At 41.8% G+C, this 144179-nt stretch overlaps 1 protein-coding gene and 1 long non-coding RNA gene across 3 annotated transcripts; one reads left to right on the top strand and one right to left on the bottom strand.

The window, feature by feature from the left end:
* The first annotated feature begins 319 nt into the window (after nt 1–319).
* LOC140465061 (E3 ubiquitin-protein ligase RNF144B-like) lies at nt 320–81016 on the top strand. 2 transcript variants are annotated; one of them, XM_072560906.1, is made up of 9 exons: nt 320–708; nt 34598–34663; nt 46203–46415; nt 49303–49407; nt 58720–58780; nt 64192–64396; nt 68745–68889; nt 69833–69922; nt 74155–81016. In XM_072560906.1, exons 3-9 carry the CDS (start codon nt 46248–46250, stop codon nt 74293–74295), a joined length of 915 nt encoding a protein of 304 aa, XP_072417007.1. In that variant the 5' UTR covers nt 320–708; nt 34598–34663; nt 46203–46247; the 3' UTR covers nt 74296–81016. The 2 variants fall into 2 exon arrangements, with proteins under 2 accessions (XP_072417007.1, XP_072417005.1); XM_072560904.1 differs by lacking the exon at nt 34598–34663.
* LOC140465062 (uncharacterized) lies at nt 30194–31682 on the bottom strand. The gene is made up of 3 exons (XR_011955059.1): nt 31614–31682; nt 30800–30901; nt 30194–30264 (listed from the first exon to the last, which is right to left on the bottom strand). It is a non-coding gene; the product is annotated as an uncharacterized lncRNA (long non-coding RNA).
* Nucleotides 81017–144179: the final 63163 nt, after the last annotated feature.

The following is a 144179-nucleotide window of genomic DNA, read 5'->3' on the forward strand; positions in this document are numbered from 1 at the left end:
CGCAGACATGGGTATAATGGGCAAGCTCCACACAGTCACCCGATACTGGGATCGAACCCAGGTACCTGGCGCTGTGAGGCAGCAGCAACGTTAACCACTGAGCCACTGTGTCTTTGATATACATTTTTCTTTAAATACCATTAACCTTTTTTCAGGATGTTGATCATCCCAGAGAAGAATTGTTGACTGGAATCTATGGATTAGCTCCTGCATCGAGCAGCTCTTCGCAAAACTGAAGTCTTCTTTGTCAATTTTTAAACTGCTGACAGAGAAAGGAGGAAGTTCTGTGCTCAGTTTCCTGTTTAATCATGGGTGGAGACAGCTTATGACGTGGGTGTCTGCTGAGGTTAACTTGCTGTTTAAAAAAAAAAGAAAGCTGTTGTGTTTTCAAATCAGTCATTCACGAAACCAGTCATGCCAGCTCACCGTGAAAGCAAAGCCACCAAAAACTGAAGTGTCTGTTTCTGGTGTGAGGCTGTCTCTGGCTAGGACGTGCGTCTTGGTTGTGTGTGAAGCCTATCGAATCAGCAGAGCAACTTAGAAAGCTACAGCAGCTGAAAAGTTGCATCGTGTGCCTGCCTCTGTGTGTGTGTGTTTTCCCAGGCGTGAGGCGGATTTCGTACCAGGCTGTCCAATAACTTCAGCAGATAAACAACTTCTACTGATCTCAGCTTCTTTCCTTCAGGGCTGGAATTTTCTCCTCCCAAGGTATGAAATGTGAAAACAAATGTTTGACCCGTTTTAGTTTTACTTTCCCGCAGTAAAAAAAAGGGTGTAAGGTTCCTATAGAACTCTATTTGGTTGGTATGGAGCTGGGTATTTTTATTTGCTGTTTATCCTTTGTTTGTGGCATAACTTAGGCATAGAATTTATAGAAAGTAACAACATAATTATTTAGAAATGCCTTTCTCAATAAGTAACTCCTATTTACAGCAGTCATACGTGCATAAAACCAGGAGTTATTTTGATAACATTTAAAACAACCTTGTCACGTAACCACTCTTGGAACACGAAGTGTTTTGGCAAAACTAAAGTGATTTTTGAAATACCACTCTTTTTGTTTTATCATCTGTTTAGTCTGGAAATGAAAATGACGCTTTTATCTTATCAAACCTAACCATGTACCTTACTGGTTTCAAAGCCAAAGTATTTTGTGGATGGGGGTAACCTATTGGTGCTTCTACTTCCAATCAAAATAGTAGATCAAACACTCCAAATATTGTCACTTTCTTGCCCCTGGATTTGTGCTTCTACTCTTTCCTGTGATGAATTATATGTTCCTTGTAGCAGTGGGTTTAAATGCTTTCCACTAATATTTCAGTAAGGTCAATAAAGTAATTTAGTGGCAATATCTGTTGCTGCTAGTACTTTTTTGGGGTTAGTGTTATATGCAAACATGATTTTAAACAACTGGATTGGTTTCAAGACTAATTGGGACCTGAGTTCCAGCACATAATGTTTATTGCTGTGTAGCCTTTGGTGGCTGTTTGGTTCTGCTTTGACTGCTGTCAATTTGATGTGGAGTTATCATGCACCCTATGAGGAAAGAATAGTCTTCTGCTCCATCCCTTGACAGCTTACCTTGTGCTGCTATAATTTGGCTCCAACTTGAAAATGTGACCCTTATGATGGTAAACCAGAGATATACACCGTGTCTCTTTGCTGACAGAATAGGGAGACTTGCTGGTGACAGGCTATGACCAGGTCTTGACAGAAGGCCGCAAAAAGAGGCAACATGGTGGATAGTGGGACTTAGGAAAACAGTATTCTATCATTGTGAGCATGGCCTGATTTCGGTTTTAAAATGGGTAACCTTTTGGGTAGTGGCCACGCTATCTGAAATTAGAAGGCACAGGTAGAGATTCTTGGTGCTTATGAGATTCAAACTATGTCAAAGAAGAGTGCTAACTGTTCCTTTATAATACAGTGGCTGACAAATAACTGTCCTGCATCTGGTTTTGTTGCCACAATGAGAAGAGGTCAGTCTAATGAGAAAATGACTTGACTCTTCTGCCCCTTTTACCAGACTATTCTATTACTATAAACTCCAGTAGTTCCATGATCTTGCCCGTCAGACAGTTTCTTCCTTTTTCAAGTCTGAGAAATATCCTGCCATCAGAAAGAGAAAAGGCAAAAGTGTGAGTTATTGCTATTTTTGATCACCTTGCATAAGATAATTAACAAATGAACCAGAAAGAGACTTGCTTTTATTTAACACTTCTCATAATTTCATGATGTCCAAAAGCACTTTCTAGTCAATGAAAAACTTGTGAAGTGTAGTTACTTCTAACTTTTGATTTTCACTCATTTGGGGAATGTGGGTGTCACTAGCTGGCTGGCCAACATTTATTGTCCATCCCGAACTCCCCTTGAAGGTTGTGATGAGCTGTCTTTTTGAACTGCTGCAGTATAGAAGGGAAGGTGAGAAGCTTTTAGTGCGGCGATTTAATGAGTTCAAATGCACTCTCTGAAAAACAGATTGTGGCGCTAGAGACAGTAGTTACTTTCAAAAGGAGTGGATAAATACTTGAATGAAAGATTTGCTTAAGTTTGTGAAAGAGCAGAGATGTATGACTAACTTGTGTAGCGTCTTTTGGAGCACCGTTGTGATGAACCAAATGGTTATCTTCTGTGCTTTATGATATTATACTGCTGGATTACTACAAAAAAGTGCTGGTTATTGACTCTCAAAGTTTAACCAATAGGCTATTGAATCCAAATGAAAACAAAAAATAGTTGCACAAAAAGTACAGTGCTGTCACCCCCAAGGGGATGTCTTCCTTATTCGGTTCAGGGAAAAGTATAAACATAATTCCTTAAACTAATGTCTTCTCTATATTGATGCAAGAGAACTGATAAATTTGGATAGATTTTGCATGGAACAAAATTCAGCATATTGTCAAACTGGTGTAGAAATGTTTAAGTGTATTGAATCCACTATGTGCAATGTTATTTAAGACTGTGAAGACTGGATTTCCATTGGTTTGATAGATGGTAAGGATGTTTAGATTATGAACACGGCATGCCACTAGAATGGATTGAATGATTGAGTTTGATTGACGTGAAGATGAGGAAACTTATTTTGATCTTGATTTCTAACCCAATCAGGAACAGGAATTAAGATTCTATTGGAAGAAACATTTTGTGATAGGTACTAAATGGCCGTGGGCAGCACGGTGGCACAGTGGTTAGCACTGCTGCCTCACAGCGCCAGAGACCTGGGTTCAATTCCCGCCTCAGGCGATTCTCTGTGTGGAGTTTGCACATTCTCCCCGTGTCTGCGTGGGTTTCCTCCAGGTGCTCCGGTTTCCTCCCACACTCCAAAGATGTGCAGGTCAGGTGAATTGGCCATGCTAAATTGCCCGTAGTGTTAGGTAAGGGGTAGATGTAGGGGTATGGGTGGGTTGCGCTTTGGCGGGGCGGTGTGGACTTGTTGGGCCAAAGGGCCTGTTTCCACACTGTAAGTAATCTAATCTAATCTAATCTAAATTAGTAACTGGGCTGAATCTAGCTTTTAACTAACCACATTAGTGATCAGTCATACTCCTGTTAAATGATGATTTATGGGTGATCACACTAGTGATTCTACAGGATTACCTCCTTTTGGCTTTTCTCCCCAAAGCCTACCTTTAACACATAAGAGTAGTGAAGTTTTCAGAATCTTGCTGTTCCTGATGAGGAATTGTGAATATTGCTGCCATTGACATCACACCCATGTTCTATTAGTCAGGAAGTGTAGCAAATTCAGAATCCAAAATTTTCAATCCTTTTTGTTATTTCTCATTGTGTTCGAATTTTTTAATCCTTATCTTGTCTCAGTTGGGGTTGGGTCATTTGCTATCTTCCCCTGTACAGTCATTCTTCATATGCAAGTCTGGGTAGTAATTGTGAATGACATATTTGGTTTTGGGATACTGTAGAGCCATACTGGTTCAGCTGATGCCAAATCTAAGGTCTTCCAGTCAGAATGACTGGATAGTGATGAAGTTATGAGATCCTAGCTATTAATGATGTCACTTGCTGCACCTTTTTTTTATAATTATCTGACTCATCATTGAAATGGGAATTGATTGTGACAACTTGTCTTGGTATCTTCATGTTTATGGTCAGTGTGTTCAACGTTAAGCGGTAGTTGAGTTGGTTCAGTCGCTAGTGCTCTTGCTGAAGAGTCAGAAGCCAAGTCTGATTGCACTCTTGATCATATACGGTTTGACACATCAATGCAGTACTGAGAGGTGCCTGTCTTTTTTCTTCCGTTTTGGAGGGGCTACCTGTTTTTCTTCTTGGATGGCTATCTTTAATTCATTGAAGTGGAACCTCCTTTGACACTTGAGGTGGATTTATTTTCTTCATTCATGGGATGTGGACACTTCTGGCTAAGCCAGCACTCTTATTGTCCATCCCTTTAAAGATGGTTGTGAGCTGCCTCTTTGAACTGCCGTTGTCTGTAGACCCCAATATCATTATTGCCTTGGATTCTTACCCAGTGACACTGAACTAGCAGTGATATATTTCCAAGTCAGGATGCTGAGTAGCTTGGAGGGGAACTTTCACGTTATGGTGTTCCCATGTATTTGCTTATTCTTCTAAATCTACAACCATTACCATCTAGAAGGTGCTGTCTAAGTAGCCTTAATGAATTTCTGCAGTGCATCTTGTAGATGACAAATAGCTGATACTGAGGTTGGTGGTGATGAGAATAAATATTTGTGGATGTTGTGTCAATAAAGTGGGCTGTTTGTCCTGAGTGGTGTCAGAATATTGTTGGAGTTGCAAGTAGGGTGTATTCCATCATACGCCTGACTCGTGCCTTCTAGATAGTGGAGTTAGGAGGTGAAATACTTTCTGCAGATGCCTACATTCTGACCGACTCTTATAGCCACGGTTTTAGCTGGTCCAGTTCAATTTCTGGTCAACAGCAAACCCCATGATATTGATAATGGGGGATTTCTGTGCTGGTAAGGTCATCAGCGAACATCCCCATTTGTGACCTAATGATGGAAGGAAGGTCATTGATGAAGTAACTGAAGATGGTTGGATCTAGGACACTGCCTTAGGAACTCTTGCAGAGATATCCCGGAGCTGAGATGGCTGACTTCCAACAAGCACAGCCATCTTACTATTTGCTAGGTATGACTCCAACAAATGTTTCTCTGATTCCCATTGACTCCAGTTTTAAGTAGTTTACTTAGGTTGCAACAATTGACATCAAGTAAAATTAACAAAATCTTTACTCATTTCAAAAGGTGTCAGGTAAGCTGTTAAATATAGACTTTGATTCAGTTTTGACAGGAAGAGGTGAAGATGGGGCTGTTGAATACCTCAAAGATGAACAAAACACTCTGGGTGATGCATGTTCAACAGGACATCATATTTGGGGAAAAAATGCAACTATCATTGGCAAAGATCTGGATGGTATACATTTCAGAAGTCTGAAGCAGGTGGGAAGAAGAAAGTAGAAGATGCAAGCCATACCTTATCAAACCTTTATCAAATCTTTGGTAATGGCAATAATTCCCACCTAGCAGAAAAAGGCAAATTTTACATCTGTGATAGAGGGGAAAATGACCAGCCAGCAGTTATGGATAACCTTAGGCTACTTTTATGAATTGATGGAATTGAGAGTTCTTTCTTGGCAAAATGAAAGAATCCAATAAAGGTTTGCAAAATGTTGAAGACTTTTGAGATGGCCAACAGAAAATGATTGTTTCCACTGGTCGGTAAGCTAGTAACAAAAAGGAAATATAATTTCAAGATAACCAATAAGACAAGTGAGGAAGCCAGAAGTTTATGATGTTCTGAAAGGATATGGAATCAGGAAAATATTAACACGAATGGCTTAGAAATTGATGTCATGATATCTATTTAGAATAATATTATTAAAATTAACATTATATATTAAAAATAAATTAATGTGAAATAGAAAAATGATTTAAAAGTTATGCAAAAATAGCTATTAGTTGTTTAAGTAAAACAGTTCTTTTTGAAGAATTGGCACAGTGATGGGCAAATCACCATCTTTTATGCTGAAATTTCTAGCACTCATATTCTTGTCACATGCATTCTCATGCCATACAAACCACCATGAGGGTGTGGAGAAATATTATATCTGGGTAATTTACATACTGAACAAGTAACAACAGGATCATGTACATTGTCTCAATAATAAAGATTCGGCACTGTAATAATTACTTCAATAAAAGGTTTGGCACAGTGCAAGTCACATCACAAACAGCAATTGCCTCCAGACAGCAAAACAATCAACAAAATAATTTATCCACTTGTATCAAAATCCTACAGTGTGGAAGCAGGCCATTCGGTCCATCAAGGCCACACTGCCCCTCTGAAGAGCATCAGACCCACCCCTTTATCCTAAACCTCTAACCCTTTCCCATGGCTAATCTTCCTAGCCTGCACATCCCTAGACTCTAAAAGGAAGTTTAACATGGCCAATCCACCTAACCTGCACTCTTTGGATGTGGGAGGAACCCAGAGCACCCAAAGGAAATGTGTGCAGACTTCCACACACACAGTCACCTGAGGCTGAATCCAAACCAAAGTCCCTGACGCTGTGAGGCAGCAGTGCTAACCGCTGAGCACTATGCTGCCCATCTCATTGTATCCAGGTATTCACACTCCTGTAAAATGATACAAAATGGAAGGTCAACTTCTGAAGCACCATCCAGACCATATACAGTGAGTCCTGACAGTGACTCAAATTGCTTCCTGCTTGTGTTTTGTTAGTTGACTGTTCTAAAATATATACCAGCATTAATAAATGTGCACAGTATTAATAGGATGTGAAAATTTGGCTAGCTTGTGTTATACTATTCATGCCAAAATTTAATCATCCATTCATAGATGTAATTATAGCAAAAATTCAGTTAGATTTGACATTTATCAAAACGTTAAGATGAGATGAAGGAAAGAGAAACAGACATTATTAGTACCTTTCCCAGTGTCTCAAAGTATGTTAAACTAATGAAGTAACTTTGAAGCATTCATCATTGGAGTAATGTGGAAACAAGCAGCCAATTTAAGCACAGTCAGCTCCTACATGAAGTAAATTGATAATATGATGTTGAGTGAAAAATATTGATGGGGTTAAGTCCCCTGCTCTTCAAACTCATGATGTGGAATCTTCTGCATTCACCAGAGAAGCCTCTGCATAGTTTAATGTGTCAGCTGAACTAAGACAAATATTTTCCTAGTTCTCAGTGCGAGCATCATCGTATTAAGAAAAAAAATCTAGGATTTTTCTAGTAATTTACATTAAAAGTCAATGAAATATTTCTATAGTACAGACAGTGTTGTTAAACAGGCAAATGCAGCAGCTATTTTGCAAAAATAAACATTGTTACAAGAAGGAAATGAAGCAATTGTTCTCACGCAGTGTTGGTTGAGGAGTAAATGTCGACAAGGATTTCAATAAAAGTTGCAGAATCTTGAATCTTTCACACGGAAGTGATGATGGCATAGTGACATTGAACTAGTAATCCAGAGACCCAGGTAATGTTTTAGGGACTCCTGTTCAATTCCTACTTCTACAATTAATGGACTTTGAAGTAAATAAAAATCTGGAGTTACAACTCTAATGATGACCATGTTGTAAAGGGCCAGCTAACCTTCAGGGAAGGAAAATTGTTGCCATTACCTGGTCTAGTCTACATGTAACTCTTAGAACCATAGCAAAAGTGTTTAACTCTTAACTGTCCTCTCAAATGTATCAATTGTTTTAAAAAGTTTCAAAATGGGAATGAAACCTGACATACTACTGGAAATGACAATGGCAGACTTGACCTGCAAGGACCATCTTGCAACACCTGAGGGCTCAAGAAAAAAAAATTGTGAGAACTGTCTCCGATTACTCAAGGAACAGCCTGACAGTTAAACTCATTGGATTATCATTGAATCCCTACAGTGTGGAAACAGGCCATTTGGTCTAACAAGTCCACAGCGACTCTCCAAAGAGTACCCCACTCAGACCCGTTCCCTACCCTATTACTTTACATTTCTCTTGAATGATGCACCTAATCTACACATCCTGAACACCTATGGGCAATTTAGTATGGCCAATTCATCTAATATATACATCTTTGGACTGTGGGAGGAAACCAGAGCACCCGGAGGAAACCCACGCAGACACAGGGATAATGTGCAAACTGCACACAGACAGTCGCCCGAGGCTTGAATCAAACCCAGGTCGTAGGCACTGTGAGGCAGACATGCTAACCACTGGGCCACAGTGCCACCTTCTACACTCTGTCCCAGGCAATGCCATCACCATCTGTATCTTTCCCAATAACAGGACAAATTTAGCAGAGGTGGCGGCATTAAATCCTATGCATTCAGGATGCGTCTGTCCATCACATTATCGGAAAGCATGGCTAATGAACATTCCTCAAAAACAGACTCCTAACTTCACATCAACAATAGCCTCCATGTGTGGTGTGGTGCCATTACTGTTATTATTGAGATAGACTTTTGAGCAGATCTAGTAACTCCAAACCTCATTACTAGCAAAGCTAGGGGATCAATCCTGGCATACCACAAGCAGGACTAAACATACCTAAAAATGGGGTGTCAACCTTGTGAATCTACAAAACAGGACTACTTCCATGCTATACAGCAACTGAGACAGACTGAGTTAAATTAGATTACTTACAGTGTGGAAACAGGCCCTTCGGCCCAACAAGTCCACACCGACCCGCCGAAGCGTATACCACCCAAACCCATACCTCTACATTTACCCCTTCACCTAACACTACGGGCAATTTAGCATGGCCAATTCACCTAACCTGCACATTTTTGGATTGTGGGAGGAAACCGGAGCACCCGGAGGAAACCCACGCAGACACGGGGAGAATGTGCAAACTCCACACAGAGAGTCGCCTGAGGTGGGAATTGAACCCGGGTCTCTGGCGCTGTGAGGCAGCAGTGCTAACCACTGTGCCACCGTGCCACCCACCACCTGATGAAGGAGCAATGCCCTGAAAGTTCTACAAATCATAGACTCATAAGGATGTACAACACAGAAACAGACCCTTTGGTCCAACTCGTCCATACCGGCCAGATATCCTAACCTAATCTAATCCCGATTTGGAGATGCCGGTGTTGGACTGGGGTGTACAAAGTTAAAAATCACACAACACCAGGTTATAGTCCAACAGGTTTAATTGGAAGCACACTAGCTTTCAGAGTGTCGCTCCTTCATCAGGTGGTTGTGGAGCCCTCCACTACCACCTGATGAAGGAGCAATGCCCCGAAAGCTAGTGTGCTTCCAATTAAACCTGTTGGACTATAACCTGGTGTTGGGATTAGATTAAGTTAAAAATCACATTTGCCACCACCTTGCCCATATCCCCCTAAACCCTTCCTATTTGTATATCGATCCAGATGCCTTTTAAATATTGTAAATGTACCAGCCTCTACCACTTCCTCTGACAGCTCATTCTATGCATGCACCAGTTGCCCTTTAGGTCCCTTTTAAATGTTTCCCCTCTCAACCTAAACTTATGCCCTCTAGTTCTGGACTCCCCCGCTTTTCCTTCCCCCCCCCCCCCCCCAACAACCCCAGGGAAAAGGCTTTGTCTATTTATCCTATTCATGCCCCTCTTGATTTTACAAACCTGTATAAGATCAGCCTCTGATGCTCCAGGGAAAACAGTTCCGGCCTATTCAGACTCTCCCTATAGCTGAAATCCTCCAACCCTGGCAATATCCTTGTAAATCATTTCTGAACCCTTTCAAGTTCTGAACCCTTTCTTTCATCCTTTCGATAGAAGGGAGACCAGAATTGCATATAATATTCCAAAAGTGGCCTAAGCAACATCCTGTACAGCTGCAACATGACCTCCCAACACCTGTACTCAGTGCTCTGACCAATAAAGGAACCACCTTCTTCACTATCCTATCCACCTGTGACTCCACATTCAAGGAACTATGAACCTGCACTCCCAGGTCTCTTTCGACAAACAAGGGATCAGACATAAGCAATGCAGTCTTGCCACATCCAAACATGAATGGTGGTGGCTGATTAAACAACAACTCATTTATTGAAGGTAACATCACAAATATCTCCATCCTCTGGTGGGGAGCCCAGAAGATCATGCTAAGGATAAGGCTAGAGCATTTACAACAATCTTGGGTGTGGGATGCTGAGTACATGATCCATCTTAGCCTCCCACCGTGATCTTCAGCATCACAAATTCCAGTCTCCAGCCAATTCCGGTCACTTGGCATGACATCAGAAATTGGTGGCAGGCACAAGACACTGCAAATTGCATCAATAATACTGAAATCCTGTGCTCCAGAGCTTGGTGCACCCCTAGCTAAGATGTTCCAACAACAAAGCACTAACACTGGCATCTACTCAACAATGTGGAAAAATGTTCAAGTATGTCCTGTACACAAAAGGCAGAACAAATCCAACTTGGCCAATTATCGCGCTATCAAGTAACACTTACCCTGCGCCAATGAGCAGGTTATAGCTCAGTTTGGGCTCCCCCATGGCCACTCAGCTTCTACCCACATTATGGCCTTGGATAAAAGAGCTGACTTCCAAAGGTGAGGTGAAAGTGACTGCCCTTAACCACAAGGCCATATTTGATGGAGTGTGGCATCAAGGAATCCTAGAACAATCAGCCAGTGACTTCCATATTCCACAGTGAATTTAATAAAAAATGTATTTGGGACTTCCCATTTTTCCTGAATTTTCTTCTGTATTATTCCTAATATCTCTTTAGTTTATGCTCAATGCTTTTATGCTTGACCATAATTTCTTTTGAATTTCCTTTCCCTGTCCCTTTTGAGTTTTCTTTTTAAAAATTACATATACTATGGAAGTCCATCTCTTGAAGGAATTCCTCAGAATCCTATTTGGAATACCTTTTAACCTATACCCCTTATTTTCTACTTGAAAATCTCCCATTTGTGCTGTATGTGATCTGACATTTTCTTTCTCAACCCCATTTAATTTGAATTAGTTATCCTTCCATTCCAAGAAAATAGGCAATTTGATTTATAGCAACGCCCTGATAAAATAATACTTTTTAAAAAAAAGCTTTGTCCTACCTTTGTTTAAGAGAAACCCAACTTGGTTTGTTGTAATTGCTTTCAAAACGTTCTTTAGTGTTATCACCCAGATCCCTTTTTGTTGGAGAGACATTCAGCCTATAAACAATCTAAAAACTCCCTCTTTTTGACTTTTATCTGATTTAAGTCTACAGAAAATAGAAAGCCCTTGATAGAGATCAAATTCATTAAGACTTGTCCAGACTTCCATTACAAGAATCAATTTTGTTGACGCAGGTGCAGAAGGGAAAATTTTGCTTGATGAATATCTTTTTGATGTTATGACTTTTTTATGAGCTATTAACAATTTTGAGTTGCACAAAATTCAAGAGGAGTTAAGTTCTTAAAACTTCAGTATTGAAGCTTTAAAGGTTTGGTTGTTTCAACAGCTTTTTAAAAAAATAAAATCATGAATGGATGTTTCTAAGCCCTTCCACAAGTACCATTCTAACTATGAGGCTCATTAAAAGCAAATTACTGCAGATGCTGGAATCTGAAACCAAAAGAGAAAATGCTGGAAAATCTCAGCAGGTCTGGCAGCATCTGTAAGGAGAGAAAAGAGTTGACATTTAGAGTCTAACTGACCCTTTGTCAAAGCAGCTTTGACAAAGGGGAGTTAAACTCGAAATGTCAGCTCTTTTCTCTCCCAACAGATGCTGCCAGACTTGCTGAGATTTTCTAGCATTTTCTCTTTTGGTTTATGAGGTTCATTAGTTCTGTGCTGTGTGTGTACTTGGAGAACAGGCATGGAAGAATCTTGAGTTGACATACAGGGGTGGAAAGCATGAGTTGGTAAGAGAGATCTGAGGGCTGAAAATACAAGCAAACTATTGAAGTGAATTCTCAGATTAGCAAGACTGGCCTTAGAATCCCTACAGTGTGGAAACAGCCCCTTCAGCCCAACAAGGAGATAGCGAGGACTGCAGATGCTGGAGATCAGAGCTGAAAAATGTGTTGCTGGAAAAGCGCAGCAGGTCAGGCAGCATCAAAGGAGCAGGAGAATCGACGTTTCGGGCATAAGCCCTTCTTCAGGAATGAGGAGGGTGTGCTAAGCAGGCTAAGATAAAAGGTAGGGAGGTGGGACTTGGGGGAGGGGCGTAGGGAATGCGATAGGTGGAAGGAGGTTAAGGTGAGGGTGATAGGCTGGAGAGGGGGTGGGGCCGGAGAGGTCAGGAAGAAGATTGCAGGTCAAGAAAGTGGTGCTGAGTCCGAGGGTTGGGACTGAGAAAAGGTGGGGGGAGGGGAAATGAGGAAGCTGGAGAAATCTGCATTCATCCCTTGTGGTTGGAGGGTTCCTAGGCGGAAGATGAGACGCTCTTCGTCCAGGTGTCGTGTTGCCATGGTCTGGCGATGGAGAAGGCCAAGGACCTGCATGTCCTTGGCGGAGTGGGAGGGGGAGTTAAAGTGTTCAGCCACGGGGCGGTTGGGTTGGTTGGTGCGGGTGTCCCAGAGGCGTTCTCTGAAACAAGTCCACTTCGATTCTCCAAAAGCAACCCACCCAGACCTATTCCCCTACCATCCTATATTTACCCCTGACTAATGCACCTAACCTACACATCCCCGAACACTCCTGGCAATGTAGCATGGTCAGTTCACCATACCTGCACATCATTAGACTGTGGGAGGAAACTGGAACACCCAGAGGAAACCCACGCAGACACTGGGAGAATGCTGTGTGCAGTTTGCACAATCACCCGAGGCTGGAATCGAACCCGGGTCCCTGGCGCTGTGAGGCAGCAGTGCTAGCTAACTACTGGGCCATCATGCCGCCTTTCAATTGGCTCACCTTAATACTGCTCTTCTGGGGATAGCAGGCCCAGATGGATCCTATGCCCACCATAGTGAAGTGAAACTTGGGTCAGATGAGACAGATTTGCAAGGTTGAGGAGTTTGCTCATGTGAGCTATCTGCCTTGGTAGCAAGAAGCAGCTCATTGGTTCCATTTTCAAACTCAACAACTCTGGCCTCAAGCCAGCCCATCTGGACAACTTCTGCATATGTGTGATAGTCCTAGAATTGTTCAACATTATTAATCTCCCACATTTTGCATTGCGAATTACGACAGATAAAATAATCGGAGAGTGATAGAATAGTTGACATTTGAGGCAAGACCATATTATTAGTTACTTTACATGTTAGAGGTCAGAGGCAAGTTGTGTTTCCCACTGATTTTTATCAGGGGTCAGAAACTCTCACTGATTTTCCAGAAATTGGCAAATTAGTGACCAGAGGTTGGGCAAACTTTCCAGTGACCTCTTCAAACTACTTTCAGCATTGAAAAAGCAGCAGATGTCCTTTTCAGGAAAGAGAGAAGGCCACTCCATTTTTTTTTAAAAGTGCCTACTGCCTGATTTTTAAAAAAAATGCCTTAGCAGCTGCATTATCATATATTGACAATCTGACTTTAATAGGCCTTTTAAAGTTTTTTTTAATTGGCTACCATTGTTTGCAGGAAGGCATCCATGCCACCCACCCACCCTCCCTTGAGGAAAATGACCGAGGAGCAGAATGCTGCAGGCAAAATGGCACAACGAATGACCTATGACATGAGATTCCACATGTACCCACTCACCCCAATTGAGACCAGAATGTTGAGCCACAGTTTGTCTTAGTCACATGGTATAAGTACAGGGCTTAGGTAATCAAGTACACTTTTTTGATTTGAAAGTAGATCTAAGGCATTGTGTATTTTAGAAATGAACTTTAAAAGGTTAAACTTTGATTTTATTTTTTAGCATGTACCAAATGTAGTCACTGTTAAATGCAAATTAACAAGTACTTCATAAACCTATTCAAATGTTCTTTTTTTTTCAAATGACTGTTTAACAAGAACTATTTTTGGGAGACTTGTGGAGTAAGTTAAAATGATGATGTGACCTCATAAAAGTTGAATCTTTTACTGAAGCATGTATTCAGTCCTGATACTTAATTATTCATTTTCACAAACAATAAAGATTTATCCATTGAGTTGGAGCTCAGGTAGCACTGAGTGGCACGAGCACAGTTTATTTGTAAGACTATTTTGAGGGAGGAGGGCAATGCTTCAGGTTCTGGGTCTGGAATTCTGTACTTGATGAGATTCAAATGTGTTGAATTGGCTTTTATTAATGAGTTTTTATAGTGGTCTGTATTTGATTTCAGCCTGGTTGCTAAGGTCTTTACATGGTGGACATAGGTGAATTGGCATGGAGAGAGGAAGGGTAAAGGCTCGATGGAGACATGATTTGGTGCTAAATTGACGTGGGACTATAAGGAAATGGACCATGGGATGGCATGAAAGTTATTAGGAGTCATGAGAGAGAGAGGATTATGAAGGGTATATGAGCTGGATGGCCTATAAGCAGCGTGTGAGGGAATTCAGGGCTTGAGATCTTTGTGTTTTTTTTTAAATTGTAACTGCGATAAAGTCTCAGAATTTCGAAGGATTCCTTTTAAGCAGTCAACCTCAAAACTGGGGCTCTTTTCCCTGGAGCTTCAGAGGCTGAGGGGTGACCTTTATAGAGGTTTATAAAATCATGTAGGGCATAGATAAGATAATTAGACAAGATCTTATCCCTGAATTGGGGGAGTCCAGAACTAGAGGACATAGGTTTAGGGTGAGAGGGGAAAGATATAAAAGGGACCTCGGGGCAACTTTTTCATGCAGAGGGTGGTGTGTTGTGCTATGCCAGTGGACAAAGGTTTCCAGTCACAAATCCCCATAGGCTGATAGCTTTTTAAGCAGGCTGCCTTGCAAGAACTTATCAAAAACCTTACTGAAGTCCATGTCATCAATATTTCTGCACCACTCCCATCTATACACCAAGTTATCTTTTTTGAAAATTCAATCAAATTTGTTGATTGATGGCTGCCCTTGTAAATGGAAAGCTGATTCAAATGATTTTCCACAGGGCTCGGTGTTGGAATCCCCATTGTTTATATATTAACAATTTGGACTGAACATGTTGGACACAGTTAGGAAATTTGTAGATGACAAGAATTAGCCATGTAGAGGGTAATGTAGAGAAGAGGTGTAAGCTCCAAGATGATGGGTTGGTGGAGTGGGCAGCCTTTCTGTTCCAAGGAAAACAACACCAATCTTTGGGAGTATGGTGGCTCAGTGGTTAGCATTGCTGCCTCACAGCGCCAGGGACCCGGGTTCGATTCCCAGCTCGGGCAACTGTCTGTGTGGAGTTTGCACATTCTCCCCGTGTCTGCGTGGGTTTCCTCCTGGATGCTCTGGTTTCCTCCCACAGTCCAAAGATGTGCAGGTCAGGTGAATTGGCCATGATAAATTGCCCATACTGTTTGGTGGATTAGTCATGGGTAAATGTAGGGGAATGAGTGGGTTGCTCTTCGGAGAGTTGGTGTGCACTTGTTGGGCTGAAAGGCCTGTTTCCACACTGTAAGGAATCTAATCATATCTCCAATCTCTCCTTGCAGCTACAGTTCTCCAGCCCAGGCAACATTCTAATAAATCCCTGCACTCTCTCCAAGGCAATTGCGTCCTTCCTGTAGTGTGCTGACCGAAACTGCATACAATATTACAGCTGTGGCCTCATCACCGTCTTGTACAGTTTCATCATTGTATCCCTATTTTTGTATTCTGTACCTCTGCCAATGAAGAAAAGCATTCCAGTTGCCGCCTTTATTACCTTACCTATACCTACTGCTGTCTTTGGGAGCTGTGAACGAGCATGCTGAGATCTCTCACTTCATCTATCCCTCTCAGTATATTCCTGTTTATTGTGAATTCCCTTTAACTGTTTGACTTCCCTCGATGCATTACCTTACACATATCAGAACTGAATTCCACTTATCACTCACCTGCCCACTCCACCAACCCATCATCTTGGAGCTTACACCTCTTCTCTACATTACCTTCTACATGGCTAATTCTTGTCATCTACAAATTTCCTAACTGTGTCCAACATGTTCAGTCCAAATTGTTAATATATAAACAACAATGGGGATTCCAACACCGAGCCCTGTGGAAAATCATTTGAATCAGCTTTCCATTTACAAGGGCAGCCATCGACCATGACTCGTTGTTTTCTGTTACTAAGCCAATTTTGGTCCAAATTTGATCGTTATCTTGTATTCCATGGGCTTTTACTTTTTTTGACTGGTCTGCCATGTGTGACCTTGTCAAATGCCTTACTAAAATCCATGTCGACAACATGCCCTGCACTTGTCAATCCTCCTTGTCATTTCCTCAAATTTATAAAGTCATAGAGATACATAGCATTAGAAACAGACCCTTTGGTCCAACTCATCCAGGCCGACCAGATATCCTAACCTAATCTAGTCCCATTTGCAGCACTTGGCACATATCCCTCTACACCCTTCCTATTCATATACTCATTCAGATGCCTTTTAAATGCCGTAATTGTACCAACCTCCAGCAGTTCCTCTGGCAGCTCATTCCATTCATGCACCATCCTCTGCGTGAAAAAGTTGCCCTTTAGGTCTCTTTTATATCTTTCCCCTCTCACCCTGAGCCTATGCCCTCCAGTTCAAGACTCCCCCACACTTGTCTGTTTATCCTATCCATGCCCATCATGATTTTATAAACCTCTATAAGGTCACCCCTCAGCCTCTGGCGCTCCAGGGAAAACAGCCCCAGCCTGTTCAGCCTCTCCTTATAGCTCAAATCCTCCAACCCTGGCAACATCCTTGTAAATCTTTTCTGAACCCTTTCAAGTTTCACAACGTATTCCCTTTAGGAAGGAGATCAGAATTGTATGCAATATTCCAAAAATGGCCTAACCAATGTCCTGTACAGCTGCAACATTACTTCCCAACCTGTATACTCAATGGACTGACCAATAAAGGAATGCATACCAAACGCCGCCTTCACTATCTTATCTACCTGTGACTACTTTCAAGAAGCTATGAACCTGCACTCCAAGGTCTCTTTGTTCAGCAACACTCCCTGGGACCTTACCATTAAGTGTATAAGTCCTGCTAAGATTTGCTTTCCCAAAATGCATCACCTCATATTTATCTAAATTAAATTCCATCTAAATTAAACTCCATCTATCACTCCTCAGCCCATTAGCCCATCTGATTTAAGATCCCATTGTAACCTGCAATAATAAGGCATGACCTTCCCCTAATAAAGCTATGCTGACTATCCCTGACTAGTCCCTGACTAAGTGACAGTTTATCTGATTTCCCGCTATTGATTCTAACAATTTACCCACATTTTCTTTGTATCCTTTTTAAACAACTGAACCATATTTGCGTTCCTCCAATCCTCTGGCACCTTGCCTAAATCTAGTGAAGATTGGATAATAATCCTCAGAACATCTGCTATTTCCTCCCTGACCTCCTTCAGCATCTGAGGAAACAATCCACTTCCAAGAATTCCAACTTCTCTAACACTTCCTTTCCTGATTATTTTTGTCCAATATTTCACACTGCACCTCTCGGTTTACTGTATCATATCATCCCGTTCCTTTGTGAATATGGAGATGAAAAATTCATTTGAAATCTTCCCATAACCGCTGCATTTCCATACAAGTTCCCTTCTTCATCTCTGATAGGTCCCACTTTCCTTGAAAACACTTTTGCTCTTTACATACTAGTGAAACATCTTTTGGATTTTCCTTTATCTTGCTAATATTTTTTTTCATGCCGTGTCTTTGATTTCCTTTATTTCTTTTTAAGCTGATTTTTTTTGTGACTATCACAAGCTTTCTTTTTTATTTAATCTTCCCTGTATATTTTTCTAGAAGCCATCAAAGTCTAGATTTGGAAGTACCTTATTTTTGGAGAGAACATGACAGTTTTGTGTCCTAAGGTTCTCATGTTTTAGTGCCTCCCAGTGGTTTACCATTAATTTATCCTTTGGTTGGGGTGAACTTGACAAGATTGCTAAATCACTTCAGTTTTGTAAAATTTGTCTTTACCCAGTCTAAAACATTTTATTCCTGATTTATCTATTATTTTCCATAATTATACTAAATCTAACCAAAGTGTATCACAATTCTCAATTTGGTCATCCACTATCACTTCACCCACTTGCCCATCTTCATTTCCCAAAACTAAATCCAGAATTGCAACTCCTCTCTTTGGGCTTGTCACATATTGTTTAAAAAAAAATTCCAAGGCACGGGAGATGAATTTTTCACCCTTTGTTTGAAACCCAGTTGATATTGGGATAGTTAAAGTCTCCTTCTCTTATTTCTGTAGGCAGAGATTTACTTACATATGTGAGCTTCTATCTTCCTTTTCCTATTTGGGGGTCTGTAGTATACTCCTAGTAGTGTGACTGCATCTTTTTTATTCCTACGTTCAACCCATAAAACCTCATTTGTTAACTCATTTAGTATATCATCTGTTTTCACAACTGTAATTGATTTTTTTAACCAATAATGCTAATCCCTTCCTGTTTTGTCACTCACTCTATCCTGTCTGTGAATTCTGCATGTTATAAGCTGCCAGTTTTTTCCTCCTTTAACCAATTTTTGTTATAGTAAAGACGTCGTGCTGTCTGTGTATATTTGTGCCCTCAGTTCATCTGCCTTGTTTGTAACACCAGTTGCATTGTACTCTAAACAGCGCAACCCTGGATGTTTTTTAATCCTTTTTATTTTAATTTTACACAGAGTTAGGGAGAAATGTTTTACCATTGGGGCATCGTTAATCAGGAGAGACAGTTTCAACACAATGGGCATGAGGCCTAGTGGGGATTTGAATTACTGCCTGAAAGGTTGGTGGAGGTGGGAACTCTTGAGACATTTTAAGAACTACTTAGATGCCGTAACACACAAAGCTACTGCCCAAGTGCTGGAAAATGAGATTGGACTAGATCGATGTGCTCACAATGGCTAAAGGGTTTCTTTCCATGCTGTAAAAATTCTAGGACCCTATCAATGCCAGAACAATGCTAATCCTGAACGATTTACTCTGCAGTTATTTATAACCTTCTAATTAGGTTTAAAATACAGAGGGAGGCCATCTGACCTTTCTGCCCGTGTTGACACTTTGTTGAGTAACACCAGAATAAATCCAAAACGAAAGTGAGGACTGCAGATGCTGGAGATCAGAGTCAAGATTAAAGTGGTGTTGGAAAAACACAGCAGGTCAGGTAGCATCCCAGGAGCAGGAAAATCGATGTTTTGGGCAGGAGCCCTTCTTCAGCACCACTGTAACCAGAATAAATCCAACCCCAGCCCACATACTTGTGGCTGTATTCCCATCACTGTGTAGTATTCTTGTCTTCAAATGTTCATCCACGTTCCTCTTTTATTCTATTATTGACAACATGGGAACATAAACAGCCATTTTCTGGTGACAAGTCTCAATGCCAACAACATTGTGATCTCAAAAATTTAATATTTTAAAGCAACCCTTTGCCAAATAACTACAAGTGTAGTTACGTTACTAAGAGAAATAGTTGCCAATGAAGTTGTTTAAATGAGGTCCCTGTGAGTTATTTTTATTTAATGACTGCGGCTTAAAACCAAATGCCTTGAGATGTGATTTGCATTAACCTATAAAATGGATACAGCATGTCATGATGAAAGGATTATTGCAAGCTGGCAAACAACATTTTTGGAAGGTTGTGGTAAAGGCAACATCAGTTTGGATCACTAATGGTCGAGCCTTAACAGGATTTTCAAAGGTAAAAGAAAAGAAGATTCATGTTTACAGACTTTTTAAATCAAGCTATTAAAGCACACTTTTAGGGATGTTGAGTCTTGGACACGTGTGTTCTGACCCAGAAGTAAGGTCACTACCACTCCACCACTCACAAGGGATGAGTCCTTATTGATTTAGATTTGTATACATATTATCTTTTCATAATGCCTCAAAACTATTTGCAGCCAATTAAGTATTTCAAAATTTTGTCAGTTTTGTAATGTAGGTTGCACAGTAAAGCCTCTCAGATAGCAAAGTGGTCCTTGCATGTTAATATTGGCCTGGACACTGAAGAGACTATGACGGGACTTTTCACACCTGCCTTGGAAAGCACATCTGGGGGGCTTTGATTAATTCCTCATTCTAAAAGCAGCATCTCTTGCAAAATAAGTAAATGTGAGATGTGAGAGAGCCTTTTTCCACAATAAGTAGTTGATGTCTGTAATGCACTGTCTGAAAGTGTGATGGAGACAGGTTCAAATGGGCATTAGATATGTATTTAATGTATCTAAATAAGTTGATACATTAAGGGTATGGCGTGGGGGGGGGGTGGGGGCGGAGAGAGGAGAATAATTTTAAACTAATTAAACCGATTGAAGGCGATACAAACACTGTGGCCTCGATAGCCATCTTCTGCAGGTCTTTGATTTTACAGCACTCTTTATTATGCACTGGAGAGTTAACTCAAATTTTGTGTCCAAGTGTCTATAGCTTTCTGATTCAGCTCAGTAATGAAATGAGTTTCCTCTGAAAAAATTTGCATTAGTTTTAAACTTGGCTACTTCTACAAGAGATTATCAGCACTGAGCAGTCTTTGAAAATTTGACAATTGCAAACAATGACTACCTAAAGTGAGAATTACTTGACTTTTTCATTAAACAACAAAAGTATTAAATCACAGGTATTGCTGCAATGTATCACTTGAGCAACAACCAGCTTAGCAAAATATCTCCAGGCATTTCATGTTAAGAGTTGGGTGGAGCAGGTGTAGGGACGGAGGTGGCGCAGTACAGTGCTGAGAATTATGTGTTTTGTTTCAAAGAAACCACAAGGATCGGTGCTGGGTCTACTACGTTTGGTCATTTATATAAATGATTTGGATGTGAGCGTAAGAGGTACAGTTAGTAAGTTTGCAGGTGATATCAAAATTGGAGCTGTATTTGATAGCGAAGAAGGTTACCTCAGATTACAACAGGATCTTGATCAGGTGGGCCAATGGGCTGAAGAGTGGCAGATGGAGTTTCATTTAGATAAATGCGAGGTGATGGATTTTGGAAAAGCAAATCAGACCAGGACTTAATGTAGTGTCTTAGTGAGTGTTGCTGAACAAAGAGATCTTGGAGTGCAGGTTCATAGCTCCTTGAAAGTGGAGTCACAGGTAGATAGAATAGTGAAGGAGATGTTTGGTATGCTTTCCTTTATTGGTCAGAGTATTGAGTACAGGAGTTGGGGGGTCATGTTGCGGCTGTACAGGACATTGGTTAGGCCATTGTTGGAATATTGCATGCAATTCTGGTCTCCTTTCTATTGGAAGGATGTTGGGAAACTTGAAAGGGTTCAGAAAAGATTTACAAGGATGTTGCCAGGATTGGAGGATTTGAGCTACAGGGAGAGGCTGAAAAGGCTAGGGCTGTTTTCCCTGGAGAGTCGAAGGCTGAGGGGTGACCTTATAGAGGTTTATAAAATCATGAGGGACATGGATAGGATGAATAGACAAGGTTTTTTTCCCTATGGTGGGGGAGTCTGGAAGTAGAGGGCATAGGTTTAGGGTGAGAGGGGAAGATACAAAAGGGACCTAAGGGGCAACTTTTTCATGCAGAGGGTGGTACATCTATGGAATAAGCTGCCAGAGGATGTGGTGGAGGTTAGTACAATTGCAAAATTTAAAAGGCATCTGGATGGGTATATGAATAGGAAGGGTTTGGAGGGATATAGGCCGGGTGCTGACAGGTGGGACTAGATTGGGTTGGGATATCTGGTCGGCATAGACAGGTTGGACCGAAGGGTCTGTTTCCATGCTGTACATCTCTATGACTCTGAAGGGGAGAAATGTAACAAGATGAAGGGATTTGGACACGAATTTGTAAAGTATGTGACAACATGATTGAATGCTTGACCACTTCTGGGCTTGAGGAATTGAAAATCATCAAACAGATTAGATTGCAGTAAGAGATATTGCAAGAGATGACTGTAATGAGTGGGGCATGAATCTGTAAGTTGCAATATTAGTGAGGGGTGAGGTGACTCAAACATACTTGAAATGTAAGAAATTTGGAGCTAATGTGCTGAACCTGCCCATTTCTGGTATATTATAACTTGCCTATCCTCCTTTACTTCGCCGGTAAACTCCAGCAAAGTTCTCTTCTACCCTCTCTACCCAGTCCTGATCAGACAGGCTCCAATATCACAGAGTGCTCTTGGATGGATTTGATGATGCAGACAAAGATATTGGAATGCAGTGAAGAATGGAATTTCACTGCAGGAATTCCTCAGGATAATGTCGGCCCAACTATCTTGATTGACAACCTTCCCTCTATCATAAAGATAGAAGTTTGAATGTTTGCTAATGTCTGCAGTGTTTCATGCTAGTCTTGCTGCCTCAAATACTGAAGTCCCGGACTGTGTGCATTACATCCCCCTGCCTGGACAACACCAAGTCTTGGGCTGAAAAATGGCAAGTAACTTTTGCCCCCACACATGCCAGAGAAGGGTACCTGCAGTAAGAGGGAATCTCTGCATGATAGTTAATATAATAATCATTGCTGAATCTCCCACCATCAATACCTTCATTGTGACCATTGATTGGAAAGTTGACTGGACCAACATTATCTCCAGCAGTCTGAGAGCTGCTCAGACCAGATGGGTCTTCAGAAGTAAGTCTCCTCCTAACTTCCCAAAGCAGGTCTGCTTCCTAAAATCACAAGTCACGAGTGTGATGGAATTCCCTGCACTAGTCTGGAAGAGTGCAGAAGTAATAATATTCAAAGCTTCATTCACCTTCCAGGACAAAACTCTCTCTTTATTAACACAATATCCACCACTGATACACAGGCAGCAATCTGTGGTATCTACAAGATTCACTGTAGGAACTCACGAATCCTCCATTGACTGAACCATCTAAATGTGTGACCTTTGACCACTAGAAGCACAGGAGACTTTTGGGAACGCCACCACATGCTGTCCTGACTGGGTACAATTTTGCCATTTCTTCACAGTCTCTAAGTTAAAACCCTGTAATTCTCTTCCTCTGTGGGTATATCTACCGTCCATGAATTGTAGCAGTTCAAGAAGTTGACTCACTATCATCTTTCAAAGGCATTGGGGATGAACAGCCAGTGCTGGCTTTGTAAGTGGTTGTTTGCATCCCATGAATTAATTAAACAAGTTGGAATCAGTAATGGTCATTGGAGCAGGATTAGATTAGATTCCTTACAGTGTGGAAACAGGCCCTTCAGCCCAACAAGTCCACACCGACTCTCGAAAGAGTAACCCACCCAGACCCATTTCCCTCTGACTAATGCACCTAACACTATGGGCAATTTAGCACAGCTAATTCACCTGACTTGCACATCTTTGGACTGTGGGAGGAAACCAGAACAGCCATAGGAAATCCACACAGACACGGGGAGAATGTGCAAACTCCATACAGACAGTTGCCAGAGGTTGAAATTGAACCTGAGACCCTGGTGCTATGAGGCAGCAGTGCTAACCACTGACCACCGTGCCGCCCTAGATGTAGGTGATACTTTGCTGAAGATGTGTAAAATGACAAAATGGTGACAGACATAACCCATGTTTAATTATCTGTCTCCATGATTATTGGTTCTCACTGAAGAAAGCAACTTTTCTAATGCTGCAAACCTTTATTTTAAGTCCTTACTGGAAATATCGATTTTCGGGGGGTTTTTTTTGTATCGTAAAACCCAACTGAACTTTGGCTAATTCTCCAATTTTACAGTCTTATGAAAGCTTGTGTACTATGGTCAGAGGCAATTATCCAAGACTGGCATTATCATTCTGTGGCATGTTTGTCGTCATGTGATAAACCCAACATCCTGTCCAAATTTTTGTCTTAATTAGTTTGATTTTGTACAATTTAATGTATAAAATTCCCTTTCCATGTTTGTACTGTTAGTTTTGAATGTTGTTTAGTAGTGTAATTCACTGCTAACATACACCAATACTGCTGACTTTCTCCAAAATGTACCTTTCGACATCTTAATCTCAGCACTTTATATAAACATGTACCAAATGCTTTACGCTAATTATGTTCATAGAATTTTAGAGATGTAGGCTGGAAGCCAATACTTGAGTTGTACTTCTATCTAATTCAATTTATTTTTATTTTTCAAACATTTATTCATGTGGCTGTTGAAAACTGGTGTGAATTTGATTCCGACACTGTCAGACTCCCATAAATTAATAACCCTCCGTGCAGATGGAAAAATGTTATTTTTATCTTTCAATTAACAGCCGTTATTTAGATTAGATTCCCCTACAGTGTGGAAACAGACCCTTCGGCCCAACGAGTCCACACCGACCCTCCGAAGAGTAACCCACCCAGACCAATTTCCCTCTGACTAATGCACCTAACACTATGGACAATTTAGCATGGCCAATCCACCTGACCTGCACATCTTTTGGACTGTGGGAGGAAACCGGAGCAAACAAACGTAGACAGAGGGAGAATGTTCAAACTCCACACAGATAGTTGCTCGAGGCTGGAATCAAACTGGGGTCCCTGGCGCTGCAAGGCAGCAGTGCTAACCAATGAGCCACTGTGCTGGCCCGAGAACCAAAGAAATGTGAAACACAAAATTAAATTTGGAAAAAGGTTCTTGGTGACAGCTGTTTTGTTGCATCTGTAACCATTCATCGCACAATCCTTGCTAACATTCTCTTCCTTCTGCTTGAAAGCACATGGTTAAATCCATTCAAGTAAATCCATGATGAGAGTTATTAAAAGGTTTTTTTTATTGCTGCTCAGTAGGTCAAGTGAACCATTACACCTTTCATCAGAGTTGACAGCTGCTACCTTTTTAAATCCGCTCAGTGGGAATAGAAGTTACATTTCAAACCAAAATGGAATCAATCCCGATGTTCCAGTCAACATCGGGCCATTTCGTTTATGATGTGAAGCAAAAGAAATCCGTCTTTCAGATGAAATGTTTATCCCCGAACTCTGTTCTCTCCAGGTGACATTTAAATCCTCTGGCTTTATTTTGAAGAAGAACAGGGGAGATTGTACTGGAGTCCATGCCATTATTTATCCCTCAAACATTACTAAATCGGATTATCTGGCTATTTGTTGTGTATGGTACCTTACCAAGTTAGCTGAGTTACAAATCACACCACACCTGGTTATAATCCAACAGGTTTATTTGGAAGCACTAGCTTTCGGAGCGCTGCTCCTTCATCAGGTGGTTATGGAGAATAAGGATGTTTTCTTTCATTAACTGCACTGATCAAATTGTATGGAGGCAGATTTGAAGCAGAGGGTCACAGACACCTTTTGAGTTGTGCTGCAGGTTTTTGATCCAAGGGCACTGCTGAGTAAAATTACTGCAGAAGGGCTGAGATCGGCAATAGCTACCTGTCCAGTACTGGTGGATGGTTAATTATCTGCAATTAATTGCCTACTTGGGGGCAAATTTGGTGTTACTGCTGGATCCTGGGCCCATCCATCAGTGGTGAGGGCAAAGCTGTCAGCTGACTGGGGCTGGTCTTCTGATGACAAAACAGGCAAGCGATCAGGCTGTCTTCCATTTCCTCCCCCAACCCATTCCCAGAGCTATGGTTACCAGAATTACACAACTGTAGCAATAGGCCATTGTGTGTTTCCTTCTGTGTTCAGAAGTATTTGGGCAATCAATCCATCTTGAAGCAACCTCTAGGTCCTCTCGTGGGGCTGCCAAATGGTCAGCCTATTGGCCCTCCTCCCTTCCTTTAATTAAATAGGGCTCCTGGAGGCAGCCAGTTAATAGGCCTGGGAATTGGCCTCCTCTAGAATGATTGGACAGATGGGTTGAACTTGGAAACTGGACCCAGAAATGGTTACTACCCAGATGTAAGTAAATTTCCATCCCAAATGGACTGTCTGACTTTCATTGTAGTGTCACATACAAACACTGGCGTAAAGCACTTTTCACATGGCATAACTAAATCTTCAAGCACTACTAACTATAGGGAGAGGCTGAATAGGTTGAGGCTATTTTCCCTCGAGCGTTGGAGGCTGAGGGGTGATCTTATAGAGGTTTATAACTCATGAGGGGCATGGATAGGGTGAATAGCCAAGGTCTTTTCCCAAGATAGGAGAGCCTAAAACTAAAGGGCATAGGTATAAGGTGAGGGGGGAAAGATTTAAAAGGAACCTAAGGGGCAACCTTTTCACGTGTGTATGGAATGAGCTGGCAGAGGAAGGGGTGGAGGCTGGTGTAATTACAGCCATTAAAAGGCATCTGGATGAGTATATGAATGAGAAGGATTTAGAGGGATCTGGGCCAAATGCTGGCAAATGGGACTAGATTTATTTAGGATCTCTGGTTGGCATGGACGATTTGGACCAAAGAGTCTGTTTCTGTGCTGTATATCTCTATGACTGTAATATGACTGCAGGAGTGCTATGTGTGTTATTTTGATTTAAGTCCGATATCTAAGTTTTGTCCTTTACTTCACTAAAAAAAAGTGTTCGAAATAGACATGGAATTGGGATCTAAGGTAGATTCCAGTAACCAAAATTTGATGATTGAATTGCAGGGTTACCAAACATAAGCAGCAAAAGCCTGGAATTAAGGATATTTTTATACCTTTTTGGCTGGATAGGTATTTAAATAAGGATAATGGATTTTTCAATATAATTGGCACCCACAGAGCTGTTGTGGTGTAGTGGTAGTGTCTGTGTCTTTGAGCCAGGACTCTGTGTTCAAATTCTACCAACTCTAAAGGTGTGTCATAACCTGTCTGAACAGGTTGATTTTTAAAAAGTATCTATAATTGGCAAATAAACATTTGCACTGCTGGATATGTCAACAAGAAAGGTGGCATGACTGATTTTTAACTGTCAGTCAGATTCCAACTATCATCACTTTAATATAGTAATCAAATAGTTTACCTCAATGTGACTTGAAAAATGGGATTTATTATTGGATTTCAAAATTCTGAATCAATAAATACTACTTGCAATGCTAAACCTCTTAGTTCAAGAGGGTAAAACCTGATTCGTTCAGTGAATGTGTTCAAGGCTTTGATCATCTGGTGCACGCCAATCTCTTTAAAAAAAACTAATTTATTAGCTTTCAAACACGAGCAGTTACTCATGGTCTGGTCTCCATCTTGACAATATAAATACCCCCTCTCTCTTTATTTTTTGTCTTTTTATTTGTCTCAAACTCCCCCCCCCCCCCCCCCCCTTCCTCTCTATTCTTTCCTTTTTTCGTCCCCTTTTTTTTTCTCACTCTTCTCTCCACCCCACCCCACCCCTTTCACACAACCTGCATGCAAGCAGAAAACTCTCTATGTAAATATTAGAGCAACTCCCTCCAACTTATTATTCTGGCTGCTGATCCAGTTCATAGTCACCAGACCTAAAACAAGACCAATGTGCTTTTCTGCTGTACTCTTAGTAATGTTCCAGCTTTCTCTGCTGTTCACCATTTCATGATTGCAATGCCTTTTGTGCTAAGATAATATCTTTTAAGATCTTCTCATTTGTGTGTTAATTATACCAAAATTTGATGAACAGATTGGTTCCAGAAATTCAGACGTGCCTTTAACATGCACAAATTTGTTTCCTCACAACTGGGAAACAAAACTGACCTTGCTTCCTAAGCGTTTGCTTTGGTATAGCTGTAATCTTTACTTTGCATTGCTACATACACACCCACATTTCTTGTCACATTTTCAGAATATTTCCAGTCACTATTTATTTGAAGTTGGGCAGAACTTAATCGACACAGCGGGGAGCCAAGGAACATAGTGCCGACTCCACATTTTAGGGCATTTGCTGGAAGCGCATTGAGATCAAATTCTCAGATACTTGCTTGTCTGCCATTGGGCTTTTCAACTGCTGTGAATAGAATTTCGTCCTGAAAAGCCTGATGTGATGGCATGTACTGCTTTAGAGAGGTTCTGATCAACCAGAGGCTGGCACCTCCCCAGTACCCACCATGATGACCACCGAGGTGTGGCCAATGTCACAGATTGATAGAGTCCCAGGTTTCAGGTTAGTGGGACAGACAGGGAGGCCCCAGCAAAGGGAACAGAGAGGTTGGTTGTTTTACTCTCTGTTGTCCAGGGGTTTTGAGAGAAAATGTGAAAGTATTTTCTTAGGGGTCTTATAGCAGGGAAGAGAGATTGAGACCTGGGCATGGACAGCCTTTGCTTGTGAAGTTCAGGGGAGCACCTCTGCTCCTGACCTCAAACAAAAATAGATTTAGAGTGTGGTGCTGGAAAAGCACAACAGGTCAGGTAGCATCCGAGGAGCAGGAAAATCGAAGTTTCGGGCAAAAGCCCTTCATCAGGAACAAATATAGGTCATTTATTTATTTAAGGTCCTCTTTGCCCTTCACCTGGCTGCTGACCTGCATTACTTGGTATGGTCCCAGCTGATGGTAATACTGGACAAGCCAGGTTGCAGAATGATACCCAGCTTGATCGATCATATGGTTAATTGTTGCACTTGGTTACCATGATGCTTAGTCACTGAAAGATATTCAGACGAGGCTGCAGATATTCTTAACAACTGACATATGTTTATTACACACGTGGCCGGGGGAGGTGGGGGAAATTGTGCAACTGTTGAATTCGAAATTGCTTAATACAAATAGCAAAACAAAGTTTTACCCGGTTTCTGAACTCTATCCTTTTATGGATACTCAATTCCAGAGAAATATCATTCCTTTCTCAACTCTTTAAGTATTACTAAACTGATTCTTCACAATTTTTTTTTGGACTGTGGAAGCAGTTTTCTGATACCTTTCTGAGTATGCTGGTATGAACCTGTCACAATTTTGATGATCTAAACTTTCTCCATTTGAATAATTTGAAGACTTCTGAGCAGGCTCTGTTCAATTTAGCAACTCTACGAACTAACAATACTTTTTGGCTTTGATGACCTTTCGGTCTTTTTTTTTTCCCCTACATTTAGCAACATAAATGTGCCAGCATTAAGTTTACAGGTGTCCTGCCAGGCGCTTCCTGATATCACATGCCTTCTTGGATTTGATGTATTTGACTTTTTTTCTAGTTTTCTAAAAAAAACACTACCGTCACAAAAAGCGAGTGGGGAAAAAGTGACGACTGCAGATACTGGAGATGAGACATGGAACGTTTGGCACTGTAAAAGTACAGCAGGTCAGGCAGCATCTGAGGAGCAGGAGAGTCAAAGTTTCAGCCATGAGCCCTTCAGCAGGAATATGTTGGGAGGAGGGGGCAGAGAGATACGTAGGGGAGTTGGGGTGGGGGGCAAGGTGGCTGGGAAGGCGATAGGTGGATGCAGATGGGGATAGTAGTGATAGGTTGGTCGGTGGGTAGGGCGAAGTGGATAAGGTGGGAAGGAAGATGGACAAGTCAATAGGGTGGTGCCAAATTGGAGAGTTGGATCTGGGATGAGGTGGGGGTGATGGGAGATTTGGAAACTGGTGAAGTCAATGTTGATGCCATGTGGTTGAAAAGTCCCGAGCTGGATGATGAGGCGTTCTTCCTCCAGTTGTCAGGTGGCTTTGATTTGATGGTGGAGGAGGCCCAGGGCTCCACCACCAAAAATATATTTGCCTCCCCACCCCTATACGCATTCCAGAGAGACCATTACCTCTGTGACTTCCTCGTTAGGTCCACGACCCCACCCTCCACACCCAACACCTTCCCTTACTGCTGCAGGAGGTATAAAACCTGCATCCTCACCTCCGTCCAAGACCCCAAAGGATTTTTTTCACATCCAGCAGATATTTTCACGCACACCCAAACCAGGGAGATAGGATGCCAACTTGTGGAGCTTTTCAGGGAACATGTCTGGGACACACGCACCAAACCATCCCACCACTTTGTGGCTGACAACATCAATTCCCCTTCCCACTTCCCCAAGGAGATGCAAATCCTGGGCCTCCTCCACTGTCAAATCAAAGTCACCCGACGCCTGGAGGAAGGACATCTCATCTTCAGTCTTGGAACCCTTCAACCACACGGGATCAATGTTGATTTCACCAGTTTCCAAATATCCCCACCCGCAACCCCATCTCAGATCCAACCCTCCAACTTGGCACCACTCTCTTAACCTGTCCCACTTGTCCATCTTCCTTCCTACCTATCCGCTCCACCCTCCCAGTGACCTATCAGTAGTATCCTCCAGCTGCATCCACGTTTGCCTTCCTAACTACTCCCCCCACCCTCCTATTTATCTCTCAGCCCACTTGCCTCTCCACATTCCTGATGAAAAGCTTATGTCCAAAACGTTGAGTCTCCTGCTCCTCGGATGCTGTCTGACCTGCTGTGCTTTTCCAGTGCCAAACCTTTCGTCCCTTTTTCCAGCATCTGTAGTCCTCACTTTCTCCCGCTCGATTATGGAGTCTGTAAAGGGATTTGGTTAGGCTGTGTTATTTGCATATTATTTTCCTATGTTTCTGTCATTTGCAAATTTAGGAATGATGTAACAGCTCACTTGCCATGATGGAAATGGAATTGCTCCACTTGAATTGTTTGCTTACCCTGTTCCTTCTGTGCAGAGCTAGAGCTAAAATTCTCTCCCAGCTAATTTCCAGATGCTGCAATAAAATTATGGGACTTTTCTCTTCTAGCATGCAACTTTTCAATGAGTTTAAATCCTCAGCAAACTTCTCCACCATGTAAATGTAGCTTTAATTCTTGCCCTTCCTACTAGTTGTTTACACCCTCACTCAAATGTGGTGAGTTTGAAAAATGTCGTTTTCCAATTGTACAATAGCGTAAGTCTTAACTATTTGAGTGTATGTTGAGAAATCGTACTTGCACAGTCCACAATTCTCTGTTCATTATTTTGAGAATCCTAAGCTGCACGCTTGTGACTTCCTGACTTGAATTTTGATGGGTGAGGCTGTGGCATGGATTCAGCTTCACAAATATTTACCTGTACAGGAGTGCCCTCCAGTGACTGAATGCATCCTCAGAACCCCAGAGCTTTTGGAGAGGGCCAACTGTTCGTTTTCTTGCATTTTTCAGTGGTTATAATCTGTAAATCAAACCATATTTATAGGCACTTAGGACATTGAACCAATTATGAAAGAAATTAAAATTGAGCTAAAAATGTTCTTCTCATTTTAAGACTGAATTCACTTCAGAGAATTTTCAAGAAATGTTGTAATATTTTATATTTGGATAAGTTATGGCACATCTGTGGCAGGTGGGACTTGAATCCAGGCTGGCCTCAAGGCAGGGACACTAAACTGTCCACAAGGGCCCACCTTTTATTGTTTGAAAGAGCAGCATGAGCCATTTGAAAGAGAAATATTACTGCTGGGGAGTAGGGAGGCTAACTGGAGAATAGATTTTGTCTTGTGAAGCTCATGGTGACAAATTACCAAGGTGGATTTGAAGCATCATTTTAAAATAATGGAATTTGGCTTAGGCATGCAATTTTCTCCTGATTTTCCTCTTTGGTCAGATAGAGCAGCTTTGATGCTTAAAAGAGCACTATTACAGGTAGTTCTCCTATAACGTGGTAGTTGTGTTCCCATGTGACATAGTGTTTTAGAAAATTGCCCAATATAAATAATGGGGTCTATGGGAAAAGCCGGGTTAGGGGTGAACCACTAAAAATCAAAACGAAAATACTAGTTAGCCTAACACAAACAATAGCACAGCCTAAGTAAATCTTTAAAGCATATATTTTAATGAAATAATATGTAAATTTAACACTAAAATCGCTGACTAGAGCACTGTACCTTTTCATGAAGGTCTTCATCAGAAAGTGCATGAGCTGACTGACCACATGATGCCACGCGGAAGTCCAGTACTCCTCAAGATTCTCACCCAGTTTGGAATGCAGTTCCTTCTAAATATAGACTACAATTCCCAGTTTGGAATACAGTTCCTTCTAAATTTAGACTACGATTCCCAGTTTCAAGCTAAGTTTCAAAGCTTGCAGAGCTGATTGCTTTACTGTTTTAGCTGAACACACTGAATTTGCATTTTGCACGCAGAGGATCCTGAGACTGGGATTTGCTCTTCAGCTAGTGCCCAGGATGGAATTGCACAACAGGTGATCGCTGTATCCACAATTCACCGATCGCATTACAATCTAATCGCGTTTAATAAATGTGCGTTATAGGAAAACTACTTGTACTGGGTTTGGAATTCCATATCTGCAGGGGTGGAAAATTGGTACAGTGGATCAGCCATAGATAAGAAAAGCAAATCAAATGGGTACATAAATCCATTGTCGCCTACCTGGAATTTCTCTGCTTTAATTTTTTTAAATCTACACAGTAGCATTAGGATTATTTTCATGGCAGGCCTCCAAACACTACCTTAGTCGCCCTCCTTATTGTATAAAGCCAAGCAATAAGAGTTAGTGAGCACATCACTCTGGCAGAATCATAACCAAACCTAACCTTTTTCTCATCTGCCCTTCATGTACATGAGTCTTCTAACAGGATGTACCAAAGAGTAAATTTAACTCGACAGAAAGGTAGGTCGGTATTAATAATTGCATGGTCTATTTTGCCCAAGTAGGGTTAGTATACATATGTGGCTCTAGAAAATAAATTGAAGGAATTCATGTTTAATGTCACATGCATACTATTTGTATATTGAGATACTGATCTTGAGAATCTAAGGTTGTGGATGTCTGCACATGCACTGTCTCTAAGGTTGCTTGCTCCATGTCTCTACAGAAGGCTGTTCAATCTTAATATACTGCAACACTCTTATCTACACCTTTGGATGGTAGGTTATCAAATTCAGCATGCTCGTGTTGCATTTAAGAAACCTCACTTCACATGCTCATTCTAGACTGGTGTCTTTCTGTCTGAGTCATGTCATCAGTTAATTTAATCATGATTGATATAAATCTCGTTATCTAAGTTCCCCCACAGTTTTTTTTTCTACTTGATCTTCATTATTCCAGTAGTTTATACTGCTATTTAATTCAATTTTGCAATCATTAGCATCATTAATACCATTATTGCTGCTATCAACGTGATCACCATCTCCCTTTACCCACTCAGAGTCTGAATCTCACAGTTCAGGGAAATTAGACTAGATGACCTGAGCAAAGTTTCTTCAGTTCAACAGTAAGGTGCTGGTGTTGTACCTCTCTGTCCACTATGTGATGCATTAAAGGCAAGACTGTCCCACTTCTTGTCATAATCATACTCAATATCACGTCTTAGGTCGAGCTAAATCAATATCTTTTTGATCCTCCTGAGCATCCCTTCGGATGTTCTGATAATATAAGATCTCTTTGGTTGGTTTTTCTGATGAGCGTAGCTTTTGACTTCCTGCTTCTTCAGCAGACTTTCAGTTTCCGACTTAAATGTCAGTAGTTTTTGATCTGTGCCTGAAATTATAGCACCTTCTGCTTTTTGCAGAGGCATCTCTCTTGTTGTTGTTTTATCTTCTTGTGGTCATTAGAGTCTATGTTTGGCTCGATATAGCTTTGGTTTTGTGTTCTGAAACTGGTACACCAGTTTTTTAACCTCAGCCCTATTAACACTAGCAAGTATCCATAATTCTTGTAGTGCTCTGTAAATGGAGTGAATTCCCAGTCTAGATTCTCAAGTGTCAGTGAATTCACCAAGCTTGACTGTTCGCTCTATTTTTCCATATGACTGAGGATGGGATGAGAACTTGTCATCCGATTGGATACTAGTCTCCCTAGTGAAATCCTGAAATCCTCTTTCACAAAGGGAGGTCCATTATTTGATACAAAATCTATCAGGAAACCACATCTCATAAAAATCCATTTCCATTCTTATATCCATGAATCAGCCATGTTTGAATGAAACGTTGCCACTTCAATCCATCTTAATCGTCAGCTACAGGTCATTCTGCGATAACATGATAGTTGCATTCCTCTACCACCCTGCATTATAGAAAACTGCTATAGAAAATTGCGCTGTACAAGATGGTGATAGAAAATTGCTATACCCGTTCGGTAGAAAGTTTGCATTATCCAAACAGCTAATGCAATTCGTCAACTACATTATAGCCAATTGGCTATAACAAAGTGCATGTTCTACCAGAACAACATGCTAAAGGTACTTGCATGTGAATAGGATGTACTTTTCTGCCTTCATTCACAGCCATCCTATGTTGTGGTGATCAGAACTGTACACAGTACACTAGCCGAGTTCTAACCAATGTAATATTGACCATCCTTGAGGCATTACGAGACAACCACTCTGCGTGAAGGACTGAAATAACGTACAAGCCAAATTTGGTAGGGTGGAAATTTCCATTTCTTGACGTTAGAAAGATCAATTTAGTATTTTATGCCTACCTATATACTTTGTCATTTTTCCAGATGACTAATGGATTTATTGACCAATTGTACAGTTGGGGAGAATACAACTCCAGACCTTTGTACCATATTTCATTCAGTAACATAACTGCAGAACAACATATAAAAATAATTGCTGGCCATCTCCTCTAAAAAAAAACTTTTGTTTAGAATCAATTACAAAGGTTATTGTAAGCTCAAGTTACTGAGATATGTCCAATTACTGGAGGGCACACCTGTATAAGTAAATATTTGCTAAGCCATGTTCCTGCCAGAGCCTCACCCATTGAAGATTGTTAGGAGGCCATGGGGATTTAATTCCATGTTGTGTTTTTTTTCTTTTGCGCCTTTCCTTTTACGAATATGTTTTGTTATCTTTAGCTACTGAGGTGAAATATGTTAATATACTTGAGTTTTTTTTTCTAGTTTTCTATTGCTGTTGTTGCTCCCCTTGCACTGATTGGAGAATTGAAAGTTTCAAAAGGATAGAACGTAAGTAACAAAGGAAAAATACATTGAAGTAACTGAAGAAATAAATATCAAAGGAACATAGGCAAATTAATTGTATTTGCAGATGAGATCATACAGCATGTTTTCCTATTATTCTCAGGTGTAAGACATTTGAAATTGTGAAAAAGTGCAACAGAAAAGGGACAAAACTGGCATTGTGGCCAACTCCTACCTCACTGACCTAACTTCCCTCTCCCAATAACCCTGTCCCTGGACACTCCACCACCACCTCCTGTAAATGATGTTGGGCCTGCAGGGCTGGGATCCAGATGCCTCTGTTTGTGCTGTTTACAGAGACAACCTGCTGAAGATTGGTGATTGACCCTAAGGACAAATTTGGCCCTGATTGTGGCCAGTAGAAGCTCCATCTCCCATGAATTTGCTTATTGGCTGAAGCTTTTAGTAAATTACATCTTCCTGTCTTATTTTCCAGTTGCTAAGTTTTGTAGTGCCACAATGGCAGTCCTGCAGCATTATTATCCATAATGTCTTAGATGGTGAAGGGTGTTCACCTTGCTTATGGAAGTCCTTCTGGGAGGCCTGCTATAAATACATAATGACTCTGACCTAGGACATTTAAGCTAGGAATGGCTGGTGGACTGATGGTTCCATCCTGACCCTGAAGTGATGTGGTTAGTATACCCAACCTCAAGCAGTAGCTTGATTGAAAATGGACTGATAGCGAATGAATAGTAAATAACTTTTTGTGAACCATAGGTAGAAAACTCAAACATGAAAATTCTGAACAAAATGTTGAGAAAAGCTAGTGGCAAGTGAATCCTTCAACTGATGATCAGAGAAGAGATTGCATTGCAACACACCCTTTCATTGTGAAACTTGATTGGTTTGGTGGTTAACTCCTTGAATTTCAATCAATTTGCTGCTCTGCATTCCAACTTCATTAACACTATACAAGTGTCTGTAGGCAAATTCCTTAAGCAGAACAGAAACCACTAAAGATTAATTGACGTTAAATACTGAGTGCATCCAAGGAGCAGGAGAATCGATTTTTCGGGCATAAGCCCTTCAGGAATTATGCCCGAAACGTCAATTCTCCTGCTCCTTGGATGCTACCTGACCTGCTGCGCTTTTCCAGCAACACGTTTTTCAGCTCTGATCTCCAGCACCTGCAGTCCTCACTTTCTCCTAGTTAAATACGCAGTGTAAAATTAATTGTCGTGATCCTCATTTCAAAGCAACATACTGCAGATGCTTGAAAGTTGTGCAACAAACACAACGATGGAGAAACTCAGCAGATCTGGCATAAGTTGGGAAGAGGAAAACAGAGTTAACTTTAAAGTCCAGTGACCCTACTTCAGAAACTACTCTGAAGAAGAGTCATACCAGACTTGACATTATTTCTGTTGCTCTCTCCAAAGATGTTGCCATAGTTGCTGAGTTTCTCCAGCATTCTCAGTGTATGTTTTAAATCTTCACCGACCAAGAGATGGTAAGGGAGCATGTAGAGCTTTTAAAAAGTCATAATATTTTTCAGTTTTTTTCCTCTCCTGAATGTATGCATCATTAGTTCTCTGGGAACAATTTTCCGCCATGATTCTTTAGTTGTGTTGGTTAGTGAGTAAGCTTTATAATTATGATAGAGAGGGAAGTGAAATGACTGGTGATTCTGATTCTTATCTTCTGTGACATAATCAAGAACTCTTGCTGTTTCTTCTCTATTGAAGATAATTATAGTGTCAAGACTATTTACTTCCAGCATTGCAACATTGGTAATCTCTCCTACCTCAGTATAGGTGCTGCTGCTGAATTGTCTGTAAACTTGAACTGATCGAATGCTCTCTTGCCTGTATACAAATTCTCATCAAATCCCTTTCAATTATCAGCCTTGTGCTCCTTGACCTATATTGACTGGGCTTGCCTTGCATTGATTTTAAATTCTTATCTTTAAAAGTTCCTTCATGACTTGGCCCTCCCTCCCTGTAACCAACTACAGTCATAGAGTCATAGAGATGTACTGCTTGGAAACAGACCCTTCGGTCCAACCTGTCCATGCCGATCAGATATCCCAACCCAATCTAGTCCCACCTGTCAGCACCTGGCCCATTTCCCTCCAAACCCTTCCTATTCATATACCCATCCAAATGCCTCTTAAATGTTGCAGTTGTACCAGCCTCCACCACTTCCTCTGGCAGCTCATTCCATACACGTATCACCCTCTATGTGAAAACGTTGTCCCTTAGGTTGCTTTTATATCTTTTCCCTCTCACCCTAAACCTATGTCCCCTAGTTCTGGACTCCTGCACCCCAGGGAAAAGACTTTGTCTATTTATCCTATCCATGTCCCTCATGATTTTCTAAACCTCTATAACCCCTCAGCCTCCGATGCTCCAGGGGAAACAGCCCCAACCTATTCAGACTCTCCCTATAGCTCAAATCCTCCAACCCTGGCAGCATCCTTGTAAATGTTTTCTGAACCCTTTCAAGTTTCACAACATCTTTCCGATAGGAAGGAGACCAGAATTGCGCGCAATGTTCCAACAGTGGCCTAACCAATATCCTGTACAGCCGCAACATGACCTCCCAACTCCTATACTCAATACTCTGACTAATAAAAGAAATCATATCAAACACCATCTTCACTATCCTATCTGACTGTGACTCCACTTTCAAGGAGCTATGAACCTGCACTCCAAAGTCTCTTTGTTCAGCAACACTCCCTAGGACCTTACCATTAAGTGTATAACTCCTTCTAAGATTTGCTTTCCCAAAATGCAGCACCTCACATTTATCTAAATTAAACTCCACCTGCCACTTCTCAGCCCATTGGCCCATCTGATCAAGATCCCGTTATAATCTGAGATAAACTTCTTTGCTGTCCAGTACACCTCCAATTTTGGTGTCATCTGCAAACTTACTAACTGTACCTCTTCTGCTCACATCCAAATCATTTATATAAATGATGAAAAGTAGAGGACCCAGCACCGATCCTTGTGACACTCCACTGGTCTCAAGCCTCCAGTCTGAAAAACAACCCTACACCACCACCCTGTGTCTTCTACCTTTGAGCCAGTTCTGTATTCAAACTTCCAAGATTTCTGTGCTCCTCCAAATCTGTGTTCTTGCATAAAGCAAGATTTTTATCAATTGCAACATCGGCAATTTTGCCTATCGCTACTTAGACTCTAAACTTTAGAATTCTCTTTTTTAAGCACACTCCATCCCTACACTGCTTTCTCCATTTTTAAGACATCATTTCAAACTGAGGTCTTATGACAAATGTTTGGTTGCCTGTTATACAATTTTCCTATGTGTCTCAATGTTCACTTTTGTTGAACATTCCACATGTTTGAGAGGGATGTTATATTGTTGCAGCTGTATGAATGAAACTTGTTATTCATTACTGCCTACTTGAGATCTGCCAGTTCTAGTCAGAGTTTAATTTGAAACTCATGAGGTCTGTGTGGTTCATTTGTACATCCTGTATAGTATATTTGATCATGGAAGTCCACTTCACTAAACAAGAAATCATATCATTCAATGTTTTTATTTAACCAGAAGTTTTGGGTTTCAGTACTTCAAGCAAAATATGGGTCTTTTATTACATGGTTTCTGTTGTCAATAACCTTGGAGAAGAACATAGACTGAAGAACAAAGGAACTATCTTCATTGTTTAAACTGAATCTTTAAAGCACATACACTTGGTGGTGATGGTGGTGATGGAGGCAGGGTAATGGAATGTGAGCAAGTGAGATCTGGAATAGCACATTAGAATGAATGAGCAATTGGTCAAAATGTTGTACTGTTACATTGCCCTTTTCCCTCTAAATAGCAATACATGTTAGAGCATCATCCTTTCACTTCTGGGACTCTAGTTTGATTAGTGATTGTAAGGCTTATGTAAATAAGTTTGGAGACCATCTGAGCTAGCTGTCAACTGAATATATGCTCAATAGAAAATTTATGCAATGTACACATTAACACTAAGCTAAGGGAACAGATGTTATAGTACGTAGGAGCTCCTGTATACTGTTGTGATTGATGGCAAGCACCTCTGCAGTGACTGTTTCAAGCAGTTTTTCAAGCTGAGCAACTTTGGCTCAGGGTTTGAACTGGAGGCTGAACAATAAACACTGCCACGCATCAGATACAGGGAAGGTTACTTGGATTCTTTTGTATGAGGAGGTAGTCATTTTATTTGGGATAAATATTTCTGAACTGGAGGCAGGTTGGGGGGGGGGGGGGGGAGGTGCCCAGAGTACAGCATTGTCAGTTTTTAAGGTTCTTCAGCCTGTTTGGGGGACTACAAATGACTGAGCAGCCCAGAGGGTGGTACGTGTATGGAATGAGCTGCCAGAGGAAGTGGTGGAGGCTGGTACTATTACAACATTTAAGAGGCATTTGGATGGGTATATGAATAGGAAGAGTTTGGAGGGATATGGGCCGGGTGCTGACAGGTGGGACTAGATTGAGTTGGGATATCTGGTCAGCATGGACAGGTTGGAACAAAGAGTCTATTTCCGTGCTGTACATCTCTATAACTCTATGACTGTGGCACCATGATACAAGAATCTGGATTAGTGGTGCTGGAAGAGCACAGCAGTTCAGGCAGCATCCGAGGAGCTTCGAAATCGACGTTTCGGGCAAAAGCCCTTCATCAGGAATAAAGGCAGTGAGCCTGAAGGGTGGAGACCCCAGGCTCACTGCCTTTTATTCCTGATGAAGGGCTTTTGCCCGAAACGTCGATTTCAAAGCTCCTTGGATGCTGCCTGAACTGCTGTGCTCTTCCAGCACCACTAATCCAGAATCTGGTTTTCAGCATCTGCAGTCAGTGTTTTTACCTCCATGATATAAGAAGCCATTCAAGTGAGGAGAGTAACAAGGAGTATAGTATTCATAGTAGATAATATAGTGAAGGAGACTTAATTCTGTTTTCTGTAGCAAAGAGTGAGAGATCAGGTAGCTGTGTTTCCTGCCCAGTGTCAGACTTTGGAATATTTTGATCAGGGCTGGAAAGGAATGTGTAGTGAGAGGTGAAGGGTGGTCAACGTTGGAGCTAACGACCTAGGGAGAACCAGGAAGTAGATTCTGTACAGAGAGGATATGAAGAACCAGGGATGAAATTTAAAAACCGGAAACTCAAAGGTTATATAATAACTTGAGTTGCATGCAAGCTGACATTTTAGTTCATAAAGGCTCAAACATTGTGGGAGAAGTGGATTCCTGATCGTGGGCCATTGAAGGCAGTATGGAGAAAGGTGGGTGCTATACTGTTGGGATGATCTATACCTGAAACGTGCTAGGATCAATTTTTTTTTGTGAATCGCATAACTCTGGATGTGGAAAGGATTTTAATCTAAGTAGTGGTCGCAAGGGATCAATTGTGGAAAGATCTAATAAATCAAGGAGTCGAGTCAAGGTAAGAAAGAAAAATGGCTATATGGGAAAGAAGGGTCAGCAGAATGGGGCAGTGAGGATGGGGGAAAAAACTGAAAAATACATCAATAGTTAGGGCAATGTTACAAAGATAGCTAAAGGACAATGCTTAAGGCTCCTGTCTGTGCATTGCATATGTAATAGAGTAAAGTGAATGAATTGATAGTTCACGTTGATGTAAATAAATACAATCTGATAGCCATTATGGAAACATAGCTACAGGGTGTTAAGGGTCGGGTCCTGAATATTGAAGGGTAGATGACATTCAAGATAAATAGAAAGCTAGATAAACTTTGAGCACTGTTAACTCGAGGATGGCATTTGTGCAAAAGTTGGAGATTAGCTTGATTCAGGAGATCAGAATATAGAATTTGATATTGGGCGGAAATCAGCAATACTGGGTTAAAGAATCATTGTGGGACTGGTCTAAAGGCTTTAACAGTAGCCATAATGGAGGACAAAGCATATAAGAAGAAATATTGGATACTTGTGATAAAGGGCAGTAAGTAACATCGGTGACTTTAAGCTACATATAAACTCGACAGTTGTAGCTGAGATGAAGATTTCATAGAATGTTTTAGAGAGTTTCTTAGAGGAGCATGTTTTGGAACTCACCAGGGAGCAAGTTATATTAGATTTGATATTGTGCAATGTGACAGGGTTAAGTAATGGCATCCAAGTCAAGGCATCTGTAGGTAGCAATGGCTACAATCAGTTTGGAAGGGAGAAGGAAGATCCAGGATTACTACTTTAAACATAAGTAAGAGAAACCAAAGGGCCATGAAAGCTGAGCTGGCTTAAATGGACTGGTATATAGGGTATTGCTAGATCAATAGAGATATAGTGGTAGACCTAATAAGGAAGCAGATTCTGGATTAGTGGAGCTGGAAGAGCACAGTTCAGGCAACATCCAAGGAGCTTCGAAATTGACGTTTCGGGCAAAAGCCCTTCAGGAAGGGCTGATGAAGGGCTTTTGCCCGAAACGTCGATTTCGAAGCTCCTTGGATGCTGCCTGAACTGTGCTCTTCCAGCACCACTAATCCAGAATCTGGTTTCCAGCATCTGCAGTCATTGTTTTTACCTAATAAGGAAGCGATTTAGTATAAGTTCTTTTCGACATGTAGAAAGAAAATCAAAAGGGAACTCTAAATTCTAATTATCATCGTGGTCAATTAAAGATGTTAGGTAAATAATTTAATTTGAGGAAAAAAACGGACAACTGCACAAAGGTGAGTGCATATCAAATGATTTGTCAGAACATAAAGAACAGCAGTAAATGATTAATTCCTTCCTCCTGATTAATCTTTTAGAGTGGAAGCAAGCTAGAAATGTAAAATTGGGAAAGCAAGAATTTCTACAGGTATTTTAAAAAGAAAAGGAGTAAGCAATTAGAGCATTAGGTATCTCAAGAGTGAGAATGGGGTGTTAGTATTGGATAGTAAGAAAATTAATGAAATAATAAACAAATATTTTGCTTCCGTTTTCACTATGGAGATTAAAAAATGTTCCTGACAGAGCTGTAATTTCGGGTGTGGAATTGGGAGGGGGGGGGGGATCTTGGTGAAATTACAATCATGAGGAATGTGGTGGAAAATTGTCAGGTTCAAATGAACTTCTTAGGTTCTTACAACAGGTTGGTAAGGAAGGAGTAGATGTGTTGGTGTTAATTTTCCAACATTTCTCTTGATTCCGTTCTGTCAGACTGGCATATATAAGCACTCTATTCAAGAGGGAAGAGAGGCAGAAATGGAAACTCGAGGCCAGTAAGCTTGACATTTGTCACAGGAAGATGTTTAAATCAATTGTTTAAGGGGTTTATGGCCGGGCAGTTAGAAACATTCAAGGTAATCGGGGAAGTCAGCTGGGCTTACTGAGATAGTGAAAAGTATTGTTTTGCGTGCTACCCAGTCAAATCATGGGGATGGTGAGTCCTGCAGATACTGCAAAGTCAGGACTGATGAAAGGCTCTGTCCTGAAATGTCGACTCCCCTGTTTGTCTGATGCTGCTTGACCTGCTGTGCTTTTTCCAGCTCCCCACTTCTTCACTCCAGGCAAATCATAAGTGCATTAGAGTATTAGAACAGAATGCAGAATATAGTGTTACAGTTGCAGAGAGGGAGCGGGGAAAGATCAACTCCACTATATGACGGGATGATTCATAAGTCTGATAAAGATGGAGAACAGGTTGTTTTTTGAATCTGGTAAGTGTTTTCAAATGTTTGTACCTTCTGTCTGATGGAAAAATCTGGAAGGGAGTATAATTGGGGCGGGAGGGGTTTTTGATTATATTAGCCATTTTCCCAAGGCAGCAGCGTTCATAGACAAAGTCAATGGAAGGAAGGCTGGTTTCGTGATGGGCTCTGCTGCGTTCACAATTCTCTGTGATTCCTTGCAGTCTTGGGCAGAGCAGTTGCCGTACTAAGTTGTGACGCGTCCAGATCGGATGCTTTCTATGGTGCATCTATTAAAAATAAAATTGGTGTTCTTTTGAAGGAGTGATGTACTAATAGGTAAAGAGGTGCTTGTGGATGTACTTGGACTTCAGAAAGTATTTGATAAGATGCAGAAAATAAAAGCTGATGCTCTAAAGGATAGCATATCACCACGGATGCAATATCATCTGGCTAGCAGAAAGCAGTGTATGCATAAATGATTGGCAGGATATGATGAATGGAATCCCATAGGGGGCTATGCTGGGGCATCAGTATTTTACAATTTAGTCAATGACTTAGAGGGGTGCAAAGGCACAATGGCTAAATTTACAGATAGCACCACGGTAATTCTAAGTTGTGAAAAGGCCAAGAAGTTGCAAATGGGTATAGGTAGACTGAGTGACTGAGCAAAAATTCTTTCAGTTGGACTGTGTGTGAAAATGTGCAATTCACTTTGGCAGGAAGAATGAGAAAGCAGACAATTACTTAAATGGGAAATGACTGCAGAATTCTGAGGTGCAGAGGGATTTGTGTGTTCTCATGCATGTACCACAAAAGGTTAGTCTCTGGTATAGCACGCCATCAAGAAGGCTAATGGATGCTGTCCTTATTATAAGGGAAATTGAACTTAAGTGAGGGTGTTATGCTTTGCTTTTACAAAGCAGCGGTGAGACCACATCTCTTAATGTTTTTGATGTTTTTATTTAAGGAAGGCTGTACATCAATTGGAAGTGATTCAAAAGAGGTTTATTAGATTGATACTGAATGAGTGGGTTGGCTTTTGATGACAGACTGGGCCTGCTTGCCCTGGAAGTTAGAGAGAGATGACTTGACAGAAGTGTATAATAATTTGAACATAAAAGTAGTCGAGGAAATGATTATTCCTCATCTGGATTAGTTCAGAACCAAGGGACACCATTTTAAAATAAGAGATTCACCCTTCCAGGACAGAGATGAGGAGATATATTTTTTCACTGAGTGGGGTGTGACTTTTGAACTCTGTGCCTTAGAAGGTAGTGGAGATGGTGTCATTTAAGTATTTAGAAGACTAGATGAAAACATTTTTGTTATGATTCGGAGATGCCGGTGTTGGACTGGGGTGTACAAAGTTAAAAATCACACAACACCAGGTTATAGTCCAACAGGTTTAATTGGAAGCACACTAGCTTTCGGAGCGACGCTCCTTCATCAGGTGATTGTGGAGGGCTCGATCGTAAAACAGAATTTATAGCAAAAATTTGCAGTGTGATGTAACTGAAATTATACATTGAAGAATTGATTGTATGTTAAGCCTTTTGTACTTGCAGAGTTACATTGCACTTTGCTCAAAAACTATACATTCATGTAGAACTCTGAGCTCAAAAACTGCATTAATTTATGTAAAACTCTGTTATCTCACTTTTTAGATCGGAATCAATCTGAACATCAGGTCATAGACAGAGAACACAGGAGGCTAACACAGTCAACATATTGTCTAGCTATCACCATTGTTAACAGCTAACCCGAGAATGCAACTTTAAAAAAAAGGTTTTGTGATTTACACATGAAAGAAGTGAAACTATCACTATATTCTAACAGATGAAAGGCTTAACAATCAAATTTTCAATGTATAATTTCAGTTACATCACACTGCAAATTTTTGCTATAAATTCTGTTACGATCGAGCCCTCCACAATCACCTGATGAAGGAGCGATGCTCCGAAAGCTAGTGTGCTTCCAATTAAACCTGTTGGACTATAACCTGGTGTTGTGTGATTTTTAACATTTTTGTTGGGCAGAGGAATAGTTTTATCAGGAGTAGCTCGGAATGTGGAATTTGAAACACTATCCATGATCTTATTGAATGGTTCAGCAGGTTCAAAGGGCTGAATAGTCAATTTCTGTTTCTATTTCGTATAGAAACATTCAGCATGGAAACAGCTCATCCAATCTGACCAGATATCCCAATCTGACCTAGTCCCATTTGCCAGCATTTGGTCCGTATCCCTCTGAGCCCTTCCTATTCATATCCCCATTCAGATGTCTTTTAAATGAATGTTCGTGTATTGTGATTTTCGTGTTGGGCTGTCGTAAAGGGTATCACACATCTACTGAAGTACTTTTTGAAGTATAATTGTTATTGTAAAGTAGCCAAATACAATAGCCAACTTGTGCTCAGCAAGTTCCCACTGACAGAAATAGGATAAAGGATTAGTGCATTTGCTTTACTACTGGCATTTGGTGACAGAATATTACCAATAAGGTTTTCTGGAAAGAAAAGAATTATCTTTTTGGATGGTTCATGTTTTCTGAATCCCGATCAAAATTTTGAAAATGTTTGTGGGTCACGTTTTACTGGGCTTTGTTTAGATACGAGCTTAATCACTATAGTTACAGTCTATACTTAATGAGGCCTGTTGCGGAGATTAACACTGCTTGAATATCTTGCAACACTGAGCTGGTATATCAACATGTTACATCACAGGGCAGCTGGATTCAGATCTATGGTTTCTATGTAGTGAATTTCTGAACTTAATTGGAACATATGTGAAAATGATAAACTGTTTCCCACAAAGAAGGAAGCAAGCAAGTGTTGATATCTCTGGGTTCATGTGCATCTAATTTTGACTGGGAACTCTGTTGCTTTACCATCTGCTGAACCTGTCAGTGATGCAAACTTTGGTGATCCCTTGAAGGATGGAGAAAAAAGCTGACAAGTGAAGATAATTCAAAGTTTTACTTGAATTCAGTGTTTTTCTTCTGAGTAAGCTATTTGCTTCAATAGGAAGCTTTGCATCTGTATCACATTTTATCTTGTATTAGATATTTTTTTTGTTGTTGGGAAAACCCTGAAAGAAATGTGCCTCTAACAAGGCTGTTCAAGTACTAAAAGCGATAAAAGGTTTGAGAGGTACTGATTATGTGATGAGTGATGGTACAGGTTCTGGGAGAACGCCCTGCTTTTCCTGAACAAAATGCAACAGACTTTTTTTTAACTCTAACAAGTAGATGGAGACACTTGGCTAAGATTGGAGTCCCAATTTGATAAGCTGTATACAATTTGACTCCATAACCTTCTGAATCGGAAGACAAATTTCTCACTTAACCGCACTGACGACTTTGCGCAGAATATAGTTGTTTCAAGGAGACTAATATATTGTAATTGTATGTTTTGATATTAGTAATAACAATTTAGATTTAACTTTTTTATTTTATCTATTTTGTCATCAAAATGCTAACCTTAATTAAGAGTTTCCTAACTGTATACTATCTCTTATTACTACAGATGGTCAGACAGCCCATAAAAGAAGAATCTTAACTTTATAATAATTGTTAGCAATTATGAAGTGAACTGTTGTAATTGTTGTGGAGAAATCTTTTTCTGATTCAAAAAAAGAATTTAAAAGGTGTTACAATAACTTTAGTTCAGTGCGACTATATTGTAGTTTTGAGTTGCAAAATAGGTTGTCAGTTGGCATAACTGGCTTACTTAAAATCCAGGAACCACAAATTTGACATTCAAGATGTTTGACTTGATGTAAAGCCAGATGAAACTAAGCTGGGTGGGTCGCACACATGATCATTCAGTTAGGTTCAGCCTTTGGTGTTCTGCCAAAACAGGTGTTCTGGGTTCAAGTTCATACCTCTGTTTTCTGCAGTTATGTGAGAGAGAAAATTGTTGAAGAACCTTCAAAATTCTTTGTGTTTTCTGACAGGTACTGTACCTCAGGCCAAATCCAGTGACCTAATTCAGTAGAAAAATGGAGTCTTCCAGTAAGGTCCACCAACACCCAGTGATTACAACAGGTTTGTCTGTGGATGTGGAATTGGCTGTGGACCCACTGGTGACATGCAAGCTCTGCCTTTGTGAATACCCTCCTGATGGAATGACCACTCTGGAGCAATGCAACTGTTTCTTCTGCACCATGGTGAGTATGCTCAGCAAGGCTTTGTAACTAGTGGGTTTATTAGAATTGAAGCTAAGTGGAAACTTTAAGTGATATCCCTATAATTTTGATTCGGTTGGAATGATTCAACTTTGTTTTTTAAACAGTAGGTCATCAATAATACCACACATGTCCACACTTGTATTCCCGAGACTTAATATTTTTGTGCTGTCTTGGCTGACCTTCCATATTCCAAACTCATTAGGTGCATCTCAAACTCCAAGTAGATACTGGTGCAAGTTAGAATACAGGCATTCATCATAACTATGCTCATTAATCTATGACGGCTCCCGATCAACTGAAGCCGCATTTAATTTTAAAGAGATTCTCATTTAGGTTCACCCATTTAAATGGAGAATCAATGGCCTAGTGGTGTTATCACTAGATTATAAATCCAGAAACTCAGCTAATGTTCTGGGGACTTGGGTTTGAATCCTGCCATGGTACATGGTGGAATTTGAATTCAATAAAGAATGTCTAGAATTAGGAATCTTCTGATGAGCACGAAACCGCTATCAATTGTCAGAAAAATTAATCTGGCTCACTAATGTCCTTCAGGGAAGGAAATCTGCCATCCTCGCCTACATGTGACTCCAGACCCACAGCAATGTGGTTGGTTCTCATCTGCCCTCTGAAATGGCCTAGCAAGCCTCTCAGTTGTATCAATCGCTACAAAGTCTCAGCAAAGAAATGAAACTGGACAAACCACTTGGCATCGGCTTAGGCACAAGAAAAGACAATGGCAGAAACAGCCCTGTTGGGGCCTGTGGATGCAGAAGTCCCCCTTCTTGGGGCAAGTGCCAACATTGGAAGAACAAGAGCCAGACACAGACATACTCACTGAATCATTCCTGACAGACAATGTCTCAGACTCAGAAATGTCCTGTCCCACCGGCAGGACAGTCCCAGTGGAGGTGGCGGCACAGTAATATATAGTCAGAAGGGAGTTGCCCTTGGAGTCCTCAACATTGATTTGGGACCTCATGAAGTCTCAAGGCTTCCAGTTAAATGTGGGCAAGGAAACCTTCTGCGGATTACCATGGACCATCCTCCCTTGGCTGATAAATCAGTACTCCTCCATGTTGAACAATGTTTGGAGGTGACATTGAGGGTGGTAAGAACACAAGATATACTCTGGGGAATTTTAATGCCCGTCACCAAGAGTGACTTGGTGGCAGCATCACTGAGCTGGTCAGGTCCTAACGGACATTCTGTTAGACTGAGTCTGTGGTGGGTGGTGATGAAGTAATTGAAAGGGAAAACCATACGCGACCTCATTCTTATCAATCTGCCAGCTGAAGGTGTATCTGTGCATAACAAGATAAAAGTGGCAACCACGCAGTCCTTGTGGAGACAAAGTCTCACCTTCACATTGAGAATAATCTCTATTATGTTGTCTGGCAGTATCATCGTGCTAAATGGGACAGACCTTGAGCACATCTAGCGTCTCAAGACGGGGCATCCATGAAGTGATGTGGGTGATCAACAGCAGCAGAATTGCACTCCAGCACAATTTGTAACCTCATGACATGGTGTATTCCCACCCCCCACCCCCCTCCCTCCCCATTCAACTATTACCATCAAGCCAGAGGATCAACCCTGGCTCAGTAGAGTGTGCAGGAGCAGCACCAGGCATACCTATAAGTGAGGTGTCAACCTGGTGAAGCTACCAAATAGGACTACTTGCATATCAAACTTCACAGGTAGATAGAAGTAAATGATCTCACAATCAACAGATCAAATTTGAGCTTTGCAGTCCTGCCACATCACTCATGAATGGTGGTGGGCACTGGGAAAGGAGGATGCACAAATACCCCATCCTCAATTGTGGAAATGCCCAAAGCATTCACTTCAATCTTCAGCCAGAACTGCCAGGTGGATGATCCATCTCCAATGGTCCCCAACATATCAGTCACCAGTATTCAGCCAATTCAATTCATTTCATTTCATGTAATATCAAGAAACATTTGGAGGCACTGAATGTTGCAAAGGCTATGGGCCCTAACAACATGCCTGTGAGTGGATTTTTTAAAAAATTGCTCCATGGCCAGACATCAATTCCTATTTCTCTACAAGTACCCTAACAAGTACACCTACATGTACCCAAGAGTGCTATCATCCTCCAACATATGTAATCCCCAATTCCTTCAATCAACTTTTAGTCAACACGCATTCAATTATCTAGTCTTAATTCCAGAAACTCCCTCTCCAAAGCATTGTGTTCCTATCTCTTTAAAATTTGAATAAAAACCGTTCTGTTTTGATCATATGCTTGCTAACCTGTCCTATAATGTCTCTTCCTTTGGTTTGGTGTCAGTTATTATTTCATTTTGTTCCTGTGCGGTGTTTTGGATAAGGTTTTGCTTCATTGTTGAGAAGCTAAAATAGCGCAAGATTTCCTCACTTTCACTCCTAGATTTAGATTTGGTTTCCCTTTGAGCACTGGGGATAAATCGTAAATAATCTGCAGAAAATGCTGTAAATGTGCAGTAATTGACTCAGCATCTGTGAATGTTTGAACCCTTCTTTTGAACCCTTATCAGATGAAATAAAATGACTATCATGTTTGAAGAAAGTTGATTTTTCTCATAGAATCCAGTCACTTGAGTTGTTTAATAATATTCTGCTGAATAAGTTGCAAATTGACATTCTGATTGAGTATTTTAATGCTGTATTCAGTACTACCCAATCCAGAGATTGTGATCAGTATCTTTAAGTATTGCCTTCAGCTAACTTTGGATTTCATTAGAATATCACATTGAACGATAAAGCCCAGGGTTCACGAATTGAATAAACATGCTGGTGCTCTGTGACACCAAGTAACAGGTATACTTGTGTTTTTTTTTCAAATTATGTTTTGATTCATCAGTGCTTAATGCGCTACGTGGAACTGATGATCAGAGAAGGTTGTGGATCTCCTATCACATGCCCAGAGTTTGGATGTCCTAAAAATGGGGTCTTGCAGGATACAGAGGTAAAAATGCTTTCAACATTATAGTTTAATAGAATCCATTCTTCCTAATAACCTGCTTCTGACATAAATTTTTTAAACTGATTTTAAATTTGCAATATATATAGTTTTCAGAGCTATCACAAAAAGCTTACAACCAACTTTTAACAGACTTAGAATGCGCAAAATTTCTGATGTTCCAAGCAATATTTTTCTCTCCCATCTTCTGTCTAGGTCTTTAATTGCCCTCAGCACCTTGCCCATTTCTCCGGTTTTGAGCAATGTTTTCTGTAAGGAAAATATGCTGACCTGATTCCAATGGAAAATAGAAGTGGCACTCGTATGAAATCTTACCCACTCCTTTGAGACCTGGAGTCAAATTTGCACATTGGAATCGGAAAGTGGGAGGATTTTGGGTTCAGGAGTTCACTGCTGATGTGAGTGTCACAGGACAGGATTTTAGTGACTCAAGAAACTCCCGAGTTGGTGGACATGGAGAGGTGGGAAGTGGGCCACGTTCTAGCCTGAATTAACAGCCTTCACTGTGGCTGCGTTCTGCATGTGGTGCTTTTTCTTTTGGTTAGAGGAAGAGGATCTTCATGTTGAGTAACTAGTGCAAATAGTGAGCTCAGACCAGAGATAGGGTAGGTAAGAGGTGAAGTTGCCATAGTCTTACCGGACCAAAGAGCTGCTCCCTCAATATTTAGGTAGGTAAGTAGGTATGTAGGGAGACAGAGGCAACTAGTGTAGGAAAAGGATGATTACTCAAATGTTACTACATTTCACGACTTTTTTAATCCAAATGTTCACGTTTTCTGTATTGAATGATGCATTACTGCCATCTATATTCCCATCAGATTGGTGTGGGTCATTTTTAAGAGAGCTGTAATGACCACCTGGCCCCATGAACATTTTGGATCAGCAGATGAGCTCAGACCAAGCCTCCCAGTTAGAGGTGGGAAATTTCACTTCACTTCCCCCACCAGCACCTGCTGTCCACCCAGCTTTGGGGAAATTTAGCTGTTGGGAATAAACTAATTTTATTTTTATCATCTTGTCTCCTTTTTGTCTTGATTCAACAAAACTCCAGCCTTGGCCACAGCTTCCTTCGCTTTTCAAGTAGAATATTTTGCATTGCATTTCAAGGGGGTGAATAGCAATCTTTCAATAAAAAAGGTGAGATTAGTAGTGACATGTCACCATGTCTGATCCACATTATTGTGAGTTGATTCTTGAGGTACCCAACTGATTGCAGTAGAATAATTTCATTTTTTGTTTTGGACAAGGAAAAGGAAATCTGGGGGTGGAATCATATGGACACAACCATGTGCTTCCTAGTGTCATGCTTGAGTTAAATCTTGCTTACTTTCTGAGAAGCTGTTTGCCTGTTGATAGCGTGGTAAGAGATTGAGAATAAAAGGTTGGTTTGAAATCAAATTTTTTGGGGCAAATTTCGGTACTCCACTACAAACGTGATGTTTGCTACCAGACTCTGAAAAGAAGGTCCTGTTATTACTATACATGAACCTTCATTCATGGGATCAAACATGAGTCTTTAGAAAAGAGTAGAATGTGTTCCATATCTGAGTGCTTGCAGTGCATTTGGTTGACTGCTGGATACTCCATTTCTTTTAGCCTGATGAAGAATCTGATAAATTCACTGAGTGCATTCTGAACCAAGGCTGCTGGGATAGACTATTTGACTTGCCCTGTTATTTTCATTTTTGGCTACTTTGATAGCCAACTATTTTGCATTATGTCAGAATTTTCATATCAGATTGGTGCCATTGGTTGTGCTTGCAATTAACTAATGCCAAAATCTTGCTTCATGTTAGTGTGCAGGGAAGGGGCCTCACAATACTGGTCTGTCCATTTATTTGCTTCTGAAGGTTTCATCTCATGTCTTTACAACCTATCAAAGAACAAAAACGTTTTGAATTCAATCAAGTAAAAATGTTAGAATCAAAAAAGAAAATGCATGGTTGATGATTAGCATTTGAAGCTTTAAGGGAGCAACATTCATTTGTTAGTCTGCTGGAATTCTGAGCCCTATTGGTGCTTGGAAGGCAGATTTTCTTCCATTTTGTTCCTGAGACTGAAAGGCAATGTCTGGAAAAATCCCAATCCTGACACTGACCTCCATTCAGGAGAAACTGCCCTGAAACCACCAGATTTATGCTCAACTGGGGGAGTGGAAGAGTGGTGTGAGGCCTGCAGAACTCTGGAGTCAGTCACAGGAGCTTCCAAGTGCTGAGGTGAGTTGGTTAGATGGTCCAACTTTGTGCTTTGGAATTTGTTTCCCAGTTATAATAAAATTAGTAAGGTCTTCCGGTCCTCACTTCCAGACTCCCCATGGCCCATTCAAACCACCTCATTGCCCCCTGAGCTGGTGGTTCCATGTATTAGATCAGATGCCATGTCCTACAGTTTTCCTTATTAATTGCCTGTGTGGGACTATTTTTTATTGAAATTCTCTTGAAGATACAGATACTTACATCCAATGGTAACATCTTAGCTATTATATCCTCAAAAGCTTACAACATGTTAACATGATTTTGTCTTCATAATCCATATTGGAAGAGCCTGATCCTCGTGTCCAGTCATCACATTCTTTGTAACAGACTTTCCCGAATGTTAGGCTAACTGGTCTGTTAAAGCTCTAAATTGGGGGGAGGCTAAACTTTGACGGTATTAGGCAAGAACTTTCAAAAGTTGATTGGTGTGGATATTTGCAGGTAAAGAGATGGCTGGAAAATGGGAAGCCTTCAAAAATAAGATAATGAGAATCCAGAGATAGTATATTCCTATTAGGATGAAGGGCAAGGCTGGTAAGTATGGGGTATACTGGATGACTAGAAAAATTGAGGTTTTTGGTCTAGAAAAGGTAGGAAGCATATGTCAGCAATAGACAGCAGGGATAGAGTGAATCCCTAGAACAGTATAAAGGCATCAAAAGTACACTTAGAGGGAAATCAGGAGGACAAAAAAGGGACATGAGAGAGCTTTGGCAAATAGGGTTAAGGAGAATCCAAAAGAGTAACTAGGGAGAGAATAGGGCCCCTTAAAGATCAGCAAGGGAGTCTAAAACCAGAGGGCGTGTGCTTAAGGTGAAAGGGGAAAGATTTAAAAGGGATCTGAGGGGCAACGTTTGCACGCAGAGGATGGTGCTTGTATGAGCTGCCAGTGGAGGCTGGTACAATTCCATCATTTAAAAGACATCTGGTATATGAATAGGACAGGTTTAGAGGGATATGGGCCAAGTGCTGGCAAATGAGACTAGATTTATTTAGGAATGGATGAGTTGGACTGAAGGGTCTGTTTCTATGCTGTACTTGTCTTTGTCTTTGCTCAAATTCCAGCCATATAGAGTCAATGCTGACATCCCAGAACCTGACCTCTTCCTCCTCCTCTTTCTTCTAGGCATACTGGCATACTAACAAAGACAGCTAGAGGCTTGCCAGAAGCTCTAGTTAAGATTCTACAGTAGGCACCGACAGATAACCTTTCAGAGTGTTTCATGGCTAGCTAAGACACCTAACGCAACACGCAAACACCAACATTAACACACTAGTGAGGTACCTGAAATTAGTTGCATTCTGAAAATCAACTGGAAGTTATATTCTCCGATTAATAATTTATAATCTATTGTAGAGCTGATCAGTAGCATGCTAGAGATTTTGAAAATGGCAGTTGAGTCCACAGTGCAAAATGGAGGTCTTGCACTTGTTTACTAAATAGATCACTCCATAATTTCTGTCAGCTGTGCTGGTTCCTGACTCAAAATGGTACTGGGGGCAACTCTGATGCAGAACAATATGGTGTAACAGTGATCTAATTTTCTTGGTTGTAGTACATGTTGTCAATTATAACAAACATGTCCTTTTGAAATTTTCATGGTCTTTTCAGCTATTGAGGGTTGAAATTTACTTTTACTTACATTTTCTTATAATTTAAGATAAATATTAATACGAGCTGTCTTGATTCTTAGCAGTCGAATAAAGGCTCACTTCTATCATACTTAACCAGACATTACTGGGGTTGGAAATGGAAGTGTTGTCAATATCTTGCAGGTCAGGTAGAATCTGTGAGCGAAATGCATGCCCCTGACCTCTGTATTTCCCACATTTCATGTCTTTAGTTTGGATTTCCAGTATTTTGCTTGTGTGTATTACTGGAGATGGTATGACTCAGTGCTCCCATAGGTTTCTGCCAACTTCTGTACTGTCCCAGACCCACCCTGTTCCCAAGCTCTTCAATCTGTCAACTAGGAAACTGGCTTAAACAAATATGGGATGAATTCCTTAAGCAGTAGGAAACTTGATGAATGTTCATATGACTTCAGATGTTTTTCTGATTTTTTAAAATTGTTAGTGAGTCGTTGTGCTGCTTCTAGTTGAACTTCCAATATGAGTATTGCTTCTGAATATGAGATTTGCTTGGAAGTTAGACTGCTGAGGAGCACGTATAAAATGAAAGGCCAATTTATGTTGGCAATAGTTAAATGCCAGCTGCTAGAGAGCCTATGTTGATAAGAGATATTTTACTTCTATGAAATCAGCAATCTTTTTACTTTTCTATTAAAAAATCATACCCAGACTTTCAACCAGCCAGAAGTGTAAGACAAAAGGGCACTTGCTATAGAAACATAGTCTCCACTGGCTCTCTAAGAACAATCCAGTTAGTTTCACTCTTTTGCCTGGTAAAGCCAGGATGCAACATTGCTCTTTTCAAAGCTTGTCGTAAATAGTTTAACTCCCATATTCTTGTCCTTTGACGGCATGCATTTCCCAGTTGCAGCTAGTTATTGGGAGTCATTCCTCAATAATTCAACGTCAGAATTTCATCTATTACATGGATGTTAGATTCTACTTCTGAATGGAAGCCGAATTTTTTGTTTTCCTCTGTTTTAGAATGGCATACTAAAAAAACAATTGTTCAAAAGGATTGGCATATATATAAAATGATAGAATGATGCAGCATAGTTGATTATTCATCCTGTTGTGTCGAGAAGAGAGCTATTCAATTAGTCCCTCTGCTGTCACAATGCTGACTCATTTTTGCTTTGTTATACACTTCTTCAATAGTGAGAAAGCTTTTAGAAATCATAATTTTGGGACAAAATAAACAACAATTTTAGCAATGTCTTTGGAGAGAAAGCAGAGTTATTGTTTCAAGTCTGGTGACCTCCCGGTGTCAAGCATTCACAGTTCTTTGGTTTATTTTAATTATTGTGGCGAGAGTAGATTAATTAAGGAAAGCCTCTCAGATTTTTTCAGAGGGAAACTGTTTAATCAACTTGTTTGAGTTTTTGGTGAGGTAATGGTGAGATAGATGAGGTGTGATGGTTGTCTATAAGGACGAAAGGCATTTGATCAAGTGTTATATAGCTGGGATCTGCTCAGTGTGGTGCTGGAAAAGCACAACAGGTCAGGCAGCATCCAAGAAGCAGGAGAGTCAATGTTTTGTACATTAGCCTTTCATCAGGAGTGTGGGTCGGGGGGTGGTGGTGGAAGGGAGCTGCGAGATATATAGGAGGGGTTTGGGGCTGGGAGGAAGGTAGTTTGGAAGGCAATAGGTGGATCCAGGTGGAGGGTGATGGTGATAGGTTGGAGCAGAGAGGTGGGAAGGAAGATTGACAGGTGGGACAGTTCAAGAGGGCAGAGCTGAGTTGGAGGGCTGGATCTGGGATGAGGTCGAGGGAGGGGAGATAAGGAAACTGGTGAAATTGACGTTGATGCCATGTAGTTGGACGGTCCCAAGGTGGAAGATAAGGCGTTCTTCCTCCAGACGTCAAGTGGCTAGGATTTGGCGATGGAGGAGACCCAGGACTTGCACGTCCTTGGTGGAGTGGGAGGGGCAGTTGAAGTGGTCAGCCACAGGTCGGTGGGGTTGTTTGGTGCATGTTTCCCAGGGATGTTCTCTGAAATGTTCCATGAGTTGGCGTCCTGTCTCCCCAAAGTAGAGGAGACTACATCAAGTGCAAAGGACACAGTAGGTGAGGTACTTGGATAAGCAGGAACATCTTTGCCAGATGTGGAAGGATCCTTTTGGAGCCTTGGATGAAGGTGAGGTGGGAGGTGTGGGTGCAAGTTTTACACTGTTTGCAGTGGCAAGGGAAGGTGCTGGGAGTGAAGGGTGGAACAGACCCGCTACTGTAGCCATGTATCCTTCCTCAGCGTCTGCCTACGCAAGCGACTTGTCCGTATGGACTCAAGACTACACTCAGACCATCACAGTTTGGACCTGATCAGGACAACCACTACCTATGGCAAATCCAAAGCCTCCAGAAACTGTTCTTCCTCCACCCTCCACTCCTGGCACCTTCCCTTGCCACAGGAAGAGATGGGAAACCTACCCTCACAGCTCTCCCCTCACTTCTATTCAAGGTTCCAAAGGATCCTTCCACATCTGGCAAAGATTTTCTTACATATCCAAACACCTCATCTACTGAGTCCTTTGCTCTTGATGTCTACTTTTGGGTCTACTCCAAGCCTGTTCAGCTGTTGAACTCAATATGGCCTGTTCCAAAGATGCTCAAAAGTGCTGAACTCCAGAGGGGAAGTGAGGGTGATTGCCATTGACATCAACGTGACATTTGACTAGGTACAGTATCAAAATTCTGGATTAGTGGTGCTGGAAGAGCACAGCAGTTCAGGCAGCATCCTAGGAGCAGCAGCAGAATCGACGTTTCGGGCAAAAGCCCTTCATCAGGAATAAAGGCAGTGAGCCTGAAGTGTGGAGAGATAAGCTAGAGGAGGGTGGGGGTGGGGAGAGAGTAGCATAGAGTACAATGGGTGAGTGGGGTAGGAGATGAAGGTGATAGGTCAGGGAGGGGAGGGTGGAGTGGATAGGTGGAAAAGGAACTAGGCAGGTAGGACAAGTCCGGACAAGTCAAGGGGACAGTGCTGAGCTGGAAGTTTGAAACTAGGATGAGGTGGGGGAAGGGGAAATGAGGAATGAGGAAGCTGTTGAAGTCCACATTGATGCCTTGGGGTTGAAGTGTTCCGAGGTGGAAGATGAGGCGTTCTTCCTCCAGGCATCTGGTGGTGGGGGAGCGGCGGTGAAGGAGGCCCAGGACCTCCATGTCCTCAGCAGAGTGGGAGGGGGAGTTGAAATATTGGGCCACGGGGCGGTTTGGTTGATTGGTGCGGGTGTCTCGGAGATGTTCCCTAAAGCGCTCTGCTAGGAGGCGCCCAGTCTCCCCAGTGTAGAGGAGACCACGCTTCAGGCTCACTGCCTTTATTCCTGATGAAGGGCTTTTGCCCGAAACGTCGATTTTGCTGCTCCTTGGATGCTGCCTGAACTGCTGTGCTCTTCCAGCACCACTAATCCAGAATCTGGTTTCCAGCATCTGCAGTTATTGTTTTGACCACAGTATCAAAATGGTCTAACAAAACTGGAATAGATGGGAATTGAGGAGGAAACACTGCCTTTTGAAATCACTCTGAGCACAAAGGAAGATGGTTGTACATATTGATCGATCATTTCAGCTTCAGGGCGTCATTGCAGTTCTTCCTGTAGCTGCTTCATCAGTGACCTTATCTGCACCATGTGATCAAAGGTGTGGGCATTTGCTGCTTGTAGCATGATTCCTCCAGTTATTGAAGCAGTCCATATTCACATGCAGCATAATCTAGACCACATTCAGGTTCAGCTAACAATTGATAAATAACGCAGACACACCATACAAATACCAAGCAATGAATACCTCCAACAAGATAGAAACAAAGGCTTACACCTCGATATTCAATAGCATTTCTTGTGCTGAATCCCTCACTGTCAACATCCTAGGGGTTACCATTGACCAGAAACTGATGTGGACCAGCCACATAAATAATATGACTACAAGAGAAGGTTAGAGGCACGAGGTTCTGTGGTGAGTAGCTCATCCTCTGTCTCCTCAAAGCTTAAACACCATTTACCTCCACATTATTGTGACAAGACAGGTCGAGAGCAATTGATAAAACATACAGCATCTTGGGCTTTATCAACTGGGTTATAGAATACAAAAGCAATGAAGTCCTACTTAACTCGTATGTTTGACCTCAACTGGAGTATTGCACCTAGTTCCAGACATCACATTTAGGAAGGATGTGAAGATAGAGTGCAGAAAGTATTCGTGGAGAATGGTTCCAGTGAAGAGGAATTTTATTAAGTAGACAGATCGGAGAAGTGGGACTGTTTTTCCTTGGAGAAGGGAAGGTTAAGAGGAGATTGATAGAGGTAATTCAAATCATGAAGGTTCTCAGTGGGCAGAGATGGGATTACTAAAAGGACAATAGATATTAGCAAAAAGTCAGATTTTCCCATCAAATGGGAGTGTGCTTACCCTCAGGTGTTCCTGACAGCGTCAGGGACCCGGGTTCGATTCCAGCCTTCGGCGACTGTCTGTGTGGATATTCTCCCAGTGTCTGTGTGGGTTTCCTCCGGGTCCTCTCGTTTCCTCCCACAGTCCAAAGCTGTGCAGGTTAGGTTAATTGGCCATGCTAAATTGCCCATAGTTTTCAGGGATGTGTAGGTTAGGTGCATTAGTCAGGGGAAATGTCAGAGTCATAGGTTAGGGGAATGGGTCTGGGTGGGTTGTTCTTCGGAGGGACGGTGTGGACTTATTGGACCAAATGGCCCGTTTCCCCACTGTCGGGATTCTGTGATTCTTAAAAAAAAAGAAATCTATGATGTTTTCAGCTGGTTTTAACTTTGTCAATGCTAAATGCAAATAAAGTGCTACAAAACAGCTGCATCAGTGGCTTTGCTGAGTAATTCAGCGAGTAGCCAAATGACAGTAAAGCCACAGAGGTCCAGCTGTGATTTAGGGTCAGACACCAAGCTGACTGGTCTCAGCCAGAGTGATGATGCTGTTGGGGATTTTAATTACTCCAATGGCAAATAACTGCTGCTTTCTTTCACAGTTTCTGTCTGCACATATTAAACAGTCTGTTGAGGATCACTGTTATACTTCAGACATGAAGATTTGGCACTTAGTTAAGGTGTAGCGGGGCAACTAATATGCATGCATCTGAGATCAGTGAGGGTCTGGATTAGAAATGCAGGTGCTCCGGGAAATACTTCTCGAGATCATTCTATGATGTGCTTGTCTGTTCCCCTTCCCTGCTGCCCAGTTTTATCTCCTAACGGCTGGTGTCTGGACACAGCAGCAGCAGAAATGGTTTCATTGCTCAACAGTGTTCTCAGTCACTAACAACAATTGGCAGAAGTAAAGTGCAAAGGCGTATTTTGGGTGTTTATCTGTATAAGTAAATATTTATGACTTTTTGTTATTTTCAGAAAGAAAAGTTCCGGTTTTGTTTAACTTGTTTTGTTTTATATTTGTTTCAGATTGCATGTTTGGTTCCAGCTGATGTGCTTCAGCTGTACCAGCAACTGAAATTTGAACAAGGTGTGCAACGTTTCTATGTGCAACAGCATGATGTATTGGTATTCTCCACTGGGGCTGCTTTTGCTTCTGACTCTCAACTATTGCAAAGCAATATTCGCATAATCAGTGCATCAGCTGGAGATGTCAATGTGCTTTTGTGTTTTACATGGTTACAGATGCAAATCTTTCATATCTTTAATATCTTCAACAACTAGCTGATCTAGCTTAATTGTGCTTTGCCTTGTCGCACCTAAATTTTGCTTGACTTCTGATTCTTCAGACATTTTTCTGCACTTGCTTTGTTACCTTCTCAAATACATTGCATACTGCTCAATAGGATAATGCAGGCTCATTTCCTCTTCAGTCCCAGATGCAAGGTAAAATGTGTGCAAATTGTTTGGTTGTTTGTATTAAGACATGATTTACATGTATCAAGACAGGCCAAAAGAATTCTTATCAAGTTTCTACTTCAATCAGAAGAATGAATGGAACCAGAAAATGAGAAAAGACATGTATCAACCTAAATTTTTTTTTTCCCACAGTCTTGTGCACAACTGGTATTATCACAAACTCTACCCCAACTACTTAATGGCCTTCTCAAATCTACGTATAAATGATCTTATAATGGAAATCTTCCTGACTGCTTAATCCTCCCCAGTCTATTTACATCCAGCTGTACAATAAATGCTGTACCAAATACTTAATCCGCTGAGGGAACATTCTGTGCAATTGCTCCCTGGTGCCAATAATGAAACTGCGGCACACTCATTCATCCCCAATGGTTTCCACCATTTTAACCATAGCTATTTGCATTTACTAACAATGCTGTCTGAACACAGGAAACAATCACAATGATAATTGCAGTCAAGAGGCCTGTGATTGCAAATAGAATACAATGGTTACAGTTGACCTTGGAGATACTAGCAAGAAGGGGGATGGATTTACTTGCTGGTTGGAGAATTTGAGTTAGAGAGGCTGAACAGGCTGGGGCTGTTTTCCCTGGAGTGTCGTGAGGCTGAGGGGTGAACTTATAGAGGTTTATAAAATCATGAGGGGAATGGATAGGGTAAATAGACAAAGTCTTTTCCCTGGAGTGGGGGAGTCCAGAATTAGAGGGCATAGATTAGATTAGATTAGATTAGATTAGATTACTTACAGTGTGGAAACAGGCCCTTCGGCCCAACAAGTCCACACCGCCCAGCCGAAGCGTAACCCACCCATACCCCTACATCTACATTTACCCCTTACCTAACACTATGGGCAATTTAGCATGGCCAATTCACCTGGCCTGCACATCTTTGGACTGTGGGAGGAAACCGGAGCACCCGGAGGAAACCCACGCAGACACGGGGAGAATGTGCAAACTCCACACAGTCAGTCGCCTGAGGCGGGAATTGAACCCGGGTCTCAGGCGCTGTGAGGCAGCAGTGCTAACCACTGTGCCACCGTGCCGCCCACAAGGTTTAGGTTTAGTGTGAGGGGGGAAAGATATAAAAGAGACCTGAGGGGCCACTTTTTCATGCAGAGGGTGGTATGTGTATGGAATGAGCTGCCAGAGGAAGTGGTGGAGGCTGGTACAATTGCAACATTTAAAAGGCATGAGGATGGGTACATGCATAGGAAGGGTTTGGAGTGATATGGGCCGGGTGCTGGCAGTGGGACTAGATTGGGTTGGGATATTTGGTTGGTATGGATGGGTTGGACCAAAGGGTCTGTTTCTATGCTATACATCTCTATGACTCTATCTCAAATTATGATTAATGGTTGGAAAATGTCATCATTTGCAGTCTTGTGATTTGCCTTTTCAGCAACTCTGGATCGTGGAATTTACCCCTCCATATTGCCTTATGATTATCTCTGTTTATACTGCTTCCTAGATTCTTGAGGAACTAGATTCCAAAAAAAGCTGAGCATCTTACTGAGCAATCTAATTTCCCTGCCAACTAGGATATTTAATCTAGCTTTTAAATAAGCTGGCAGCATGTGGTATGATACTCTTGGGTGAGGACAGATTGGCCTCACTTTTTGATTGACAACCGAAAACTGCTGATGTGGAATATCTATCCTTCCATGTAGATATCAGTTCAGCAAGGCACTCCAGGTCAAGGAGCTGTGCCCAGTAAGAGGGAGTGATCATTGCTTCTAGAAGTCTAGGGTGAAGAGTTCACTGCTTTCAAAGACTATTAAAGTGTGTAGTCACTGCTTTTCTGTTGATGGAGATAACAATAAATGCTGGAGAAGCTATAAAGTATTGTTGGGAATAGAGGAAGAATAAGCCAGTGCTACTCTACATCTGAATAAAATTTTTCCTTTTTTTTGTTTAAAGTTTGCATTCAATAATATATCGTGTCCACTCCTGTCCAATTAGTGTGCAATTCAGAACTAATTCCACTTCTCCCACCATAACATGATGTGGAACGCACCACAAAAGGGAAACCACTTGTATTTTCTTTTTCTGTGTTGAAAAGATGAGAAGAGTTGGGAAGAGAGTGTTTTTGATGGGCACTCTGTGCACATTGAGGTTTACCCACCTCCTCCCTCAGTACCTTGGATCCACAATTCCTTGCTGTCCTAAAATACACTGCTTGAATCTCAGCGACACCCAGTACTAAATTCTTGCACATCTAGTTGCTCTGCACTCTTAAAGAGTCAGATTTTCTCTCCCTGAGAGTTGACAACCTTACTTTTTATTTTCTTGCTAGGGTCGTTGTATTTCTCTGCCCTGACCCCGCTCCAACATAACATACAACCCCATGAGATTTTTTGATGCTGCAAGTAAATATTAACTATTTTTAACTGCTCTGGAAATTTTTTTTAAATCTACATGTCCTCCTCCATCAAATATCCCTGAGAGATTATTATCAAATATTTTAAAAACTCTCAATGTTCATTATCACAATGTTCCTGAAATGGTTTCACTGGAGCAGAAATGAATGATCTGTTTCATTGGATTCAAAATTTCTAATATTATTCCCCTTGAAATGTTTGTTGATGGTGAAAGTCAATGTTCCTGTCCCAATTGTTACGCTGTCAGTGTGGACTACAGAGTATACAGGTTGTTGTTGTTGTTGTTGTTGTTATATCTGCTATTACCAAAACAAGTGAAGGCCTAAAACAGTTGAAGGAAAGAAATCCTTTAAAATACTCAAAAAGTCTTATGAGTACCATTCGCTTCCTGTAAGTATCACATTTTTTGTCACACTCTCCTTTTAGAACTTCCTGGATAGAGTAGACCTCATATACTTGGTAACAGTTTTAACAATATGACAGAAATGTTACCCCACTTCACATAACCTTTTATATTGACAATAGCTAATGCTTGGAAGGAATAGAAGATTCTCTTTCTGAGACAATGATTCAGGTAATTGCATAAACCACACCAACTTCATTGTTTGATCAAATTGCCCGCCCCAGTTGAATTATAGTACAAGTGTGAAATGTCCTTCTCCGTATTGGGGTTATTTTGCATTGAAACGTTCCCCACTGACATCTATTTGCATTCACTATTTTCAAAATATCATTCCTCTCCAGGAAAGTCCTGTTGGAATTTTGGAAATGCAAGTTAAAAAAAATCTAAATAGTTGCAACACGCAACCTAAGTTTTCAGATATTGTGTAGAATTTGGCCTGGTGACACTCTTAGTTTGTACTTCAATCTGAGTCCCTTGTAGTTAGGAGTAACTCAACAAAGCTCCTGGATGTGACTATTTTTAAAGTCTTTAGCAGAAAGTTAATGACCTGCTACAGTATCCTCATCACTATTTTATCATTCATACAAACATAACCAAAACAAAATCATGTAGTAAATTGGGGAACAAAACTGCCCTAAAACAATAACATTTTGGAACTTAAAACATGAACCTGATGTCTTTCAATGTTGATGCATCTGCTCCACATGAACACAATGAGTTGTAATCACTCTCGATTTCTTTATTCTTGTTTCCTGTAACCACTTAACTAACCTAACCTAATAATATCGCGTGCTGATGTCTGCTCTACGTTCATCCAGAAAAATGGAAAAATATTCAATCATATATATTCTACTTCCAGTTTATCACTTGTTGGTCATTAAGTTGTGGTCATTTTGTTTCATAATCCAAATGCAAATGTGGTTCGTTTTATTTCGAGCACTGGAGTGTAAGTCAGGATTTCAGTTATGGAGGTAATTCCTATGGGGAACCCAGGAAAAAGCAAAACATTAACTGAATAGCATTTTCTGAGTTGGCTTGAAAGGGTTCTTTAAAATGTTAAATACGATGGATCGTGATGGAGGTAAATGTAGAAACAATTCTTCTAATTCTGGGTTGTCCAAAATTAGGGATAGTCAACGCAAGATGGCCATGAATAAATAGATGAATCCAGGAGAAACTGCTTTAACCAGAAAGTTGTTCAAAAATAGATCGTTATGACATATAGCCTAGTTGAGGATTATAGCATTTAAGGGTAGGAATTGTCCCTTTTAAGGGAAAAGAATAAGTGAGGGACAAAGGCATTGAAAGATAACCTGACAACTTTAATTCGATGAAGTTGATCAAGAGGAGGCTGGTACCAATTTCTCTGCTGTAATTTCCATGTGATTGGTCTCTCTGGCAGTATTCATTTATTTTTAAAGTATTTAACAAATGGTGTCACCGTCAACAACCATTTCAAGGGGAATAATATTAGAAATTTTGAATCTGTTGAAGAGGATCATTTGCTTGTGCCCCAGTGAAACAATTTAGTGAGGACTGAGATAACATCTAGGGGTTGTGTAAATATTTCATAACTACTCGAGGGTATTTGATGGAGGACGACATGTAGGTTAAGTAAAATAGTTCAGAGCTGTTAAAGTTAGTCTCTATTTAATGGCAGCATCAACAAATGTCATGATACTAAGCGTCTCGACTATATATAAAAATGAAATCACTTCTGTTTCAATTTTCTCTGCCCCTTACATCATTGGCATTGTGAGACGATTGCCAACCACACCATCCCATGTGAATGTGAGAGCTGAAACACTTTGCAGATGATGAAATAGGTGATGTACAAGAAAATTAAATTGAATGTTTAATAAAAGATTAGTACCAGAGGTCTTCTGAACTCATTCACAGAAATTTGTCCCTCCAAACCTGACTTTCTCCTTACCTGACATCCAGGAAAATCTCCATCGATTAAAATGCACAGCAGTTGATTCAAAATCAAACCTTTTAGTAATTGTTTCACTAAGGTTGACACCTAATATTCATTTTTAAACCTTTGGGAAGAAGGCTACCCGTGTCACACAGTGGAACTTTAAAACATAAAACCCACAGTGATACATTAAATGGTGAGAAAACTCAACTGGCTATAAAATCTAATTTGTGTAGTGTTGAGGCTAGAATTGAAAATAATTTTAGGATTTAATGAACCAGTGGGATTGCAAATTTGTTTGACGTTTCTTTGTTTTGTTTTTAGAAGTCCATCTGGATCCTTTCAGGACATGGTGCCCCATGGTCCAATGTCAGGCTGTATGCCAGGTAGCTGATTCTCACCAGGCTGTGTCAGTCCAATGTCCCACCTGCCAGGTGGAGTTTTGCTCCGTTTGCAAGGCCAGTTGGCATCCAGGGCGGGCATGTCAAGAGAGCCAGCCCTTGATGCCCTCAAAAGCAAATGATGCAGGGTAAGAATTATGAGGCATGAATCAATAACCTTTGCTCTTGGAATGAACAGAACTTTGGGTGAATTTTATCACTTTCGTCCCTTTTGTCATCAGAATCAGAAGTGCCTAACAAGAGAGAGACACCAATGGAAACCATTATGAAATGAGAATAAGTGTTTTATTCCAGTATTAGTCCTTTATCATTTTAGATATCCAACTTTGGGTTTTTTGATATGTTTGTTGGGATATAAAAGACAACTGCGCAAGCGCTAAATTAGTGGCAAAATATTTATATTTCGGCCTTGTTCAGTTTTAACATTGTCCAAAGAAATGTCGAAAAAGCATCCCGAAGGGATGATTTGGAGATACCGGCGTTGGACTGAGGTGTACAAAGTTAAAAATCACACAACACCAAGTTATAGTCCATCAGATTTAATTGGAAGCATACTAGCTTTCGGAGACAACCACCTGATGAAGGAGCGGTGCTCCAAAAGCTAGTCTGCTTCCAATTAAACCTGTTGGACTATAACCTGGTGTTGTGTGATTTTTAACCTTATTCTAAAGGGAGCAATTAAATAGATGTTGTCTAACCTGTTCATACTGGTGAATTTCCACACAAATGTTAATCCTAATCAGATGTATCACAATCCTTGCTGAAATGTGGTCATTGTGACTATGTAGGGATGAGCAGTAGTTATTTTGATTGTGGCAAGCTTCCATTAACTTCATTGAGCTGATGTCAAGTTAAGCTAATCTGATTGCTTGAGAAAGGAATGTTGTCAGGCTGAGGTAAAAGATTTGTTCTTCTAATAGTAAGACGTTTCTTGTCTACTGGGATATTCGGAGTATTGTTTAATGTTTCTTCTTAAATGAGCCAATGGACTGAGGAGTGGCAAATGGAGTTTAATTTAGATAAATGTGAGGTGTTGCATTTTGGTAAGGCAAATCAGAATAGTTAGAATAGAATATCCTTTATTGTCATGTGTACTCCAGTACAGGAGTACAGTGAGAAGTAGTCACAATGGCTGCCTCTGAAGGCAGCATCGTAAGTAACAGTATGTAGGTACAAATCTCGGATACAAAGAGGAATAAAATAAATAAAAGAAGTAGTAGCATAATCTAGTTTCTGAAAAATAAGTTAGAAATAAGAGAGTTATAACATAGTTAAAGGATTGACACTACATTCTGGTAAAGAGTTTCAAATAGCAGCAGCACAGCATGCGGTCTGACTGCCGGTGCAATACCCCAGTCCAATACCTGTCCCACTCCGCTCCAGTCTCCATACTGATCCATACGGCTACTCAGCTGCAACAAGGTAAGTTGCACTGATCTGGGACTTGCTCGCCCTCATGCTGCACCAGGTCTCATTCCTCTTGTGCTGCTCAGGGAGTGCTTCCATGCACAATGTTCCAGGACCCATTTCCCCTAATGCTGCTTAGGGACTGCTAGAAACAGTGAAAAAGAAGAACAGGCAGAGCAAAGGAGCTCTGGGTGGATCATCCTACTCTGCCTCCATCTTGCTATCAGATCAGGATAAGACTTATAAAGTTAATGGTAGGACCCTGGGGAGTATTGCCGAAGAAGAGGAGTGTAGGTGTGTAGTTCCTTGAAAGTGGAGTTGCAGGTAGACAGGATGAAAAAGAAAGCATTTGGCACGCTTGCCTTCATTGGTCAATGCATTGAGTAAAGGAGTTGGGATGTCATGTTGCAGTTGTACAGAACATTGGTTAGACCACCTTTCGAATACTGCATTCAATTCTGGTCTCCCTGCTATAGGAAGGATCTTGTGAAACTCAAAAGGGTTCGGAAAAGATTTACAAGGATGTTGCCAAGACTGGAGAGTTTGAGCGATGGAGAGAGGCTGACTGAGTAGACAGACTATTTTCTCTGGAACATTGGAGTATGGTGTTTTTATAGATGTTTATGAAATCATGAGGGGCATGGTTAGGATAAATAGCCAAGGTCTTTTCCCCATAGTAGGGGAGCCCAAAGCTAGAGCACATAGATTAAGGTGAGAGGGAAAAGAGTGAAAAGGGGCAACATATTCACACAGAGGATGGTGCATGTATGGCTGCCAGAAGCAGTAGTGGAGGCGGATAAAATGACAACATTTAAAATGCATCTGGATGGGTATATGAATAGGAAGGGTTTAGAGGGATATGAGCCAAATGATGGCAAATGGGACTAGATCAGTTTAGGATACCTGCTCTTTTACCGTGCTGTATAACATTATGACTCTGCTCTGTTACTGTGCTGTATAATTCAGGCACTGCTCTGTTACTGTGCTATATTACTCTGTTACTCTGAAGTCAATTGAAATTTGGTATTGAGATCTTCCTAGACTAAGTGCTGAACTACTTGAGTGGAGCTTAAATTTAGGCTGTTGAACTTGACCTTTCTTTTAAAAAGGAGAGGAATTCTATGTAATGGAATGATTTAGTAGATTTTATTCTCTAACTTTGAAATTCATCTCCTTATTAATGGACACCACATTGAAGGAGAATTCTACTAAACATCTTTGATTACACCCCCCCCGCACCTTTTGTTTACATGAGTGTGATCTGAAATTATATGTCAGGAAGCAATTTTGTTTTAATTTGAGGTGAAGGTTTGAGGAACAGCAATGTGTCCCCAAATGTTGGACTTCCTCAAGGCAGTGTGGAGCCTGGAGCAGATCACTCATGACATCTGTTCTACAGTGTTTCAGACATTCAAGTGCATGAACTCTTTGATTCAAAGAGTGGCCAACCTCTTGGAAAGCCATCACACTGAGTTGTACAGAATGCATGTTGCATTATGTGGCCTTGAATGGTCAGATGGGTTGATGGGGCTGAGATGGTACTAAAGTCCCCACTTGGCTGCTTGTTCTATTGGGCATTGCATACATTCATTGAAAGGCTGAGACCAAGATAATGTTGATGGGAACCACCTCTCAAGTGATCTTTCATTGGTCCTTCCTCTTTTGTTTTTCCCCTCTGTAGCAATCCTACAGGAAGTCCCTGCGATTAGTGTTGCTCCTGCATCATGCCGTCAGTGCAACCACTGGAAATTTCCCCACTGGTGCTGCGATGCTGAAGACTGACGTTATGATCATTCCATTCAGCAATGCAAGCGACCAGCCTCTCTGCACTCCTGTCTAAACTACAGGGACTCAACCTGTTCCCCTTCCACCTTGGCTGTTATACCCTCCATGCCAACTTGCCCAGTGTCCACTCTGGGCAAACTTCCAGAGCTATGTTGGGTTGATATGAAATAAAGTTCTCAAAAATAAGTAGTCTTCACTATATTTCTAATAAAAAAAAAGTTCACTCTTGAAAGTCTGTTTAAGGTTTTAGATTTCACGTTTATTCCCTTATAAAAATAATCACTTCTATGTTCTCACCATATTAAAGGAAGCAGAACCCTTAATAGGCCATTTAAGTTGTCAATAAAACTAAGAGCTTGGAACTCCTGCTGAGACCATTGTAGCTGTTGGAAGTCAGTCAAACATTCATAAATACCCCTTCGGGAAATGTCATCAAATAATTTTTAAAACTGCTGGGAAGATGCTGCAGCATATAGTAGCTGACATGTTTTTTAAGATTTTGAGTTAAAAGTCACACAACACCAGGTTATAGTCCAACGGGTTTATTTGGAAGTACTAGATTTCAGAGCGCTGCTCCTTTATCAGTTACCAGATGAAGTAGCAGCGCTCCAAAAGCTTGTACTTACTAATAAACCTGTGTTGGACTATAACCTGGTGTTGTGTGATTTTTACCTTTGTCCACCTCAGTCCAATACTGGCACCTCCACATCATGTTTAAGATTTGAAGTTGGAGGCGATTTAATAACCTTCAGATCATGGCCGTTAAATAGACTTTATTGTTCAAAAACCTTTGTTTATTTGTGACTGCCACGTTATGCATCAAGTTGCTCAACGCAGCCAAATTAGAGTCTGTTTGAATGCAGCACTGAGTTAAAATGGTACGGCTGATTTTGGGTTTCCCTTATGTGTGAGTCATACCTTTCCATCAAACAGAAATTGGAAATAGCAACAAACTTCCACACTCTCATTACACCTATCTTTTTTGGAAACTCCAATCTGGATCATGGAGTCTACAAACGAGAACTAGTTCAGATTTTGTCTAAAATGGATTGTAATCAATAGTTCTCATTTATGTGTATGCGAAAATTTCAAATGAAGGAATATTGCTATTGATAATGAAATCATTGCTTAAATTGTAAATTGATTGATTGTGACACCTTCTAGTATACATTGTGGGTTGTTTTGAGATCAGCCTTAGACTGTTTATTTTGGCCAAGTTTGTGAGGCTAAATATGCATGTTAATAAATGTTAACTAACCTCTTTGCTTTTGCCTCTTTCTGTAGTGATTCCACCAACTTTGACGCCGATGCTCCCATTAAACAGTGTCCAGTGTGTCATATCTTCATAGAACGAAATGAAGGTTGTGCTCAAATGATGTGTAAAAACTGCAAACACACCTTTTGCTGGTATTGTCTTCACAATCTGGATGTAAGTGGATCATCAAAATGCTGTTTGACATTCAGAATACATGAATTTGCATTCTTTTAATTTGTTTGAAAGTTGTGATCTGGACAGATATTCTGATCAGGACAGATGTACTCACCTATGAAGTGACTGATCTTGTGCATTGTTTCTGTCCCTTGATCACACTACTGCACTGAGGTAGCCACTTAACTGGTCCATATAAAATGTACTTAGTTAATTGACTGGTTCTTTCTTGTGGACGCCACTACAAATTTTAAAAAGCATGTCCTCAGCTGTCAGTGAGAGTTAAAAAGCTAAAACTTCCATCGAAGAATTTATCAACTCATTTTCAGAAATCCACAATAAATCCTTAAAGGTATTTCAACAGATTATGGGGTTAGCTAGCTTAAATGGTCAGCATTCTCTTGCTAATTATCTTAAATCTACTGACTCCCTTGCTAGTGGGAACAGATTTTGCATGTTATTCTGTTGAAATCTCTCAATTTTGAACACTTCTGTAAAATCTGTCTTTATTTTCCCTTGCTCTCAGTAGAGCGATCTCAGCTTCTTTTGGTTCCATGTCTAGAAACTCCTGTACTACTATGTCATCATTTCCTGTATGACCAAGCTTTTGATCATTCCTTCCACAACCACCACCCCTCCCCATGTCTGTTTGGCTTTTCTATGTTTTCATTTTGTTAAAACATCTGTGAAGCATCATACGATGTTTCCTGTTAGTAATGCTATCGAAATTCAAATTGTTATGGGAGCAATAGTAGATCTTATTCAAAGAGTGCAGTGTTTCAAACCTCATCTTTAGAACAACAAACAGACCTATGTAAAATTGCATGCTAATCCTCACCTGTTATAACTTATTGATTTTTGAAAAACAAGGTATGAAATACATTTAGTATAATGTGACAATTCTGTGTAGTTTATTCAGATATTGGCTATTTGTATCTTTCAGAATGACATTTTCTTGAGACATTATGACAAAGGTCCATGTCGCAATAAACTTGGCCACTCTAGGGCCTCAGTTATTTGGAACAGAACCCAGGTGAGTAGCCATTTTTAAAAATTCTCTCTTGGGATGTGGCTGGCCATCCCTAGTTGCCCTTGAGAAGGTGGTGGTGAGCTGCCTTATTGAAACACTGCAGGCCATGTGCTGCAGGTAGACCCCTAATTCTGTTAAGTAGGAGATTCCAGGATGTTGACCTGGCAACAGTGAAGGAATGGCAAGTCAGGATTGTGAACGGTTTGGAGGGAACTTGCAGGTGGTGGAGTTCCCATATATCTGCTGCCCTTGTCCTTCTAGGTGGATGCGGTTGCAAATTTGAAAGGATCTTTGAATCTCTGCAGTATATCTTGTTGAGAATACACAATGCTGCTACTGAACGTCAGTGATGGAGGGAGTGGATGTGGTGCTAATGAAGCAGGATGCTTTGTCCTGGATGATGCCAAACTTCTAATAGAGTCAAAAAGCACGGAAACAGACCCTTCGGTTTATGCTGAACATAATCCCAAACTGAACTGGCCCCACCTGCCTGTTGTTGGAGTTATGCTCATCCAGGCAAGTGGGCAGCATCACCTCACACTCCTGACTTGTGCCTCGATGATGGACAAGCTTTGGAGGAGTCAGAAGGTCAGTTCCTTGCTGCTTTATTCCTAGCCTAACGGGGAAGATGGAAGCAGTTAAATTCCGTGCACATGTTATGTAGAGATATTGGTCTAGAAATACAGTTATGAAGTACTTGGAGGGATATCTGGAACAGCATAACCTTTTAGCTGGGACTGTTTAGCTTTTTCCAATTATCTCGCATCTTCTAGTCCTACTTCATCTGGAGATGCTCTTGGTCCTCGAACCAATGCGAGCAATACTGTGTTTGTGCACCTATAGGTAATATTAAGGTTTAGACCATTAGACATAGGAGCAGAAATAAGCCCATTTGGCCTATCAAGCCTGCTCCATCATTTGATCATGCTGATATGTTTCTCAAACCCATTTGCCTGCCATTACCCTGTAACTGGGGATCCCCTTACCAATCAAGAACCTATCTTTCTTAATTACATTCAATTACTTAGACTCCACAATTTTCTGCAGCAATGAGTTACACAGATCACCTACTGTCTGACTGAAGAAATTCCTCCTCATCTCCGTTCTAAGCGGTGGTCCCTTCAGTCTGAGTCTGTGTCATTCCTACAAGTAGGAACATCTTCTCCACTTCCAATCTATCCAGTTCTCTCAGTATTCAGTAAGTTTCAATCAGATTCCCCCTCATCCTTCTAAACTCCATCAAGTACAGACCCAGAGTCCTCAACAGCTCATGCAACAAACTCCTCATTCCCAGGATCATTCTTGTAAACCTCCTCTGGATCTCTCAAGGCCAGCACATCCTTCCTTAAGTAGCGGACCCAAAACTGCTCACAGTGTTCCAAATGTGGTTGGACCAGAGCCTTATGCCACCTCACCAGTACCTTTTATGCTCGCAGGTAGATAGGATAGTGAAGGCTCCGTTTGGTATGCTTTCCATTATTGGTCAGAGTATGGAGTACAGGTACAGGAGTTGGGAGGTCATGTTGCGGCTATTCAGGACATTGGTTAGGCCACTGCTGGAATATTGCGTGCAATTCTGGTCTCCTTCCTATCGGAAAGATGTTGTGAAACTTGAAAGGGTTCAGAAAAGATTTACAAGGATGTTGCCAGGGTTGGAGGATTTGAGCTTATAGGGAGAGGCTGAACAGGCTGGGGCTGTTTTCCCTCGAGCGTCGGAGGCTGAGGGGTGACCTTATAGAGGTTTATAAAATCATGAGGGACATGGATAGGATAAATAGACAAAGACTTTTCCCTGGGGTCGGGGAGTCCAGAACTAGAGGACATAGGTTTAGGGTGAGAGGGGAAAGATATAAAAGAGACCTAAGGGGCAACTTTTTCACGCAGAAGGTGAGGCTGGTACAATTGCAATATTTAAAAGTCATCTGGATGGGTATATGAATAGGAAGGGTCTGGAGGGATATGGGCCGGGTGCTGGCAGGTGGGACTAGATTGGGTTGGGATATCTAATCAGCATGGACGCGTTGGACCGAAGGGTCTGTTTCCATGCTGTACATCTCTATGACTCTATGGCTCTACGAATGTTGCCAGGGTTGGAAGATTTGAGCTATAGGGAGAGGCTGTTTTCCCTGGTGCGTCGGAGGCTGAGGGGTGACCTTATAGAGGTTTATAAAATCATGAGGGGCACGGATAGGGTAAATGGACAAGGTCTTTTTCTTGGGGTGGGGGAGTCCAGATCTATAGGGCATAGATTTAGGGTGAGGGGGGAAAGATATAAAAGAGACCTTCGGGGCAACTTTGCCACACAGAGGGTGGTACGGGTATGGAATGGGCTGCCAGAGGATGTGGTGGAGGCTGGTACAATTGCAACACTTACAAGGCATCTGGATGGATATATGAATAGGAAGGGTTGGGAGGGATATGGGCCGGGTGCTGGCAGGTGGGACTAGATTGGGTTGGAAGATCTGGTCAGCATGGAAGGATTGGACCGAAGGGTCTGTTTCCATGCTGTACATCTCTATGGTTCAATGGCTAACTGAATGCTAATGTTGTATTTGCCTTCCTATCTGAATCTAACTGAATCTGCATGATAACCTGAAGAGAATCCTGAACTAGGATTCTCCAGTCTCTTTGTGCTTCAGATTTCTGAAGTCTTTCCCCAGTTAGAAAATAGTCTATGAATCTCTTCTTCCAATGAAGTGCATAACCTTCCGATCCAAAATACTGGCAGAGTAAGTTGCTCCAGCTGGAGCATGTCTCTCTGCTTCTTTTTCTGTTTCCTCTTAATGCTTTTTTCCCTACTTCTGTCCGACTTCCAACGACAAATCCCGACTTTCAGTGACGACCTCCAGCTGACTCCTGACGTCCGATGGCTGGCGACCTCCCAGCCTGGTGCAGTGGCCTCCTGTGGCAGCTTCCTGGAATAGTGTGGCAACCTACCAGCCTGATGTAATAGCCTCCACGCCTATTGTAGTGGCCTCCCGGGTGGCGGTCTGAAACAATCTCTCCGCCTCATGATCCTCCCAGTGATGCCTGGCGCAGTCTGGAGCCAGGGCGTGGTGTGAACTAGAGACTCGATACTATTGTGGTCTGGGTTGGAAGACTGTTGTATTTCTGCAATGCAGGATATTATATTTCTCTATTCTCTAAGATCTTGTAACCAAAGAAGCTGTACTTAGGTACCTAAGTAGTGCTGTAAATGCTGACATATACACTTTTGACTATACTCATCAAGTATATGTGACAATAAAGGCTAACTCAGTCAATCTGTCACTTTCCCACATTGTATTCCATCTGCCTCTTCTACAAAGTGCTTGCAGCTTCAGCTAGTGATATTAAAAAGGTCTGGATGGATGGTACTTTTACTGAAAGAGAGTTTTTTTTTAAATTTGGAAAGTGAACAATAATATTCTAAAGCTTTTATTTAATATTCTAAATCATTATAGCGTTTATTGCTTCTATACATATGAGAGTGGTGAGTGGGAATTGGAGTGACTTAAACTGGCATGAGGAGCTATGGAATGGTGGGCAAATGGATAATGTTCAGCAATAGGGAGCATGAGGAAGCCCATTCCAAATTTGCCTTTCATAAAGGTCTTCCTTATGAATAGTAGTTCATGACAATTCTGTGATGCCCTGAACTAGGACTCTTTTGTAAAGCTGACCTGACCCCATGAAAATAGCAGAGGAGCTGGCCATGCCTTTCTCTGCAATGAAACCAGCCTGTTCGGGAGTTCAGGGCTTTTGACCCAAAACAGTTTGCACCTTTTAAAGTAACCTCTGATAATTGGACACCGCAGTATTAGGATGAAAATCGCAGAATCAAGACTAGATTTCCTTCCCTACAGTGTGGAAACAGGCCCTTCAGTCTACACCAACCCTCCGAAGGGTAACCCACCCAGACCCATTTCCCTCTGACTAATGCACCTAATGCTATGGGTAATTTAGCATTGCCAATACACCTGACCTGCATGTGGGAGGAAACCGGAGTACCCAGAGGAAACCCGCACAGACACAGGGAGAATGTGCAAACTCCACACGGACAGTCGCCCGAGGCTGGAATTGAACCTAGGACCCTGGTGCTGTGAGGCAGCAGCGCTAACTACTGTGCCACCGTGCCGCCCCTGCCATTTTAAAAGGGCTCCTGAATCATGCAGTCTTGGCAAATATCCATGCCTTGATATCTGATTATTGTGTATTACTAAAATTTTAACTTTCCTTTTTCCCTTTCCCTGCAGGTTGTCGGGATCCTCTTTGGATTAGGCCTTATTGTGTTAGTCACATCTCCACTTCTCCTCCTGGCCTCTCCCTGCATCATTTGCTGTGCCTGTAAGTCCTGTAGGAGTAAGAGGAAACACCATGGCCCATCATCTACATAAGCTGAGGAAACCAGTGCACCAATGTTCTTTGGGTGCCAAGCCTTCCTCACTCCACCTGGACCATCTTCTTCTTGAAGTGCCTACTGGATCAGTGCTGTGAAAGTATATATAGTATAGACTATGGGGGAAGGGAAGTTGGTGGTAGCTTTGATTTGGGAGGTGTCATTGTAGTGACTGAAAGAAACAGGTCACACTAAAGTGCAATCGGTGAATATAGCATTGCTCAGGTGTCTCAGCAGCAAGCTGCTGCACCCTAATTTTCTCGATGAGGATGACTGTGCTTTCACTTAAATATTCTGCCCACCCTTAACATTTCTCCCTTCACCTGCTCTTCCATAACAGACCCATTGTGCTTTAGCAGGTTTCTTATTTATATGTTTTATCCAGCTTGGGACAGGATAAGATTCTCAATTATACCATTTTCCATCACTTGGACAAGGCAGTGTTTGACATCCATAAAAATCCTTCACCTACTACCATATATGAAGAAAATAATTGAAATTCACTTGAACGGGGCAATATAAGACTCAAACTCAAAGCCATCAAAGCTCTTTCAATGAGAAACTGCATTGCTTTACCACCGGATTGTTATTCTGATATTTAGACTATGGTGGTTGTGTTGTTTCATTTCCCTTTTCACACTAATGTACTTGTTAATGTCGAGTTGTAGCTTATGTGCAGAAGCACCAAATGTGCATTTGGTACCAAATCTTATGAAACTTATCTCCCATCATCACGGCTGCAAACAGCGAATCGCAAGAAACTGATCATGACATTCTCTTTTAGAGCTTTGAGGTTTGTTGTGAATGGAAGGAGGAGGAGAATGTATAGCATGACTTTGAATGTGAAGTGAATTCTTAATATATAAGCACATTTACAGATACCATTGGCATTAAGTTTAGACAACTGTCTACCATGGATTGGGAAAATCAGCTTTAGAGAAAGTGGGTTAATTTTGGGTGTTGAAGTAATAGCCATACAATTCCCATCAAAGGGCTGATTTTTTTTCCAGTCTGTTGGAAGCAGGTCAAGACTCGGAATCAGGATTGAAGTTACAAAACAATTCATCAAGCTGGTTCCCCAGTGCAGCTGTATCTTGCCAGCGACAGGGCCAACATAACAGAGGTTATGGATCCAGCACCAATAGGCAATGATTAGATCAATGAATGGCCCAGTAGGGGTGATTCTGATTGTGATATTGCTGTCTTTCCAATGGTGGATGGGCTCCTCAAGTGAGGCCAGAGCTTGACTGGCAACTAGAGTGGCAGAGCAGTGTGCCATGGATGTTGTCCACTCTTATTACCTCAGCATGGACCCACTGGGATATCTCATGGCATCCATAGAGAAATTTCCTTTCTATAATTGTGGCCTGATAGCTGTGGCCATGTGTGATTTTTAAAATTATTTCCAGTACTTATACAGAGCCCCTCCATATTGAGATGCCCCCGTAGTCTCTAATGACCTCAGTCCATTTCTCCTGGTGGAACTGCTAACCCTAATATTTGTCCTCACATTTTCATTGTCTACCCACCATTCTTAGTTGGACAGGGCATCGTGATTCCCCTTGGAAGATCACAGCCAGCGTCTTGAACCGCTATACCTGGAGATCATGAACAGATGTCACTTTCAAATCATGAACAGATTTGAAAGTGACATCAGCATTGTGACCCAACCAGAAAAAAAATCAGTCCCAAGTGTTTGGATACCTGACCCAATGTCTCATTTGGTTCAGTGTCAAAGTTTTGCCTGATTATGTTCCTATTAAGTGCTATTGAAATTTTTTTTGCTGTTTAAAAAGTACTATATAATTAAAAATTGTTGTTATTGCATCTAATTAGAAGAGCTCCACTTTCTTAGTCTCATATTATAACTAATGCTCTCATCATTGATTATCTTAATTAATCCTTTCTGCAACTTGTATGGCCTGATGGCTTTCTAAAAGAGGATGCCCAACCTGCATACAGAAGCAGAACTGGCTTTTAACCCGTCATTTATTTATTTGGATTTTCAGCATATTTTGTCTCCATATAAGAAGGTATATGCTTCCACCTGTACTATTGCTGCAGATGTAAGGGTATTTCTTAGTCTCTTTTATACTGTTTGTAACAACAGATTCATGAGAATGAGAGAGACAATGAAGAGAAACAAATGAAAGGAAGTTTTGAATATTGTCAGTTAAAAAATATTCCACTTCCAATGTGACTCCAGCAACAATACTGACCCATTCTGTAATCTATAGATTGAGTAGAGATATTCAGAGACTAGGAAGTAAATATTCTATCTACCTTTTGATGGCAGAAGTTGAAAGATAAAGCAACATGGTGAGCTTTGGCTACCCATAATTTGGTCAATTTTCTTGAGAAGAAATGATACCAATTTAACATTGGTTGTTTGGCTAGACTTGAATCTGCTCATGTTTTCCCTTTTATGGTGGAATATCTTATTGGTGACATTTGTGCTAAAGTTTTCTTTTTTTAGAAAATTTTGAGATTATCATAGGAAAGAGGGAACATGTGACAAAAAAATCTCAACATCCATTTTGTGAGGATAACAAATCCTTTTGATGAATGTAGGAGTTATTTTTGCATTATTAAAAGTCATAATGCCATTTTTATTTTACTGTTGGGTGTGTTTTTTAAAAAGAAACAGCAAAAATTTGACTGAGATTGGAAAAATATGACCAAATGCACATTTGGTAAAGGTATAGATTTTAAGGAATTGTCTTCACAGTGCAAAGATTTATCTTGTGGGAGAGTATATTAGAAAGTTGGATGAGGCAGTCGATTGACTGTGTGCAGGATTCATAGACTATTATCTCCAGTAGTCGACGGTTGTCAAAAGCACAAATCTGTAAACTTACAACTATAACATTTAGTTGTGATATTGCTAATACTGTACAATAATTGCATCAAAGAGCCTATTTTTTAACATGATATTTTCCAGGATATTCTCCTTTTGGCATTCCCTAATATTGACCTAATGGATATGTAATCATCCCTTGTGAATTTTCCTTCCCCATTGAGTGTATGGAATAGTGTCTTTGATTGCTAGTCTGAGACAGAACATAAAGCCTCAGATTATCATTTCAAATGAAACCTATCACACTTAACCTAAATTATCTTCTCACATCTTATCAGATGACATTGAACTTGCGACTCGCTGATTCAGACAAAGGTGGAATCGTTGAACCACAATGATGCTAAATCTTCCAACTACTCCTTGACCCCTTGACTTGGTCAATCCAAGGAAGAGGGTGATTTTGGGCCTGAACCATATTTGTCAAGGAAGTGGTAGTTTATGACACTGCAAAGCCTAGAAAACCCCTTGAAAAGTAAATGTATTCCTCAAGAACGAAGAGGAAGTCTAAACATTTACTGGAGACCAGGCCCAAGGTTTGCCAAATTTTGTTTTGCTCCCAGCAGGCATGGAATTGATACTGCAATCAGACCTTGCCTGTGCTCTTGCTGCCAGACCAGTCTTTTCTGATTGAGTGATTGTTCTGTGATGGGAGCCTGCATTGAAGTTATTGAGAAGGGATGTAAGATTACTGGGCAGCACTTTCAACTTGAAAAGGCACAGGAAGTCACCTGAAGAGGTCACACAAACTGCACGTAGGCTGTCCCTGATCAGTTTTATTACTTAAAGCATTAGAGCAGAGGGTGGAGGAAAATGTGTAAGGATAGAGAGTGTTCCGTCATAAGCTCATAAGCCTTTAAAATGTACTGTCTGCAAACAGCAGTGTAGTATCTGAGCTTTCTGTGAGCTTCCTTTCTAAGTACTCACATGGTATCTCATGCATTTATAAAAGAAACCTTAGAATCCATAGTATGGACACAGGCCGTTTGGCCCAACAAGTCCATACTGACCCTCCGAAGAGTAGCCCGCCCAGACCAATTCCCCGAACCTGTATTTACCCCTGACTAATGTACTTATCCTACACATCCCTGAACACTCTGGGCAATTATGCATGGCCAGTTCACTTAACCTGTACATGTTTAGACTGTGGGAGGAAACTGGAGCACCCGGAGGAAACCCACACAGACACTGGGAGAATGTGCAAACTCCACACAGACAATCACCGAAGTTGGAATCAAACCCGGGTCCCTAGCGCGGTGAGGCAGCAGTGCTAACCACTGAGCCACTGCACCACCCTTAGACTTGTGAAAATGCAGATTCTTTTTTGTCATGTACTGAGCTGACTTATTGCTCTTCTGCATTTTTTTAGTTTTTTTTAATCTCTCACTACAATTATTTTTGATTTCAAAGTGTTAATAGTGTACATTTATCATATTTAGAAATATTTCTGAAAAGAGAGACATGCTGTTGAAGTTTTTTCATCTTGCATTCATCAGGACAAAATCACAAGAAAACCAAATCTCTCAGAACAACTTACTGCAGGAGAAGAGGGTACTGATTAGTTGACAGGTGGGCTTTGATAGAGGTGTTACCATGGAGAAGGCAACAAGGAATAGTTAACTTCCATGCTTTTACTTAAATTCAGACCAAACGAGTCAACGCTGATTTGGCTAAATCATTGCCTGGAGGAATGCACCAGGGAATAGTTATCCCCAAAGCTTTTCTTTAAGTGAAAAGGTGCAACACTAGGCCATGTTCTTTGTGTTCATTGAAAGACAAGGCACCATATGTAAATGTGCGTAGCTCCTAGCAAACACAAGGGAGTTGTTAATGCAACTCTTAGCATATTTGGGATTGTTTAGCAGGTGTTGTATATTTGGGGAAATTCCATCCAATGGTGGAACTTTATTTTCTGACTTTTACAATCATGGGCTTGTTGAGTACGGTCAGTATGCTGCCTGTTTTGAATAGCCATCGGAAAACGCTGTTTGATATGATCTACCACTTCCTGTGATACATCGTCTGGTTTTCGTGTGATTCTATCTTGACAGTGCAAAACAGAAAGCTTTAATCATGTTCTGTCTTTACTTCAACAATACGCCAGTTCTGTACAAGCAAACAACTAAATCTCTGTGTGTTCTGGGAACAGCTCACTGTGCTTGTATCCCTTATTTTGTACAATGAATTGTGGAGTCATATTTGGTGCAATTAGACAATGTTAGCAAGCTTACAGTGAAATGTTACCTTTGCTAGAGGTGTTTCTGACTTCTTATAATGTGAAAAAGAAATGCTAGACTTTCCAAGGACATTATTTAATTTGCCTTTGTAAAATTGTGACCATTGTCCATTAATTGATGGGAGAGCCGCATAGTGGCTGAACTGAGAACTGGTCTTAGCTCCTGGATTAAAGCAGTTTGCTTACTTTGTCTGTGCCTGGAGCAGCAACGTGAGGACATGAGGTCAGAGAGAATTTGAGACAGAGGATGGTACATGCATCTTTACACTGGAGGTTTATCAGTATCTGGAGCAGGTTACACAGCAGTTGGCTGAAGCCAGGGCACTAGACTAACTTATCAAACACCTAAATTCTGCAATGGGTAGAGTACTAAGGTTCATGTTCTCGAAGAATGGGATCACATGGACTGTTGACCAGCTGAATTGAATAATGAAATATTGGATAACATATAGACTAGAAGGTTATATTGGATTAATACTACAGATTTTAGATGACAATCTGAATTGTTGCAAGTATGAACTTCAACATGTCTAATTCTTCAAACACATCCAATCTACATTATCTAAGATGAATACTTTTACTGTTACTCTCAAATTTTACAATCTCCCAGCAGCCAGCATTGAGGTTGAACTGGATTGGTAATTGAGTTTTGTTTTGTTGTATAAAAGGAATCCATGCTTGAAAATTTTCAGCCTTTTGTGCTGACTCCCTTTTGGAAGTTATTCAGTTTTTCCTATGCCCTTCCCTCATAGCCCTGCAAGTTTCCCTATTCAAGTATACAACATTTCCCTCTTGAAAGTTCCTTTACTATGTGTTGGGAAGTACATTGTAGCTGATAGTAGTTTGTGGTGTAATAGAATGCATCATCCTCTCCTCTCTGGTTCTTTGATATCATGGAGATACACTGGAAATTTATCCATTATAACTGACCTGAAAAGACTCTCATTTAGTGCAAGATGTAAAGAGGAGGAATTTGTTAGTATATTTGGTGCTGCTGGAGAGACGCACCTTCTTGTGCTGAAATTCTCTCCCACCCAGCTACTAGTTTTTGCTGCACTTTGTTCTATTTTCAAGACTGGAGTAGGTGGTGGTGGAGAGTTGCAGGTGGTCTCAAAAAGTGTCCTTATTTGAATAGACTTAAATCCTTTTGTGAATCATGTGACACCTTTGTGCTGGTATGTAGAGAAGCTAATCCATTGCCTGGCAAGAGTTAACATGGACAGCTCTTATTATATACTTTGATAATTTATTTAATATTTTTCATGTTACTCTTAAGGTAGAGTCACACAACCAGGATTTACAAACCGTCCTGACAGGGCTAAGGTTGTGGATCTGGTGTCTCCATGCTTACCCTGCTGAAACAGGCAAACTTAACCCAAGAAGAGTTGGCAGATGAACTTGTTTTTGGAGCATGCAATTTACACAAAGGGATGCAGATGCCTTCTAGAGCATAATACAGTGCAATAAGCTTGCCAATTCGAGTTGGAGCTCTTTCTGTAGGTTCCTGCATATGACCTCCTTCTAACAGCCCTTGTCCTCAGCTTCCAATAATTTGTTTGGAAATAAAGGCAAAAGAAAATGGGGGCAAAAACATTCGCTGTCTAGTTTTTTTCTCCCCTTCCCCCCCCCCCCCCCCCCCCCCCCCCCCCCATATGTTATACTCAGCTGGGACAAGAATGTTACTGTTCAATTTCTGAAGATAGCAAGACAATTCTGCAAAATTAGAAACCCAAGGCCAGTCAGTTTTATTCCTGTATTTATGTGCTACTTAAAACTGATTTGAGTTTTATACTTGTAGTCCCAGTTATTAAACTCTGTGCCTATGTCACATTGTTGTAATATCATAAGAGCAGCATTGTAAATCCATGCACTTTATTGCTGTATCTATAAATGTAGTTTCCGACATAACTGTGCCATATTGCTAAATATTCAAAATTTAAGAAAATAATAGTTTGGAAGCTTATGTATATTTTTGTTTGATATTAAAATAAATAATATTACTTGTGTAATTGTTTTATTCATTCATGGGATGTTGACATCACTGGCGAGACCACCATTTATTGCCCATCCGAATTGCCCAGAGGGCAGTAAAGAGTCAACCACGTTGCTTTGGGTCTGCAATCACATGTAAGCCAGATCAAGTAAGGATGGCGGATATCCTTCCCTAAAGATCACTAGTGAACTGGATGGGTGTTCCTGACAATCAACAATGGATTCCTGGTCATTATTAGATTCTTAATTCCAAATGCTTTATTAAATTCAAATTCCACTAGCTGCTGTGGCAAGGTTCAAACCCAGGTCCCCTAAAAATTAGTTGAGTTTCTGGTTCAATGGTCTGGTAATAATACCACTAAGGCCATCACTTGCCTAGTGTCTTTTATTGACATTGGTGGGTAAACCATGTTGGTTGTGTGTCAGTTATTGGAAGAGGTGTAGCTGTGAGAAGTCATTCAATCTCTGAAATTGAGAGGCCAGTATCCCATCATCAAGTCACCCTTTATTTACACATGCATCATACTTGAACTGGTCCAGCTTCCTCAGAGTGAACAGAACCTCTAACACTCCTGTTTATAACAGTCAGCCAGGGGTGCTGAACGGACCAGATTGGACACCCCCAATAAGGGAACTCGTATTCTGAGTGCTACCTGGCTGACCTTGTTGCAATCACTACATTCCTCCCCCTCTATGTTTGGGCACATCGGCCTGTTCTTTTTCTTGTAGCCTGTCCTGGACCATTTTTGCACCAGGTCCGGTTCCTCTGACTCAGCCTTGGATATGTGTGGTGTGTACCAGAACATAGCCTGCCTCTTGTATCCAGAGAATAGAACAGTATAGGCCCTTCAGCCCTCAATGTTGTGCCGGCCTATTCTAAGATCAGACTAACCTACACACCCTTCATTATACTATCTACCATGTGCCTATCCAAGAGACGCTTAAATGTCCCTAATGTATCTGACTCTTCTACCACTGCTGGCAGTGCATTCCATGCACTCACCACTTGCTGTGTAAAGAGCTGACCTCTGACATCTCCCCGAAACCTTCCTCCAAATACCTTAAAATTATGCCCCCACATAATGAACATTTCTGCTGTGGGGAAAAGTCTCTGGCTCTCCATTCTATCAATGCTTCTCAACATCTTGTATACCTCTACAAAGCCACCTCTCATCCTTCTTCACTTCAATGAGAAAAGCCCTAGCTCCCTCAACCTTGCTTCATAAGACATGCCCTCCATTCCAGGCAGCATCATAGTAAATCTCCTCTGCACCCTTTCTAAAGCTTCCACATCTTCCTATAATGAGGTGACCAGAACTGAACACAATATTCTAAGTGTGGTCTAACCAGGGCTCTATGGAGCTGCAGAATAATCTTTTGGCTCTTAAACTCAGTTCCCCTGCTAATGAAAGCCAACACACCGTACGCCTTAACAATCCCAACAACTTGAGTGGCAAATTTGAGGGATCTATGGACATGGACCGCAAAATCCGACTTTTCCAATACACTGCCAAGAATCCTGCCTTTAACCCTGTAGTCTGCATTCAAATTCAACCTTCCAAAGTGAATGACTTCACACTTTTCTAGGTTGAACTCCATCTGCTACTTATCACCCCAGTTCTGCATCTTGTCAATGTCCCATTGCAACCTACAACAGTATATAACCTTCACTGTCCACAACTCCTCCAACCTTCATGTTATCAGCAAACTTAGTAACCCACCCTTCCACTTCCTCATCTACGTAATTTATCAAAATCACAAAGAGCAGAAGTCCCAGAATCAGTCTCTGCAGACACCACTGGCCACTGAGTTCCAGGCTGAATACTTTCCATTTTCCACCAACTTAACTCCCTATATTCTCTTTTCAGATCCTCCTCCCTTTCCATATCTATGTCACCAATGTGTACCATGACCTCTGGCTGCCCTCCCACGTCCTTAAGAATCCTGGAGACGCAATCTGAGACATCCCTGACCCTGGCAGCTGGGAGGCAAAATACCATCCGGGAGTCTTGCTCGTGACCACAATCTCCTGTCTCTTCCTGTCACGATTGAATCTCCTATCGCTATCGCTCTCCTATTCTTCCCCCTTCCTTTCTGAGTCAGGCTCAGTGTCAGAAACCTGGCTGCTGTGGCTTTCCCCTGGTAGGGTCCCACCTGACAAAAGTATCCAAAACAATTATATTATTGAAGGGAACGGCCAGCAAGGGTCCCTGTACTATCCACCTATTCCCTTTCCCCCTCCTGACGGTCACACAGTTACCTTTATCCCGTAATTTAGGTGTGACTGCCTCCCTGTAACTCCTCTCTATCACCCCCTCAGCTTCCCAAATGATCCGAAGTTCATCCAGCTCTAGCTCCAGCTCCCTCATGTGGTCTATAAGGAGCAGGAGTTGGGTGCACTTCTCACAGGTGAAGTCAGCAGGGACACTAGTGGGGACCCTTACCTCCCACTTCCTGCAAGAGGAGCATGCAACTGCCCTGGCCTCCATTCCCTCTGCTCTAATTTGCCAAGAGATATTGAATAAATGAAAAAAATGAATCTCCGAAGAAATTCATTCTCTTCAGGTGGTAAGGGTGTTGAGGTTGCAACATCTACCATTGTCAATTTCAGATTCTGAGGTTTCTTCACTAGGCAGACCAGGAGAACCTAAAGGTTCTGCAACAGTCAGAAAGACTTCTGAGTTGGGCATCAGTTGCAAGTTTGCTCTTGCACCATTTGCAAGTTTGCAGCTTTTTATTGGTCGATCGGACTGCCTCATCTAGCCAAACTTTACATTGTGGGTCCTGACCTTGTGTTGACTATGCCTCTTACATACGCAGGGCCGTTTCTGTGGTTTTGACACTAAACCTCAGCCCCTGAAGTAAACTGGGTCTCTCACTTAGAGAAGTCTTGTGTCTGGCATTGACGTTCCTGATGTCAGGTCTGGGAAGATCAGATCTAATCTGGTGAAGAGTCTTCACCCCCTTAGCAGCTCTTCTGGGGTATCCCTGTAGTTGTATGAAGGGTAATTGAATAATCAAATAGGAACTGGGATAATTTGGTATCATGTGAAGCTGTAGGCTTTTTTAAAGCCTTGATTGCTCTTTCTGCTAGACCATTAGACAATAGGTGGCATGAAGCTGTCCTTGTGTTATGAATGCCATTCAACAACTTCAGGAAATACTCAAATTCCTTGCTGGTAAATGATGGTCTGTTGTCTGTGACCAAAACTTCCAGGAGCTCGTGTAATGCAAAAGATGCTTGCAGTTTTTTATTTTTATCCCCATGTTTGACGAATGAACTCTGCATGTCCAATCAGTTTGAGGGGGCATCCAGTGACTAAGAACATTGATCCCACGGAAGGGCTGGCATAGTTGACATACAACTGAGTCCAGCCATTCCCATGAGTGTTGGGGAACTGCTGGTGGTAATTTCTGTCCTTGCTGGCACTCCAGGTGCTGCCACCAATACAGCTGTGTCTGCCTCCAATCCTGGCCACCAGACGTAATTCTCACTGACATCTTCATTTTGGACACCCCTGGATGATACTGGTGGAATGCAGCCAATATCTGGCAGCAACCTTTGCTCAGGGGACAATCACTCCTGGTCTTCATAGGCCGACCTCTATGGCGATCAGGTCTTGCAGGCCCAGGAAGGTTTCAAATCTGTTTGTGATCGCCCTTTTGGTTCCTCCATCACCACCAGCTGTTTGCCAGGATCGGTTCCTCTTGTGTCCACAGTCTGATGTTGTCAGCGGTGACCGAAAAGGTGTCCAGAAAGTTTAAAACCAGAAAGAACTCTTCCAGTGATGGCACCACTAGTGGTGGCTCAAGGCGTCTGCATTTGCTACTTGATCTCCTAGTTGGTGTTCCAATTTGTAATTGTACACACTTAGGATGAGAGCTCACTGCTGAATTCAACCTGAAGCTATGGGTGACATGCCTTGTTCTTTGAGTAGGCCTAATAGGGTTTGTGGTCCATTACTAATACAAATTTACAAATATGAAGAAATTGGTGGAGCTTTCTCACACCAAAGATGACTGCTAAGCTTTCCTTTTCTAACAAAGTGTATTTATACTCTGCATCAGCCAAAGTCCAGGAAGCATATGCTATTGGGTGGTCCTCTTCATTGGGCCATCTGTGTGTCAACCCTACCGATACTGGATAGGGGGGCATAACATGTTAGTAACTGAACTCACTTGGAATCACAGTGTGCCAACATCTTAGACAATGATAGCTGTTTCTTCACTTCCCTAAAGGCTACATCTTGGTTATGAGATCATTTTCAAGGCTGACCCTTTTCCAATAACAGATGTTAGGGTGCCAGGAGGGAGGCCAGGTTACATATGAACATTCTGTAATAATTCACCAATCCAATGAAACACCTGAGCTCCAATATGGACATGGGAGCTGGGGCACCTTTGATTACCCTAGATTTTATCTTCCAATGAGTGTAACCCGATCTTGTTGACTTTGTCATCCAAGTAGGTCATTTAGGGTTCCTGGAACCACATCTTTCCCTTATAAGGTGTATACCCACCTTGTAGAAAGGTCCTAGGACTATGTCCAAGTTCTCTAAGTGCTTTTTATTTGGTCTTCCATGTTATTAGCATGTCATCCAGATAAATGATGGTCTGTTGTCTGTGACCAAAACTTCCAGGAGCTCGTGTAATGCAAAAGATGCTTGACCTGGTATAGATAGACTTTAATAAAATATTCTCCATCATCTGCTGAAAAATGGCATAGGCTGCTGATACCCCAAATGGCAGTCTTGTATATTGGTACAAACCCTTCTGGGTATTAATTGTAGTATACTTCTGGGAATCCTCATCTAACTGCAATTGCAAGTTTGCATGGTTCATGGCTAGTTTCATGAAGGACAGCCCACCCTTTCCCTTACCAGCTTTTCATTCAAGTCCTCTCTGTGAAGGATTGGTTATTTATCCAATGGCAAGAAACTGTTTACTGTTTGTTTATAATCCCCACAAGGGCGAACTGACCCATCAAGCTTCACAATCAGTATGACTGGCGCTGCCCATTCTGCAAAGTGTACTGTTTTGATGATTTCTTCGCCTTCTGATTTCTACACCTACTTTTGCCTGTAAGGCGAATGGCACTGGGCAGGCCTTACAGAGTCATGGAATTACTTTCTGGTCAATTGCAAGGTGGCTGTGGCTGCTTTGACCTTCCTAAAAGACTTCCGGGTATTGAATTAGGACTTCACTCAGGCATCCATTTTCTAATCAAAAAATGTTGAACCAAAATAGGTCAACTTCCCCCGACCAGTTTCACCGCATCAGGCTTGAGCTCAAGCCTTTTACTACAATCAGTGGGAACTGAACCAGCTCCTCCTCATATGAGACCCGAACCGAAGTTGTACCGTTAATCTGGAAGGTACCCCAGTCTAGGTACTCAGTCGAGCCAAGATCTTATGCAAACTTAAGGGTTGGAGTCCAGAGTGAATTTTGTTAAAGACTGTAATCACTGATGCAGCTGCACTGATATCAACCTCAATTTAACCAAATGATTGGTTCTGATTTGGATGTTGCTGGGCAACTTAATTGTTCCAAGCCAGATGTAGGCAGGTTTTGCAGGGTGTGCATTCACCTGGACACTGGCCTATCAGTTCTCTTACTCATTTGAGGCTAGAGGGACTCTTCTTGCCTTGAATCCACATACCAGCTGCAACTACAGTGGCTTGCTGGCCTGGATCCTGAAAAAAACGTTAACCGTTTGGCCGAGGTTTGGCTTTGTCTTAGGGTTTTGCTGTGGGTTGACCTAGAGGCCCTCTATTCAGGCCATGTCTTGAGTGAGGCTATGCAATTGCCTTCACTCAAGTGATGTCCCCCAAGCTAAGTAGGGCCTGGCGAGGGTGTCCCCTTCCAACAATACACCTTGAAACTCATATGCTCCACTTCCTGCAGATTCTAATGACAAAGCCACTGGCAGTCCAAATTCAATTGGTTTTGAGGATTGGATGGCGAGGATATCTTTTCTTTCTTTGTTTTTCTTTCCTCCAACGCTACTCACTTTGGCCCTGTAGAGTTAATATTTCTATCATATCTCCCCTGTCTTCCATCCCATCACAGACCTTCCTTTGGTCTTTGTCGCATCCAGGACTGGTGCAAATCTATAACTGTTTTGCTAACATTGGTGAGCGCTGATGGAGAGTCATCAACATGAAACAGGAACTCTGCTTCTGTCTTCACATCTACAGCCTGAATGGCTGAGTGTTTCCAGCATTCTCTGTTTTTATTTCAGATGTCTAGCTTCTGCAGTCTTCTGCTTTTCAATTATGTTTGTTGTGATGTTGGTTTTCTTACTATATTTTCCCCCTTTCATTTATCTTCTCTTTTTGACTGACCCCCTAGTGCATGTTCTAGCTGATCGTCTGTCCTTCAAAACCTAAATTAATCCAAAGTTGGCTCTCACCAACTTTTATTTCCCCATTATCTATGTTAATACTGCCCAGTCCATACTTTTAAAATATATGTAAGACCTTCTATAGCCTGGTCTATGGTTACTTCTGAGGTATTACTTGCATTATTTATAGTGAAGACAGTTGCAAGTTACCAATACGATTCATATGGCAGAAGACCACCAGCCTGAGCAGAGATTGCCACATCTCACTGGAGTAGTGTGCTGGAAATATAGCCCCATGATTCCTGGAGTTGGCGCATAAAAATGCACAAAATTCCCCAATTTGTATCTTTTTGGATGCAGGTTGACAAAGTATAGACCAGGTTTTGGTTCTTATCAAGAACATTTAATGCAAATGAATAGACTTTTCACAAGTAACAATTATCAACCATAGACAGATACCTCTGTTAGCTAAAACTCTAATCCCCTTTTCTGCCACAAAGAGATAAAAAGCATTAGTGTTCTGGGTGGAGGGAAAAAGAAATAACTGGTCAGGCAGTTGTAGTCCCTGATAAGGGGGTTCACTGAGATGATTCTTTTGTTTTGCAAAGACTTGCTATTTCTCAATCTCTCTTCTCCAAGTACATTTTGTTTGCTTGTAGGAGGCACAGAGTGACTGATTCACAGTTTCTAACCATTCATAGTCTTTGTTACTGGTTTAAAAACAACAGTTTACACCAACTGAGGGTAAATAAATGGCTTGCTTTAGGTATTGTTTTACTGATGAGAAAGAAGGAGAGACATCATCTTTTTTTGGAGGCCTGAAGGTTTTTCCTCATATTGTTCACTTTCAGGCTGTTCAGCTACCTGGGAGACCAGCACATTGCTATTGGTAGGCAAGAGGAACTTATTGTCAACATCTGGTCACCACGCCACAGATCAATCCACATTCCCTGGCTTCAGATCCTTCCCCACTTTTCCCAATCCCCACCAAGGCCCTTATCCCCTCCTCTGCACCTCCAATCAAACAAAACTGCTGTTACCTTAACCTTCTCTTTGACTTATCCTATGTTAATTGGGCCTTGGGGCAATTTGTTTACAAGTTTAATCTTGACTGATTAAGATTGAGTCTCCATGATCTCTAGTGGATGTAGCTTTGGCTGTAGTAGTTTCATACTGTATCTCAGTTACTTCACAGGGAACCCTTTGCTGGAAATACAACCCAACTCTGCCACGTGATCATTTGGCAACATTTGAGATAAAATTATCTTTAAGAAGAATTAAGGAATATATTTCCAATTTCTTTGCTCTATGATCATTTTTGACCTAGGAGTAGAAATAGGTCACTGTGTTCTGCTGTTCAAGTAGATTGTTGCTGATCAGTGGTTCAACTTCGTTTGACTACAATTTTTCCAAACTCCTTAATACCTTTTCCTGAATAAAAATCTATCATTATCTTGAAAAATGTAATTGTCCCTCAAGACTACAATCCTAATCCTATAGGATGGGGGTCACAGTGCCCATTTTAGCCAGAGAATGGTGAATCGATGGAATTCATTGGCACAGAAGTCTGTGGTTGTCAGGTCACTGAGTATATTTAAGATTGATATAGATAGGTTCTTGGATAACAAAGGGATCAAGGGTTATAGAGAGAAAGTGGGAGAATGGGGTTGAGAAACTTGTCAGCCATGATTGGCTGGTGGAGCGAGCTCGATGGGCTGAATGGCCCAATTTCTGCTCCTATGTCTTATGGTCTCATTTCACATTTCAACTATCCATTTTTTGTGAAGCAGTACTTGTTGATTTTGCTTCTGATTGTCCTTTGGCATGCATTGTCTGTAAGGGAAAGGATTAAGATACAAACTTAATTCTAAGACTCTTTCAGATATTAGTTTAAAAAAAACAACCTGTTTTGTTGTTTGTACAAAAGACCAACTGATACTGTCTTCTGCTGAAAACATCCAATCTTTGTTGTCTACTGTCTCCTTTTTCACTGGCTGAGCTCAAGGACACACAAGTTGCCATGGCATTGACATCTTCGCTCAAAAGAAGATGGACTTCATACATTAGATTCTTCATACTGCTTTCAATAACATGGAGTCATGGAGATGCACAGCAGGGAAACAGGCTATTTGGTCCAACTTGTCCATGCTGACCAGATATCTGAACCTAATTTAGACCCATTTGCCAGAACTTGGGCCATATCCCTCTAAACCCTTCCTATTCATAAACCCATCCAGATGCCTTTTAAATGTTGTAATTGTACCAGCCTCCACGACTTCCTCTGGTAACTCGTTCCATACACGCACCACCCCTGTATGAAAAAGTTGCTCCCTCTCACCCTAAACCTATGTCCTCTAGTTTTGGATTCCCCCATCACAGGGAAAGGCCTTGTCTATTTATTGTATCCATGCCCCTCATGATTTCATAACCTCCGTAATGTCACCCGTCAGCCTCAGACACTATAGAGAAAACAGCCCCAACCTATTCAGCCTCTCCCTATAGCTCAAACCCTCCAACTTTGGCAACATCTTTGTAAATAATTTCTGAACGCTTTCACAACATCCTTCCGATAGGAGGGAGACCAGAATTGCATGCAAAGTGGCCTAACCAATGTCCTATACAGCCGCAACATGACCTCCCAACTCCTACACTCAATGCTCTGACCAATAAAGGGAAGCATATCAAATGCCTTCTTCACTATCGTATCTACCCGTGACACCACTTTCAAGGAGCTATGAACCTACACTCCAAGGTCTCTTTGTTCAGCAACACTCCCCATGACCTTCCCATTAAATGTGTAAGTCCTGCTCTGATTTGATTTTCCAAAATGTAAGACCTCACATTTATCTAAATTAAACTCCATCTGCTACTCCTCAGCCCATTGGCCCAGCTGATCAAGATCCCGTGGTACTCCAAGGTAATCTTCTTAGCTAGGAGAAAGTGAGGACTTCAGATGCTGGAGATCCGAGCTGAAAAATGTGTTGCTGGAAAAGCTTCAGGAAGAAGGGCTTATGCCCGAAACGTCGATTCTCCTGCTCCTTGGATGCTGCCTGACCTGCTGCGCTTTTCCAGCAGCACATTTTTCAGCTCTAATCTTCTTAGCTGTCTACTCCACCTCCAATTTTGGTGTCATCTACAAACTTACTAACAATACCTCCAAATCATTCATAGCCAAATCATTCATATAAATGACAGAAAGCAGTGGACCTAGCACCGATCCTTGTGGTGCACCACTGGTCACAGGCCTCCAGTCTGAAAAGCAACCCTCTACCACCACCCTCTGTCTTCTCCCTTCAACCAGTTTCGGCTAGTTCTCCTTGTAGTCCATGTGATCTAACTTTGCTAACCAGTCCACCGTGAGGAACCTTATCGAATGTCTTACTGATGTCCATATAACTCTATCCTCATCAATCCGGTTCAACAGTGTTTGGTTTTTACCTGTGACCTCCCCCTGTGAAAGGCACATCAGTACAGTTCTCTACTCCTGCTACCAATAAAAAACACTGCTCCAATAGTCCCATTTTGTGCTGTGTTTATCAGTCATGTAATGGTTGTGTGCTGGCTATTACTGACAGGGTTTGACTGATTCTCGGTTATACATTGATAAGAGATGGATCATCTCCCAAAGGTATTCACAGAGTCAAGTTTACTTTCAAATTACAAACAAAAACAGTAATTGCTGGAAAATTTCAGCAGATCTGGCAGCATCTTTGGAGAGAAATCAGAGCTAATGTTTTGGGTCCAGTGATCCTTCCACAAAACAGGAAGGTTTTCAACCTAAGGAAAGGTCACTGAACCCGAAACATTAACTCTGATTTCTCTCCACAGATGCTGCCAGACCTTCTGAGCTTTTCCAGCAATTTCTATTTTTATTTTGGATTTCCTAGATCCGCAGTCATTTTGTTTCTTAGTTTTCTCTCAAATTACACTGTTTGCATATGGTCGAATGTTCCTTTCAACATGCGATTTAGCTATCCATCTTCAGGTTCAAATGGCTACCAAGCTTCATATTGATTTTCTAACGCTATCATACTTCAGGGTCATCCTGGAACTGAAGTATAACACTGATTTTTCTGCATCAATAATGCCCTCAAACACCACCTTCTAATTATACTACAAATACAAAGTGGTCATATTTACAGTCATGTTCAGGACCTTGTGTTCAACTCTTTTACTGTTTCTCTCCCTGCACTTGCCCTTTGAGTCAAATCTTCCCCCACCCTCTTCCTGTTCTGGGTGTTGTAAACTCTTATGTCTGATAGAGAAACCTCCTCGTTTCCAGTACACTTATACTACTCCTAGGTAATGTTGAGGACACATGATTCTATTTCTCCACAATCTTAACTCCTCCATTGGGTTATCATTTTGAAATGATACTATCTAAAAGGATTTGAAGTTTGTGGTGGAGGTGGTGAGATTTACAGGACTTCATTCTTCCTTCTATTGCTTTGTGAGGACTTTAGCTTATCATATGACAATCCCATGATGTGATTCGAAGTCCAACTACTTCATTGTTTTGTGAATCATAAAACATTGCCACACCTATCCGAGAGCCAAATTTTACCATGCTAATAAAGCACACATCCACAGGATTTGAGAAATTGGAAGAAATTACAATATATGAATTTGAGGCAATTCTATCTTTCAAAAAAGGCATGATTGAACGTTTCCATTGACTCCAATTTCCCACTTTATATTCAATTTTTCTTGATTTCCTTAATGGCTCAAAACCTATCAGTCACTATTTTGACTTTACTTGTCAACTGAGTGTCCAAAATCCTCTGTGGAAGTGAATTCTGAAATTTCACAAACGCCCTGTCTAAAGGAATTTCTCCTCATCCCTGATCTTATTCTGAATTTATGGCCTGTAATTCCAGATTCTTCACATGTCTCTCAACATCTTTCTTGCAAAACCTTTTACATTTCAATTCGATCACCTCTCACTTTTCAAAGCTCCAGAAAACATGTTAGTTCCTTTAATATTAGTCAAATTTAAAACAGCCCATTTAAATCCAGTTATGGTGCTTACAAGACAACTAGTTCTTAAGAGGCTTCCCACATTTTCCTGAATACCAAACACATGACGTCAATGGCCACAGTCTGGGCAAGTGCTCCAACTAGCTAGGAGGTTTGGCAACCAAACATATGAAACCATTTGTGTCTGTGAACTGGTCTGTAAGACTTTTAGCAAGTGGTTGCCAATTATTTCTTAATAAAGGGCTCTCAAATCAAACAATTTTCCTCAGTCAGGATTTCCCTGTAAATTAGATGTTTTACAAAATGTCTAGGACTCTGTGTTTATAATATTCAAGCACCAAATGCACAGCAAAACTGTGCTGCTTGAACTATTAAGTGGATTTTCTGATAGTTGACTTTCAGCTTCTCATCTGAAATCCAAATGATGGGAGCACAATTTTCCATTGGAGAACGCAGTACCGTGGGGTGTGTGCAATTAGAAAATGCACATTTATAGAGGGATTTAAAGTTACTTTTTGTTTTAAATTAATTCTATTATAACACACATTGTGAGATGCCTATTCAGCTTAGAAAAGCTAAAATCTACATTTCCATAGCAACTTTCACCACCTTGGCAAGTTGCAAAGCACTTTGCAGCTAATAAGCAGTCTCCAAGTATGGTAATTGCTGTAATGTAGGAAGAAAATGCACTTCATTAAAAATAAAGAGTCATGCTAGTTGGAATTGGTGTACGGACATCGTATGAAATATCTGCAACTCCAGTCTTTCTTAAAAACAACCCACACATTTAACCACCTATTTCTAAAGGGTTGTTGTCACTAATAAATTAGTGGATAAGCTAATTTCATAAAAATATATTCAACTATATATATATGTCATTTGATAATTGGGTTTGAGAACTGAATTCCATTTTAAAAATCTAGAAATAAAAAATCTGATCAGTAAAAGTAGCCACAAAGCTATTGGATTGTTGTAAAAACTCACCAGCTTCCCTCCAGTCCTTTCGAAGAGGAAACCCAGCCTGGGGCCTGCTGTGACTCCAGACTCATGCCATCATCTTTGCTATTCCTTTAAATTACCTCATAAACCAGTCAGCTCAGCAAGGGTGAGAAAACCCAATACTGATCTTCCAAGCAGGGGCCACAACTTAAGAATAAGTTTTAAAACAAATCACAATTCTTTAGGCAGGACATACGTCATTCAACCTATTCACACACTTTATTGTTGCAGTACCTTTGCTTCTCCTCTCTTTTTATGTAAAGTCACGATTGACCTATATAGGCCATAGGCCTGCTCTCTAATAAGATTGACTCTGATGATGGTTTAACCTGAGGGTCACCACATCTCAGGTGAGGGTGGAATTTGAAAAGGAGACTCCTTCATGGTAACCGCAGCCAGTGGCAGGAATTGAATGCTGTTGGCATCACTCTGTATTACAAACCAGCCATCAAGCAATTATCCTTTTTATATATCAGTGTAACTTATGGACTTTAACTTAAGAGTTTTCAGTTCCAGTGACTCTGTGCCCCAAAATGCCTTTACACTTGACAGCATTGACACACTTGCCCTTCACTTTAAAAATAGTGATGTATTTGTGACTGCAAATATCTATTTTTAATAATTTACATGACATGATTCATGGGACATGATCTGGTAACAGCTGCCCAAAAACCAGCCACAGCACTAAATGGCTGTTGATCTATAAATGGACCCAGTCTACCCTCTAGTGGCTAATAAATAAACTCCAGTTTAACAACATGGTTTATTGCAGATTTTGTTAACCCTTGTTCTTGTATTTATAAAAAAACAATTACTGTATATATTTATATATAATTTTATTTTAAAAAGTACTTTAATTTTTAAATGCATTATTTGAAGACATAGGTATTAAGGATTCAATAGGATTTTCCTAAAATGGTAACATTGGATTAAACATGGCTTTTTGAGTTTAGAAAGTTGAGTGACTTAATAGTGTAGACCCAGCTGAAGTACTTTCCCTTGTGGAAGGCTTCAGAACAAAAGGCTGCAATCTTAAAATTCAAATTGGACCAGTTAGATCAGAAAGCACTTGTTTACATTAAGGGTTCATCTTGAAGTTGTCCTTTTAAAAAGCTGGTATCAGGAGCAATTAAACTTTTGAAGACTAGAGCGTAGGAAGCTGAGTGGTGACCTTATAGGGGTTTATAAAATCATGAGGGGCAAGATAAGGGGAATAGCCAAGGTCTTATCCTCAGGGTAGGGCAGTCCAAAACTAGAGGGCATAGGTTTAAAGTGAGAGGGGAAAGATTTGAAAGGAAACTGAGAGACAGCTTTTCCACACAGAGGGTGGTGTGTATATGGAATGAACAGCCATTGGAAGTGGGCACAATTTAAAAGACACATATAAAAGACATTTGGACAGAGACTTGGAGAGGAAAGGTTTAGATGGACATTGACCAAAGTTCAGTTTAGGAAAACTGGTTGGCATAGACAAGTTGGGCTGAAGGGTCTGTTTTTGTGCTGTTTGACTCTATAAAGCTCATACCATTTCTGCACAATTGATAAGGCAAGAAGATCTTAGATTAGATTCAGTGTGGAAACAGGCCCTTCGGCCCAACAAGTCCACACCGACCTGCCGAAGCACGCCCATCCAGACCCAATCCCCTACATTTACCCCTTCACCTAACACTACGGGCAATTTAGCATGGCTAATTCACCTAACCTGCACATTTTTGGGAGGAAACCGGAGCAAACCCACACAGACACGGGGAGAATGTGCAAACTCCACACAGTCTGTCACCTAAGGTGGGAATTGAACCCGGGTCTCTGGCGCTGTGAGGCAGCAGTGCTAACCACTGTGCCACCATGCCGCCCAAAGCCATCTTTAAACTGATGATATGCTGATAGAATGAACAGGGAAAAGCTAGTCTTTCTGTTAGTTAGTCAATATTATAAAGGATCATTTTAACATTGACACAATTGTTGTGACACTGATGGGAACTGTGCACTGAAAATCATGTCTCAAAAATTCATGAGCTATCGCAAATGTAGAAATGACCAATCAACTCGCTGGCTTTAGCTGTTGTCTTTAAACCCGAGCACCCACACATTCATTCACAAAAACAGCAGAGACACAGAGAATTCTGTAGAAATTTTATGCTGTAGAAATTTTCAAAGCTTAGGCAAAAAGAAGCAAATTCTGTGGATGAAGAGTCCAAACCACAAGATGGAATGGGGTGATGTCTTATTGGTCTTTTGGTTTTTAGCAACAATACTATGTTGTCGACAGTAAACAATGGTTAGCACATTGGGGTTAGCACTGCTGCCTCACGGAGCCAGGGACCTGAGTTCAGTTCCATCCTTGGGTGATTGGCTGTGTGGAGTTTGCATGTTCTCCTGATGTCTGCGTGGGTTTCTGCTGGGTGCTCCGGTTTCCTCCCACAGTCCAAGATGTGCAGGTTAGGTGGATTGGCCATGCTAAATTGCCCCCTAGTGCCCAGGAAGGCTCAGGCTAGGTGGATTGGTCATGATAAATGTGGGGGTTAAAGGGATAGGGTGATAGGCCTGGGTCTGGGTGGATAGCTCTCCAGTGTAGACCCATTGGGCTGAATGGCCTCTTTCTGCACTGTAGGGATTCGATGGACAAATCCACAATTCACTGGCTGGTCAGTTAGACCGAGGTCTTCGCTTGAGTTGGAAGTGCTGATATCAAACCTAGCTTCTCCAAAAGTTACAAAAACAGAAATTGCTGGAAAAAATTCAGCAGGTCTGGCAGAATCTGTGGAGAGAAGTCCGAGTTAATGTTTTGGGTCCAGAGACATTTCTTCAGAACTCAAAACTTTTTTTTTCACACTGAAGTTTACATGGCTTTGCATCCAAAATGTGAAGACCACAAATTTCACTTTTAACTTTTGGGTTCTCAAAAAATACAACTAGTTCATTCTCTGCAGCATAACAGTGCTCATACTTTTTTTCCCCAGTGGTATCATGTCTTTGCTATGGAATCGACGTGATTTCATCTTTAGAGAATAATAATACAGAAAAATGCAGACAAAGTGGGATTAATTTTGAACTGATGGTGATAAGTACAGGCTCAGATTTGCTAACCTGAATGGCCTCCATCAGTATTAAAAACGTCTGTAGTTCTTTAACTTATAATGCTGCAAGAACAATGCCACAACTAATAATCATTTTCCACAACAACATATGGGTGCTGTGTAAGATGTCTGTTGCACATACATTGTGTGAAATAATATCTTGTGTAAATAGAAGGATCAATGTGGAACAGGAAGTTTCCCTTCTTTAGTAACATGTTTCTCTTAACTAAATACCTACAAAACATAATCAATTGATCATTCTTCATAATATCTGGTAATCAGAATTGGATGCAATAGTTTAGCTGTGCTTGAACCACACCTTTATAAAGATTCATCATCGCACCACTACATAGTACTTAATGCCTCTGTTGGTGAATTGTAAGATCTCATAGGCTTTGCTAACCACACTATAAATATGACTTACCACCTTCCGAGATTGATACATATTTGTACCTCTAATGTTCCACTTTTGTCACATTCTCTTTCAAATTGTGTCATTGTTTCTGTTGTGACAATGTTGCTCCTTTAACAAGGTTAGAGGGGGTCGTAAAAACAGAGGCTCCTGTGTTTATCTACTTGAAGAACCTTAAAAAGAAACATGTACAATGAAAGGGGAGTGGCCAGTTCTCCCAGCTCAGCTTTTCTCTGGTTTGGTTTTAGCAGTCTAGCTGTTCAGAGCAAGCAGTCAGTCTTTTTTTTTGGAATCTGCTAGTCAAAGAAACAGCTGCATGGAAGAAGGTGTTCAATGCTGAATCTCTCTGCCATCTCTCTCTCTCTGACAGCTCTCCTGTAGGGAGGAAGTGAGGAGATCAGAGCTGGAAAATGTGTTGCTGGAAAAGGTGTGCCAACCCCACCAACCCAACCTCCACTCCTGGCAGCTTCCCCCGCAACCGTAGGAAATACAAAACTTGCGCCCACACCTCCCCCCTCACTTCCCTCCAAGGCCCCAAGGGATCCTTCCATATCAGTCTCAAATTCACCTGCACCTCCACACACATCATTTACTGTATCCGCTGCACCTGATGTGGCCTCCTCTACATTGGGGAGACAGGCCGCTTACTTGCGGAATGTTTCAGAGAACACCTCTGGGATACCCGCACCAACCAACCCAATCGTCCCGTGGCTGAATACTTTAATTCCCCCTTCCACTCCACCAAGGACTGCAGGTCCTTGGCCTTCTCCATCGCCAGACCATGGCAACACGACGCCTGGAGGAAGAGCGCCTCATCTTCCGCCTAGGAACCCTCCAACCACAAGGGATGAATGCAGATTTCTCCAGCTTCTTCATTTCCCCTCCCTCCACCTTATCTCAGTCCCAACCCTCAGACTCAGCACCACCTTCTTGACCTGCAATCTTCTTCCTGACCTCTCTGCCCCCACACCCTCTCCGGCCTATCACCCTCACCTTAACCTCCTTCCACCTATCGCCTTCCCAACGCCCCTCCCCCAAGTCCCTCCTCCCTACCTTTTATCTTAGCCTGCTTGGCACACCTTCCTCATTCCTGAAGAAGGGCTCATGCCCGAAACGTCGATTCTCCTGCTCCTTGGATGCTGCCTGACCTGCTGCGCTTTTCCAGCAACATATTTTTCAGCTCTCCTGTAAGACCCTGTGTTTGATTTTACCTTTTTTTGCCAAGGGGGTGTTTATAGGGATGTCGCAAGTATTTGGAACAGCATCGTTAAGTTGGAATAATCTACTGGGTTTTCGGAGAGGCTAAGTTATTCTGTATTTTGTCCTCTTTTGTTTGTTTTTCATTCCGTACTTTGTAAATAAATTCTGTTTTGTTTAAAACTGAGGGGTTTTGACCAGCTACATCAGTCCTGGAATATCCACTGTACACCTACTCAAAACTGCTAGAAGGGTTAGGGTTTGGCGACCTTCCTGAAATATTTTGAGGGGGCCTGGCCTGGTCCATAATACTTTATATTGCTATTCCTTATTGCTTCTGTGAAATTGCATCAGTTCACACTTATCTGTATTAAATTTGTGTGCTTATTTTGCTAATCATTATTACTTCCTTCAATTAGTAACATCATTATTATTTGCCACCTTTCCAAGTTTGGTGTCATCGGCAAAGTTATAAACTGATGTCTGAACATTGATCATCTCTGAAACTGAAAAATAACTATTCACCACAACTTAATGTTTTCTTTGCACAAGCTAATTTTTAATTCAACCTGTTACTATTTCTTGAGGCTCAATTGTAAACCAGCCTTCGATATGGGTCTTTGTTCATTGCTTGTTTAAAATTCACACAGACAACATTCAATATTCTTTGTTACTTTAACATAATTTGCCTTAGATTAGTCAGCTGTGATCTGCTTTTTAAAAACCTGTGCTGATTTTTCATAATTAGCTCAAACCTCTCCAAGTTCCTGTCATTGTTTAACTCCAGAATTTCTAAAACCTTACCCATCAGTTGCGTTAAACTAACTGGCCTACATAATTGGAACTGTCTTGAAATCCTTTCTTGAATAAGGTGTCATAATTGTCACTTCACTATCCTTTAGCACCACTCCTTTGTCTAGGGGAGATTGGAAAGTAATGATGAGACTTAAGCCATCCACGCCATTAGAAGCAGAACTCACTCTGACCTATATATCATCCCTCTCAATCTGCACCTCACCCATTACTTCTACTGTCTACCCCTCACGTTCCACCCTACTAATCTCCGGATACAGTGCATTATCCTTTGCTGCTACCTACAGTCAGACTCCAACCCCAAGGATATATTTCTCTTCGCACCCCTATCTGTGTTCCACAGAGACCATTCCCTCCATTAGGTCCACGGTCCCCACCAACCCACTTTCCACACCTGGCACCTTCACTGCACGAAATGTAAAACCTGCACCTACACCTCACCCCTCACCTCCATTCAAAGTCCCAAAAGATCTTTTCACATCCAGCAGATCTCATCTACTGCATCCATTGCTCTCAATGTGGTCTCCTCTACATCAGGGAGACAGGACACCAACTCACAGAGCGTTTCAGGAAACATCCTTGGGACACACACACCAAAAACCCCACCAGCCCGTGGCCGACCACTTCAACCCCCCCCCTCCCAATCCACCAAGGACATGCAAGTCCTGGGCCTCCTCCACCATCAAAGCCAAGCCACCCAACAACTTGAGGAAGAACACCTTATCTTCCACCTTGGGACCCACCTCATCCCAGATCAAACCTCCAACTCAGCACAGCCCTCTTGACTGTCCTACTTATCCATTTTCCTTCCCGCCTATCCATTCCACCCTCCCCACCAACCTATCGCAATTACCCCCTCATCTGCATCCACCCTATCACCATTCAACCTACCTTCCCCCAACCCCACCCCCACCCTCTAATTATCTCTCTTCCCCTTCCCACTCCACATTCCTGATGAAGGGCTCATGCCCGAAATGTTGACTCTTCCTGCTCCTTGGATGCTGCCTGACCTGTTGTGCTTTTCCAGCACTACCGTGTTCAATTTTTACTGATATTTTGGACATTTTCTCTTTCTTAGTAAACACTAATACAAACTACTTGTCAATTATTCTCTGTGCCTGTAAGCATATATCACCCTCTTTGCCCCTGGAGGGACTTAATCCATAACTTTAACTACTAACTGAGGGGATCCCTAATTTTGGTTACAATCTGTGTGATAACATTTTGTTTAAAGTAGATGAAATTTTAAATCCCAGTTTTTTACTAAGTGAAAAAAGCTCCAAGTTTCAACATAAAATGACATGTGATTATTATGATATGCAAGTCAGCAAAGCAAATAAGCAAGAATATCTATCTTATACTCTAACATCCAGAATTAACATGAGAGAAACTGAGTTAATAGGCAAACTTTAGTTTAACACATCCAAAACTACCTTTTAACTGGTACATACCACCAAGATGTATCACATAAATTTCCAGGTAACCCAATCCAATGTAAGTGATCATGCACAAAAATGAGTCACAAAAGGACACCTCTCATGAGGGATGTCAGTTCTTCTCTTCTGAAGATCTGGCCTCTCGTTTCCCTCAGTGTGTCTTCAACTTGGACTGATTCAGTGACCATTCACCCATTAGTTGCACTTCTTCTCCCAAGACTGTGTCCTACGGGATTCATTAGGCTGCACTCCATCATCTAAACACTGGTACAGTTCTTGCTGTCCTGAGTCAAGCCTCACTGCTCAGAAGTGTTGCTTTGAAGCTGCCAGCTTCACTGACAGAAAATCAGGATTTCCTTCTAGGCTTCTAGGATTTCCTTTGCTCAAAGTCTCACTCTCTGGCAGACAGCAACATTGAAGCCGCAGGGGTTCCTTGAGCCCTGGTTGCTCAGCCACATTGATCCCTGGATAGCAGCGTGCTAACTTCCATCAACATTTCAGCATCTGACAGGCTTTTCTGAGCTCCAGCTGCAAGGAGATACCCAGTGGCTTCTAGGCCTCACTAAGACCACAGTTGTCCAGAGCTAACAACAACATTGAGGTGTATGGAACCGTATGTCTTTAACTTCCTCTGCTCTACCTTGCTAACTGCTGTTCAATGGCCCTTAAACTGATCCATGTGCTTTTTAAAACCTCCAACAAAGACCCATTCCTTTTGTAGGTGATTCAAATGTATTAATCAGTGGAACATTTGGTGTTTCAAATGATACAAGATCCAATCAACTAATTGTCACTCTCCACGAATGGTTAACTTACAGAACAAAAAAAAATTATCATGTTACTTACTATTTAACTTAAAGTAAAAGATTTTTGGGTTTCCTTTTACTTTGACTAAGTTTTATTTTTGTCCTCTCTTTCCTTCTCAATGTACTGCATTTGTCAGTTTTTCAATTGAAAATTTCCCTTGATATGTAAGATGTTCTTGTTTCATCATATTCTCCAACTCCCTTGTCATCCAAGGTGCCCTGATTTTGATTCCCTTAGTTTGAATGTACCTAGCTGTTACCTATCCCTGTTCATCTCAAAGCTATGACTGCTGTATTTGCCAACACACTTTAGTAAACTCACTTCATGCTAAGTCCCTGCACGAAGTTCTTTGAAAAGATAGAGAATCGCAGTGTGATATTGAGAAAAGGATTTGCATTTGTACGACACCTTTTCCAACTTCTGATATTCCCAAAGTGCTTTGCAACTAAGAAGTACTTTTTGAACAATGACCATTCTGGAATGTAGACATAACAAGCGCCAGCATTATTTATTATTATGTTCTTTTCCCTTATGGTTAGGATCCATTGTGGGCCTCAAATAAGTGACGTTTTAAAAAAAGTGTTATAGCACATTTGCTCCACTAGGTGGAGAGCTTGCTGACTTTGTGTATACCACAAGGTTTGTGAGTGTTGTGTCTTCAGAGTCGAAATTAAATTTCAATGAAAGAAAAACTTGCATCAGTATGTTACCTTTCACATTCTCAGGATGTTACAAATTGTTTCATAGCCGATTAAATACTTTTTAGCTGTAATTACTGATGTTACTTCGTGTATTGATTGTAAAGCACTTCAAAATGTCCTGTGGGAAAGAAAAGGCACTATATAATTAAAACTTTGTTTGGTAAGGAAATAGAATGGTAAGGTTTCACAAACAGAAATGAGGTAAATAAAAAAAAATGTTTTTTGTGGAGTTGCTTGAGGCATAAGTATTGGCCAGGATAGAGGGAGAACTCCCTCAAAGTTAAAAAGGACCAACTGTTAAAGTGCACTTGAGAATGTAACTTTTTAAAAAATGTTTACATATGAAAGAACTAATACCAACATGGTCATTCTAAAAGACGAGAGACTTAACAAACAATTGGGTCTTTTTCAGTATGTAATTTCAGTTACATCACACTGGAAACTTTTCCTTTAAATTCTGTGTCTTACAATCTTATTTTCCACAATTACCTGATGAAGGAGCAGCTAGTGCTTCCAAGTTAACCTGTTGGACCATAACCTGGTGTTGTGTGATTTTTAACTTTGTCCACCCCAATGCAACACCGTCATCTCCAAATCATAACTCTATCAAATGCAGCAACAGGGGCATGTTGTATCAAAAGCTGTGATTAAATGTGCTTTAGAAAAGTTGGGCTGTATCTTCTTCGTGGCTATGATCATTCTTACACTTTGTTCTTTCAATTGATTAAGAAAAATCTGCGTCTCAAACAATGCAATGTTTACAACCATTCAAAATGTTTTTTTCCTCTTGCACCCAAGAGTTTGATTAATCTGTGCTTGATTATGTTAGTGGTTCCTGGCATGGTGACTCAGTGGTTCGCATTGCTACCTCACAATGCCAAGCGCCGAGATTGATTCTGGCCTTGGGTGACTGTGTGGAGATTGCATATTCTCCCCCTTTCTGTGCGGGTTTCCTCTGGGTGCTCCAGTTTCCTCACATAGTTCAAAGATCAGGTGGACTGACCCTGCTCAATTGTCCCACAGTGTCCAGGGATGCGCAGATTAGTTTGATTAGTTAGTAGGATTACAGGGATAGAGTAGGAGGCTGGGTCAGGGAGGGGTGGTCTTGAAGGATTGATGCAGAATCAATGGGTTAACCGGCCTCTTTCTGCACCGTAGGGGTTCTATGATTACTCAACTTTATCAGGGAACCTGAAAATTAGTAGGAAAAGGCTAGAGGTTGTGGCAGTGACTGGATGTATATAGAAATTCCTGCAAGGTCCTGCCAGTGTCCTAACCGTAATAAATTTAGAACGAGTGTCATCTCTGTGAGATGCACAGCAAACAGGTGAAGATGGAACGCTCTCAAATGGTTTCGAGTTCCAAACTGGCAGAAGATGATATTGGAAGATTTTTAAAATTAATTTGGTTCAGGAAACAATGGATAGTAAAAGAAGGATTAGGTAAAAAAAATACTCAATGCTGCAAGAATAAAGTGGAAGTAGGTTAAATGCCTAGTAAAGTTCCTACTGCTCTAACTTCAGCAGTGATGTGATGAGTCTAAAGGAGCTGAGATTGTTTTTCTTAGACCAGGGAAGGTTAGGAAGAAATTTTACAGGCACATTCAAAATTATAAGCAAGAGTAAACAGAGAGGCTGGGAAACTTATAGGAGGCCTGAATGACATGGGCAACATGGTGGCTCAGTGGTTAGCACAGCTGCCTCACAGTAGCAGGGTCCCAGGTTTGATTCTAGCCTTGGGCGACTGACTGTGTGGAGCTTGCAAATTCTCTGAGTGGGTGTGCTCTAGTTTCGTCCCACAGTCCAAAAATGTGCAGGTTAGATGAATTGGCCATGCTAAATTGCCCATAGTGTTCAGGGATGCCTAGTTTAGGGCATTAGACAAATATAGGGTAGGGGAACGGGTCTGGGTGGGTCATTTTTCAGAGGGTTGGTGTGGACTAGTTGGGCCGAAGGGCCTGTTTCCACACTGTAGGGATTCTAATTGCAGGAGAGGGCCAGTGATGCCTATATCAGCATTGGGAACAGTTTGCTGCATCTTTTAACTAAGTTCCAGGCCTCAAGGCAAAGCTTTTGCCAAGGCAGCAGTGAGTTCTATATTAAGGGAGATTGGTGCTTGATAACGATCTTATTAACTTCACATCTCAACTTATCAATATGCAGCTTGCTATCCTATCACCTGCCATTAATAAACTGCACTCTGAGGATTGTTGATATGGAAGTCAGGATGGGAATCTGGCATAAATAGGAAAGGTTTTGAGGGATATGGGCTAAAACGCAGACAAATGGGACTGGTTCCATTTAGGATATCTGGATGGTATGGATGGGTTGGACCATAGGGCCTGTTTCTATTCTGTATGATTCCATAACTTCACCTCACTGCTGCTGCCAAGGAATTCCACATTGGACAACCGGCACTAATCTTTTCAGGCACACTCCATGCACCACAGTTCCAAGAGTATTGGCATCCAACACGTGCCAGCCTCTAACAACCCTCATGGGCACATCTCCATCCACCGTCAGTAAGCTTCTGTGCTTCATCTTGGGCAACTATCATTGTAAGGCAGCAGCAAGGACACTGTGCACTCGGGGACAAGTAACCAGTTCGTGGATTGGACCAGGCTGCATCTCAGGGCTGCTCACCTGCTTTCCTAGTGCTTACTCACTCTGAACCTCCTTGTTCACTGTATCACTGCCTTGCCTCGCCTTTTCACAGTTTGCTCCCTCAGCCAAAGATACTAGGGTCAGAGTGCTGCTGTATTGCTTTGCTGTTCAGCACAGCACAAAGCCAGGACATTTATCATGGTTGTCAGCAGTCCCCAGTTAAGTTAAGGGAGATAGGGTTTGATCAGGGGCTAGGCTCAGTCAGGGTAGTCAGAGTTAGGATCCTCTCCTCTTTAGAAGCTGAGGAGTCAAAGGTCAGGCAGCCCACCACCCATCCTGAGTCTCCTGCCCTATTGTGGGCTGTTTTCCTCTGAAATGAGAGAGAGAGAGAGAGAGAGAGGCCAGTATTAAGGGAGGTGAAAGTGGTTGGCATTCTGCTACGTTTGGAGATGTCCTGAGCAAGTGAGTAGGCTGCACAGAGGACATGCAAGGTGAGCGATCTTTGGGGTTGGGTGGGTGAAAATGAGTGAGGGAAGTTGTCACAGGTAATAGTGAGAGTGGTAGAGCATGAGCTATGGCGTAGTCACAGAGATGGATTGTGTGTGTGTGGTTTCAGAGAGACGCTGGTCGCATAGACATTGGAGTGATTGTCTTCCTATGGTGCTGGGCATTTCTCCTTCAGCTTGGGGTAGCAACCTCAGGTTAATTTGTCAGGGTCTGGTGTTGTGGCCTCCTTTGCTGATCCTGAGGTAAGAGGACATGCTTACCTGTATCACCCTGTCTAGCAGGCCAGCGTCATCCCTGGCCACAAAGCAATGCTACAGTTTTTTTAAGAGATTAGATTAGATTACATTACAGTGTGGAAACAGACCCTTTGGCTCAACAAGTCCACACTGACCCGCCGAAGTGTAACCTACCCATACCCCTACATTTACCCCTAACCTAACACTATGGGCAATTTAGCATGGCCAATTCACCTGACCTGCACATCTTTTGGACTGTGGGAGGAAACTGGAGCACTTAGAGGAAACCCATGCAGACACGGGGAGAACATGCAAACTCCACACAGTCAGTCGCCTGAGGTGGGAATTGAACCCAGGTCTCTGGCGCTGTGAGGCAGCAGGGCTAACCACTGTGCCACCGTGCCGCTATGCTGCACAGTGTTCCCATCTCTCTCATATGCAGGACAAATATTAGGAACCATACAAAGTGGCTTTGGACTGGCAGTGCTTGTCTGGGTACGCATTAGCCTCTTAAAGATGGCACCAACGGCAGTCCATTCCAGGATATCTCAGCAGTGGTGAGTTTGTCCTGGGTAAGATGGGTGGTAGAATGGGGGCTTGAACTGGACGAGAGGGGGGTCCAGGGTAGATTGCCAATGAGGTGAATTTGGTAAGATGTGGTAAGAAAATCTGCCGGGCCCCAAAGAGAAAAACTCTCCATGAACCTCAACAAAACTGGCACCCAACCGAAAGAAAACGTACGATTCACCATCGAGAACGTGTTTCCACTGGCAGGAGGTTCAGTGATGGTGATCAGAGGGCACACATTTAAGATCATTGACAGTGAATTGTTCTGATCTAGAATGCAATTTACCTGAAAGATAATGAAAGTATATTTGATGGTAACTTTCACAATGGAATTAAACATTTACTCATAAAGGAAACAATGGTGGGACTACAAAGAAATAGAGAAAGAAGAAACACGAAGATGTTTAAGACAGGGGTGAAGAGGAATTTCTTCTTTCAGAGAGTTGTAGAGGCTGGCTCCTTAAGTATATTCAAGACTGAGATAGGTAAATTTTTAATCAGTTAGAGAAGCAAGATTTATAGGGAAAAGGCAGGAAAGTGGAGTTGAGGAATACCAGATCAGCCATTGACTGGCAGAGCAAACTTAATGGGCTCAATGATCAAGGTCTCACTGTATAATTACTGGATAATTAGACAACACTTGCAAAGATACAATGAGCTGACTAGCCTCCTCCAATGTCATAAGACTCTCTGATGCTACAGTATACCCTAAGCCCAGGTGGGAATTGGTTTAGCTCAGTTGGCTGGATGGCTGATTCACAGATTAGTATGATACTAACAGTATGGGTTCAATTCTCATCAGTGGTTTGAGGTTACCATGAAGGGCTCTGTTTCTCTTGCCTGAAGTCCGGTGGCCCTCAGGTTAAATCACCACCAGTTGCTTCTCTCTAACAAGAGAGCAGCCCCTATGGTCTGGTAAGACTATGGCTAAGTGCGTCCTTTCTATCTCTCGTGCCGAATGGCTGGCCGGTTGTGATCGGACTGTGTTATTAGGGCTGAAATCCAATCTCTGCTAATCTGCAGAACGGTGCTGAAAGGTCACAACCTGTTCTCTCCATGTCTGCTGAGTATTGCCAGCATTTTCTGTCCTAATGCCAGCGAACAGATCTTTCCACCCTCAGTCATCTGTGCTGGAGTTTAAACCCATTCTGTCGAGTGGGAGGTTTGGAGATTAGAGTTCTGTTCTATTATCTAAAGACTGCTTCAATTTGAAAATGGGCAAATAGATGTTTTACAGCATTTTAAAATTATTTCCCACAGTTCCAGTCAGGAATGATATCATTCCCACTGTGCCTTTTGGAAGTATTGATATGTTAAACTTTCTGAAAAGCTGACAGTCAGACAAGCACGTGCTTATTAATGAGGAATGCTGTCCTCTATATCTGGGGCAGTAAGTAGGCGGTCAGGTCTGCACTTTGACTCTGTGAAACAGAAACAATTTGAGCAAAAGAATGAATTGAATTGAAATTAAAAGAAGTCAAATCACACGAGAGAGAAAGAAAAAGGCGGACTTCAAACAACAACCACAGCTTGTTGTAATGAAAGAATGTTTCAGTGAAGACAATGAGTTGTGAAGTGCTCATGAATAATAGTCTGCCACTCTATCCTGTCTACCATTGTGGGACTGAAAATAAAATGAAGTACTTTCATTTAACAATGGCACTTCTGTCGTTAACCAGTAACTATGCTGTTAACAGGCCATCAGATAACAAGCATAGATTACAGTGGTTTGGGTTTCAGGGAAAGAAATATAACAATCAGACAATTTTTTAAAAATCTAATCTGAAAGACAAAATTCCTCCCTCACTTTCCTGCCCGCCCACTCAAAGCCAAATATCAAGGCACAACTCTGCATAAAATGACGTTACATTTTGTACAAGCGGGCAACCGTGGGCCTTTCCCTCACACTGGAACGAACAGTGCCAACACCTGGCATTTGGCTACTCACCAATATTAATAATGCATGGCACTGCCCCAAAGGCTGGTGGCAGCTGCAAGTCATTAGTGATTGATTTGGGAGAGTGTGGCACTGTTGTCGGTTGTGGGGGTGGGGGGGCAGGAGAGGGAGCGGATGAGGGAGGGGGATCTTATACAATACTGTTGGGCACCTGTAAAAGCAACCACTCGCTTTGCCAGCATCCGGCTCCATTGCCACCAGATAAAATTGCAATTTTAAACAAGCTTCACAAAAGAAGAGGCAGTGGATAAAATAGTTAAATGTAAAGCAATAAGTAAGTTTAAACGAAAGATTTTTCATTGATGTCACTGTGGTATGAGTGAGTCGGAGGCTGTTCATGATTTGTGGCATGACTTACACCAAACAGAACCCAATTCACTGGAATCTTCTTGAATTACAACAAACAATGTTTATTGGTAAAACCAGGGTGACATCTTCAGTAAGTTTGTGGTGATTCTAAGTTTTGAGTGATTTGTTTCAGATATATGCAAAAGAGATAGAAATGGCTGTTTGAAATTGTTTTAGTTAGATACTGAGACTAATATTTGAACTTAAGTTATTGGTTTAGTTACAATGGGGTTAATATGGAAAGTATGGACCTAGCTACTCTTTGAACTGCAGATTCATCTTAGGGGGATGCCAGGAAAATGGTCTAACACTTTGTTCAAAGGACAGCACTTTTAACAGTGCAACTATCCTCCAGTGCTACTCTGAAGGGTCAGCCAGCGATTTCTGATTTCAAGTTACTGGGTGGAACTTTAACCCACAACCTTCCATCTCAAGAGTAAGAGTGTCCAAGGAGTCTGGGTGAGACACTGCAATTTCATATTCCAACAATGGGGGCACAATGCTTATTTTATATGAACTAGGCGCTGATCAGGTGTACTGTTTTGACTGGGTGGTATTGAGCTTATGAATTGTTGTAGCTGCAGCCATCCAGACAAGTGAAAGAAATGCCATCACTTTCTGACTTGTGTTTGTAGGTGGTTGAGGGGCTTTGAGACATCAGGAGGGGAAATCACTTTATGCAGAGGACCCAGCCTCTGACCTGCTCTTGCATCCATAACAGCTATGTAGCTGGTTCCATTTGCATTTCTGGTCAAAACTGACCTCGATGGTGTTGTTTGAAGAAGTGTCTGTGAGGGCAGGTATGAAGGACAAGTGGGAAGAATCTGAATACCCTCGCAACCTTCGTTGGCCATTGAGTCACTGTTTTAAGCTTAACTAAAGATAAAATGGGCTGCCAACTTGCCTACATCTCGGTGCCAGTGATCCCATTTTGCATTTTGATGCAACAAATGCAATCGCATTGTGTACTTGGAAACAAAATGCAAAGATTCACATGCAATATAATCTGATTTTAACCATAGTCAGGCAGACATGAGAGTGAGGGGCTGGCCAAGATGCAAAGCTCCTAACCCTCAGCTGCCTAGTGAATTCCAAGAGGAAGGAGGAGCTGGTCAGTAAAATGTGAATAAAAGAAAGGAACAGGGTTGGTGTTGTGACTCAGTGGTTAGCACTGCTGCCTCACAAAGCCAGGGACCTGGGTTTGATTCCACCCTTGGATGACTATGGGGAGTTTGCATGTTCTCGCTGTATCTGTGTGGGTTTTCCCCAGATGCTCTGGTTTCCTCCCACAGTCCAAAGGTGTGCAGGTTAGGTGAATTAGCCACACTAAATTACCCATAGTGTACTGGGATGTGTAGGTTAGGTGGATATGCCTTGGGAAATGCAGGCTTACAGGGATAGGTGGGGGATTGGATCTGGGTGGGATGCTGTTTGGAGGATCAGTGTGGCTGAGTGACCTATTTCCATGTTGTAGGGATTGTAAGAACAGTTGCCCCAGCACTCACTTAAGCGACCAAAGACTTGGGAGGAGCCTTCAAATCAGGAAAGTTGGTAAGCACTGAACAAAGGGAGGTCTAAACATTACTTACAGGGCAGAGAGGAGCACTCTTCCTCTTCCTGACCCTACAATAAGGTTAAGTAAAATGAAACTAGTCTTGATCCTGCTTCCTGATAGAATGGGTAATAGTAAATTCATAATTGTTTCTGTATCCAACCCTCTGAATAAGATAACCATTGGGCTGTAATAATGCTATTGGAGCTGGACCTGCAAATGTAAAGGATCATTTTTCAGCTGATGTCCCTCTGTGCTCGGATGACCAGGTTAAAATTGGAACCTGTGAAAATAGGTTGAGACTTGTGCTAGTAAGTTCCTTGACAATTATTACTTCCTATTTCTACTAGTAGGTTGTGTTGAAGTGCCCCTCTCTTATAACTATGGAACATGCTCTCAACAAAAGCAGGAGCCCCAATCCCATGTACTCACTCTGGTTTCATTATCCCTTTAACAAAAATGAAACATTGCAGGAGCTGGAAAACAGACATAAACACAGCAAATACTGGAGAAACTCAGCAGGTCAGCTAGCATCTGTGGAGAGAGAAAAACAGATGTTGTTCCAAATCCAGTCCAACGCTTCATTAAAACAGACTGAACTCTCAGTTTTTTTTCACTCAGAGGGTGGTTGGAGTCTGGAACTCACTGCTATAAAGGACAGTAGAGACAGAAACCTTCATAACATTGAGAAGGTGTTTAGATGAGCACCTGCAATGCCAAACCTTAAAACGGGATGAGCCACGTGCCAGACTATGGGATTAGAATAATTAGGTGCTTGTTTTTCCCTTGCACAAACATGATGAGGTGAAGGGCCTTTTTCTGTGCTATGCTGTCCTATGCTATGGGAAGGCAATGGACTGTTAATTCAGAGAACCAGGTAATAATGTCAGGATCCAGGTTTGAATCCCGCCATGGCAGAATCTGAATTCAATAAAAATCTGGAATGAAGAGTCTAATGATGACCATGAATCCATTGTCAATTGTAGGAAAAACTCATCTGGTTCACTAATGACCTTTAGAGAAAGCAATTCCCATCCTTACCTGGTCTGGCCTGCATGTGACTCCAGACCCCCACCAATGTGGTTGACTCTTAACTTCCCGCTGGGTAATTAGGGATGGAAAATAAATGCTGGCCTAGCTAGAGACACCCTCATTCCATATAATGAATTAAGAAACATCTTTATGACTGTGTCTGTCTAAGAGTTACTGGATTGAAACAATGACTCTGTTTCTCTCTCCAGATAAGTTTCCAGACCTGCTGAGTTTCTCTGGCATTTTCTGTTTTTGTTTCTTGACTTTTTATTCGCTTTTCCTTCAATTATTGATCAAACTAATGCTTTAAAACTGACATGGTGTCTGCTCTAATTGCTGTCTTGTAGTGAAAATTTCAAGATGGTGCTGAGACAGGGTGATTTGTGAGCTTTCCACAGCAGATCCTACCCTCACATTTCTTACCATCGTTCTGCACTTCTAACCTCATTCCTAAGTCTGCCTTGCTTTTTCCACACCTTCTATGCAGCCGCAACTTCTTATGCCTCACTGTGTTCAATTACCCTATGCACATTGCATGATTTGATCCACCTGTACTGCACACAAAACAAAACTTTTCACTGTACATAGGTACATGTGACAATGATAAATCAAATCAAATTTCAGAACCTCTCAGCTCTCTAGTAAACAAATATGCTTCTTCTGCTGTCTGAACTAAACCTCTTACAATTCACTTTATAACAATGCCACTTTATTCTAGAGTTTTTCAATCATTCGAACTATTCTCTTTGTCTCTAGCATCCCTTTATAATCTTAAAAACCTTTATCAAATCACTTTGGGCTTTAGTTAAATGATTGAACTTTTACCAATGAAGGTACGTTGTTCAAATTCTGCTCCAGACAGTTCCAATTAATGGACTGTGTTGGTTTCCAGTGGGCTATTCGTAATGTGTGAGTCTGGGTGGTTCCTCCCTCCCCTCTTCAACACATGGACTGTGAGATTTCAAGAAATTTTCACACTGTGCACGTCAAACCATACATTGGCTGCTGTAGAGATGATTGCAACCATGGAAGCAGCCAGTCGGACTCTTGCCCATCCTATGAATCCTTCCTCTAGTTGACACTACTCTCGAGAGTGCAAAGTATGCAAAGCAAAGCATTGCAGCTGCACAGAGAGAGATTAACAAATCAACAACTTCATCATTGAAAGGGATTATTTAATAAATTGCCTCTTCTCACAGCCAACCTGGAGATTTTCTTTAGTACAATAAGATATGAGATTTTAAAATACTTTAAACAGTTTCCAAGTTAACTGAACCTCCAGATTATTTTGTGTTGAGTACTCAGCTTTTTTCCAAACTATTGCATGAGCAACGCAGAATTGGAGATTTCATTTTAGTTGCAATTGAAAATTATGTTGGATTTTTGATATGAAACTATGGTTCAAATTTACAGTCAAACACAATTACACAATTAGAATATGTGGAGTTTTCCACTGGGTGACATAATCGAACATAATTGTTTACTTCACCTTGGGTTTAAAACAAATTACTGATACCCCTTAACAGTGGTCACTCAGTACAATTTTATTAATACCATTAAAATTGATTTATTACTAACATAAGCAATTTTAGTAAGTGTTAAGTTCACTCCTATGAGTAACCTGATTTTAAGTATGGGAAAATGATAAAACAAAGTCTGTGCTAAACCATTTGCTAGCTTCATGGATGTCAGTTTCTCAGCAAATTGAACAATATCTCAAAGGTTGTAACAGCGTGTTCACTAACACCCATGTACCTGAAAATGTGATCTTCATTTGAAGAGTTGTCTTGATGAATTACAAATGGACCAGGGCACGGTCCACATATATACGCACATGCCTCATCCACAGTCATTGGCATCAGACATTTTCCAATGGCCATCATACCACCTCTCTGATCCACCTGCAGGCTGAGCACAATGGCAACTAGTACTGAAAGGTTATAATAAGGGCACTTTATGCGCAGGGACAGTTACCCAGCTCTTGGAATGGACCAAGTTGTACCTCAGGGCTGCTCACTTGCTTTCTTAGTGCTCACTCACTTGGTGCCTCCCTGTAAGCATGCAGCATCCATACTATGACTTGCCCTGTCTGCCATGCCATGCCAGTTTGGTGCTACAATCAGAGCTAATGTCTCTCAGTACTGCTGTATTACTGTGGTGTTTACACAGTTGCACAAAGTCATGCCAGCCTGGGATGAGGAACAGCATGATGTTGAGATATCAATGTAAGACATACAGCACGTGCCTACGGCCTGCACAACATACACACTGCACACTCATTCAAACAAATGGCCATTTTGGAAACTGGGTAGGGTCTCATCCTCAGTCCAGTCAGGGAGGGGGTGCAGGTGAGCAGTAAGTCTGGGGTCCTAGTACTGTCAGTCATGGACATTGTCTGCACACAGTCCAGGGACATGGACATGTCTGTTGTCAGCCAGAGATGCTCACTGTCAGGGGATCTGTCTGGCTATAGGCTGGGGAGTGGGCAATGGTTCCTTCCTGTAGAGCTAGTAGCATCAGTCAAGGGAGTTGTGTATCATCAGTCAGGAAACTGCAAAGATTGTGGTCAAGGGTCTGACTAATCATGTCTAAGGGCTACTCATCAAAGTCAGAAGTCTGAGGTGAATGCTGACCTAAGGGTCCATCGTTGATAGTTCAGGAGGTTATAAAGGGGGCCTGGAAGGGTAGTGAGGAGCTCACTGCCAGAACAGGAGGGCAAGTCAAGCCCTTAGGAGGAAGTCAGATGCATTTGTGGAGGTGGGAACAAGGACAGCGCTAGGTGAGAAGGCAGGGTCTACGGGGCTATGTCTACTCAGGGCATGATAGGCTACAGGAGTGGGTGTTTTTGGCAGTGACCATCATTGTGGCCTCCACAGAGGAAGCACAGAGGTGCAGGTGGAACCATTAAGATGTAAGGTCAGAGTTCAGGGCCAGTGTTCCCCACTGGTTATTGGAGAAAGGGTATTGAGGACTCAGGCAGAATGTTTAGACACAATCTATCAAAGCATAAGGTAAATTGTGTGATCTGGTGGTTAGACAGCAACTAGGTGAGGGTGAGGTCATATGTCTGAGGGTGAGTCAGTCATGCTTCTCAATGCTATGAGTAGCATCGTATGGTATACCATCATAATGCTGGTGAAGGGCAACACCAGATTGCCAACACTTGTCCATGTGGACAATGGCTTCTCAATAATGGTGTGAGTACAAGGGATGCTGATCTTTTGGTGGATATCTGGTGAGTGGTAAATTCTTCTGGAAATGGTGTATTGTGAGATTGGGACAGCATTGCATATGAGAGACATAATAAAGCTGGAATAGGTTGTTAGTGAGCTAAGGTATGGCAAGAAATCTTACTAGTTCTCACGGCAAAAGTACCTCATCAAAAACTCAACAGAACTTGCACCAAGTCAAAAAAACCTACAAAATCTAGCCCTGGTTTCTCTGTCCATGGATGTCACCAGACCAGATGCGTTTCTCTTGCACTTTGTATTTTTATTTCAGATCTTCAGCAATGCAAGTATTTTGTTTCTATTATTATATGAGGGTTGTGAATTCCATGAGTGAGGTGTGCAAAGTGTGTGGACGTGAAGTAAAGCAGAGGAATGTTCAGGTCGAGTATTCAGTGACAGGGATCGCTGGTTGATGGTGATGAGGTGTAATGAATTGAACAGCGGGTGAGTGGTACATTAGGGTGAGGCATGCCTCTTAAAGATGAATTTATTGACCTTGTTACCACTTGTGAAATTATTAAAACTCTCCAACTTTGCATCCACCTTCTTGTAGTGGCACTCGTAACATTGATGTCTCCAGTTCTTTATTCCAGGTGTCTCTTGTGCCCGGGGTAAAGGATACCACGTCTCCTTTCCATCTCTTCTCCCAAGGCTTTCAGCGCATTCTTGTGAAATCATGATGCACGGTTTTCGTGAACGCACAACCATTCTTCGTTCTTCACGGTACAGATTTAGTTTGCAACTATCTCCTGTCACTTCTTGCAGTCACAGCGGTCTACCCCTTTAAGAGATGCAGTTACCTTTAAGTATCCTATCCACCTGCGACATCAGATTCTCTGCTGCTGCCTGAAGTGAATGAACAGCAACAAACTGGTCACACAGAGCATTAACTCAAAACAGCAGGTTTCACAAATTTGACCAACTACCTGCAAAGCAATGAAATGAGTGAATGTTAATCCTGTACCCAATTTAACCCCCACTGTCTATAACTTTGTCCCACTCAAATATTAGCCCTTTAGAATAATTGGATCCACTGGAAATGAAAATAACTTCTGTTTCTAAACTCTACTAAATTTACCTTTAATCCTAAATGCGTTCTTAAACAAGTCACAGAGCTGTACACGTGCAGCAGGGCACTGAATTTGAGCAATACTGTGCTTCACCATTCACAAATCTGAAAAAAAGAGAGAGTATTGTAAATAAAAAAAACTTGTATTTATATTACAGCTTTCAAAGCCTCAAACTGCCTCAATGCTTTGTAAATGCAAGGAAGTAAATTTGCGATGAAATCACTGATGTAACGCAAGAAAGACAACAGTCTACTTGCACACAGCTCAATCTCACAAACAGTAATAAAACAAATTTGTCTAGTGATGTTGGTTGCGGAATAAGATTAAGTCAGAATACCCAGTATGTTGCTGCCACTTTTCTTCAAAGTAATACCAGGGGATCTTCTACCTCTGCCTGTATGACTTTGACCACAGAACATGGATGACACTTGCAACCTCTGTTGACTAATATTGATTGATAAAAGTCTAGATCAGAGTGGTGCTGGAAAAGCACAGCAGTTCAGGCAGCATCTGAGGAGCAGGAAAATCGACGTTTTGGGCAAAAGCCCTTCATCACGAATACAGGCAGAGTGCCTGAAGGGTGGAGAGATAAATTGATAGATAAAAGTGAAGTCTTACCCATTGTAATCACACAAAGCTTTCAGGAGACCTCTGAATAACAATTGTCAATGCTGTGTATCAATAATATTTGAAAATCAAAAGAAAATTGCTGGTCAAGTGCTAAACAGAACAAAATATTAGGCAGTTGATTTGTTTTGTTCACAGTCTAATTTTCAGTTTTGACAATTTGATTGTTGTCACATGTACTGTGATAAAGTGAAAAGTATTGTTTTGTGTGCTGTCCAGGTAAATCATACCTTACATAAGTATATCAGGGTAAGAGAACAGCATGTGGACTGTAGTGTTACAGCTACAGAGAAGTAAATGCCGAGTGAAAAGGACATGTTTAGAGTTTTTTGGAATTCACTGGAAATAGTCACAAGATTAAATGTACAAACAGTAGAGCGTCTGTCACTGAAACATATCTGCTGGCATAAAATTAATAAGGAAATTCGCACGAGAGGATTTATTTGGCATCCATTTTGACACACAATTAAACCAAGCTCCAAGTTTCTGTTGAAAGTGCAGTGAGAAACTGGCTATGACAGATTCCTGTTTTTGCCCACATGTGTGATAACAGGCATTTATCATGCAGGCCTCAAGATGCCTGGAGCTACTGTCAGGACTACCATTCCCGGCAACAGCTGCATCTCGGCACATAGGTTCCCTGGGCTGTTCCAAGCTCTCGACAGCAACTGGAGAAAGTCTCACAGGATCAACACATTCGACTCAAAATGCCCGATAACAATTTTGGAATCTTGCAGGTGGCAGAGTCAAGGGGCCCATTCCACCCAGCATCTCTTGGCAACATTAACATCTGCAGCGCTGCCCTAATACATGCACCAAATGAATACAGTCTGCAAACATCAACTCGCAATTAGATAGCACTTAGAAATTAGTAAAACGTTCCAGAGGAATATTGACAAGCAGTATTTGACATGTGACCATGTAAGGAGATACTATATTAGATCATAAACACGATCAATGAGTTAAGTGACATGAGGAGAGAGAGGTGGAAAGACATCCAAATATCAGGTGGGAATTTCAGAGCTTAAAGCCTACAGAGCTGAAGGTATAGCTATCAAATAGTACGGTGAAAGTAGGGTGCATAAGGGACTATGATTAGATTAATGTAAAGTTTTTACATAGTTGTAGGGATAGAGGAGGTTACAGAGCATAATAATGAGCAATGAGTGGGTTTGAACGAAAGGATCGAAGTCTTGGTTTGATGGACAAGGAGTCACTGTATGTCAGTTAATGAAGGCATGACGAGGTGTTGGTGCCAGTTAGGATAAGGGCAGCAGAGTTTAGAAGAATTCAGAATTACCTGAAGGCAACACCCTCATACCAAACTCGACATTACTTCCAGCCCAAAAGTATATCACACATTCTGCTTTTTTTGCCTCACAGGGACACAATGGCAGCTCACAACCAAAATGAGAACTGACATTGCATTTGTGACTCAGAGACGAAGATCCTAAAGTCACAGCTTTCACAAATGAAAACTTAAGTTCCTGTTGCGTGATCACAATGACCTGCAAGCCATGTGGTTGTAGAGGTGCACAACTGGCTAAAGGTGGATTCTCCCCCCTCCTGGACACATAGGCATGAAAGGAATGTAGATTAGGAAATCATCAACATGTTGCAAAAAGAGTCCTTATTTATTAGGCACCTTTAATCAACTCTGTACATTGTAGAGCATGTCAGAATCAATGAAACCCAATGAACAGACAGAACTAGTATACTCCCTGCTGTAGTGTTGGGAACACATGCCAAATTGTGCGCAGAAAGCTTCCACAAATAGTAATACGATATGATGGTACCACTTATTGAGTTGCAGTCCCTCAATACTATCCTGGAGTTTTGGTTATGTGGTGACAGTGATGATACTGGCATCTATAATACCCTGGAGAGGGAAAATCGACGTTTCAGCCAAAAGCCCTTCATCAGGAATGGGGACCTGCTATGTTTTTCCAGCACCACTCTAATCCAAACTCTGGTTTCCAGTATCTGCAGTCCTCACTTTTGCCTATCTATAATACCCTGGCAGTGTACACACTAGCTCCAACCTTCATTCTCTTAGAGTGCAACTCCAAACTGTAAGCTTCATGTTGGTGGATTTAAACTCTCATTACTTCAATAGGAAAAGCAACATGGATTCATACAGTACATTTAATGTAAAGAATTGTCCTGCAAAATTGTACTTTATAGGGGCTTGAGCAACACAGAATATGGCAAGATTTGAGGCAGAATTGAGTGAGTAGTCTGACAAGACTTATCTTGACATTGGGAGCAAGTCTTTATATCTTTGATGTTTTTGCCACATGGTGATGTGAGTTTCTCGCTAGGCAGCAGCAAGTTGTCAATTCAGGGAGATTATAGTTTGTTAAATGTCTTAATATTTAGCTGTCTCTCTTACCAAATGTGCCAATAAAGCTAACGTTGACAATTCTCAACATGGTCGTCAGAGCAGATACCTCAGCTCACTGCTTGCTGTAAGGAGCCTCCATGTTGACCACCATCATACAGGTTATGATCCATGAGTACCAGCCGCATGCACCCCCTCATTCATAGAGAATGGCATCCAACATCTGCCAATCCCTCAGAAGTATCACGACCCCTCTCTGATCCATCGGTAGGCCACATAGGAATCATAGAGCTGCATTGCAGGGTACATCAGCAACTCGAACAGAAAGGCTGCAGCAAGGACAATTTGCACAGGAACAGGCACCCAGCCCATGACTGGACAAAGCTGTGTCTCATGGTTGCTCTCTTGCATGCTCGCAATCTCCTTGCCTTGATATAGCTTGCCTGGTGCTGCTCACTGCTTCAGGCAGAGTCAAAGGCTGTCAGTATTGCTATACTTAAGTGTTGCTGCTTGTCAGTAGGGATTTGTCCAGGTTGAGGGTGGGGGGAGGCGATCACATCATCCTCTACGGCAATTGAGCTGTCAACCCTATCCCTACAGCTTATGCCAGCAAAAGCACAGTAAAGCAACTGCAGATCTATTCAAGCAAATGGCCATGTTGGAAAATGGGTTGGGGAATAAATCAGCTCCTTGGGAGCTGCACAGGCAGCAGTCAGGGGTCTGGTTAGTCATGTCTAGGGGCTGTTTATTGAACCCTTTAAGCAATCTGGCCTGGAGTGAATACAGTCCTGGGAGTTGGTCCATTGATCATTAAGAATATTGGACAGTTTGACCTAATTGGAATTCCTGTCACCTGAAAGACAGAAGCTTTTAGGTTTAAGTTACAATATGGACTTGGACTCATAATCTGGGCTGACATTTCAGTGCAACACTGAAAGAGTTCTCAGCAATCAAGACATGGCATCTTTATAATGACATGTTAAATGGAGGTCCTGCCTACTACTTGTAGCAGGTGGATCCCACAACATTCCTATCAGAAGGGGATGTGAGATCACCAAGTTTCCTGATTAATATCATTACTAGAGAAAATGCTTAATTAATTAATAGTTACACTTCTAGCTAACCAGAGTCAAAAGGTGTGGTGCTGGAAAAGCACAGCAGGTCAGGCAGCATCTAAGGAGTAGGAGAATCGACATTTTGGGCATAAGCCCTTCATCAGGAATGTAGCTGATCAGGCCCTAAGTATCGGAATTTCGATAGGTGCCCAAGATCTTCCTGCTGTCATGCCATTTTGTCAGAGGTCAGAAAGTTGGCAGTTCAATTCAGAGGCACCTTCCCGCCTCTTAGAGATCTTTGCCTGTGTCAGGGGAGGGTTGATGGAGGCTAGGGAGGGCTATCTTCGTATGGAGAGACCGCCCAGTGAATGCTAGTGGCTGCTTTAGTGCACTCAATGGCTCATTGAGCACCACCATCCCCCCCCACCTCACCTCCCGCAACAATAACCATCCCCTCATCCATGTACCATTCGTACACTGACTGGTACCCTTCTAATTTCTGGAGCCTGTCTTGACCCAGCCTACCCCTCTATGGGGGAACCCTATTGAAGAACTTTCTCCCTCGAGCTGCAGCCTCAGCAATGGCCACTTCCATTAATTGTTCTGGTGGATTTTGAGTCCTTAATTAGGACTGTGGTTGTATGAATCCTGGATCCCCCTCTATCAAAGTGGAGTTACATCCCACTTTCAACCCTGCTGACAAGACTATACTATCTCAGTAAAATGCAGCTGCAGGTTTCATTTTATTTTTAAGAAATGAAAACAAGTCCAAAAGCAACCAATAATACTGATTCCATATTGCCATTGGATCACATCAGTCCACTATCCAAAGTATGGAATCCAGGCTAACACTTCTGTGCAGATTCAAGGAGATAGTGCATCATGAGCGATATTGGCTTTCAGAAACCACATTTCACTGAGGCCCACCCAGGTTGATGTAGAAGAGTCCAATGTAATATTTCAAAGAGAGGAGGTGGAGATCCCCCAGTGTCAAACTAAACCCTGTTCTGTCAATTGAGCTAACTTGTACAGGAAGCGTGATACTGGAAAGATCTCAGTTTAATGTCTCATCTGAACATTGGCAGTGCAACACTTATTCGGCAAAACAACATTTATACAGCACACTTCACAACCTCGGGGAATCCCAAGCGCTGCAAACGTATCAGCGTGGATTCATATGTTCACCTCTCAGGAAGTGAGTATAAACTTGACAGCCATCACTTGTAGACCACATTGTGAGACTCACTTTGAGCGACATTCAGGAAGATCTGTCAGTGTTAGTAATATAAATATTGCTAATTGAATTAATAATTTTTTACAAAATGACTTTGCATAGCAATGAGGATAGAGGTATAGGACTAATGGAATCATATTCACTTAGTTTGTTTTCTGGACAGATATTTTCAGGACATTCTTTTCCAGAACAAACTAATTAAAGGCTCATATCCTGGTTTCTCAGCAAACTGGAAGGTGGGAGGGACAACACTGCCACTTTGTCGGAGGAAATATTGTGCTGAAAGGGACTATGGCCTGTTTCTGAGGATCATTGATGTTTTAGTCAGCACACTCACTGAAACATAGAACATTGAACATAGAACAATACAGCACAGAACAGGCCCTTCGGCCCACGATGTTGTGCCGAACATTTGTCCTAGCTTAAGCACCTATCCATATACCTATCCAATTGCCGCTTAAAGGTCACCAATGATTCTGACTCTGCCACTCCCACAGGCAGCGCATTCCATGCCCCCACCACTCTCTGGGTAAAGAATCTACCCCTGACATCCCCCCTATACCTTCCACCCTTCACCTTAAATTTATGTCCCCTTGTAACACTCTGTTGTACCCAGGGAAAAAGTCTCTGACTGTCTATCTATTCGTCTGACCATCTTATAAACCTCTATCAAGTCACCCCTCATCCTTCGCCGTTCCAATGAGAAAAGGCCTAGCACTCTCAACCTGTTCTCGTACGACCTATTCTCCATTCCAGGCAACATCCTGGTAAATCTCCTCTGCACCCTCTCCAAAGCTTCCACATCTTTCCTAAAGTGAGGCGACCAGAACTGCACACAGTACTCCAAATGTGACCTTACCAAGGTCCTATACAGCTGTAACATCACCTCACGACTCTTGAATTCAATCCTTCTGCTAATGAACGCTAATACACCATAGGCCTTCTTACAAGCTCTATCCATCTGAGTGGCAACTTTCAAAGAGCTATGAGCATAGACCCCACCTTACTAAGAACCCTACTGTTAACCCTGTATTCCACATTCTTATATGTCCTTCCAAAATGGACAACCTCACACTTGACAGGGTTGAACTCCATCTGCCACGCCTCAGCCCAGCTCTGCATCATATCTAAGTCCCTTTGCAGCCAACAACAGCCCTCCTCACTATCCACAACTCCACCAATCTTCATATCGTCTGCAAACAGTGAAGACAGCAGACTAGCTGGCCCTCAAAATCTCTCACTTTCGACACGAGGTCAACCTGAGAGTTGTGAGCTCATAGAAAGGCAGAAAAAGAGGACGGCTTTGGCCCAGAAATTCCCTCTTCAAATTTCCCCTTCATGAGTTTATTTGCCTTTCTGCTTGAACCATAAGGTTTGTTGCCTGCTCCAGCAATGCCCCTCCCCACCAGGAAAGCCAGAAGTACATGGGAACACCTGAGGATACTGATCTAATGGAATTCTTAGTGAGTTTTGAGAAGATTTGTAGCTCAGGTTGAGGTTCTGGATGCAGGTTTACTTGGTGAGCTGGAAGGTTCTTTTCCAAACGTTTCGTCACCATGCTAGGTAACATCTCCACTGAAGATGTTACTTAGTAGGGTGACGAAACATCTGGGAATGAACCTTCCAGCTCACCGAGCAAACCTACATCTAGTAAAGTTCTGTTGATCTTCCCATCATCAAATTTTCATGCTCCCATCTCCAAAACTGCCTCCTATGGCCTGACAACATTCATTACCCTTCATAACCACACCTTCCCAAAGAAACTGAAATCACAAGAAACATATTCAAAACCAGGTAATGATCCTTAAATCATAACCTTGTTGTAGTTTTAGAAAAGTGTAATGCTACAAAATCATTTTTGTGACATTGATACAGTTGACTGTCCTATTTCCATAAAGGCCTTATCCCATTATCACAGCACATTGACACCTACTGAATGCAATTCACCGAATAGCCACTTGAGGTCAACCTACGCTCAAAGCTGTCAAAAGACTTCTTGATTTGATATAAATATTGTATGTACAAAGTTCACGGAAAAGTTGTCAGACAGTTTCCATCCTTTCAGCCCAACATTGATTATTTACAACAGGCAGCAATTAGGGATTCAGGATTACATTGGCCCACTGCAAACCAAGTATAATGGCTACTGCACTGGTGGTGTCAATATCTCTACATCACTGGGTTCTTACAGTACACGATGTGGTCATTCAGCCCATCACACCTGGTTTGACTCTCTAAAGCAGCTATCAACTTAGGCCTATTACGATGTCATTTCGTGTACCCTTTGGGGAAAGAAAATCCATTTTTCACCAATGATTGTAAATCAAAAAGCCTTTTTGCTGTACCTTACAGTTTTAATGGTTCAGCAGTCAGAAGATCAAATATATCACTTTGAAAATTCTTCTTCATAGGCATCCTTACCAAATAATAGCAAGTGTCTCTTGATTTACCATATTTTCTGAGGAAATTTATAGTTGGACCATCAATTTATATCGTTGTGTCAATGAATATGAGTAGTCCTCAAGGGTTAATCCAGTCAAAATAATTAATGGCCCGCCACAATTAACTGAAGCTTGAATCATCATCAACTGAACTGCTGCTGTTCCTTGGTCCTTGAGTAATCTGAATGACTGCAGCTGACTTCTCTGATGCTGGAGACCATTTAAAGTCTTAGTTTGCGCTTTTATGCCAATTCTGACAGTAAATGGTCGTGGAAAAGGAGCAGCTTGAAGACTTAACAGGCCGGACATCCCCCCCACACCCCCCACCCCACCACCCTGCTGCTGAACTGTGCCATCAGCCTCATCTGTGCCATCAAGAGACAAGAAGTCCATGTGTTGTTTTCAGGAGACAAAGTGACTAATGCTTTGGGACTGCCATTAGATCATAATAGTTTTAATCATACAGCAATTATTGGCTTCTGCAGGGAGGAGGAAAAAAAATCGAGAGAAGTGTTCTCTCTTCCACTGAAAATTGGACTAAAGAGAGCTCAGTTGTTTGCATTGATATGCCAGATGTCCTGCAGCATGCAATCAAGGGAATGTTAATATAGTTTAGTGAAAAGATGAGTCAGGCCCATTATGAAAAGGCAAGAATTTTTTCGGTCCCTTGTCCTGGATACAAAGAAGAAAGATCCCACGTACACGCCACTGATTCCCATTCTGTAGGGACAAAACACTTGTGTGGTGGTGGAATGTGCTTCAGGACAGAGAGATTATTGTTGCAAACAAGGTTCTCGAAGAAGAAGAAGGGAAAAATAAAATCAACCCTCCCCCACAGCAGCACAGCCGTTGGTAGTACAGCTGCCCTCGACCGTTGGAGCTCTGTGCTGTGTAATGATGCTAATGATGATAAATATTCATCCAGCCATTTTCTGAGGTCACTGGATCGGCACTCCCCCGATCAGCTTAATCTGCTCTAAATCACAACCACTTTTGGCCACTCATTAACTCATGAGAATTTTACTTAGTGCAAGGACAGAGAGTCAAAGTTTTATTTAAGTCGGAGGGTTTTGGATTCTGCCCTGCTTCCTTCGATGTCCAAAGCTGGGCACGTGATCATCAATCAGGAGCCTAAGCAACCATTGGGGCTGCAGTGTTTATATTATTGGGGCTGGCAGACTGAGATGTTTGACTGAAATGTTGAATCGTACACTTTAATTTGGGAAACAATCTGTGAAGGAATTTCAAATCAAGGAATGTTAGGCTGCTTTTAGTTGAGTCAGATTTTAGTGACGCAACTGTATCGTTTGCTGCTGAGTTGTGTGTGTGTTTTCCAGTGACCCTTCCATTTTCACCCCTGCCATATGAGTTCGCATTCTAGTGGATTGTAATGTTACAATGTAATGCTGCAGAGTCATGACAGCCCATTCCATCACTCAAACTAACCTAACCTTCTATCCATTGACTCCATGTATACTTCCCACTGCCTTAGGAAAGCAACCAACATAATCAAAGACTCCTCCCACCCTGCTTACACTTTCTTCCACCCTCTTCCGTTGGGCAGAAGATATTCACGTTTGTATTGACATACGAACAGATTCAAGAATGGCTTTTTCCTCACTGTTAACAGACTCTTTAATGGACCGCTCAAATGTTAATTCTGATCTCTCTCTCTCTCTCTCTCTCTCTCTCCGTACCTTCTCTCTGGCTATAACACTGTATTCTGCACCCTGTTTTGCTACCCTGATTCACTTTGTATGGTATAACCTGCCTGTGTAGCAAGTAAAACAACACTTTTCACCTTATCTCGGTACGTGTGACAGCAATAAATCAGCCAATTAATGCGCACGAAAGCATGGAAAATCAAGAGAGGACAATTCAGACCTTGGAGCCCATTTTCTATCTATGTAATTTCCCCATCAATATTGTAACCTAAGTTATGTGCTCGAGTTTTCAAAAGTGCAGCTTTGTCAAATGTTGCATTAAACGAAGATCCCACATACCACCTCAGATTATGAAAATTTAGCAAATATTTTAGAACATAGAACATTTTGTTGCTCTTTGTGGGATCTTGCTGTCTGGAAAACTGGTTTCTGTGCTTCTGACATTACAACAGGGACTACTTTAAAATTACTTCGGGTAATAAAGAAGCATTGGGAAGTCTTGAGTTGTAAATGGAAGTAAATGGATGCAGATCTTTTTTTTGACAGCTATAGCTGAGAAAACTAACATTCAACATAATCCTAACCAGTTAAGGAAATGGGCTAAAATATTTTATGAAGGCATTTAAATGTTTTGTTTGATGATTTGTGGATCAAAGAACTGTGGGTGTGGTTCATTTGACAGGACTGAGAATTTATGAACTGGCTTTTCCTAATAGGAGTCATTAAAGGACATTGGGATATCTTTTAAAACACTTCTTGGAAGCCACATTCCTTAAGTTAGTTGGCTTTGACTGATTTAATAGAAATCACATGTCTGGGTTTAGAGCTACCAGGAGTTAGACTTTGTTTTGAATATTACTCGGAGTCCAGTTGGGGTATAGCCTGCTGTGAGGGCGAAGTCATCAAATTCATCCTCTTTCTTTGTGACAAAACCACTTTGTAGGTCTTTTGTGATTCAGTCGTTCCGCTGAAAAGTCTCTGAAGGAGTTCCTCCCAGTTTCTCCTGACTGAACTGTGTTTCCAAAGATCTAGTGACACCTGCAACTAGTGCCAGGATGCTGACTGAAAACTATCTTCATCATTTCATGCTGTTTCCTTTGTTCGTTCAAGCTGAAACTCTTTTGTTATTAATCTCTGCAGAGAAAGTCCTTTATTTTCCCTTTAATTTGTAGGTATGTGTTGAGGTATTTAGGAAGGCATATATCTATATTTTCAGATTTCAAACTGTTCATCACTTTATATCCTCATTAAATAAATCCTATTTTTATAATAAATCAATAATTTTGTTTATTATTAAAGGAATCTATTGATGGATGTTTTTATTCCAAACCTAATATAACTAAAGTATATAACTGACCATTCCAGTAGCTGAGTAAAGCACTTACATTTGTTTTGTGACCAGTGGCATGTTTGTTCCAGACAGTGACGGAGCACCCTCCAATTTCAGTCTCAAGAGTGGTGCTGGAAAAGCACAGCAGGTCAGGCAGCATCTGAGGATCAGGAAAATCAATGTTTTGGGCAAAAGCTCTTCATCAGGAGTGAGGCAGGGAGCCTCCAGGGTGGAGAGATAAATGGGAGGGGGGTGGGGCTGGGGAGAAGGTAGCTAAGAGCACAATAGGTAAATGGAGGTGATAGGTCGGAGAGGAGGGTGGAGCGGATACGTGGGAAGGAAGATTGGCAGGTGTCCCATCCTCCCTCCTCCAGGATCTCCCCACATACATTAAAGACACCAGCCACGCCCACCACTTCTTCCAAGACTTCTGTTTCCCCAGCCCCCAACGCCTCATCTTCACCATGGACATCCAATCCCTCTACACCTCCATCCTCCATGACCAGGGCCTCCAAGCCCTCCGCTTCTTTCTCTCCCTACATCCCCAACAGTACCCTTCCACTGACACTCTCATTCATTAGGCTGAACTGGTCCTCACCCTTAGTTTCTCCTTCGCATCCTTCCACTTCCTCCAGACAAAACGGGTAGCAGTGGGCACCCGTATGGGCCCCAGCTATGCCTGTCTCTTTGTCGGCTTTATGGAACAGTCCATCTTCCGCAGTTACACTGGCACTACTCCCCACCTCTTCCTCCGCTACATTGATGACTGCATTGGCACCACCTCGTGATCCCGCGAGGAGGTTGAGCAATTCATCAACTTCACCAACACATTCCACCCCGATCTTAAATTCACCTGGACCATCTCTGACACCTCCCTCCCCTTCCTGGAACTCTCCATCTCCATCAATGACGACCGATTTAACACTGACATTTTTTACAAACCCACCAACTCCCACAGCTACCTGGATTGCACCTCTTCCCACCCTACCTCCTGCAAAAATGCTATTCCGTATTCCAAATTCCTCTGCCTCCACCGTATCTGCTCCCAGGAGGACCAGTTCCACCACAGAACACACGAGATGGCCTCCTTCTTTAAAGACCGTAATTTCCCTTCCCACGTGGTTAAAGATGCCCTCCAATGCATCTCATACACATCCCGCACCTCCACCCTCTACCCCACTCCTCCAACTGCAACAAGGACAGAACCACCCTGGTGCTCACCTTCCACCCTCCCAACCTCTGCATAAACTGCATCATCCACTGACATTTCCGCCATCTCCAAACGGACCCCACCACCAGGGATATATTTCCCTCCCCAGCCCTATTCGCTTTCCGCAAAGACCGTTCCCTCCGTGACTACCTGGTCAGGTTCACACACTCCAACATCCCACCCTCCTACCCTGGCACCTTCTACTGCCACTGCAGGAATGCAAAGCCTGCATCCACACCTCCTCCCTCACCACCATCCAAGGCCCCAAAGGAGTCTTCCACATCTAAAGTTTCACCTGCACATCCACTAATGTCATTTATTGTATCCGTTGCTCCCGATGCAGTCTCCTCTACATTGGGGACACTGGACGCCTCCTAGCAGAGCGCTTTAGGGAACATCTCCGAGACACCCACACCAATCAACCACACTGCCCTGCGGCCCAACATTTCAACTCCCCCTCTCACTCTGCCAAGGACATGCAGGTCCTGGGCATCCACCATTGCCACTCCCTCACTACCCAATGCCTGGAGGAAGAACACCTCATCTTCCGCCTCGGAACACTTCAACCCCAGGGCATCAATGTGGATTTCACCAGTTTCCTCATTTCCCTTCCTCCCATCTTACCCTAGTTCCAACCTTCCAGCTCAGCACCATCCTCATGACCTGTCCTACCTGCCAATCTTTCTTCCCACCTATTTGCTCCACCCTCCTCTCCAACCTATCACCTTCCTCCCTCCCTCCATCCACTTATTGTACTCTTGGCTACCTTCTCCCCATCCCCACCACCCCCCTCCCATTTATCCCTCTGCCTCCATTCCTGACGAAGGGCTTTTGCCCGAAATGTCGATTTTCCTGCTCCCCGGATGCTGCCTGACCTGCTGTATTTTCCAGCATCACTCTAATCTAGACTCTGATCTCCAGCATCTGCAGTCCTCACTTTCACCCTCCAATTTCAGTCATAGCAAAAGGCCGAGTGATACTTTAAAATGAGCAACTGAAAGCTAATGCATTTTGGAAGAGGGTGGAGTAAATTCTCAGCCGGGCAAGTGAAAAGGATAATTGACTTTGACAGAAAGGATCATAAAACTTCACAGGCCATATATAATGTGCTCTTGGGTAACAGAGACAAGTATCTGTGGAAGGCAACTGACCAGAGTTGAGCAGTGGAGAAATTAGATTGAAAGAATTGGGCTTGATTACCTTTGGAGATCAACCATGTTATCATCTTCCCAGTGGGGGTGGCAAGTATTTGTTCTAATAAGCTCCATTGTGATTTTACCAAAAGCTGTCATCTAACGTTGTTTTTGGTGGAATGTCAGCATGAGAGTTCAGGGATCCAAAGTGGAAATTGTTGACAGGAAGTATTCACTTGGTGGCAAAAACAAGTCTGATGACCCTTTAGACTTTTTCTGTCCATGGAGTCTGATACTTCCTGTGATGTTGTTGTGACTTACTTAGCTGTTATTCAGCTGATGCATCCCCCTGAGATATGAATGAGATACGTATTATAGGTATTTTTTGAAAGCCATTTTCAGCTGAAGTAATTCTCCTTTGTGACAATGCTGCCCCTTTAACAAGGATTTTTAGACCTTGGGTTTTATTTTTGTTTTAACAGAGGAGCTGAAATATTTGGAAATGAGCCTAGTTTAACATTGGCAGGGGAGTGGCCAGTTCTCCCAGTTCAGGTTTTGCCCAGTTGTTTTTGGTTGTAAGAGTGAGAAGCTGCTTGCAGTGGAGAAAGGTTCCAAGCTTCAGCAGATGGTTCCTGACTGGCTTTCTCTCTGAAATCTCCACTGCCTGTAAGAACCTGGGTTTGCATTTACCTTTTCCCAAAGGGTGTGTTTATGGGATGCTATGGAAATTGGAACGGCTCCTTAGTTAAGTTGTTATATTGAGTTGGTTGGGTTTTCAAATAGTTACGTTATTCTAAATTCTGCTTTCTTTGTTCGTGCTTCAACTGTAGTTGTTTAAATAAAATCTGTTTTGCTTAATGCCAAGTGGTTTGACCCAGCTGCATCACACCTGGAATATTCACTTCACATCTGCCTTTTGGAACATTTTAAAAAGGTCTGACCTGGTCCTTAACAGCTTAAACATGTATTAGTAATTGGCCACCATATCTATTAAAGTATCTTTAAATATCAGCTGTTGATTATTATTAACCTTTTCCCATTCTTTGAACTGATGTGAGTATCCCTGGCAAAGTTGTCATTTTTTTTCCCACCATAATTTCCCCTTGAATGGGGTGGCTTGCTCAGCTATTTCAGAAGTCAGTTTAGAGTCAGACAGTCTGGAGTCACATGTGGTCAAGACTTGGTAAGGACAGCAGATTCCCTCCCCTAAAGGTCATTAGTGAACCAGGTGGGTTTTTACAACAACTAATTCAAGTTTTGTGGTCACCATTACAGGGACTGAGACTTTTTTCACTGGAGATTACGAGGTTGACAGGTCACCTTAACGATGTTTGTAAAATCTTGAGGGGTAAAGATAGGGTTAATGGGAGGTGTTTTTTTCTCTCTAGGATGGGGGAGTTTCAAGACTAGGTGACATATTTTTAAGGTGAGAGGAGAGAGATTTACAAAAGACATGGGGCAAAATATTTACATAGAAGGTAGTTCATGTGTGGAATGAACTTCCTGAGAAAGCAGTGAATATGGGCATGGTTTCAGCATTTAAAAGGCACTTCGATAAGTACATGAAAAGGAAAGGTTTTGGGGGGATATGGGCCAGGAGCAGGCAGGTGGGCCTAGTTTCTTTTGGGATTATGAGCAGCAGAGTCTGGTTGGGCTGAAGGGTCTGTTTCTGTGCTGTATGACTCAATGACTCTAAAAGATCAGCTTTCAATTCCAGATTTTAATCAAATTTAAATCCCGCCAGCGACCATGCACTGAACATTAACTTGGTTTGCTATACTAGCCAAGACTTAGCCACTGCACACTTTTTCTATTGCTTCACTGACCACATATGTTAGACACATACAAATGCAGGGAATAGAGAGATGTGGACCATGTGCAGCCAGATGGGATTAGTTTATAATGGCTTCATGGCTGGCATAGACATAGTGGGCCAAAGGACCTGTTCCTGTGCTGTAGTGTTCCATGTTCTAAAGGCCAGATTATTAGCACCATCAGAAATCCCACAATTAGTGGGCAGCACGGTGGCACAGTGGTTAGCACTGCTACCTCACAGTGCCAGAGACCTGGGTTCAATTCCTGCCTCTGTGTGGAATTTGCACATTCTCCCCGTGTCTGTGTGGGTTTCCTCTGAGTGCTCCAGATTCCTCCCACAGTCCAAAAGATGTGCAGGTTAGGTGAATTGGCCATGCTAAATTGCCCGTAATGTTAGGTGAAGGGGTAAATGTGCTGGGTGGGTCGGTGTGAACTTGTTGGGCCGAAGGGCCTGTTTCCACACTGTAAGTAATCTAAATTAGAAGAATATTAACAACTCTATCAGATATCAAAGTTTTGACAAGTTGCAGCAGGTCACTTGTAAATTGTGAGAGATGGGGGTCATAAAACCTGAGAGCAGCAGGATGTAAATTTGTGAAGGGGGTGGTAAAGTGTGCTATATAATGCAGAAGGAACTGATGAAGGGCAGTCACAAACTGTGAGAGCTGTGGCAAGGAGTGGGTTTAAATTGTGAGAAATGTGTTTATGATCTGAGCTATAAACTGTGAGAGAGTAGATGAGGCAAGGCCATGAATTGTGAAAAGAGAGGCCACAAGGATCAAGAAGAATAACGAGCAGGGACTATAAATGATGAGAGGAACAGTCATGAGCAGTCTGTCTGTGAAGCGAGGAATAATCTGGAAAAGGTAATGCTAAATCTGCAAAGCGATGTCAGAGGAGTTTTGGAGCCCGAGGAAATACAGCTAGTTGATTAATTTATTTTATAACTTAGTCAAGTGTATAATTTATTATATCATTAAATTTGGCGATTAACTAATTAATCAGATCGGGGTGGGGATAGAATTAAAACTAACTAAAAGGAGTGTGCTAACATTAAAGATTTCTGAATTTCCATTACATTAAAATCTGATATATGTACATAATAAAAGGTGAATAAATAAAGGAGATGATAAACCAAACAAAAAGGGAGAAACATCAATGTGTCGGAAGGAAAACAGTTTAAAAGAAGTCTCTAATTCTAATATAACTTTTGTTTGATATTTAAATAAATAAAACAATATTATATGGGAATAACAGAGCAGTTGGCATACCACAACTGTGGCATGTAAATGTTTGAGCATCCCAGACACTCAGAACTGCATTAAATATCAGCAGTTTGGATTGTTGAGCTGGAGACTGAGTTACAGATAATGTAAAGGGAGGGGACGTATTGATCTATCAGACAGTCATCTCTTCTGTAAGGTAGGTCTCATCATTGACAGAGAGGTATCTGGAGTGGAAGAGGAAGAATCTAGGTATTGTAAACTGTGAAGGAAACAGTGAAATAGGTCAAACTAGCAATGGGGTTCTGCTGAGAGAGTTTGAGGAGCTAAGCTGTAAAGTGAATGCAGAACCTAACAAGAGATAATCTCTAGTTTGTTATCTGAGCATAATTGGCTCAAGGGTAAACAGATTAGAGAGTTCAACGTGTGGCTGAAGAAATGATGAGGGAAGCAAAGGTTTTTCAGACACTTGTCCTGGGAAACAGGGAGTTGTACTATTGCAATAGAGTCCACGGTAATCAGGCTGAAACTGGTACCCTAGGATAAGTGAGCACTGCAGATGCTGGAGATTAGAGTCGAGAGTGTGGTGCTGGAAAAGCACAGCAGGTCAGGCAGCATCAGAGGAGCAAGAAAATCGACATTTCGGGCAAAAACCCTTCAGAAACTAGTACTCTGACGAACCAAGTAAGACTTTAAGAACATTAGGAGATGGGGATGGGTTAAGAACTAATTCAAAATAGGAAGTAAAATGTCAAGGCTGAAGTACAGGGTAACATTTTAAATTAATAAAAGGGTGAAGAAGAATCAAAGGTCAAGAAAGTTACTGCGTTAGTGACATCAGAAAATAGCTAATATTTTTATTTCAAAAATATACTTTATTCATAAATATTTTGATGATCTATACAATTGGTTATGCCATACATATGTAAACATTCCATTTCTTGGCAGACAGAGTAATCATTCAGATATACAGGTCTGTATGATTACTATCCACATATTTAGCAGTGGGGGGGGGGATCTGCGGAGCCCCCTTACTGCGTCAGACCCAAGTGCTTAGTCAGGCAGATGTTACACGGTGGTCTTTACCCACCGTGCCTTGGCGGCAGCTGCCACAAGCTTTAGCGCATCCCTCAACGCGTAGTCCTGGACCTTGGAATGTGCCAGTTTGCAACACTCAGTCGGGGTCAGGGCAACATGGTAGCTCAGGGGTTAGCGCTGTTGCCTCACAGCGACAGTGACCTGAGGTCAATTCCACCTTCAAGTGACTGTGTGGAGTTTGCACGTTCTCCCTGTTTCTGTGCGGGTTTCCTCTGGGTGCTCTGGTTTCCTCCCACAGTCCAAAGCTACGCAATTTAGGCTGATTAGCGGTGGGAAATAGGGTAAGGGGTTTTAGGTGGAATGCTCTTTGGAGGTTTGGTGTGGACACGATGGGCCAATGGCTTGCTTCCACACTGAAGGAATTCTAAGAAAACCATCAAAATTAAAGGCACAATATCTAAATTCAAGGACTAGGCAAAATAAAACAGATAAATTAATAATTCAGAAAGAAATTAAAGGGTTGGATCCAATAGTTGTTATAAGATAGGTTTGTATCAAGTTAAATAATCCAGGATATTTGACTCTTACAGTAGATGTGCAGAATAGCAAAAGGAATTGTGGTGGGGTGACACCCTTACAATAAAGGGTTAGAAAGGCACTGAAGAGAAAAGATTTGAACTTAGAATATACAGGCCGGGTTCTTTGGTGCCTTCAGGTGGCTTGAACGGATGCTGTAACGGACCCTTACTCAAGTCATCTTCCATTGATCGGGCAGTTAGATGAAAACATTGGGCCTTTGTCTGAAATCATGTCCCTCGAAGCTGAATTCCTGCCCAGTAACACCCCCCAGCCAATCAGAGGCCAACAGATCTTGCCTTTGGCAGTGTTACCACACAGGCAGAGGCTGCTTCTGGGAGAACACACAATAACCTGAACACCCATACCTCAGGTAAGTGCAGTTTGGTGGTTTGGAGTTGGGGGAGACAAGGAGAGAAGGGGCAGGGGGAAAGGTTGGAACAGCTAATGAGACAGAATAAAGCACAACCTGCAGAGATATCTGGTACCATCACTGACTCCATGCCCTCACCCACAAGGTGGGTATGAGTGTGGGTGTTTTGTGCAACAGAACCTATTCAAATCCTGGCACATTATGTGTAGCCTCAGTGTTGTCTACATGAAACTGTAATGCCTTGGGTGTTGTCAATGGTTTAAAGACTTGTAATGTCCAAGGCTATCTGCCATGAAGGAGTAAGTTGCTTATGAGAGATAAGCAGTGCTTTGTCAACACAATTTCTTCCATTCTTGGGTTGTCTGCAGAGGCTGTGCATCTATCAAATGGGTGTGATTTCAGCAGATCCAACATTGAAAAAGACACTGGAGCAGACACAACTGACACACTGTCTCAGTCCTGGGGCTGGCTGAGCCTGGCAGCTTTGCATCCTTTACTGGTCAGCGAGAGAAAGGATGACCCTCCTTCCCAGGCCACCATAACCTCAAGGTCCTGGTCCATAAAGTGGAAGGCTAAACTTCCTTTCTCTGACATTTGGAATAGCATTGGAACATCACAGCGTGAGGGACATCTCCTGGCTCACAGCATATGAAGTGTTATATGTCTGGGGTTAAAAAATGGAGGCAATAATGTGAGTCCTGGCAAGGTTCCACAAGGCTACTTGTATAATTACTAAACTGAAGAGCAGATGATTGCGTGAGAAATGTCAACAAGTGCCATGGTGGATTTGCCACCATGAATTACACTTGAAAAATAATGGTCAAAAAAATGGGATAGTTCAACCCATTAAATCTCCACACAGATGCTGCCCAAGTTATTTTCTAATTCAGCATTTTCAGTTTTACTTTCATATTTTCACATGATTGTAAAAGGTATCTGTTTCTATTCTGGTTTTGATAAGAATAAATATAAACCAAGTTGTGTGAGAGCCATGTTTTTGACAGGTCTTGAGAGATACTAGAGAAGTTGGAAGCTGGCTGCTATTTACCAACAATGTCACCCCCATTAAAATCCAATTTTCTGATCTGTGGCAGATGGGGTTAAGGCCCTGTGGTAAATGCGAGGCCTTGTCAAACCAGGTCCCTTTTTATTGAATAAAGAATGTACAGTGAGAGGATTGTCCAACAAGTTAGACCACTACCTTTATCTGTCTTAAAATCCAGTCCAAATTCTTCGGGATAAAGGTCTCCTTTTTCTGTCTGTCAGAAGCGTTCCCAAGGGAAATGAATTTGACCAGTTCTAATGGCTGCAGGTCCAGAGCAGGGACTGCCTGTCATCAGCGAACAGTTGACTGCCTTTGGCCATCTTTGGCACAGCTGGGTTTTGAAGTTGCTGTTTTGTTTCCTTCTTGTCCATCTCAACTGGAAGCTCATTGGTTATTTTGAAGACGCCTGTGTATAATACTTAAAACAAACTCAAAATATTGTCACTTAAGACTTTCATTAAGAAAGAGATGGGTGTTTTATTGGCTCAGTCTGAGTCTCCGAGTCAAAACTTGATGGAAAGCAACCAACATAATCGATGAACTCTCCCACTCTGGTTATACTCTTTTCCACGCTCTTATGATTCAAGAACAGCTTCTTCCCTGCTGTTATCAAACTTTGAATGGACCTCTTTAATGTTAATATTGATGTCTCTCTGCACCTTCACGGCATAGTATCCTGCATTCTATTCTGTTACTCTCATGCACTTGTATAGAATGATCTACCTGAAAGCATGTAAGGTAACACTTCTCACTGTACCTTGTGGCACGTGACAATAATAAATCGAATCGAAACAAATCAAAATTCTTGAGTGATCTGAGTGCCTTATCTTGGTTGGAATTCAAGTGCAACACTGTGTGAATGCTGCTGGGAAATCAAAATAAGACCTTACCTGCTCTTTCAAGTTCATGTAAAAGTTCCCATGGCACTGTTCAAAGATCATAGCAGTTTACTGTAGCACTTGGGCTCATATTTATTCCCCAGGAGAAAGTGAGGACTGCAGATGCTGGAGATCAGAGCTGAAAATGTGTTGCTGGAAAAGCGCAGCAGGTCAGGCAGCATCCGAGGAGCAGGAGAATCGACGTTTCGGGCATGAGCCCTTCTTCAGGATTTCTGAAGAAGGGTTCATGCCAGAAACGTCGATTCTCCTGCTCCTTGGATGCTGCCTGACCTGCTGCGCTTTTCCAGCAACACATTTTCAGCTAATATTTATTCCCCAGACAAGTTCACTAAATTAAATTATCTGTTCATTAATGTCTGGTTGTAGGGGCTTGCTAAATGCATATGGGCTCTTTGTTCCTAGATTACAGCAGTGATAAAGGGAGTTCTAGTAGCGCTGTGGGAATGCATGTAACACTAAGCCTGGAGGTTTGGGTTCAAATCTGACCTTCCCCAGAGGTGTGTAATAACAGCTCTGAACAGGTTGATTAGAAAATATCTAACTTTCACACCATGACTAAATCTCAGAGAGTGCTACATTAGTCGTAAAATTTTACCAGATGTTCTTCTGTCAATAAAGGTGCTATATGGATACAAGGTATTTCTTTTCTCTTTCCCCAATGACGACCAACATAATTGCAGTTGACTATAAACTGATAGAAGCTTGAAAAAGGGTCAGTGCAAGAAAATGGAAAGCTTAGAGGAAGGATCACCAGTGTAATTGTTCATCTGTACTTAACCACTAACTGTGGTTAGAGTCATGACATGTTTTACAGAGAGCTTGGTTTTTAAATGAGTTCTTCTGCTTTTCGTTCGAGGAGTGGGGTTGTGAGGAGAGGGGTTTGGAGGTTGGGGATATGGCTGCAGATGGCAGGGTGCTTTTGGAAGATAGTCAAATACAGTCTGAAATAACTGCACAGAGGCTGGCATCCTATCAGAAATCACCCTTTATTTGCTTGAGCACAGTACACGGGCTGTGACCAGCTATCTCGAAGTTAGTCCCCTGGACAGAGGAGATTCAAATTCCCCTGATTATATATATGCTTTTTTTTTGTTTTTTTGGTTAGTCCTCCACTGAGAAGATTCTAATCGCCTGATTATAGAACATAGAACAATTCAGCACAGAACAGGCCCTTCGGCCCTCAATGTTGTGCCGACCTGTGAACTATTCTCAGCTCGTTCCCCGTACACTATCCCATCATCATCCATGTGCTTATCCAAGGATTGTTTAAATCTCCCTAATGTGGCTGAGTTGACTACATTAGCAGGTAGGGCATTCCACACCCTTACCACTCTCTGAGTAAAGAACCTGCCTCTGACATCTGTCTTCAATCTATCACCCCTCAATTTGTAGTTATACCCCCTCGTACAAGCTGACATCATCATCCTAGGAAAAAGTCTTTCACGGTTTACCCTATCAAATCCTCTGATCATCTTGTATGTCTCTATTAAATCCCCTCTTAGCCTCCTTCTTTCCAGTGAGAACAGACCCAAGTCTCTCAGCCTTTCCTCATAAGACCTTCCCACCAGACCAGGCAACGTCCTGGTAAATCTCCTCTGCACCTTTTCCAATGCTTCCACATCCTTCCTGAAATATGGGTACCAGAACTGTACACAATATTCCAAGTGTGGCCGCACTAGCGTTTTGTATAGTTGCAGCATGATATTGCGGCTCCAGAACTCAGTCCCTCCATGAATGAAACCTAACACACCGTATGCCTTCTTAATAGCACTATCCACCTGGGTAGTAACTTTCAGGGATCTATGCACATGGACTCCAAGATCCCTCTGCACATCCACACTACCAAGAATCTTTCCGTTGACCCAGTACTCTGCCTTCCTGTTATTCTTTCCAAGGTGCATCACCTCACATTTAGCTGCATTGAACTCCATTTGCCACCTCTCAGCCCAATTCTGCAGTTTATCCAAGTTCCCCTGCAACCTGTAACATTCTTCCAAACTGTCCACTACTCCACCGACTTTAGTGTCATCTGCAAATTTACTAATCCATCCACCTATGCCTGCGTTTAAGTCATTTATAAAAATGACAAACAGCAATGGTCCCAAAACAGATCCCTGTGGCACATCACTAATAACTAGACTCCAGGCTGAATATTTTCCATCAACCACCACTCGCTGCCTTCTTTCAGAAAGCCAGTTTCTAATCAAAACTGCTAAATCACCCTCAATTCCATGCTTCTGCATTTTCTCCAACAGCCTACCATGTGGAACCTTATCAAAGGCTTTACTGAAGTCCATGTATACCACATCAACTGCCCTACCCTCATCCACATGCTTGGTCACCTTCTCAAAAAACTCAATGAGGTTTGTGAGACATGACCTGCCCTTGACGAATCCATGTTGACTATCTGAAATCAAGTTGTTGCTTGCTGGATGATTATAAATCTCATCGCTTATAATCCTTTCCAATACCTTTCCTACAACAGAAGTAAGGCTCACTGGTCTATAATTACCTGGGTCATCTCTGCTGCCCTTCTTGAACAAGGGCACAACATTTACAATCCTCCAGTCCTCTGGTACTAAACCTGTAGACAATGAGGACTCAAATATCAAAGCCAAGGACACTGCTATCTCCTCCCCAGCTTCCCAGAGAATCCTCAGATAAATCCCATCTGGCCCAAGGGACTTGTCTACTTTCACTCCTTCAAGAATTGATAATACCTGGTCATAACTAACCTCGATCCTTTCTAGTCTAATGTCTCGTACCTCATTCTTCTCCTCTACAATATTCTCCTTTTCCTGAGTGAAAACCCATGAGAAATGTTCGTTTAGTACCTCTCCGATCTCCACAGGGTCCACACTCAACTTCCCACTTCTGTCTTTGACTGGCCCTATTCCTACCCTAATCATCCTTTTATTCCTCACAAACCTATAGAAAGCTTTAGGGTTCTCCTTTATTCTGCTTGTGTCCTCTCTTTGCGCTTCTTAACTTTCTCTTTAAATCCTTCCTAGCTGATCTGTAACTCTCCATCACCTCATCTGAACCATCTTGCCTTATCACCACATAAGCCTCCTTCTTCTTTGTAACAAGAGATGCAATTTCTGTCGTAAACCACGGTTCCCCTACCTTATCACTTCCTCCCTGCCTGACAGGGACATACCTATCAAGGACATGCAATATCTGTTCCTTAAACCAGCTCCACACTTCCATTGTCTGCATTCGCTGCATTTTGCTACCCCATTCTATGTATCCTAATTCGTGCCTAATCGCATTATAATTGCCCTTGCCCCATCGATAACTTTTTATTTTTTATTCGAGTCTATCCTCAACTGAGGAGAATCTAAACTCTCCCCTGGTTATGTGTTTCAGCCAGGACTTCCTGATTGGCCAAGGTTAACAACCCAAATCAATGACTTCATCATCAATGAAGTCCACCTGGTTCTAATCACAACACAGTCATACCCACTGACCCCTGAAGCAAAGTGTAGCCAACTATGGTGTGGGTAAGTGCTGAGATGGGCTGGTTAGAACACCTGTTTCCTTCTCTGGGAAACTTTCCTAATTGTTTTAAGGCCTTCCAAACCTCACTCTTCACATTCTCCAATCCACCTTCAGTCCCTATGTCCCTTTTATATTTTCCAAGTCAACTCAATGCCAACTCATGCCTCCTAACTATTACCTCGGGTCCACATATCTTGCATTGTTACCTCCAAAGTCATTCACTTTGTATCCATCATGGTTCGACCCCAGGAGCCAAGTGGAGATGGAAATGATTAAATTTCGAATATAGCTTTAATTTCTACATTCCCACCCATTCACAGAACCTATTCAAAGTTTTTAATACTACTACATGGTTAATCTTTTATAAAAAAGAAACAACATTTCTATTTAAATCCAACTTCGAAGGTAGTTAATCCTTTAATGGACTTTTCCAACTGTCAATCAAATTGTGAATTCTAAATCTCCAGCTGAGATAATTGTAGTTTTGCAAAATCAGTCAAACTTCATAAAGACCCCTTAGGGAAATGATAACAAATTAATGGAACAGCTGGAACAGTTATTTTAACTCTCACTGACACCTGCCTTTTTTTAAATTTCTAAGGACGTTGGGACTTATGTAAAATCAGATTGTGACAATTAAATAGATCTTATCTGCCTTTCAAGACTGTTTCTGCCCAATCTGTGACTGCTGGTTAACTTCATTGCAACAGCTAAAATATTCAAACTTAACGCTGAACTCAAATGACACGACTGTGTTCAGCTTTGCCCCTTTGTGAATGACTCCTCACCCCCTATTCCTCACTGGAAAAACTGAATCTGCTTCTGCACATTGGAGCCACCTGTTATTTTTACAGAAACAGGAGCGCTGTGCAAAAATTAACTCCTAATTCAGTTCATTAATCGTCAATGTTATAAATTTTCAAATGTCCGTTCTCACTTGTGGACATATTAAAACCCACTCACCCATTATATGGGGCTCAGTGGTTAGCACTGCAGCCTTGCAGCACCAGGGACCCAGGTTCGATTCCAGCCTTGGGTGAATGCCTGTGTGGAGTTTGCACATTCTCCCCGTGTCTGCGTGGGTTTCCTCCAGGTACTCCAGTTTCCTCCCACAATCCAAAGATGGGCAGGTGAGGTGAATTGGCCAGGCTAAGTTGCCCAGAGTGTGAGGTGCATTAGTCAAAGGGAAATGTGTCTGGGTGGGCTACTCTTTGGAGGATCAGTGTGAACTTGTTGGGCTGAAGGGCCTGTTTCCACACTGTAGGGATTCTAAAAAAGAAATCTGTTCCCTCTGCAACTGTTAAAAGAGTTGGGACTCTGCAACACTACTTCCTGGGAGTAAGTCTACAATTATGAGGCGTTGTTTTAAATGCATTGATTATAATATATTCAAAGTTAGTAAATCATAAAATTGTACAGCATATTGGCCCAGTGTTTTGAACTTTATCCATAGTTTTGCAACTTCTATCTTCAAATTTACATTTAGTTTTAAAATTAACTTTGAACCTGCTTCCACTTCCTGTCCAGATAGTCCTTTTCAGATCATAACAGTTCTGCGCATAAGAATATTCTCCTAATTTCTTCTTTGATGCTTTTGATATTTATCTTAATATTCTATCAGTTGGTTACCTGTCCTTTGTCAGTGGAAACAATTTCTGCTTATCTATCTTATCAAAGCGCTTCCTAACTTTGAACACCTTTATTAGATCTCCACATGATCTTCTTGAAGAGAACAAGCCCAGCTGCTCAGGTCTGTTTACAAACTGAGGTCCCTCGTCCCCTGTCGTATCAGTCTGGTGCACTCTTCCAAATCCTCTCCAAAGTATTTGACACCCTAATTTAGGAGATTAAGCCTAAGACTAATGCTCTTGAACTGCTAAAGCCCTCTTTGAACGGAAGCATGTGTGGACTTGTTCAAAATGTGAATGAAAGAAAAAGGTGATATACTTCTGTGTTGAGAAGTGCAGTTCAATGATGGTGTGGCAGGGCAGAAATTGTAGAAATATGAGTCAAAATTAAGATTCGGGAGCCCATCTATAATGAAGCAGAGGCAGAAATATTTGACAGAAAATTGTAACAGCAGGAATGTGGGTAGAAAATGTGGCCTACAGAAGATTTTTAATGATCTATGTATATGTATGTGTAGAACAAGGAGAGACCGGCTACCTCATTAAGGAGTCTTCTATGTCAGACCTCACAAGCACATTACACCCTATGGTATAATTGGTTATAACATTATATTCCTTTACCTTCTTAGTTCAACTCCCATGATGACTGGTTATGCGACTGCATCTTTTATTCACGAATTGTCCATAAGGTGTAAAGCCTGAAGTTTAAAAAAGCAATTTCCTGTCTTTACTAACTGCTGTTACTCAATCACCCTGGCAGAATGCAGCCTACGATCTCTAAATCTCGCATCTGTAACAGAACCATAATTTTCTGAAAATCCTCCATCCAATGAGTCAATGAGCCTATGAAACAAAAGACAAAAATCATGTGTATTTAGACATCTGCTTTATATTGACGCCTAATCTTTATGAACATAACTTAGAAACGAAAAAAATCTCTTCCCAAAACTAAAAATTGAATTGTAAATATTCTGTGTATTGGCCAGGTCAGAGTGCCTTCAGAACATTGTGGCATAGAGGTAATGTGACTGGAAGGACATATTTTTCATTTCCTAGACATATGCTATGCCAGAGTGGCAGTGAGATGGACATTAGCAGTTGGCTAATGAAGATTAAGCTGGCTAAAGGCAACCTGGTATAATATATTTAATGAACATATTTCAAGAATTTGGGGTGGAGTGGGAGAAATTGCATTAGAGTGCAGTCAGTGGCAGTCTATTGCTTGTTATGTTGATGGATCATAAAACTTAAAGTATTTAATGACATACATTCACTTTTATTTCCAAAATATGTATTTATTTTTGTAAATAGAGGACTGGAACAAGGAGAAAACATCTCGGTGGAATGTCAGTGACTGTCTTGCGAAATCCAGAGTGAAGCCTATGGAAGGTCACACCAGCTAATTGTCAGCAAAACTTCAAACATGAGAAAATAAACAAAAAAAGTTTATGAATGGACTGATTTTTTTCCTGTTGGGTAAAAACAATGACTGCAGATGCTGGAAACCAGATTCTGGATTAGTGGTGCTGGAAGAGCACAGCAGTTCAGGCAGCATCCAAGGAGCAGCGAAATCGACGTTTCGGGCAAAAGCCCTTCATCAGGAATAAAGGCAGTGAGCCTGAAGCATGGAGAGATAAGCTAGAGGAGGGTGGGGGTGGGGAGAAAGTAGCATAGAGTACAATGGGTGAGTGGGGGAGGAGATGAAGGTGATCGGTCAGGGAGGAGAGGGTGGAGTGGATAGGTGGAAAAGGAGATAGGCAGGTCGGACAAGTCCGGACAAGTCATGGGGACAGTTACTGAGCTGGAAGTTTGGAACTAGGGTGAGGTGGGGGAAGAGGAAATGAGGAAACTGTTGAAGTCTACATTGATCCTGTCTCAGCAGACATTTTCTTCTCTTCTGAAGAAGATCTCGAGGTCCCGATAGAAACATTACATCAAAGAGGTGTTACCAACATTGATCGTATCTTCTATTTACACTGATTAGAAGTGAACTCTGCTTGCTGAAATGCTGCCGAGAACAGTCCTGGACATTGATGGGAGCCCAGGCACCATCTCCAAATGACTGACCTCCTGCCTTCCCACACTCTCCCCACACTTTCCCCGGAGTTCTACACAGGGGTGTACCCTAAAACCACCTTCCCTGTACAGGGCAGAGTGGGAACTTGTCAAAACATTGTGTCTGTGTGGCTGCGAGAGAGAGAGAGTGTTTCTGTGTGTGTGTGTGTATGTGTGTGTTAATGTGTGTGTGTGTGTGTGTGTGTGTGTGTGTGTGTGTGTGTGTCTCACCCTCCAAAGGCAGCAGCAGTCTTGTTATTGGTATCCAGTCCAGATGCTGTCTCCTTTACAGGGGCGTGGGTGGGTTGTGCAGGGTGGTGTGGGGGTGGGGTTGGGAGGTCGTGTGGAGCGAAGTGTGCTGCTGCCTAGTCTCTTGAATGGGGAGCGGACTCAGCAAGTGCTCGCTCTGTCAATCCCATTGAAGTGAAGCAGTGGTGGAGAGTGGCTTCAGCAATGTTGCAGGCCCCTTACACACAAGGGTGTGTCTGCTCAGAAACAAACCCTGACACAGAGAGGGAGCAAGGCAGACAGAATGAGGAAAACTCCGAGCCCCAGAGGAGAGGCATTGAATAAACAATTATCCGAATGAAATACTGCCCATTCATCTTGTTCAGATAATCAAGGTTCCTCTGTACATGGACTGCTTCAGTATCTGAGCAGTTGTGAATGGTGCTGAACATTGTGCAATCATTGACGAACATCCTCACTTCTAACCTTATGATAAAGGGAAGGTCATTGATGAAGCAGCTGAAAATGGTTGGGCTAGGACAGTATCCTGAGGAACTCTTGCAGAGATGTCCTGAAGCTGAGATGACTGACCTCCAGTCATCTTCCCATAATCATCTTCCCATTTGCCAGTTATGACTCTAACCAGTGGAGAGTTTGCCCCCAATACTGATTGATTCCAGTTTTGCTCAGGCTCCTTGATGCCATACTAGTTTGAATGCAACCTTGATGTCAAGGGCTGTCACTCTCACCACATCTGTCGAATTCAGCTCTTTTGTCCATGTTTGAATCAAGGCTGTAAGGAGGTCAGGAGCTGAATGTCCCCAGCAGAACCCAAACTGGACATCAATTAAGCAGGTAAATGCCGAGCAGGTGCTGTTTGGTAGACAACTTTCATCACTTTTACTAATGATCAAGAATAATCTGATCCAGGTAATAATTGACCAAGTTAGATTTGTCCTGCTGTACTTGAAGATCTTGGCCAGGGTAGCATCAAGTTCTGGAGCACAAGCCTTCAGCACTGTTGTGGAATGTTGTCAGGCCCCACAGCTTTTGCGATTTCCAGTGTCTCAAACTGTTTCTTGATATCACATGGAGTAAATCGAATTGGCGGAAAGCTAGTTTTTGTAATGCTAGCAACCACTGGAGTAGGCCAAGATGAATCATTCACTTGGCACTTCTGCCTGAAGATTGCTGCAAATGCTTTAGCCTAATCTTTAGCACTGATGTGTTGAGCTGTTCTATCATTGAGGATGGAGATATTTGTGAAGTCTTCTCCTTCAGTGAGTTTTTAATTGTCCACCGTCATTGATGTCTGAGTGTGCCAGGACTGCAGACCTTAGATGTGATCTGTTGGTTGTGGGAGTATTTAGCTCTGTCTATCACTTGCTGATTATACTACTTGGTATACAAATGGTCCTGCTTGGTAGCTTCACCAGATTGACTCCTCCTTTTTATCTATGCCCGATTCTGCTCCTGGTATACCTTCCTCCACTCTACCTTGAACCAGGGTTGATCCTCTG

Source organism: Chiloscyllium punctatum, chromosome 41 (genome assembly GCF_047496795.1).
Source record: "Chiloscyllium punctatum isolate Juve2018m chromosome 41, sChiPun1.3, whole genome shotgun sequence".
Lineage (NCBI taxonomy): Eukaryota > Metazoa > Chordata > Chondrichthyes > Orectolobiformes > Hemiscylliidae > Chiloscyllium > Chiloscyllium punctatum.

Bases quoted from the DNA above. Each gene is read 5' to 3' on its own strand.
- LOC140465061 (XM_072560906.1), top strand. From the start codon at position 46,248: ATGGAGTCTTCCAGTAAGGTCCACCAACACCCAGTGATTACAACAGGT. The intron at 64,397-68,744 runs GTAAGAATTATG...CTCTTTCTGTAG, and splicing joins TCAAAAGCAAATGATGCAGG to TGATTCCACCAACTTTGACG. The intron at 69,923-74,154 runs GTGAGTAGCCAT...CTTTCCCTGCAG, and splicing joins TTATTTGGAACAGAACCCAG to GTTGTCGGGATCCTCTTTGG.